General features: G+C 46.5%; 1 protein-coding gene across 1 annotated transcript; it reads left to right on the plus strand.

Moving 5' to 3' along the window:
- Positions 1–46,551: 46,551 nt before the first annotated feature.
- Positions 46,552–90,437, plus strand: LAPTM4A (lysosomal protein transmembrane 4 alpha). Its single transcript, XM_086926286.1, has 7 exons — positions 46,552–46,759; positions 70,964–71,084; positions 83,416–83,492; positions 83,585–83,707; positions 88,028–88,123; positions 88,793–88,891; positions 89,780–90,437. Exons 1-7 carry the CDS (start codon positions 46,661–46,663, stop codon positions 89,852–89,854), a joined length of 690 nt encoding a protein of 229 aa, XP_086782412.1. The 5' UTR covers positions 46,552–46,660; the 3' UTR covers positions 89,855–90,437.
- The last annotated feature ends 53,742 nt before the right edge of the window (positions 90,438–144,179 follow it).

Here is a 144,179-nt window from a genome sequence, read left to right on the forward strand (position 1 = left end):
CCTAGGATGCTTGATCCCGGTCCAGGAAAGACATGGCTTGGCAGTGCGGGCTGGACTGTTCCCATGAGGCACAAGGTCAAGGCTGATTTGCATATGGCCATGTCAGAACTGGGGTGGTGTGGAGTCCAAAAAATTATAGATTTAGGCCTAGATCTCTGTACTGGGGTGAATGTATGACATTGTTCTGCATTCTGTCCATCAACTGTTGTTTTGCATTTTGTCACCCTGAGTGGGATGGGTATGCTTAGACCTGAGTCCCATGCTCTCCACACCACTGGAGTCAAGCTATCCTGGCTGAAGACGGCTGATAGCCAGAAACCGGTCCTAGGATTCTTGATTTTGGTCCCGGAAAGACATGGCTTGGTAGTTCGGGCTGGACTGTTCCCATGAGGCACATGGTCAAGGCTGATTTGCATATGGCCATTTCTGAACTGGGGTGGTGTGGAGTGCAAAACAACGATGGATTTAGGCCCAGATCTCTGTACTGGGGTGAATGTTTGACATTTTTCTGCATTCTGTCCATCAACTGTTGTTTTGCATTTTGTCACCCCGAGTGGGATGGGTATGCTCAGACGTGAGTCCCATGCTCTTCACACCACTCGAGTCAAGCTATCCTGGCTGAAGACGGCTGATAGCCAGAAACCGGTCCTAGGATGCTTGATTCCAGTCCAGGAAAGACATGGCTTGGCAGTTTGGGCTGGACTGTTCCCATGAGGCACAGGGTCAAGGCTGATTTGCATATGGCCATGTCTGAACTGGGGTGGTGTGAAGTGCAAAAAAACGATGGATTTAGGCCCAGATATCTGTACTGGGGTGAATGTATGGCATTGTCCTGCATTCTGTCCATCAACTGTTCTTTTGCATTTTGTCACCCCGAGTGGGATGGGTATGCTCAGACGTGAGTCCCATGCTCTTCACACCACTCGAGTCAAGCTATCCTGGCTGAAGACGGCTGATAGCCAGAAACCGGTCCTAGGATGCTTGATTCCGGTCCAGGAAAGACATGGCTTGGCAGTTCGTGCTGGACTGTTTCCATGAGGCACAGGGTCAAGGCTGATTTGCATATGGCCATGTCTGAACTGGGGTGGTGTGGAGTGCAAAAAACGATGGATTTAGGCCCAGATCTCTGTACTGGGGTGAATGTATGACATTGTTCTGCATTCTGTCCATCAACTGTTGTTTTGCATTTTGTCACCCCGAGTGGGATGGGTATGCTCAGACGTGAGTCCCATGCTCTCCACACCACTCGAGTCAAGCTATCCTGGCTGAAAACGGCTGATAGCCAGAAACCGGTCCTAGGATGCTTGATCCCGGTCCAGGAAAGACATGGCTTGGCAGTGCTGGCTGGACTGTTCCCATGAGGCACAAGGTCAAGGTTGATTTGCATATGGCCATGTCAGAACTGGGGTGGTGTGGAGTCCAAAAAATTATGGATTTAGGCCTAGATCTCTGTACTGGGGTGAATGTATGACATTGTTCTGCATTCTGTCCATCAACTGTTGTTTTGCATTTTGTCACCCCGAGTGGGATGGGTATGCTTAGACGTGAGTCCCATGCTCTCCACACCACTGGAGTCAAGCTATCCCGGCTGAAGATGGCTAATAGCCAGAAACCGGTCCTAGGATGCTTGATTTTGGTCCCGGAAAGACATGGCTTGGTAGTTCGGGCTGGACTGTTCCCATGAGGCACATGGTCAAGGCTGATTTGCATATGACCATTTCTGAACTGGGGTGGTGTGGAGTGCAAAAAAACGATGGATTTAGGCCCAGATCTCTGTACCGGGGTGAATGTTTGACATTGTTCTGCATTCTGTCCATCAACTGTTGTTTTGCATTTTGTCACCCCGAGTGGGATGGGTATGCTCAGACGTGAGTCCCATGCTCTCCACACCACTCGAGTCAAGCTATCCTGGCTGAAGACGGCTGATAGCCAGAAACCGGTCCTAGGATGCTTGATTCCAGTCCAGGAAAGACATGGCTTGGCAGTTTGGGCTGGACTGTTCCCATGAGGCACAGGGTCAAGGCTGATTTGCATATGGCCATGTCTGAACTGGGGTGGTGTGAAGTGCAAAAAAACGATGGATTTAGGCCCAGATCTCTGTACTGGGGTGAATGTATGACATTGTCCTGCATTCTGTCCATCAACTGTGGTTTTGCATTTTGTCACCCCGAGTGGGATGGGTATGCTCAGACGTGAGTCCCATGCTCTCCACACCACTCGAGTCAAGCTATCCTGGATGAAGACGGCTGATAGCCAGAAACCGGTCCTAGGATGCTTGATTCCAGTCCAGGAAAGACATGGCTTGGCAGTTTGGGCTGGACTGTTCCCATGAGGCACAGGGTCAAGGCTGATTTGCATATGGCCATGTCTGAACTGGGGTGGTGTGAAGTTCAAAAAAACGATGGATTTAGGCCCAGATCTCTGTACTGGGGTGAATGTATGACATTGTTTTGCATTCTGTCCATCAACTGTTGTTTTGCATTTTGTCACCCCGACAGGGATGGGTATGCTCAGACGTGAGTCCCATGGTCTCCACACCACTCGAGTCAAGCTATCCTGGCTGAAGACGGCTGATAGCCAGAAACCGGTCCTAGGATGCTTGATTCTGGTCCAGGAAAGACATGGCTTTGCAGTTCGGGCTGGACTGTTCCCATGAGGCACAGGGTCAAGGCTGATTTGATTTGTCTGAACTGGGGTGGTGTGGAGTGCACAAAACGATGGATTTAGGCCCAGATCTCTGTACTGGGGTGAATATATGACATTGTTCTGCATTCTGTCCATCAACTGTTGTTTTGCAAGAAAAACCAGAGGCACAAGTTGAAATGCCAAGAGTTCAGCTTTTGTTATGTAAGCCTCCCACTGAGAGCCATTAGCTTAAAAGTCAGATTCTAAATCTGGCAATCCACTGCTGTAAGGTAGCAACTGAGAATTACAGATCTCCAAACTCTGTTGCTATATCATGAAGATATTCCAGGTTTTTCTGGATGGGCTCTGCGAGAGCCTGTCAGAGCAGCCTTGGAATGCAGGGAGTGGATCTGCTACAGGAGGGGGAAGGCACAGAGAGTAGTGGAGTGAGTGACATGAGGTCAGGGTTTCTTTTTAATTTGGAACAGGGATGAGAGGTCATTTATTGTATAGCATAGCAGTTGAAAGCCGGAGAAGATGATTTTTGGGGGCATACATAACTTAAAATTATATATTGGTAAAAAGTGAATTATGGGGATGTTTTTCACCTTGAGGTTCTGAGTGACATCCTAGACAACTCAAACTTTGCACTTATCTACTTTATGTCACTCAGAACCCCTTGGTTGCACTGCCTTCAGTGACCGTGCCTGAGCTCTCGATCATGCCTTATCATGAACACCCACTCACAACTAGGGGTTGGCGGAAAACTCCGCTCAGCCTGCGGAGTTCCATGGATTTGCCACTCCGCGCCCCGCCTGGAGCGCGAAGTTCTGCAAAAACTCTGCAACCGCCAGCGGAGCGGAGTTTACCAGTGCGTGCCGCCCACCCCTAGTAAATATACAGAAATCAGCTGTAGCAAAAACATACAGGCATGCCAAAACTCTAGAACACGCCCAAGAAAGAGTCCGAAACTGCCATCTTTAGCCTGTTAACGTGCTCTGGAAAGTTATTTTGTCTCTCTTGTGTGAGCAGTTTACAACACATGTAAGTTACCTCACTGACTCACTATTCACTAACCCTACTATCTACAATTTCTACAATACAGTGTGCAATGCACCGCCACCCCCCACATCCCACCTTGTTCAGGTAGCTGAGCCTCTGCAACTCAGGTGGGGCTATGGTCTCCAGCTGTAACTTTAGCTCCCAGAGCCTGATCTGGGGGCTGCACCCAGGGACAGAGAACAGCTCCCTGCTGGCCTCTAGGTGTACGTTGATGGTGTACTGCCGCCCACCATGGGAGGCCACCTTGGTGAGCCCCTGGAGGTGGTAGCGCGTAGCCAGAGCCCTGCTTTGGGATGAGGAGAGACCGATGGGGCATGCCATGTTCGAAGTAGAACCCGGGCTTCTCAGCGCACCCGCCAGGTCTGGTATCTTTGGGCATAGGACAGACGTGTTACAAGGTGACTGGGCCCATAAGTCCTCCTCCCCACACGAAGGAAGGCATTGCAAACATCTCCCTAAAAGAGAAAAAACACTAACTCCGGAGGGGGACATCATGTGTTGGTTCTCAGTGGCTGACAAATTGAAAACAATTTCCATATATGAAACCTTGCCCCCTTTTTAGGTCGAGGGACCGTCACACTGTGAAGCAGTGGGCGGAGTCCCGAAGATTTTATGTTTTGGAGTTAGGGGGGCTTGAACCCGCCTCTCTCCCCCATTGGCTGGCTCTCTAAACGGAGGCCAGCCATTGGATTAGAGGGGCATCTCTCAGTTCAAGCCCCATCTCTTTTGGATTTCAGAAACACGCCCCCGAATCCAAAAATGGCAGTGTGTTTCTCCGAGGCATTTCCGCCTTGCCTCGGAGAAACGTGGTGGTGTTTCCGGAGCTGCTCGCCTCCCTTACCTTCTGCTTTCAGGAGCTGCTCGGCTCCGCTAGCCTCCCCCTTTCCCTCTGCCCTCCTCCATCACGCTCACGCCTCCTCCCCATCCCTCTGCCGCAGCTCTCCTCGGTCGCGCTTTGCCACTCCCCGGGCCCCCACCCCTCCCTCCCTCTCCAGCCGCCATGCTGCCTCGGCTTGTTTAACACAGGGTTCTCTTAAAAATACGGATCAAAGTCATTGAAGTTGCGGGATTGTCTGTCGCCGCTGCCTCAGGTGAGATGGTGTGTGGACAAGACTAGGGTGTATTTGTCATTGGCGCAGCAGATCCCGTGGCACCGGAACCCACAAGTGCGAGGGTCCCTTGCACCCTAATGGTTTATGTCTTTAACTACCCAAGAAAGGCTGGGGCCCATGGAATCATTACTTCCATTACACGCCCTTTGCCCTGTAGTGTAGAGCGCTTCGAGGCGGATGAGCCTCTCTTCACGGGTCTTGTACGAATAAATACTCAGCACTTATAGTGTGGGGAACATTCAGTGAGACTGTGTGTCACGGTGATGGGGCAGGCGAAAATTCCGGAAAGAGACAAAACATACTACTGTTTAATTGTAAATTTAAAAGGTGTGCTTTAACTTGAAAAATAAAGTAAACAAAATGTAAACACCATTATAAGAGTACTGGAATTATTTCACTGTGAAAATACAAATAATTGACCGCATTCTCGTCTGTTTCCGCACATTTCGGGCACAGGAACCACCAACAAAATATAATTAAATCCGATGTGGTGTGTAGCGTTTAAATATTAGAGATTAACACATTTGATTCCCCTCCAATTTCGGCAGAGAACTTCCAGCGGGATAAAGCCATTTGCTCATGTTCACACAATTTGGTGAAGTACAGAATCGGGAATTATAACTCTGGTCTTTCTGGTCCATAGACGACAGTCTGGCGACTAAACCACACCCCTTTAAGCAGACAAACCTTTAATAAATGTGCACCCCCCCCCTAAAACAATTTACAGCTGACGAGGCGGAAAGCTGAGCACCTGTAGAAAACACCGGAAGACTCTCAATGTACCCTTTAACAGCCTTTATCTACCTCGTTTTGTGCTATAAATAAGACCGACCACAAGTTCCTTGATGTCATTAGTACCCTGCAGGAATAATGGCATGTTAACATTAAACATTTTAATTAATGTACGTATGCACTGTTCTTCATTCAATGCTGCTCTACCTCTGTTTGAAGAATTTCAGTTCAAGTTAATTCATTCACTGGTTTATCAACGAAAGTGCTCTTCACGGTGCTTGGGGGCTATTGTTACATACTGCTCTAATTAATTTAACTAGCCTTCCGTCTAGCTTTCCTATTGACGCCTTTTACTGATAAAATCCTGCAATTTATATACTACTAGCAGCCCGTCCCGACCTTGTCCGGGAGCAATCAGGCTTCCCGGACCCCCGCCCGCCCCGACATTGTGCAGCAGCCCGGACCCCCCGCCTGCCTTGACATTGTCAAGCAGCTCGGGCCCCTGCCCGCCCCGTCCCCAGCGAGCAATCAAGCTTCTCGGACACCCACCCGTCCCAACATTGTGCAGCAGCCCGGCCCCCCGCCCGCCCGGACATTGTCAAGCAGCTCGGGCCCCTGCCCGCCCCGTCCCCCGCCTGCCCCGACCCCCGCCTCCTCGGAGCCTTACCTCAGCCGCTGCTCCTCCCCTGCGCTCCTCATTTCACCGCTCCGCCGATTGTCGCCGCTTACCGCTCCTCCCGCCTGTCCGCCGGTCTTCACCGCCATTCCGCCGTTCGTCACTGCTCCTACCCCGCGCCATGTCCCCCGCTCCTCTTCCGCTGCTGCACGCCGCTCCTCCCCGCGCTCCTGATGTCACCACGCAGGTCGCGGCCGGCGCTACTTGCAAGGGACTACATTTTTTTATCGTCAATTTTTTCATTAACGTATATTTTTTTTATTTATATTGCCTATGTCCATCTGCACACCCTGACGATTACAATGATGTATCGAGTGTGTTGATTGGCGCTGTGGTTCCCGAGTTTACCCCCCTCAAAGGTGCAAAGTTCTTCCTTTATTATAGTGGTATAGATGAACATGTTAAACTCAGCAGGTACACTATTAAATCAAGGATAACACGCCTGCAATAAAAGAGATCTCCTCTTGTGGTAGTTAGATATGTATTCAATAGGATTTCTAATGTGTTTTCCTCCACTTTCTGCAAAATGCTACCCGGGTCGGTGGTACTTACATTGATAGCCCTCGGAATGGTGAAAGTCTGATTCGCCCCTTTAACGATCTAAACACGTGTCTGGCCAGCGTTTCATATGAAAAGGTAACACTATGTTACCAATGTATGTGCAGGTGTATGACACTGCATCAACACCCAAATTATACCATGGATTATTACATCGTCTTGCACTGCATAAAGTGGGTTCCCACAAGATTAATTTTTTCACTAGCTAGTGGGTATGAGTGGCTCCTAGACACTTCCTGACCAACAGGCAAACTGTCCCAAAGGCAACCCTTCCCACTTTTGCAGCACATCAGGTTTTCCTTACTGCAAACGATCCCACTGTGCACCATTCTCAGTAACATCCAACATGGTTAAAAACTTTCTGCTCCTGTGGGTTGCACACCTAGTGTGTGGTTAAGGTAAAGAGCAGCCCCCTACTCTTTCACTCCACACTGGTTCTGTTGCCAAATACCTCCTCCACTGATACTAAAACCATGAGGCAATATTTTGTTTTGGGATCAAAAGAAGACTCTTCTCCAACTTCCCTTTATACTAAACTATAAAAGAACAAGTCTCAACCCGGTCTCTTTTAAGGTATTAACGTTACTGGATTCTCAAACTGCCCAGCTTGGGTGAAGCTGGGTCCCATTCCTCTCCCAAGCCACCCTGCCAGTCCCAAGCCATTGTCTCTGCTTTGAGTGCAGTATTTAACACCTCCACAATGAGACATCGAGAGGCTAGCTGCAGGCAAGCTAATGTGAAGTAGTCTTACAGGGACTTCAGGCAGGGAAAGAATAACTTTTTAACAGTTACCATTCCTGTATATTTTATCGAAAATCCACCTTCACCATTGTACTGGATTTTTAGTAATTATAAGGACAGTGATTGGGCTATTTCTGTAGCTTATTCCAATGTAGTACTGCACCTAATATATCTGCATTCCGATGTGTGTCAGATGTCGGCGGATTAATGCAGGATATTTAAGGGAGAGTGGCGGGGGAGGACGGAGTTGCGCTAGTGTTCGGCCATCTTCTCCGGCTGCTGGCCACGCCCCCGTTACTTCACACTTTTGAAAGTCTAAATATATCCATTCTCAAAATTCTACGAACAATATAATGAAAGGAAGTAGATGAGATTCAGGTATAAGCTATGCAGTCCTATCGTGCGCGCTCCACCGCCATGCAGAGCTCATCCTCCTCCTCCTCTAGCAAGTCTGGCATCGTTATCTCGCCCTTCCGCCTGGAGGAGCTCAGCAACCAGCTGGCGTCTCTGCAGCAGGAGAACAAGGTCCTCAAGATCGAGCTAGAAACCTACAAGATCAAGTGCAAAGCCCTGCAGGAAGAGAACCGCGACCTGCGCAAGGCCAGCGTCACCATCGTGAGTACAGGGGGCTCGGGGTCGGCGTCACCGTTATGAGTAAGTGCTTGCGGGGGCAGTGTGTGCTTGTGTCTTCCCTCTTGGTGTCTCTGGTGTTTTCCGCGCCTCAGTTCCCTGCTTGTCATCCTGGTTTTTCTGTCTGTGTGTGTGCGTGGCTCTGTCTGTGTGTGTGCGTGGCTCTGTCTGTGTGTGTGCATGGCTCTGTGTGTGTATGTGTGGCTCTGTCTGTGTGCGTGCGTGGCTCTGTCTGTGTGTCGTGTGGCTCTGTCTGTGTGTGTACATGGCTCTGTCTGTGTGTGTGTGTGCGTGGCTCTATCTGTGTGTGTGCGTGGCTCTGTCTGTGTGTGTGCATGGCTCTGTGTGTGTGTGTGGCTCTGTCTGTGTGTGTGCGTTGCTCTGTCTGTGTGTCGTGTGGCTCTGTCTGTGTGTGTACATGGCTCTGTCTGTGTGTGTGTGTGCGTAGCTCTGTCTGTGTGTGTGTGTGTGTGTGTGTGGCTCTGTGTGTGTGTGTGTGCGTGGCTCTGTCTGTGTGTGTGTGGCTCTGTGTGTGTGTGTGTGTGGGCGTGGCTCTGTCTGAGTGTGTGTGTGGGTGTGGCTCTGTCTGTGTGTGTGTGTGTGTGTGGCTCTGTGTGTGTGTGGCTCTGTCTGTGTGTGTGTGGCTCTGTATGTGTGTGACTCTGTGTGTGTGTGTGTGTGTGTGACTCTGTGTGTGTGTGTGACGCTGTGTGCGTGCGTGACTCTGTCTGTGTGTGCGTGGCTCTGTCTGTGTGTGTGCGTGGCTCTGTCTGTATGTGTGCGTGGCTCTGTCTGTGTGTGTGCGTGGCTCTGTCTGTGTGTGTGCGTGGCTCTGTCTGTGTGTGTGCATGGCTCTGTCTGTCTGTCTGTGTGTGTTTGCGTGGCTCTGTCTGTGTGTGTGTGTGTGCACGGCTCTATCTCTGTGTGTGTGTGTGTGTGGCTCTGTGTCCGTGAATACTCTCTACTACTCTAATGCTCACCTATTGCCATTGTAAATGACAATAACATTTATTTATGTTTTTTTTAAAAAAAAGAAAAAAAATGTCATGAGCAATGCCAATAGCTCTACCTTTAATAATGCTGAGACCATTGAATTGTAAATGCTTGTTACATCTACCATCCAGACGCGTACTGCATTTACACAATATTGTTTGAAAGTTCTGTAGTTATTGTAGCATTTGCATTTGTAGCACGTACCCTGTTGCAGGGCCCCGAAGCGCATCATCCAACTGGTAGCTCCTTACCCCATTGGGAGTTTTGCGGTTGGCACAGTGTTATATATGTTGTATTATTGTTTTCACGTAACTGCGTTGTGTGTAAAAAGCTGTTTATAGTTCTACAGGGCGCACAGATACAAAGGCAGCCTGGCAGGCTTAGAAGTTGGGGTATCCATAGTAAGCACATGCATTAGCTCCTTAGTGAACGGAGGGAAAAGGTGCATGTGAGTGCTGCCAGCTTACCATAGTTTCACCGTTGGCACTGTGGCATTTATGATCAGCTCAAGTTTAATGTATAAACATCTGTTGAAGACGGAGTGCCCCTTACAGAGATCATATTTAATTCTCAGCTGAAAGTGCCAGGCGCAGTGTCGCGTGCAGTTTACAAGAAATGGATCAGAGGTGACAGCTGATGTGCCCCTGCATGACTCCGTGCACTGCTGACAGGACTTTACTGGGGGATGCACGAAAGCGTGTGAGGAAGTGAGTAAAGCAATATCACACCCCGCAGACGGATGATCTGCGCCAGTGACACTTGCTAAGGATTGATAAAGAACTTCCTAAAAAGAAGGGAGCATCAGTGTGTCCAAGGGGGCCCCTGGAGGTTGCCCTCTGTAAATGGGCACTCCTTTCAACTTCACAGAATGAAACGTTCACTCAAAAATTAAGTCCACTGACTTGTAAAACATAATTCTCCCAGGGATGCACCTTATGTTCGCAGACCTCGAGTACACATTGTGGAGAATCTTCTGGTCGCAATGTATTAAATGCTCAACGTTAGTATTTATGGAGGAGCGAGGATTATGTGATGTTGGAAAAAGAAGTCTCCTGGTAAAAAGTAGAATGTTCAAGCAATTCTCTGCGGAATTTGGCGGAGTTTTTCGGTAACTGCGTGGAATTGCACGGAGTGAAACATAGGCATAGATGCATCAAGCTAAAAACCGGTCGCAAACGGGCATCATCCCAAATGCAAAAATCGCAATTTAAGAAATCGCAAAATTGCGATTACTTAAATTGCGATTGCATTTAAGGAATATCAAATTGAGATTTCTTAAATGCAGTGCATTAAAGTAAAAAAAATAACGATTTCGCTAATAGGGGGAGCAAATTACCATGAAGTTGAACTTCATGGTAATTTGCAAAACTAAAGTGCATTTTTCAAAGTTCCATTTTACACACAAACATGCCCTTAGGGCATGTGTGTGTGCAAGATGTACCCATATGCAGATTTCAGGGGAGCCACAGGGTGTCCTTTTGACACCCTGGCACCCTTGAAATTGCGATCTCAATTTGCGATTCTCTAATTGAGAATCGCAAACTGAGAATGTCTTCCCATTCATTCCTATGAATGGGGAGGTATTCCTTAATTGCGACTCGCAATTTGCGACTCGCAATTAAGGAATTTTAAGAAATCGCTATTTTTTTAGCGAGTTCTTCATGCATAGCCTTTTGCTATTCCTTAATAGTGAATCCTTATTTGTCGCTAATAAGGAATCGCAGAATGGATGCTTGATGAATCTATAGGATACGTGAGCGTCGCCCAGGTCAACTCACAACCAGAACTAAATGCTTCAGTTCACAGTATGCATTACACAAGAGTGACCCTGCTTGAAAAAACCTATAGAAACACAACAACTAGAAAAAGCAAATATTCTCAAGGAATGCAAAATGAAGTAAATGTAAGGTAAGAGAGCACAGCACAACTTCTAAATGTGTCTCTCTTACTACAGTAAGACTTACCCTATTTGTTCTAATATGTGTGCATATTAGATCTGTTTTGATTTTGAATTCCTCGTCTGTGAGCTCACTTGTTACGTTGGTACTTTTACTTCTGAGGTGTATTTTTGTTTCCATGACCTCCTCTCAGGAGAGATGGTTTCTGCCTGCTTTTCCCAGTCCTGTGTTTCCAAATACACCTGCCTCAGCAACCATACCACTGCTGCTGCCCTCCCTCCCAGCCCGAGGAAGAAAGGGTGTGGAATTTTGACAAAGGTCGATGTACACACCCGTAGCATCTCTCGCTGAAAAGACACTGCTCTCCAACGAAAATCTCAATATAAAAGTAACTATATTATGTAAACAGGTTATAACTATATTATGTACACAAGGTATACTCACTTTGCAAGCTATATATAAACAAGCATTGGCAAAATCAACACGTCTTGCATTTGCTGCCAGCCTTTTGGCAATTCTTGGTTTGTTTTGGCACTGTTTTTGTATATTATATTATACAAGGAAACAAGCAAACAAAAAAGGAAAGAAGGAAAAATATAAAAGGCAAAAAGATAGAAGGAAAGAAAAACTGAAAGAAGGCAAAAAGAAGGAATGCTTTAAGCCAAAAAAGAAAGGAAAGAAAGAAATAAGGAAAGAAGGCAATAAAAGAATGAATGAAAATAGCACAGGAAAAAATAAATGAAAGAAAGAATGAGAAATAAGATGACAAGAAAGAAGAAAAGAAAAAAGAAACAGGGTTCACAGTATTAAATATTGTATACTATAATCCACATTAAAACTCTACCTATGTTTAAATAAAAGTATTTCAAGTGTGGTGCAAATTAAACATGCTCAAGTTTGGTTATCTTCCCAGGCAAAGTTATTAAAGAACCATTGGCAATACTGAGCCAAGGAACACAATAGGGTATGCCGGTAAATAGCAGTATCCAGTTAAACAAAGGCCATTTCAATGGAATTCGCAATGGCAGGAGACAAGAAGCGATAAAGCTGAAATGTGCCCTGTGCTCACTTCGAAGGCGTCTTGCTAGCACACCAAGAAACACTAAAGAAATGAGAAAGTGAAAACAAAAATACTGGCACGGAAAGGGAACTATATTGTGTGGCTGTGCTCCTTGTGAAAGAGAAAGAGCAACACTCAAAGTGAAGGTTTTTTTGTGTACATTTGTATTGGCATGTATTATAATATTGAGCACAGATTCACAACTATGAAGATAGAAAAACAAATCCCCTCTCTCCACCCCTTGCTCTAACATAGCATTGCAAAGGACATAGTGCAGCACAACTTTTGAAGATAACTGTTACTATTTAAGGGAATGAAATTCGTATAACTCAATAAGAAGCACCAATCACACCAGCCTCCTCCAAATCCTCAGCCTCTTTACCCACCCCATCTGGCTTCCAGCATATGGTGCATCAGAACAGTTGTGCCTGCACTCCACTAGGTGACGCAATTTATTGTCCGTACATCATGGTGGTCTTGCATCGGGCTGATCTAATAGTCCCGCGAGCATTGCTGCCCAGGCCTGTAGTTCATCTGCCAGTTTATTGTCTCTGCGTACTCTCCGCATGCAGCACTCTTCAGCAGTCACCCACAATCAAAGTTCAGTTAACCAGGGACTTAAGCAGGCTGGCCCATTGCCCCATGCTGTATGCTGTAGTGGGTGGAAGCAGAATGTGAATGACATTACAATAAACCAATGGATGAAAAGAAATAGCTGAAACCCCTAACATTTTAGAAAAATCTAAAGATCTTGGCTAATACCAGACCTAAAAAATTACTTTAATTCCTAACCGTTAGGAGCATATATTAACATATCGGGCAAGCACACACGTGTATTTTAAGTTCATCACTTTCACATGTTTTTCTTTAGATTTCATGTGTAGCTGGACTTTGTGATGCAAAATTCAATTCTATGTCAGGGCCTGAGTCTCAGATCATGCTCTCTCTCTTTACTAGCTCCAAACAGCAGCCAATCTAAACAGTAGAAAATTCTTGTAATTAACTACAAACCCCCCTCCGAAAATCACTGCCCCTGCCACAGTATACCAATCAGGGCTAAGCCCCCAAAACTGAGAGACACCATCCTGCTGTCCCTTTCTTTTCTGCTTAGCAATCAAGATAAGAGTCTTGTTCAGATTTTATTAGATCTGGTAATTCATACATATTTGTTTCATGCTTGCGATGTTGAGTTTACTGCCATAAATTGACCCTTGTTGACAAAGTGTGCCAGAAATCATCCTTTTGTCACTATTATTGTTTGCACTCTTGCTTTATGCAGTAATACTAATCTCCCCAAGTGTTTTAGGCAATTCATCATGCACTGGGCACATGCAAGGTGTATCTGTTTGCCTTCCAACTGAACTGCTATTTGACGGATTTCTACAGTTGGAGACTGGGCCTGCCAGTGATTGTCATGGATGCCACAGACGCGTTTCTGCAGGATTGGGCTCTTCAATCGAAGTATGCTGACCCTCAGCTGTTCCAGGTAGTGAAGAAGCTTACTACTCTACCTTAGAGCTCAGTATCAGCGGGCTGCCAATCTTTATGTGATTACGTTGCCTGTGCTTTCAGGAATAAAGTCAAAGGCATATAGAATATCTTTGCTGCCACCTCTAATAAGGCAACTGAAGTGCTTTCCATTACTGAGGTCTAAAACATGGGTTGTTGACCTTTTCACAAGTATGTTGTGAGCTGGTGAAAAAACTATTTCAGGATACTAAATCGGGATCACCTTCTGATCCTTGCCACCCGGCAGTTCTTAAAAACATGGCAGGGGAGGTAAGCCCAATTTTCACCAACATTTTTAATAATATTTTTTTAACAGGGACTTTCCCAACAGCCTGGAAAGATGCAGTTATCCTCCCTCTTTTAAAAAAAAAACAATATTTAAAAAAAAAACAAATTGGATAATCCATAAACAGCAACTGTCGCCCGATTGCAAGGCTCCCATTCCCCGCTAAAATAGTCGAGAAAATAATAAACAGCCAACTTACTCAGTTTATTCAGGATAATGACTTACTTCACCCTTCCCAATTTGGCTTCCATTCAGGGTATAGCACTGAGACAGCTCTTATCAAGGCCACCGAGGAGATTAGAGCAGTGATGGATAAGGGCGGCGCCGCTGTTCTGCTTCTCCTCAATTTGTCAGCGGCCTTTGATACCGTGCCCTCGCCGCCGAACCACGCATCCGAATAGCCACCGCCGGAGGTAGATCCTTCTCCTACCTGGCGGCCAAGACATGGAACTCCCTCCCCATCCATCTTCGGCTGACCCAGGACCATCTCGCGTTCAGGAGACAACTCAAGACCTGGCTGTTCGAGCAGTAGCGGACCCCTTCCCCCAAGCGTCTTGAGACCCTGCCGGGTGAGTAGTGCGCTATACAAATGTTATGATTGATTGATTGATTGATTGCACCATGACACATTGCTAACACGCCATGAACACATAGGGATCAAGGACCATGCCCTTGCTTTAATATCATCATTTCTGAAGAACAGAAAACAGACAGTGTCCCTTGATCGGTATCAGGCAACTCCCTACGTACTGCCGTGTGGGGTTCCTCAGGGCTCGTCACTTAGTCCCTCGTTGTTCAATGTCTATGTCTCTGAACTTGCACTATTAATACAGCAATTTAGGCTTTAATTTGACATCTTATGCCGATGATACGCTGATTGTTGTTGCAGCATATAAAACACTCTACCCCCGGCATTGCAGTTTCAGCACTGCATGAGAGAAATCAGCCTCTGGATGGGAAGACATTGTTTAAACCTTAATTTGGATAAAACCGAACTGGTGACCTTCGGTAATCTCCAGCCAAAATGGGGTGGACTGTGGTGGCCGGCCGAATTAGGACAGACCCCGGAACCAGTAAAGAAGGCCAAAAACCTTGGAGTTCTGATAGATAATAATCTTACTTACGCACAACAAACTAATGCTACAGTTTTAGCCTCTTTCTGTCTACTGAAGAATCTCAAGAAGGTCTTGACATACATTCCCTATGACCTCAGGAAAACAGTTGTGACCACCTTGGCTGTCTAAGCTAGGCTACTATAACGGTTTATACCGTGGATTAAAGAAACAACACCTAAAGAAACTTCAAATGGTGCAGAATGCTGCAGCTCGGCTCCTAGTGAATATACCTAAGCATCAATCTGTTAAAGAAGAGTTCCAGAAGCTCCACTGGTTGCCTGTGGTGCAACGCTTCAAATTCAAGGTACTCTGTCTTGCCTAAAAACTCTGAATCGGACAGGACAGGTACCTTTGAAACACCTCTTTTCGTGGTACCACCCAGGCAGACAGTTAAGGTCCACAAATGCCAGACTTATGCTGGTTCCCATGATGCGAACTGAGAGCTGGGAGGTCGGAGTACGGCCTATTGTGCAGCTAAACTATGGAACACTCTTCTTGCTGACATGAGAGATGCTAACTCTCTCCTTTCTTCAGGAAAAAATTAAAAACTTGGTTGTTTTCAAACTAATTCCTCCTCTTCCATGTCTAAAGGTTCTTACTCCAGTTCAGCGCCAATACAACCCAGGGTATACGTGCACTTTAAAAGTTTCATTAACATTAACATCCCAAGCCAGCAAAAAACTGTGGTGCTGATCACTCCCATCTGTTAGATCCTATCTTGGTTCCCTGTTTTCTAGATATGACGGCAGACTTCACATAGCCCTCCTAGTGTTTCCGGAGCTTTTAATGGACCCTGCAGGAATGCTCCATAAACTTCTGGTGCAGAACCAGGTGGTGCTCATGGCCCAGAAAAGCTCAGGTGACATGGTCAGATCACTGGAATTTCAGGAGGCTGCATGCTTTATTCAAAAAAATTGGGCTCCTTTCACCCAAAACTGATATGCTGGTTCTCCTGGTCCCCACCGCTACAACTCAGCCACCCTCCGTGCTCACAACCCCAGAGACCACGCTGAGTGCATAAGATCCTCGCCCAACACGACCCATGGGCAGTTATTGTGCCGACACTGCCGAAGATCTGATCGACACCCTCTCTCCCGACGTCGCATTCTTCACGGAAAATTGAACCAATGCCACCTCCGTCCCCAACATCGCCACAGAAATCCCTGAAGGCTACAAGATCCAGTTAAAGGACCGTCCAGATCGCCTGGAAGGAGGACTCGCCATCGCAACCAAGACCCCCCTCCGACTCTCCACTTCCAGCACAAGCGACCCCCACTCAAACACGGAACACATCCACTTCCAGATCCAGACCAACCCCAGGACCACACTATGGGGAACCCTCAACTACAGACAGCCAGGACCCCGCACCCAGCCAGCAACCACCATCGCTGAGTACGCCGCACCCCAAGCCATCGCCTCCATGGACTACATCCTGCTCGGGGACCTGAACTTCCACCTCGAAAAACAGCCAGGACCCATACTCCACCACAATCCTCGATAACCTCGTCATCCTAGGACTGAAACAGCTCGTCAGCACTACCACCTACAGAGCGGGTCACACCCTCGACCCCATCTTCGCGGGAGGATCAAACATCCGCTTCAGCCACACCACCCAGCCCCTCTGGATGGACCACCACTGCGTCCACTTCACTTTCGACACCATAACCGCACCCAAGCCCGCCGCGACAGAATTGGAGTAAGGTCACTGATAGGCACCTGAACTCTGCCCTCCTCCAAGACCCCCCAAGGCCACGACCAACACCAACTCCGCAGCCAGGAAATTCCACTGCTGGGTCTCCCGCTGGGCCGACAAGCTGGCACCTCTCCGCCGCACCACCAATCAACACCCAATGAGGGCCACCTGGTTCACTACCGAACTCCAAGAAGCCAGACAGTCCTGCAGACACTTGGAGAAACCCTGGAGGAACCAGAAGAACCAGAAGACCACGGAAGCATGGAACAACCACAAGAACATCTACCACCAGCGTATAAGGGATACCAAAAGGACCTTTATCAGAGACAAAGTCAAGACCAACGCATCCAACGTCAAGGGACTGTTCAACGACATTCAGCAGTTCGCAAAACCCACCTGCGAAGTGCGAATCCACTGACATCACACTCTCCCAGGAACTCTGCGACAAACTCAGCTCCTACTTCCACCTGAAGATCAAGGCCCTCTACGACAACTTCAGCGAGCCAGGAGAAAACAGCACCACACCACCCACCACTGCTGAGAACCCGACCATCACATCCTGGGTCCCTGCGCCCGTCGAGCTCATCTCCTCAAACATGAAGAACATGCACTCAGGAGCCCCAAAGGACCCCTGCCCCCTCACATCACACCCAAACTAGGACGAACAATTAACCCCTTCCTCATATCTGGCATCTGCCCAAATGACTGGAACTGCGCGGAGGTGAAACCCCTCCTCAAGAAACCAACGGCGGACCCAACTGACCTGAAGAACTACCGGCCCATCTCTCTCCTCCCCTTCGCAGCCAAAGTCACCGAAAGACTCGTGAACGCCCAGCTGACCGAATTCATCGAAGAAAACTGCATTCTAGACGCATCCCAGTCTGGATTCAGCAGCAACCACAGCACCGAGACGGCCCTCCTTACAGCCACCGACGACATCCACATGCTGCTAGACCAGGGACGCACCGCAGCCCTCATCCTCCTAGACCTCTCCGCAGCCTTCGACACCGGCTCACATCGCACGCTAGCCACCAGACTCCACAACTCAGGAATACTGGGATCCGCCCTCGACTGGATCCAATCCTTCTTTTCCAGCAGAACCCAGAGGATCAGACTCCCCCCTTCCTCTCCGATCTGGGACAACACCTGGGGACCCTCCGCCCTCTGGAGCCCACCCACCCCGACAGACCACGCTCAGAACCTCGGCATAATCCTCGACTCCTCCCTCTCCATGAACCGCCAGATCAACTCCGTCGCCTCCACCACTTTCAACTGCTTTCGCATCCTCCGGAAGACCTTCAAATGGACCCACCCCCTGACTGCTGAAAGACTGTCACCCATGCACTCATTACCAGCAGACTAGACTACGTCAACGCCCTTTACGCCGAAATCAACATAACTCTTCTACGCAAGCTCCAAACTGTCCAGAACGCCGCAGCCAGGCTCGTCCAAGGGACACAGCACCACAAACATATGACCCAACACCTACGAAGCCTCCAATGGCTCCCCGTGGAGAAGAGGGTCACCTTCAAGGTCCTCACCAATGCCTACAAATACCTCAATACCATCGGACCCAAATACCTCAACAACAGAGTATGTTTCCATGTACCCAAGAGGAACCTCCGCTCCGCTGACCTTACCCTGACAGAGGTCCACCGCATCCGCAGAAGCAGAACCGGCGGGAGAGCTTTCTCCTACATCGCAGCCAAGACCTGGAACGAGCTTCCCGTAAACATCAGAAGCTAACCAACTCTCCACACGTTCAGGAAGGACCTCAAGACCTGGCTCTTCAACTGACCCGGAGCTGCTTCCCCCCCCCCCCCCCCCCCCCAGCGTCTTGAGACCCTCATGGGTGAGTAGCGTGCTCTATAAACCACTGATTGATTGATTGATTTATTGGAAGAAATGGGTGGGTTGGTACCTGGAACAAAGTCTGGATCCTGAGGAGGTGGATTTGAAAGATTTCATTACATTTTATTCAGACTGGGCCTCTGCAGGTTTATGTTACAGGTCAGTAAACCATTTCAGATGAGCTATTTCTGCTGGCCATATGAATGTGGATGGTAAGCCAGTAGGCTTGATTTGTTTGATTGGCAAACTGCTTAACTGCATTGGTGTGTCCAAACCGTCTAGGCCCAGGTATGCTCAAATGTGAGATGTTGATTCTGTTCTACATATTTTTTAGCAGGGGCTTGATAATGCCTTGTTCACGAGAAAACAACTGTCAGCTAAATTGACTATATTGTTTTGTCTAGTTTAGTGTGGAAGAGTATTAGATATGAGGGCTCTGGATTTAGCAGGTATGTTATTTTCTTCTGAAGGAGTTTCCTTTACAATATTTAAATGTACAAAGACTCTATATCAATGCATTGGCTGCCCAGCTTTTCCTCATAATTATAAGCTCTGTGTTGTCAAGTGTTTGAAGGTATATGAAGAACGCACTCTTAATTATTACCATGATCCTTATGATCCATGACTTTTGGCTATTCGAAAGCCTTTCAAACCAATGTCTGTTGTGACCTTGCTAGATGGGTCAGGTGCATCACAGCAGAGACTGGCATTGATGTTTCTATGTATGATGCTCATTCTACTAGAGGTGCTATGGTGTCTAAGGTATTTACTCTATATTCCAGGTGGGAAGATATTTTGTGTGTGGCTGATCAGTCATCTAGCTCCATGTTTGAGCAATTTTACTATAAACTTATTGTGAATGTGGCTTCTATTGTGGTGATCAGCTTTGAGGTACCATAATCTGAGCCTCCGGCCTGACATAGAATTAAAGATTTTCTAGCATTTGAGAGAAGAATTTTCGATTCTATTAAGGACACAAAGGTGAGGAATATCCCACCTGGTTATGTGCAATGATGTGTAGCTTCAACATTCTCTTCTATATGATGTTAACCTGGTAATGCTGTTTTGCTCCACAGTATGCATATATTTTTATGTTTATGAACTGACCCACCCTTCTTGTTATTGGAACTGTTTTCATTTCATGTTGTCTGTTCCAGGAGCCGAACAAAAACAAGAGTGAGATGGCCTCGGTCAAGAGTGGCTCAGTGGTGGATGAATGGTCTTCGCAGTTTTGGAAGGGATTCGATTTGAGCTCTGCAGTTTCCTTTTGTTCCTCTTTGGTTTTGGACTTAATGTTCAGCAGACATATTACTGTCCAACTCTGGGTTTATTCTCAATGAAAGAGGCAGTCAGGATGGTGTCTCTCAGTTTTGGGGGCTTAGGAGTGCCTTGGTTGGTAGAATGAGATAGGAGGCATGGTCTGGGGATTCTTGAGTTTTGTAGTTTATTTCAATTTTTTCAGCTGTTTTGAATGCCTGCTGTTTAGTGCTAGTAATGAGAGAGAAGTATAATATAAAATGTCCTATCTGTTGAGATGGAACGTTTCAATTCTATTAAGGACAGGGGAGGCAAGATTATGCCTTGGGCAATGGAACCAGCTTCTGATGTGGACAGGTCTCCCAAATTGGGATCTATTTTTATTAGAAGAGACCTACGGCGTTCTGCTGAAAGGGCACAGTTTGCATTCTCTATCATGCATGTTGCCCTCCGCGCCCATCCTGAGACCAGATCGGCTAGCAAGGTATCCCCTGAAGACTTGGCATACTCAGCCATGTCTAAAATCTTATTGAGGGGTCCTACTGCATCTAGGAGCTTGTCTTGACATGCTCTTGATTACCAATCTATGCCTTTTTCAGGATCTCATAATATATTTGGCAAAACAGTGCACATCTTTGCATCAATTTTAGGGGATGCTATAACCTTGCCCTCTGAAAAGGGCCTGGGACATTCCGTCCTCAATCTCGCTCTGGCTTCCTTGCCTAATCTTTTTGGCAACATAGTTTGCCACCTTTTGACTTGAGAATCAATCAATCAGGACACTTGTAAAGTGCACTACATACCCGTGAGCGTCTCAAGGCGCTGGGGGGGCGCTGCTACTGATCAAAGAGCCAGGTCTTGAGTAGTCTTCTGAAGGCCAGTAGGTCTTGGGTCTGCCGTAGGTTGGTGGGTAGGGTGTTCCAGGTCTTGGTGGCGAGGTGGGGGAAGGATCTGCCTCCGGCTGTTGTTCTTCCGATGTGGGGGACAGCGGCGAGGCCGAGTTTGGCAGAGCGGAGCTTGCAGGTGGGGGTGTAGAAGCTGAGTCGTCTGTTGAGGTACGCTGGGCCGGTGTCGTGGAGGGCTTTGTGTGCATGGATGAAGAGCTGGAAGGTTATTCTCTTGTTCACGGGGAGCCAGTGTAGGTCTCTCAGGTGGGGCTGATGTAGCGGCGGCGGGGGATGTCAAGGATCAGACATGCCGAGGCGTTTTGGATGCTCTGCAGCTGTCTTAGGAGTTTGGCCCATGCCATAGTCCAGCCTGCTGGTGACGAGGGCCTAAGTGACTGTTTTTCTTGTTTCAGTGGGGATCCATTTGAAAATCCTGCCTAGCATTTGGAGGATGTTGAAGCAGGAGGAAGAAATGGTGTTGACCTGCTTAGTCATGGTGAGGGTGGAGTAGAGAACAAACCATTCCGAAGACCTTGGATGAAAATTTGGGTCCAGTTTGAACATTTCTGATTGGGGTACACCATGCCCTGGACCCTGTTGAAGCTGGACTGGGTCTCCAGGGTCTGCTGCATCCTGGTTCCTTCTCAGACGATTGGTCTTCATCATCTGTACTGCCCTTCCCTCCATTAGGGGACTCCATGAGAGGATCTGGATTTGGGGTGACTGTGTCACCAGATTTTTCAGGCAATACCACCTCCATAAAGGGAAGAAGTTTAAGTGTGAGCGCACTTTTTGCAAAGGATTTGCGTTGTTTCTGGAATCCTTCAAGGTGCTCCGCGTCATGCTTTCTAGTGGCTTTTCTAGGTACATGATTACTAGTGCTCGGGGGTAGGAAAAAGGGGTAATTCAGAAATTTTTGTCACCAGGTTGGTCATCAAAGGCAGTAGCGGCCCATGCAGGTAAGTGTGGTGGAGTGGGGGTGAGGCAGGTGGAATTTAGCATATGACGGGATAGTCAAATTAAATAAATAAAACCACTTACCTTGCGCTCGCTGCATCACGCTTACCTGCACGGGCCGCCTCTGATCAAGAGGTTTAAAAGCTAGATTTAGCTCCTTAGAAATGGAGCATTCAAAGCTTTCCGGAATAGAGAAGCTCTCAAGGGGCCAACCCTTTTCGTCCCCCTCCAGACAGTGAGAGTATTCGTGGTCATAAAAGGCTTGCCTGATAAGGGACAGGAGCACCACCAATGTAGGTAATGAACAGGAGAAAAAATGCCCTTGTATTGACTGGGCAACCCTCTCACTGGTGGAGCTCAATGTAGCAAAGGTTTTATTAAGCATACCAAACTTCCCAGTAGGGAAAATCCTTACCATTAAGCGGTGTCAATGTGAGAGGGTTCAGGCTAAGCATTGGAGACCCACCTAGGGCCATCAATGGGCACCACAGCCCGAAGCCCTCAAGCCATACGGCCTCCCACATGTATTAAAGATGGGGCTGAGGCATGCATAAATGTGAACAAGCACTCTATCTCCGTTAAGCAAAAAAAACCATCAATAAGGAAAAAAATATGGAGTTTGCACTTATCTCATTAGCAGAGGAGAAAGACATTACGGAATGAGTGTCTATACCAGTTACACAGTGTTGGGTTACGTAATTGGTGGACATTGAGACACTTTGCTTCTGTTTATTCCCAAGGTTGCAAGGGAAATGTAGTTTTTTCAAGTTATTAGAAAAATGAACTGTGAAATGACTGCTATTCAATTAAAGTGGAGGGAGAAGCTTAATCCTCTGCTCCAGTCCTGACAATGAATCCTTGTCAATATGTCCTAAACAGAATAAAAAATGATTGTCTCAAATGCTAGAAAAAGTTTAATTCTCTATTCAAAGAGTTGCGGTAATCCCACGAGAACTGCTATTTTAACTACTCTTCTACATAGCTGACAAGGTTTCAGATTGCTTATGTGTGACATTTTTATAATTTCAGTGTAATTATGAGTGAAATTCAACAGCTATGAGTGACACTTTCTTGCGAGTAATATCATAGCTGCCAAGTTTACAGATTGCTTATGTGTGACATTTCCATGGTTTCAGTGTACTTATTTGTGACATTCTAGTCAAATTTGTGACACATTGAGTGACACTTATCTTTTACTGTCTTTTATACAATAAATGGCTTTCAAAGTCAAAAGTGCTTTCTCAGTCCCAGGAAGGGACCTTGTAGCACTATAAGTAGAAAAGTCACTATTCCTTACTCTGCCAATCAACATTCTTCTCTGTTTACACACATAAAGATATCTGCATTGAGATTGCATTAACCATTTAAGGTTGCAGTATGTAAGAGTGCATTTTTCATCCATTATTTGAACTTACAATTATCGTTCATGTAAAGTGTGGGCATTATTTTATATGTAGTTATCTGAAGGTAAAATATCAACAAACCTACCAACAGAATTATTTTTTCCTTTTAAACACGTCTTCTCCCCTCCCTCTCCTACTCTCTGACATTGTCCTCACTGCACTCAGTTTGGTGCTCTTCTGCTGGACTTACCTGTGCCTGCGATGGCCAGTAGGGACAATATTGATGCTGGGGCCATCCGGAGGAGCCACAGGATGTAGACTGTCTGTGTACTGCCCTTGACAATCGTGTTTCCATGAGTGCAGCATTGCAGGCTTTTTTCTAGCTACTGGCAGGGTTGCACTGCTGTAGGCGCTGATATTGGAGGGGAGATGGGACAGCTAAGGGCAGGCTCACTAGCTCTTTTAAAGTGTGAGCTTGACCGCCCGGATCAGACCAGGTTACAGGGAAACCACACACAAGGCAGGATGACAGATGAGGTATACAGCTTGTTAACTTTCAAATCAACAGCATTTAGCAGTCAAAGCTATAGTTCCAGGGGCCTGAGGGGGGTGGCTGAAGGGAAGCAAAACCATGTCTGGGAGTTGCTGAGGAAAACATCACATGCAGCCCCCTGTTGCCCTCCACCATGCCCACCTGTGCAACACGGAGCACAGGGGTCACAAGGGTCGACTGTGTCACATTAGCACAGCAGCCAGAGCTGCAAATCAAAAACTATCTGCATAGGCCAATCACTGGAAGTTGCATGACGGAAAGCAATGCACCATCAACGTGGTGGTTGCATTCTGGTGCTTTTCACATAGACTGATACCAGTCCCCAAGCCCAGAGAGGCCGGAGCAATTAAGTGTTGTTGGACTTGGCCCTTTTTGGCTAAAGTTCCCTAAACTATTTGCTTTCCGCCTAGACCTTTTTCTGACATAGTGTTGCCAACGTAGATGCTTTGGGCACTTTGCCACTGCTGATCAGTGTCAAAGTGCACGTGCTCCCTATGTAAATTGTTATGGTAATTGGATTTTCCATGATTGGTATGTTTGCCTTACCAGTAAAGTCCCTAGTAAAGTGCACTATCTGTGCCAGGACATGGTAATGCAAATGCTAGTAGTGGGCCTGCAGCACTAATTGTGCCACCCACACAAGTAGCCTTGAAGAGAGAACTCAGGCATGCCACTGCAGTGCCTGCGCGCAGTTTGTTAAACTGCTATGTTGTCTTGACAATTGCACCCACTTGCCAGGCCTTACCCATCCCTTTTTATGCAATTCAGACACCCCTATGTTAGGTCCAAGGTAACCCCTGGGCAGATTGCAGTGCATGTGAAAGGTAAGACATAAACTGAGGTGTGTACCATGTCCTGATAGTGAAATACTCCCCATTTCGTTTTTCACTGTTGAAAGGCCATCTTGCCTATAGGACAGAATGGGGAGGCTGTGTCATATGTTTCCAGCCTATCTTCCCAAAGGCTTACGATGGAGAGGTGACGTTTAGTGTGCTTGAAATGACAATGTAATAACACATCTTTTTATGAAGGTGGTTTTATAATTGTGTGTTTAGAAACCACTCTTTTAAAAGTGGCTGGGTATTTGTGCTCTAACACTTCTGTGTGTCCCTGCCTGGTTGGGGATTGACTGTCTGGATTTGAAAGTGATAGGATGGGGAATGTCTTGACCCAGGGGAGGAGGTGAGGCAGCACAGGCTGACCTTTCTGGAGTGTGGGGAGAGGAGTAGACCCTAGAGGTGAAGAGGCCTGGGTTGCTGCCTTAAAACAATGGTCCCATCTCCTGCTGAGTGACTGAGAATCCAGACCCCCACTCATCAAAGGAAGAAGGTATTTGGGAGAGAGGCACCCAGAACAGGTTTGAACAGGGGTCAGGGCCCCCCTGAACACAAATACTTCAAAGACATTTAGGGGTATAAACTATGAGAGCTGAAGCCCCTGAACTTTGGAGAAAGGGATTGATCAAGACTGAAAAGGCTTGTAACTACTTCGTGGTCAAGAGGAACCACTGACAAGGAAAAAACAGCTGAAGATACTGAAGGAAAGGACTGACCCTTGCTGTGTGTTCTGGGGCTGGCCTCCAGTTTGCTGCTTTAACCAAGGAGAGGATAAAGGGACTTTGCTGTGTGCTGTGTCCCCCTGCTTGAAAGGACTTTGCTGTGTGCTGTGTCCGGAAGTAACTTATCCCCAAGGGCCCGAGGTGAGCTGGCTCCCTGTTGCGGAAACTCAGGAACACAAAATTTTCCAGGAGAGTCTCAGAGACACTGTGTGCGTGTGTTTTTTGCAGCCTGAGACCCTCGTAAGAATCGCCCTGTGATCGTGGGAGTCTAAGCGAGTCTCAACGACACTGTGTGTATGTGCTTTTTTACAGCCTGAGCCCTTCATGAGGATTATTCTGTGATCGTGTGCACTGGAGTCCAAGTGAGTCTCAGTGACGCTGTGTGCATGTGCTTTGTGCAGCCTGAGAACTTCGTGAGGAATGCCCTGTAATCATGCACTCGGAGTCCAAGTGAGTCTCAGTGATTCTGTGTGCATGTACTTTGTGCAGCCTAAGACCTTCGTGTGGATTGCCCTGTTATCGTGGACCCGGAGTTCAAGTGAGTCTCAGAGACGCTGTGTGCGTGTGCTTCGTGCAGCCTGAGACCTTCGTGAGGAATGCCCTGTGATTGTGCATACCCGAAGCTCAAGTGACTCTAAGCGACGTTGTGTGTGTGTGTCCTGTTGCAGCCTGAGATCTTCGTAGCACCAGCGGCCCGGACGCCCCACAGGAACTGAGCCTCGGCCTGAGCCCGCCGTTGCCAGAGTGGGACCTCGAACCAACTCTGTCGAGGGAGGGCCCGAGTTCCACTGCCCGGAATCCACAAATTTGCAGCGGAGGCCCGAGTCGCTGGAAGAAGAGAGGAGAGTGAGCCCCCAGGTACTGTGTGTTGCCTCCTGGGGCAGGGTGCGGGCTCGGAGAAAGACGTTCTTGCCCTCTCCCATTCCTGCAGCGCGAGCCTCTGCTATGGCTCGCATCGCGGCCGGTACTTGCCACGGAGTGGCAGTACTGGGACCGGACTGCGGAGCTGCACTTTTGGTGCATACTCATACCCATGTGGGGGCATCTGTTGATGGAAGCTGACTGCAAGTTAGTACGAGTGGCAGAGAGATTGCCTAAGGCGCCATGATCAGTGCTGGAGTGTATTACGCTTTGCTTTATATCTGCATTACGAACTACCTGATTAGTTGTAATACGCATTGCACTATTTTTGCATAACAAACGACCTGTTTGTTGCATTACGCATTGCGTTAGTTTGCATAACAAACTACCTGATTGTTGCGATACGCATTGCACTATTTTGGCATTACGAGCCGCTTGATTGTTGCATAACGAACTGCATTATTTTTTTCAATGTAAAGTGCTGATTCCTGCATTACGAACTGCATATCATTGTATTAGGATTGCGGTAGATCATTTAGAACTACTTATTTTTATGAAACTCGTGTGAAGAACATTTGTGGTGTCATCATTGGGTAACTGAGAGCGTGGTTGCAAATACTTTACACACTTGCCTTGAAGATACACCTGGCTGCTCATGCCAATCTACCGAAGTGGTGAGGAGGGGCTATCTGAGAAGCTGTCCTTCCTCTCCCTGACGTGGAAGCACGGGTCCCTATTTGGCATAAGGTACTACCTCAGCCAACTATCGACCCCCAGGTCTAACATTGGTGGTCAGCCGTTTGGGATTGAACGTGTATTTGCAAGTTCACTCACAGTAATTGGTGTACATCACTAGTTTTAGCGCAGACCACGACACAACCACATAGTTGGGTAGATGCATGAACGTTGACATTTGCGATTCCTTATTTGCGAAAAATAAGGAATCGCAAATAAGGAATCGCAAATGGCAATGCATCATTTATTTCGCAATTTTATTGAGATTCGGTAAAAATCGCAATTTTTACCGAATCGCAATAAAATTGCGAGTTTCAAATAGCGAATTTGCAATTCCCATTCATTCCTATGGTCTGAAATGCCCATAGGAATGAATGGGAATTGCGAATTCGCTATTTGAAAATCGGAATTCATCAAAGCATTTCAAGGGTGGAGAGGGGGGTCCAAAGGACCCCCCCCCCTGCACCCATGAAATGCACTTTTACATGTAAGTTACATACACACATGTCCTAAGGACATGTGTGTCTGTAACTTAACAGTTTAAAAAATGCATTTTTGTGCTTTTTTAAACAATTTTGCAAATTACCATGAGGTTCAAACTCGTGGTAATTTGCACTTGCAATTCGCTAATTTTTTAACAATGATGCATTCCATTTAAGGAATCGCACAATTGCGATTCCTTAAATGCAATCGCATTTAAGAAATTCGCAAAATTAGCGAATTTTAACAAAAACTAATGATGCATATCAAAAAGCATTTTTGGAGTCGCAAACGGCCGATTTTAAGGAATCGCACCGTTTGCGACTCCAAAAATGCTTGATGCATCTGGGCAATTGTGTTTTTTTTATTTTAGGTTCTATTTTTGAGCGACCTTTAAGCCACACATCATGTCTCAGAGGAGTCAAGTAGCCAGTGAGGCTGCAGAATTTGAGTTCGACATTGAGGCACTTATTACCTACAAAGTTGATCAATTGAGGCAATTCTGCATGCTTTGGGATGTCCCATGAAAAGTAGCTCCAAGAAGGAGGAGTTGCAAAGGACCTTGAGGGCCTGGTGGGAAGCCAAAAAGCCTCAGTAGACGGGTGATGTTGAGGTGGATGACGATGATCCAGGGAATGGATTTGGTCCACAGGATTTGCTAATGGAACGACCCGCCTCAGGGGCTGGTAGTAGCTATTCAGGCAGGAGTTTTTCATGGGTCAGAGAGCATGATTTGGTGGTTTTAAAACTTAAAACTCATGCAGAAGAGAAAAAGCTGCTCATTGAAAGTGAAACGTGAGCAGAGGCAAGCAGGAATGCTTGGACGGCAGTGGCGATGGCTGCCTAACCGTATCGCTCTGCAGACCAGGAAGCGATTTTATCTACAAACAGGCGAAAACCCAGTATCAAACGCCGAAAGATACACAGATTCGGGATCAGTGATATGCGCTGCAGCGGATGATCAGCTTTTGAACTTTAGCTGTGTGAGTCTGAGGCCGATATTCGAGTCTTCTCCTACCCCGGGAGAACTAGCGTGAATGCGGGCATCCTAAAATGGCGCCGTGACTACACTGCGATCCTGCCAAAGCTGAGGAGAGCCGCAACTGCCAGCTCCGAACGGACCCATAAAACCGACGGAACAATGGCTCTGAGAAAACGAAACGCCCTCAGGCGCTTTCAAGAGGTGAGAGCGCCGCATAGTAACTCGCAGGCTGCTGCTCCGATGAAAGCTCCTCGTCTTACCTAACTTTAAAATTGCGGCCGTCAGGACACTTTGAACAACGTGGCCCCCGAGTAAAAGCTCCAATGCATTAATTCCTTTGTTGGGGGCCTGATCAACCTCTATTATCAACAGCATAATAATATCATAAATGGCACATCACCGTCAAAGAGCTAACCAGCGATGCAACACCGTTACTTATAGGCGAATTTAAGGCGAATGCCTGGCGTGAGCAAACTTACTTTTGAGGTCAGCCTGGCTCCGTGAAGTACATCAGCGCACAGTACAGAACATTATTCTTGACCAGCCCAACTAAGGTCACCCAGTAGATAAGCATAAGCGCCTTTGCAGCACAGGTGGTGCTACTATTGGTTTTGAGTGTTTCCCCTTGATGTCCCAATTCCGCCAATGGAGAACGAAGCCATGCCATAGTCTGCGACTACAGCCGGCGTCATTGTACACCCAATGATATGAGGATTACAGGCCCAGTGTGACTCCATGCTCGATACAAACATAAATCAGGGTACTGAGTAACCCACACTTGCGCCAGCGCCAATTACCCAGAACCCCAACCATCTGGGAGCAATTAAGCCATCCAATGCTGTGGCATACAGCCTTCCTCACATAACCCGGCTGTGGTAAGTACTCGCTATCGGGCATATACTGTCTGCAACCTGTCATCTGCTTTCGCTAATTGTCATCTACCTTCCGCAATCTAATAGTTGCCGTCACCTACTACTGTTATCTGGGAGAGCTGCTGTTGCTGCCTCTTCTCAAACTCTAAGCCCACCTTGCCGCTACTTGCCGCCTACTACCTATCTTCCAGCTGCTATCACTGACGCAAGGTGCAAACCATCCACGACTAAATAATCTGGCGATACAGCGCTCTGCTGACACAAAGGCAAATACTCCGCGACAAGGCACGACACAATGGCGGAGAGAGAAGGCAGGGGCAACACCAAAAAAGTGCTCCTAGAACCGACGACTTCAGACCCGCCCATTAAAGCTAGGGCAGACATGGCGGCCACCATGGAAATGATACTCAAGAAGTTATCTGATCTCCATGATCTGTCCAAATCTACCAAAAGCAATACGGACTCCATGCAGCTCGAACTCACAGCAATAAGAGCAGATATGAGCACCATGAACAAACACCTGGGTGAAGCGGAACAACACTTGAGAGGCGTGGAAGACATGTCCCTACAATCTTCGAAAGTAATAAAACGCCTTGAATCTACCACGGATGCCCTCAAAAGACACAACGCTGAGCTGGAGGACTGCAACAGGCAGGGGAACATCTGCATCTTTGGTGTGCCAGAAAACTCCGAAAAGGACGCAGACTCATGCGTAGCGTTCTTGGAAACATGAATCCCGATGATAACCAAAATCGACTTTCCTCATGGCTCGAATTAGATAGGGCGCACAGAATTCCCACCTTCATCAACAAACAAAGGAAGGATCCACGTCCTCTGATATGCAAGCCTCTCAGATTCCAGCATTTCGAAGCTATCCTCCAATTCGCAAGGAAAAATCACCACATCTCTTGGGAAGGTCAACGTATAATCTTTACCCAGGATTTCTCTAAAGACACAGTCGAACTGCGAAAAGGATTCCTCCACTTGCGAGACAAACTTAGAGCAAAGAACATTCCTTCTCTTTTGCAGGTCCATCCAGAATTAAGATCATAGAGAACGGAAGACCAGATCCCAGAGACTTAGCATGCCACCTGGAAGAAGACCAGACACAAAGTATGGATCAAGCGAGCGGATCTTTAAATAAGAGGAAGACGAACACCCACGATTACCATGACTCTGACCCAGCTTGAACTCTGTGGCCAGGGTACACCTGTTTCAGTTACTACACCTCAGTCTGCAATCCGGCTTGTTCATTACATCTAAGTCTGACCGCCACCGGGTCTTAGATACCAATAGGCCCTAATCTTAGATATGATACCATCTGCACCCTAACGTTTCCCAGTTGACCCATCAGTACCATAAATGTTGCCCCGAATAGTGATTCGGGGCCTTACAGCTGCTTCGACAACAATATTTAGCAATAGTTCCAATTCGTTGAATGTGTTAACTCATGTATCTTATTATTAACGTAACTGTCATTTGGCAATACACCTGATTGTTATTTCATGATACATCTAATTATGTCATGAGTACTGCTTCACCTAAACGGATAACGATTTTCCCCAACTGCCCTGCTGGCCCTAGAGAGACTCTCTGGTATTCTCGCTGTACTGGTATTTTAGATTAGGTTTAGCCGTGCCCTGTTGTTGCTTGAGACAAGTTGTTATATATCTCCAAAGGATTCCGACTACAATGTGGAGCACTATACTCAAGTTGAGTTCTCATAGCACAGATCGTTTTCACAATCCAAGCCTTAAATATTGTAATGTTTCACTCTTGTCCCATAAGCGGACGCTTTGCATTTCCAATAACTGTTCTGAATACGTTATCGCTGTTATCATTATGCTGATTATCATCCTTGTTCTGCCTAGTGATGGTACTGCCGTCGTTCTCCCTACGTACATATGTTGGGGGGGAGGGTAGGGAGGGGGTTGAGAGAGGGGTTGGAGAACAAGGGAGGGGAGGGGGGAAGAGTTGAAAAGGGAGTTGACGTGTATGTATTTTGTTTTACTTTTCGCTTTCAATATTCATTTAAAGATGCAGTACCCCACACCGAGATCCAGTCACCTAACTCACACATTACCATGGGATCTTGGTTGATCCAATTCCTCAGACCTTACATGCAGACCCTAATAGCTCATCCAACATATACTGTTACCCGGTTCCATCACTCAACGACACAGACTGACACCAATGACCGACACTAAATCCTTGTCAGAAAACCTAGTCTCCTTGAATGTTAAGGGTCTTCATCACCCGGTAAAGAGACAGAAAGTTTTTGAGTACCTTGCTAAGTAAAAAAGAGATATTCTCCTACTTCGGGAAACCAAACTATCTGAAGAAGACACACGTTTCATCAACCTACACTGGACCTCACACACACTCTGCTACCCCGCTGTACACAAGAAAGGCGGAGTGATCACTTTGATCGCGAAAAAATCTAACCTGTCGGTTGTTTCACACATACATGACAAGGAGGGCAGACTGCTGGTCACACGCCTCTTAAGAGACGACGACCCAGTACATGTTGTGAATATTTATGGCCCCAATTCAGACGGTCCGGAATTTTGGGGCTCAGTCTCCTAGACCATAGAAAATGTCCGACAAGACGACCTCCTAGTGGTAGGGGGTGATTTTAACCTCCCTTTGGACCCAATACTCGATCGACAGTCTAAATGCACATTTCATCCTTCCCGCTCACATGAGGCACTATTACGCCACTGCGACCGATACCTAATAAAAGATTCCTGGCGCCTTCAAAACCCTAATGGGAGGGATTACACCTTTTATTCTGCCCCACACAACTCGTATTCTAGAATTGATTTTATCCTTATCTCGAGCTCCTTTACCCACCTAATTGAGGAAACGGAGATAGCCCCTAAACTGGTATCTGACCAAGCCTGTATTAGTACCAAACTTGCTGGCTCCCTCTCGATCTTACCCCCTAGAAGGTGGCGCTTCAATGAAGAAGTCCTAGCCGAGCCCGTTAATAGACAACAAATAGTAGACGCCATAGAAGAATATATCTAATTGAATGCCTTGCCTGATACTGCCCCCACCACTATATGGGACGCGCTCAAAGCCACAATCCGGGGTGTTATCATCAACATCAGAGCTAGAACCAACAAGGAACTAAATAAAGATTTAGAAAAACTTGAACAAGATATTAAAAACTTAGAAACCGCTCACAAATCCAACCCTGACGATTCAACAACCCTTGATCTCTTAACCAAGAAGAAATACGAATACAACACTATCACTAACAAAAGAGCTGGGGTCTGGATCAATAGATTCAAAGCCCTAAAGCTATGTGAAGGGAACAAGGCAGGTAAACTCTTTGCTTCCTATCTTAACACAAAAAGAAGTTGTCTACTATAACCTCTATCAAAGACCCCGCGAACAACATCCATACAAAACAGGCCAAGATTTTAGAGACCTTCAAATCATTTTACGAGGAACTATAGAAAAATGATCTGTCCCTCGATAAGGATGCCTGCGTCAAATACCTAGAAAAATTGAATCTGCCCAAACTTTCAGAGGAGGATTGCTCCCAAATTGGCTCCCCCATTACACCCACGGAGATCTTGTCATCCATCAAAACACTTAAAAACAACAAGGCCTGATGGTTTTTCTGTGGCCTTTTACAAGGCCTTTGACAAACAACTTACTCCCACCCTCCAGACACTCTTCAACTCAGTCGCAGCCAGTGGTAGCATACCCCCTTCCATGAGTGAAGCCAGCATCATCGTGAGGATGGCAAAGACCCACTCTTAACCAAGAATTATCGTCCCATTGATAAATTTAGATTGTAACATTTATGCTAAGATCCTGGCAATAGACTCAATATCCTGTTTCCCAAATTGATCAGCACCTCACAAGTAGGGTTCCTAAAACATCAGATGTTGAACGATAATACCAGGCTCTTGTGTCACATTCTAGAAAATGCCAAGACCTCCCCCGCCCCACTGGTTGCCATAACTCTGAATGCCGAAAAGGCCTTTGACAAGGTTTCCTGGTCATTTTCACAGCACTGTATGCAGTCCTTCAACCTAGGTCACTCATACATCAAAATGGTAATTGCCCTATACTCCTCTCCGACTGCCAGAATAGCCATTGACGGTACCTTCTCTGACCCTTTCCGCCTATATCAAGGTACTAGACAAGGTTGCCCTCTCTCCCCTGAATTATTCCTTCTGGCCCTTGAATCTCTCCTGACTGACATCAAGCGCAATAAAGAAATAGTGGGCGTAACTTTTGGGGAAACTCAAGTGAAGCTAGCGGCCTACGCAGATAACATTTTAATAGGGACAGAAGACACAAAAAAAACTTCATAAAAGCACTTATGACTTCAATAGATAGATACTCAGCCTTATCCGGATATAAATTAAATCAGGACAAATCGGAGGTCAAGCCCCTGAATGTGCATACCACCAGAGACGTCCTAAGTGACTCCGGCCTGACATGGCAAAATGACGTTATCAAATATTTGGGAATAGAATTTGCGGACTCCCTGCTTGGAACGCTCCGGCACAATGAGACCACTACCCTAGCCAAAATCAAGCGACTCCTTTATGGTTGGTCTCCTCGCTTTATCACGTGGTGGGGACGGGTTGAGACCATCAAAATGATGATCTCCCCTTGGTCAACTACCTCATTACCATGTTACCTCTCACACTTTCCAGGGATTTCCACCATAGACTCGACACACTGATAACCACCTTCCTATGGCAGGGGAAAAGAGCCAGAATCAGCCTAAAGAAATTATGCCTTGACAAGACCCAAGGTGGATTTACCTAGCAAACTTCAAGCTTTACCAAACCGCTTTCCTTGCTAAACAAGGCTCACACTGGCTGACGCCTCTGCCAGGATACACACCAGTGTGGCTTACAGTGAAAAAGGCCCTTCTACAAAACCTTGACCCTACTTCCTTCCTTACCATTGCGTTGCGTCCCTCCCTCTGTTCAGGACCCATGTTTAAGAACACAAAAGAAGCCCTCCTACAGGTGAGAAAACACCTACCACATCAGTTTAAAAGATCGAATTGGGAATCCCTATGGCACAACCCTACTTTGACATATAAAGGGAAACAGCTGCACAACGACACTTGGGTGGCAAAAGGAATATTCTTCCCGGCCACTTTTTACCAATTCTGATCCGCTCTCCTTTGCTGACCTACGGGATTGATATGGCCTTAAGGAAATAGAGTTTTACAATTTCCTAAATGTCAAAGTGGCAATCTCAAAAGCGAAACTTAACAATAGCACCCCATCCCTTCCTAGCTACCTGGCTACCCTTAATAAGCTTGGCCATCGAGTCTCTAAAATCTACAAACTGATACGACCACAGCAGTCCACCCTTACTGACTCTATTCGACTTTTTGGGGAGTCCTATTCCTCAACACCAACCTCAGAAATGGAGTGGGCCAGAACATGGGAATCCACCACACGTCACAAAGTTAGCCCTACTCTTTCCCAAACTAAATTCTGGCTCCTCCATAAAGCCTTCTGGACCCCCAAGAGACTTTTCCTACACAACATTAGAGATGACGATACATGCTGGAATTGCTCAAAGGAGGGAGGTGATCTCAAACACTTAATATTTAAATGCACTTGTGTTACAAATTATTGGGATAGAATTTTTGAGTTCATTACCAAGGTTCCCTACCGCGGAAATTTTCAACCCTTGTGTTGGGCTTTACCAAAGCCGACACACTCGACGACAATGATAAGGCCTTGCTTGATCTACTACTGAACGCGGCTGTTAAGATAATCCTTAACAATTGGAAGGACACTCGTAAGGCATCCTTTCCACACTGGCTTAACTGGATCTCTAATCTAAGAGGCGCTGACAACATCTCTCTCACGAATACTCCTTGGCGCCCCCACACAGGAAAATTTGGTCCTCCCTAGACGACTATTTTAACCTACATAAACCCCCATGAGTAACCGTACTGCCCTATAGGTCCTCTGTGACCCCCCTCCCACCTCCCGAGTGGTAGTGTGTACAGTTCCCTTATTTGGGGCACAGCACCTAAACACCGATGTTTTTCTGCATCACTTTGTCTGCTTCATAGACTTGTTATTATTATTGTAGGTGTATTATTTGAGAGGATTATTCTTGTGAGAACAATGTAACATAATTTTGTATTTTCTTATGATTTTTCTTTCTTATGTTTCTGTATGTATTCTTATGATTCTGCATGTATCATTTTTCCTTTGCTGAAACTCCCAATAAAACTTTTGTGAAATCAAAAGAACTGCTCATTAATATCACCAGAACTTGCAAGGGCTGGCTCGCCTAATAACCGACCAGGAGGAATATTACAAATACGCATATGTTGGATTTATATTGTGTAGTCTTATTGTATATCTTTTTATATAAATGTATACTTATTTTTATGAAACTCGTGTGAAGTCCATTTGTGGTGTCATCATTGGGTAACTGAGAGCGTGGTTGCAAATACTTTACACACTTGCCTTGAAGATACACCTGGCTGCTCATGCCAATCTACTGAAGTGGTGAGGAGGGGCTATCTGAGAAGCTGTCCTTCTTCTCCCTGATGTGGAAGCACAGGTCCCTATTTGGCATAAGGTACCTACCTCAGCCAACTATCGACCCACAGGTCTAACATTGGTGATCAGCGGTTTGGGATTGAACGTGTATTTGCAAGTTAACTCACAGTAATTGGTGTACATCACTAGTTTTAGCGCAGACCACGACACAACCACATATTGTGTTTTTTTTTTTTGGTTCTATTTTTAAGCGACCTTTAAGCCACACATCATGTCTCAGTGGAGTCAAGTAGCCAGTGAGGCTGCAGAATTTGAGTTCAACATTGAGGCACTGCTTACCAACAAAGTTGATCAATTGAGGCAATTCTGCAGAGCTTTGGGATGTCCCATGAAAAGTAGCTCCAAGAAGGAGGAGTTGCAAACGGCCTTGAGGGCCTGGTGGGAAGCCAAAAGGGCTCAGGAGACGGGTGATGTTGACATGGATGAGGATGACCCAGGGAATGGATTTGGTCCACAGGATTGGCCAGTGGAAGGACCCGCCTCAGGGGCTGGTAGTAGCCATTCAGGGAGGAGTTTTTCATGGGTCAGAGAGCATGAGTTTGTTGCTTTAAAACTTAAAACTCATGCGGAAGAGTAAAAGCTGCTCATTGAAAGTGAAACGTGAGCAGAGGTGAGCAGGAACGCTCTCGCCTTAGAAGAGAAAAAGTTTCTCTTAGCTCATAAGTTTAGCATGAGGGAACTGGACATTAAGGTTAAACAGGCAGAGTCCAGTTTGAATGGTGGCGGCATACAGCTAGTGCCAAGTGTAGTGTAGATGAGTACAAGCATGCACTGTATGATTGGGTGATTTTTAGCATGGCAAATTATTTGAAGGGGTTGCTTAATTTTGCCCCTAGGGAGCCTAGGCTCAGTAATTGTTTTCCAGGAATGCACCAACCCGAGTTAGGGTGCAAGCTCTTTGATTCCCGGGGGCTGGCACAAGAGCCTGGCCCCTGGTCATGGGTCCAAGGGTCTGAGGAGGCCTTAGAGAGGAAAGAGAGGCGAAGTAGAACCGTTAGGTCCCGGAGTAGGGGGCGGGGGTATGTGGGCTAGCGCCCTGTCTCAAAAGAGAGGGAGGCAGTGTGAGCAGCAGCCTCAGGCATTCACCACCCCACCCCAGAGACTGGAGGTTTCCGTAGAGGAGCACCAAGTTGGAGGCCTAGCGCCTACTTGCCAGCTGTGTAAGGAAGAACACCTAGTGTCAGGAGGGCGTGGGGCGTGTCATCAGAACTCCCCCGGTCCTGAAGTTTGTGGATGCCATTCCTCAATGGCAGGCACATCAATCTAAATGGAAGGTTAAGAGAGGGAAGTGTCCCCCGTGGGAAAACCTGTGGGACCGTGCCCAGCCAGTAGGACTAAGTACCCTAGAAGTGACCAGGGTAAACCCACCTCTAACCTGAAGGGCAGGATAACTAGAGACAGTATCCTGACAGATGGGTCTTCCAGGGGTACCGCTCTAGGTGCGAGTTGGCAAGTGACCCGCACTCCCGTAGCACTCTCATCTGTCAAGAAGTACCCATGGAGCAGCATAGTTGGCCCAGGGAGTAGTGACCAAGAGAATCCCCTGCAGTCAGGAAGGCATAGAACAGGAGAGTGTCCCTGCGGTAGCGGGCCTGCGTACGTGTTCTCTCGCCCTAGGGGGGGAAGTCCATTAAGGTAGTTGATTTGGGCTACCCTGGCTTTTTGGCTGGGAGGGGGTTGTATTGGGCTTGGCCCATTTTGGCTAAAGTTCCCTAAACTTTTAGCTTTCCCCTAGACCTTTTTTCTGACATATTGTTGCCAACTTAGATGCTTTGGGCACTTTGCCAATGCTGATCAGTGTCAAAGTGCAAGTGCTCCCTGTGTAAAGTGTAATGGTAATTGAATTGTCCATGATTGGTATGTTTGACTTACTAGTAAAGTCCCTACTAAAGTGTACTATGTGTACCAGGGCTGGTAATGCAAATGCTACTAGTGGGCCTGCAGCCCTAATTGTACACCCACACAAGTAGCCTTAAAGAGAGAACTCAGGCATGCCACTGCAGTGCCTGTGCGCAGGTTGTTAAACTGCCATGTTGTCTTGACAATTGCACCCACTTGTCAGGCCTTACCCATCCCTTTCTATGCAAATCAGACACCCCTATGTTAGGTCCAAGGTAACCCCTGGACAGGGTGCAGTGCATGTGAAAGGTAAAAAAGGGAAACCTATTGAGAACCCGGGGTCGTACCGACCAATCTCGCTGATCAACTCTGACACCAAGCTGTACTCTAAGATCTGGGCTTTGAGGCTGAGCAGGATTATTGGTGGTCTCGTCTCCTCTTGGCAGCATGGGTTTGTCCCCGGGCGTGGCACGACGGATCATACCAGCAGAGCAATAGCTCTATTTGACGCCCATGCCGCCACGGGAGACGGGAGGGCCATGATCCTGCTCGACGCAGAGAAAGCTTTCGACCGTGTGGTCTGGAGCTTTCTCTGGGGTATCTTGGCAGGAAGAGGGTTTGGGGAGAAAACCATTAGAGCACTTAGGGCGATGTATTTAGATCCTGTTGCTAGAGTCACGGTCATGGGCGAGAAATCGGATCTGTTTTCAATAAAGAGAGGAACCCGTCAAGGGTGCCGGTGCTCCCCGATTCTCTTCTCTCTTTATATTGACCCTCTCATCCAGGCCATATTAGGGTGTCCTAGGTTAAGACCTGTGGTTTTTAATGGGTACGAAAATAAAATGTTTGCGTACGCGGATGATCTTGCGGTATTCTCAACCGACTCCCAGCAGGTAATGGTCGTCCTGTCCGAGCTGACAAAACAATTTGGTGCCAGATTATCTGTACGAAAAACATAGTTAAATCAGACTCGAGATTTGTGGACGCAGCTGTATATTTAGGGGTGAAAATGAATGCCTCAGTAGATAAAATAGTGGAAGAAAATTATATGCCGCTCAATAAATCAATAGAGACCGATTTGAGAAGGTGGGACGGGCTACATCTCTCATTGATTGGGAGGGTGAATGCTGTCAAGATGACGATGTTCCCTAAGGTACTATATCTCTTTCAGGCCATACCACTATTCCTGGAGAAAAAAATAATTATGAATTTAGAATCTATCTTTATTAAATTTATATGGCAATTTGGGAAGATAAGGCGGTCCACAAATCTGTTATCTCTCCCAAAAGAAAGGGGTGGACTGGCTTTGCCTAACTTAAGACTGTATCATTGGACATGTCTTCTGACTCAAATGACTGTGCTATTCCAGCCAGAGGCTTTTCACAGTCATTTAAGCCCCGAAGTTCAGCGGCCCCCTTCTATATTTGAGCTGCTGTTAGGAAGGAAGGCGATGGGCTTAATGTTATGTGAAGTTGATCGCAGATTTTACAAGAAAGCTAGATATAAGATTGTTGACTGTCTGGCGGGTGTGGAAGGCCTGTGGAAAGCTGTGTAACATCCCCAAAGTCAATCCATACCTACACATTTACAATTCGAGCCTCTTCTCAGGGATAGGAGCAGATACGACTTTTAAAGTTTGGAGAGGGTTGGGCATCAAGACTTTGTGGTAACTAATGGATGGAGAAGGGATTGTAAGCTTTGATGCCTGACAAAACAGATTTGGAATCCCAGGTAATCATTGGTTTGCATACGCCCAATTGACACGCTCCTTGAAGGCACTCAGACCAAAATCGCCACCCCCCGACAATAGCCCCCTTCTGGAGGCATTGACTAGAGGTTGTAAAAAAATTAAGACCCTTATAACATCCTTATCTTAGAGATCCAAGACGATGTTGATAAGACCGAGGTAGCCTGGTCTAGAAAACTGGGAAATCCAGACATAGATGTCGAATTGGCCTTACTATTGAATAAAAAGATCTTTAGAGCCACAAACCTAAGGGCCCAGCATTACAAAACGGTGTTCAATCTGTACTACACCCCGGCGAAAATCATTTGCATGGGGGTCAGAGACGATGATACGTGTCCAAGATGTGGGGATGGACAAGCAGATTTATTGCATATGTTTTTCAATTGCAGCCTCCTGACCCCAGTAAAGAATGAGATCGAAAAATGTTGGGAGGGGCTGCTAGGTCACAAGATTGATATATCCCCTACCCTTATGATCTTGGGCACTGATTCTAATTTAAAACTGGGGAAAGAGGAAGAAGCATTGGTTTTTATATCCGTGGCTGTACCCAGGATTCTAATAGCAGCAGGCTGGAAGGATGTTGTGGCCCCGTCCTTTCAAATGTGGCTCTCTAGGTTACTTGGAATTCATAATATTGAGTCCTGCCTGTACGAACGAAAGGGGGTGAAAATACGGGACTTTGGAAGAAGGATCTGGGCCCCTGTCACTAATTGGAGGCAGACTAAGCTGTAATTGCCTGAGATGTAACCTTGCACTTTATTAGTTTTATCTCTCAGCTTTTAAAGGTCTTGTTATTATGAATTGTGAATAAGATGAACTAGGTCCTGTATAATTGGCTTTCTGTGTTTTTATGCATTTTCGTATTATCTGTGGTTCGTATTATGTACTGAGTCTGTTGATCAATTGATGTTTTTATGTCCGGATTAACTCAATAATGTTTTCTATTTGTGTGATGCACTCAAATTCCCAATAAAAATATATATATATAAAAAAAGCATGTGAAAGGTAGGACATGTACTGAGGTGTGTACCATGTACTAACAGTGAACTACTCTCCATTTCGTTTTTCACTGTTGAAAGGCCATCTTGCCTTTACGACAGAATGGGGAGGCTGTAATATGTTTTCCAGCCTATCTTCCCAAAGGCTTAAGATGGAGATGTGAAGTTTAGTGTGCCTAAACTCACAATGTAATAACACATCTTTTATTAAAGGTGGTTTTTGCATTGAGTGTTTAGAAACCACTCTTTTAGAAGTGGCTGGGTTTTTGTGCTCTAACATGTCTGTGTGTCTCTGCCTGGTTGTGAATTGACTGTCTGGATTTGAAAGTGATAGGATCTGAGGAATGTCTTGACCCAGGGGAGGAGGTGAGACAGCAACAGGCTGGCCTGCATCTGGAGTGTAAGGGAGAAGAGTAGCCTCTAGAGGTGAAGAGGCATGGGTTGCTGCCATAAAATGGTCCCATCTCCTGCTGCGTGATTGAGAATCCAGACCCCCCTTCATCAATGGAAGACGGTGTCACTGGCAGGGAGGCAACCAGAACTGGTTTGAACAGGGGTCAGTGCTCCCTTGAACACAAAGAAATCAAAGACATTGAGGGGTATAACTATGAGAGCAGACGCCCCTGAACTTTGGAGAAATGGATTGATCAAGACTGAAAAGGCTTGAACCTACTTCGTGGTCAAGAGGAACCTCTGCCAAGGAAGAAACAGCTGAAGAGACTGAAGGAAAGGACTGACCCTTACTGTGTGTTCTGGGGCTGGCCTGCAGTTTGCTGCTTTAACCAAGGAGAGGCTAAAGGGACTTTGCTGTGTGCTCTTTCTCCCTGCTTGAAAGGAATTTGCTGTGTGCTATGTCCGGAAGTAACTTATCCCCAAGAACCCTAGGTGAGCTGGCTCCCTGTGCGGAAACTCAGGAACACAAAAGTTTCCAGGAGAGTCTAAGCAACGCTGTGTGCGTGTTTTTTTTAGCCTGAGACCCTAGTAAGAATTGCCCTGTTATCGTGCACCTGGAGTCCCAGTGAGTCTCAGCAACGCTGTGTGCGTGTGCTTTGTGCAGCCTGAAACCTTCGTGAAGATTGCTCTGTTATCGTGCACCCGGAGTCCAAGTGAGTCTCAGCGAAGCTGTGTGCCTGTGCTTTGTGCAGCCTGAGACCTTCGTGAGGATTACTCTGTTATCTTGTACCCGGAGTTCAAGTGAGTCTCAGCGACGCTGTGTGCGTGTGCTTTGTGCAGCCTGAGACCTTCGTGAGGAATGCCCTGTGATCGTGCAACCCGAAGCTCAAGTAAGTCTCAGCGACGCTGTGTGCGTGTGCCCTGTTTCAGCCTGAGATCTTCGTAGCACCAGCGGCCCGGAACGGCAGCCCCAGAGGAGCTGAGCCATTGGCCCGAGCCCGCAGTTGCCAGAGCAGCACCTCGAAACAACCCCGTCTAAGGAGGACCAGAGTTCCACTGCCCTGAATTCACAAAGTTGCATCAGAGGCCCAAGTCACGGGAAGAAGAGAGGAGAGCGAGGTCGCACCCCCCAGGTAACATGTGTCGCCGCCTGGGGCGGGGTGCGGGCTCAGAAAGAGACACTTTCGGTCTCTCCCATTCCTGCAGCGCGAGCCTCTGCTTCGGCTCATATCGCGGCCCGTACATGCCAAGGAGTGGCAGTACTGGGCCCTGAGCTTTGGTTTACATCATACCCGTTTGGGGGTATCTGTTGACTGAAGCTGACCGCGAGTCAGTACGAGTGGCGGAGAGACCGCCTAAGGCACCATGATTGGTGCTGGAGTGTATTATGCTTTGCATTATTTCTGCATTACGAACTACCTGATTGTTGTAATACGCATTGCATTATTTCTGCATTACGAACTACCTGAAGTGTATTACGCATTGCATTATTTGTGCATTACGAACTACCTGATTAGTGTATTACGCATTGCATTATTTCTGCATGACGAACTACCTGATTGTTGCATTACGCATTGCATTATTTCTGCATAACAAACTACCTGATTGTTGCATTACACATTGCGTTAGTTTGCATAACGAACTACCTGATTGTTGCGTTACGCATTGCACTATTTTGGCATTACGAACTGATTGATTGTTGCATAACGAACTGCATTATTTTTACTTCGCAAAGTGCCTGATTCTTGCATTACGAACTGCATAGCATTGTATTAGGACTGCAGTGGATCCTTTAGAATTGCTCATTAATATCGCCAGAACTTACAAGGGCTGGCTGGCCTAATAACCGGCCAGGAGGAATATTACATATACGCATATGTTGGATTTATATTGTGTGGCCTCATCTTATATCTTTTTATATAAATGTATACTTGTTTTTATGAAACTAGTGTAGAGTCCATGTATGGTGTCATCATTGGGTTACTGAGGGCGTGGTTGCAAATACTTTACACACTTGCCTTGAAGATAAGCCTTGCTTCTCGTTCCTGGCTACCGAGGGGGGGAGGTGGGGCTATCTTAGAAGGCGTCCTTCCTTTCCCTGACATGTAAAATGTAAATGTATTTGAGCTTATATAGCGCACAGCTACCCGTAGTGGGTTTCCCGGCGCTTGCTTAGGGAACCCGTCCTGGTATTCCCCTGTGAGATAACCCCGCCAGGGTATCCACAAGGTGAAAGCCAGGCATCCCGCCGCAAGGGGCCGTTGTGGAGATTAAGCAAGCTATTGCCCAGAATCGCAGAGTGTGAACCCATTAGTCGAGAAGGCACCGGAGCGAGAATTATCGAGTCCGTGGAATTTTTGAGCCCATGACCCACCGAGGCAGGGAATTGAACCCTGGTCCAGGGCCGATCTCAGATTCCGGGTCTGCTGCCTCTAACCCCTGAGCCACACTTCTCCACGTGGAAGCAAGGGTACCTATTTGGCCTAAGGTACCGACCTCAGCCAACTAGCGACCCCCAGGTCTAACAAGTATTTACTGCAAACATGCTGCTAAAGCAGTTTAACAATGCAGGCCCTTTACAATGAGCTGGTCCCAGTATCTACAAATTAAAAGTGTTAAAAAACGTGCGCCCGGCCTTTATGGAGAGTTAAACACATTGATGCAGCGCTGGTTTCGTTTATTTTAGGCCTGCCTAGCACAAGACAATTCGTTTTTTAACTATCTGATATTTCTAATACACCACCACTTTGCGCGTGCAGTGAACGAAACGCATTCAGATTGCAGCTAATATACTACTTGTAAAGACAGTGACAGCCTTTAGCTTTGACAAGGACTGAAGAAAGTGTGAAGTCAGCTGTACACAAAACGTGTAACTTAGTAATGTCTCTAGACTATGAATAACACTGCGAGGGTAACTATACTAGGGCGACCAGATCTTGAGAACCAAAAACCGGAACAGTCTGGAAAAATAGAAGGACTACCATTTTTCATCAACGGAGCAAATCAGAATTGCTTACTTATAAGAGCTGCTAACTAGCACAGCTACAGAACACCAAAAAAAGTGCCTCTCACTGTTTTCAGTCGACCCCCTCTAAAAACTGGGACATGAGCCAGAATTCCCAAAATCTGCTGGTATAGCTGGTGAAAACCCGGTACTGTCCGGGCAAATCCAGGACACCTGGTCACCCTAAACTATACCTTTCAGAAACAGTTTGTTGATAACGGAGGCGGGTGTCACCGCGATTCTATTTCAAACAGTAATGCATGCATGCCAACCCTCCTAATTCAGGTGGGAGACTACCTATTTAAACCGGATTCTTTGACAGGCTTCTGCCGACTGGGACTGCTCTTATGTAACTCGCAGTATGCACTAGCAGTAACCTGCTGCTATATGCCAGTGCACAACATTTTTGTCATGCTCTCTCTGCCTGCAATATCATTTTCTCCATGCTCCTGACAGGTAAGAAAAAAATGGATGTTTGCTTTACTGATATCTGACATTGCATCAGCAATTTTTTTATTTTGCAGATTTATTTAGCATGTTACACAAGGACACATTCATTTATTGGTACACGCGGGGAGATTACGTGATTTGCCCAGAATCACAGGATGCTGAGCTGATGACGAGGCTCAAACCCAGTTCCCCAGATCCAAAGGTGCCAGCTCTAGCCGTAAGGTTAATGGGAGACATACATTCTCCTGATTACTTTTTTATAAGCTTCCTCTTTCCCAGGCCCGGTTCTAGAGGGTGGGCCAAGCCCACCCAAGTAATACCCTGGGCCACCTAATGCCATTCAGAAGTGAAATTGAAGTGTTTTTTACCTCAATGTTTAACCGGGGTGTGCAGCCCTGTGGCTTCTTCTCCCTTAAAAAAAAAAATCACGAGTGACATTAGTGATATAGGGTACTTTCAGGCCTAGGGAGAGGTGTGAAGTCACTGGAGTATAGTAGCTGCTATGATGCACAAATGACCAGCACTGATATCTTGAAAACTGAATTCTGATTCAGGGCATATTGCATTGTATTTTTGAATTGTAATGCTTTGAAAAGTAAAAAGCTGCCAAAGTTTTTTAAACACATGAAAATCCGCAAAGTGGCTCTGTTTGTCGGCAGCAACATTTCTGCTGCTGCACATGACTGGAAGCATGCAGCAGTCTCAAAGTTTGGCATCTTAAAGTTCTGGCAAGAAGCATCCCTCCCCATTTGCAAAGCCGAAAGCACATCAGGGAAAGTGAAGTTTGTAGCACCTTGGGTGTCAAAAGCGGACAGATGCCAACACTTAAAATATCAGATCGATTAACCCCTTGCATGCTGCCGCGATTCTGCGTTTGTGCAGCAAAAACGCGAGTGGGCGGGTTTATGACAGCCCCCAGCCGTCATCAGCACACGAGCGCTCTTGTGCATGATGGATGGGGTTCGTCATCAGCATGCAAGGGGTTAAACACTTTGCTGTCTTTTGGCCAGGATCCATTCATTTTCATGGCCCACCCATGCTTCCTAATGGCCCTCCTACAGAAAAAATCCTTTTCCTGGAACCACTGTCGGTAATTCTTAAAGCCTCCAACATCCAATATCACATGTACGCTGATGAAACCCAACTGTACATGAAAATATTCAACCCTGAAGCCATCAATGCTTTCAACTGAACCCTGCTGAAAACCCTAAACTGGCTTACCTCCAACCATCTCTAACTAAACACCCTCAAGACGGAATTCATCCTCATTGCACCGGCTAGGCAAACCCTCACTGTTGGGAAATATCTCTCTAATCTCATGGCGCTCAACTGCAAACTACATCTCATTGACTCCATGAAATCACTTGGAATTTTGCTTGATAAGAACCTAAATATGCAAGAGCACATCAGAGCATCTACCAAAGGAGCGAACTTCCAGCTGTGCATCCTTAGAAAACTCAAACCCTACCTTCCCCATGAGGATTTCAAATCGGCAGTGCAAGCACTGGTCATCTCCAGACTAGAATATGGCAGTTCTACTTTATGCGGACTGCCGAAACTCAGTTTAGCCCCCATCAGAGCTTCTCTAAATGCGGCTACAAGACTCATCACGGGTTACAAGACGACCAACCATATCTCGCCGGACCTAAAATCCCTCAACTGGCTTCCTTTTGAGGCAAGGATCCAATTAAAGATTGCTTGTATGACCCATAGAGCTCTTCACTTTACCTGACAAATAAGCTGGAACTTTCTGGGGGCTTCTGGTCCACAAGGAGCACCGGCACCTTGATGCTCAAGCCAAAGAAATTCAATAAGCCTAAAACCTGCAATCGTACATTCTCGGGCATTGCCCAGAGATTCTGGAACGCCCTTACAGTGGAGACAAGGCTTATTCCATCCACATTTGCCTTCAAAAGGGAAGTGAACACACTACTAATGAACAATGCGTTCATCTAGAATCTTTGCTCCTCTTACCTTGAGAGTTTTTGGCTATCCTAACTATTACATGTAATTTGTTGCGACCTACTGTCGCCTACCATAATGTCCCTTTTGTTCTTGATGTATATTGCCCTAATTTTCTTTCTACCCTAGCCTTCTCCCTATTTTCCACCAATATGTCAATTTTGCTCTTGTTGCACATTGACCTACTTGTCCCTTGATTTGTCTCTTTGAGCTATGTTCCTGGGTCTTCTTCAACCGTATGTAAAGCGCTCTGATACCCACTTGGGTCATGTTCGCGCTATATAAAACGTATAAATAAATAAATAAATACAAATATGTAGGCGTGCATGGTGCATCACAATATCAAAGGACCATTCTAACAAATGACGTTCTCTAATGACATCCCAGTAACACTGCACGAGACGAGACAGGCGTTCTCGGCACGAAAACAGAAGATCTAATACACGCACAGAGCGTGTCCTGGAATTGGCCAATAACAAGTACCGCCCTCTTGCGTGGTCTCGAGTGTCCTTATACTAGCGTTTGATTTGTCAGAACGTATAACAGGTTTTTTTTTCGGTAGCGTGCGTGTTGACGTACGAGTTTAGGGGACAGCGACGGGTAAAGGCTGAGAGGACGCAGTAGAGAGGGACGCTTTCTCTTTCGTGTTGTTGGGCTAAACCTCTCGCCATGACTCTGAAGCGGAGTCGTGATCGGCTCTACAGTACCCGCTGTTGCGGGTGCTGTCATGTGCGCACGGGCTCTATCATTCTTGGCACTTGGTACATGGTAAGTGTGACTGGGGCTCTGCGCATTCGGGATACATACAGTTCCGGGTTATGTCCGATGACGGTAATATTCATCCGCTGCATTACGTCTTCCGGCAAATGTCTTACTGTGTCCAAGTGTGCACACCTGCCTATTGGACAACACGTTTTTTCCTTTCTAAACCCTAATCAAGATATATCTCATCCAAAATAACAGGGCTCTGTTAGCTTCCGGTCTAGATCTCTCCCGCGGAGGTGATGGGACATCATTTTTCGCTATACTCTTCCCACGCTTCTGTTTTATTTGAAAACCTCCCACGTCAAAGGTACACGGATAGGTGGTGAGCGCTACGACCCCTCAAAATTCCATGGACGGAATCACTCAGTCAAAGTTGCAAATTACATTAAAATCGCATTGCATAATATGCGACCCCTTATGGTTATAGCTCCACCTAGATGTACTATATTTAAAAATTGTCGATGCAGATATCAACTATATTTCACACCAATCACCCTTTAAAGCTTTTCTGGTGGTTTGCATGCACATAGGCCCACTGGAATTATGTGATGCTGCGACCGTTTTGTAAATTATAGATTTGCCACATAATCAGTCATATGCCGCATAATCTGCAGACTTTTAACAGAATTTTTTTTCCCCAGTTTTTTTTTTTTTAAGTCTTATATAGCGCGAACTAGACCCGAGGATATCGGAGCGCTTTAAATGAGCACCAGATTCGTTACATATGGACACATTCAGTTTTGTTAGCCACGGGGATTAAATGATTTACCTAGAACCACAAGATGTTGTTCAAAAGTGCAGCAACGTGTGTTCCCGCGCAGTGGAAGACCCTTTGCAAAGCTAAACGAGTCCCATTTCTGTTCCTTATTGCTAAGTTTGGCTGTTAAACTGGTACCGATGAGGTGCAGCCAATGCCCAGAGAGTGTTACGAAGGTTAACAAGCACTGGAAAGCCAATAGGTCTTGCCTTTGGGTACTATTAGCTTTGCCAATGATTTTTACCGATTTGGAAATGCATCACCAATACTTAATCTATTTATGCAGCACACATCATCCCCATGATATTTGAGGTTGCATAATTTGATTATTTTAAAAAGTGCGTTCGATGCAATTTCATGAAGCTTCCATGCTGTCGCGCGCTACTTGCCTGACCACCTTATACCACATTCTGCAGCAGCGTTTTGGTGATGCCCATATTTCTGTCCTCCGATGTAGGATTGTTTCGAGCATGTGCAACGCACAGCTTAATATCACTTTCCTAAAACCCTCAGCCCAGCATTTTAAACTTCAACCGTGGAAGGGAGGAGCACAATAGCTTTAGCTTGCAACAATGTATTTTTTTTAAAAGGCAGGTTTTAGAATGTTACTAGTTTTTCTTTTTGCAGATTTATATGGCTCAAACTCGACCCTAAGTTATTGGAGCGCTTTACATAAGCACCAGTTATGTTACACAAGGACACATTCATTATTTGGTAGACGCGGGGAGATTAAGTGATTTGCCCAGAATCTTAGGATGGTGAGCCGAGGCTCAAACCCAGTTCCCCTTCTCCAAAGTTGGCTGCCTAGCCTAAGGCTACACCCTCTCCCCAAGTTACAATGTGCTTTTGGCACCAATGTTTCAGTATGTACCAATCTCAGTCCATTTCAAAGAAAAACGCCAAAAAGCACACATTGAGTGAAGTGAACATGTTTTATTCAGACAGCCCATTTGATGCAATTTCACAAAGCTTTTTACATTTAACTTTATAAGCACTAAAGCAAACCTTGCCAAGCTCCCGTAGGGTGAATGCGCTTGGATCAAAAAGCAAGTAGGAACACACAGGAAGAAAAGCGAAAATTCTGAAAACGTGGGAAGGAACAAAAGAAAAATAAATAGTGCGCTTAAACAAACCTACATGCTCACAAGGGCATAACTAGACGTAATAGAAGCAAGCTCCATGGGAAGGGTCGGAACACAGAAAGGATGGACATATAATAAACATTGATCGTAGAGAAGCAAGCTTTTGCAAAAGCGCTGCATAGCTGAGACCTAAAAATGACTAAATAATGAAGTAATACTATTGCAAAATATGCTACATTATTCCGCATAATTTGTCTTTTGTTACAACATAATTTATTCTTCCCTGCCAGCACAATTTGCCTCTCTCCTGACACATAATTCCAGTGGCCCAGAACATGGTTGCTAGTGAACTAAAAGGTGGGATTCCCAGTAGGAAGTGGAGGGAAATGGTCAGTGTGGGTAAGGCACACACGTTTAAACCTAATTCATAGTTCAACTCATCTTTCAGGTAGTTCTGCTTTTCCATTGAAAGAGCTTTTTTGGGTTTGCTAACAACTGACTGGCCCCGTTTGACAAATCTGTGCCCCCCCCTCCCCCCTACTGAAAAGTTCACCCACCTCTGCCCCTCCCTGGAAAGTTATGTGGATATTAGTCAAGTGCAGGCTGAAAGAAAAAAGGGGTCCCGGTGCGCACAGTCTTGCAGGAGCAGCAGTGTAAAAATTGAGCGTTCTGATTGGTACAGAGTTTTTTCATCTCGTTTCTGCAGAAGGTGGGACTCTGGCTGGGTCGATGGATTCGGGCATGTACTGGTGCAAGATGTGCAAGTAATATCAGCGGAACTGCACATGTGACATGTAGAGGGACAAGTGGAAGAGCAAGGCATTCAACAAGAAAACTGAGTCTGCCACAGGAGGGAACTAGGGAAAAATGTAAAAGGGTATGCCTTAGAAAAAATTGAGAGCAGTGGTCTGTATCCCTTATTCCAGACCAGCAAGAGCAACATAAGGAATGCCAGGATTGAAGTTGGAGGACAAAGCGGCCAGGCTATTCATAGTCTTCAGAACCTAGGGACAGTGGAGGAGCTGAATGTAGACCCGCCGCCTTTGGGATTGGTACCAGGGAACCTAGGGCAGTGCAGCATACTGAGCGCCTAAGATAAGATGGCCAGTTCCATGATGACCCCTCACCAAGTCTGATTTCTATGCTTGTGGAGCTTCTAAAAGAAATGAAAGCTATTAAAGGCACGCAGGAAAAAATGGCTGATGAATTGCATGAACGACTGGTTTCTGTCGGGTCTCCTCCTGACTGAGTGTAATGGTTGAAAGAGTGTCTGACTGTGAGGTTAAGGTACATAGCCTGGGAAAAAGTAATGAGCGTCTACAGTAGGAGGTGGCTGAGAACAGATTGAGAACCATGCAAGGCTTTCCAACCTCCGGATCACAGGAATCCTGACACGTAGTGAGGATGCTGGTGGGTGTATCAAATTGGTAAGATAGGAAATCTGATCCAATCCTTTGTGATTTCTGGATTTGACTGGGGCTTAACAATGTATCAAGCCCATCGTTTTCTGGCTCATATCACCAGTCAGGCCAAATAATCCTCACACTATGATAGTCAATTTTGCTGGTTTTAAAATTAAAGAGCGGATTTTGACCAAAGCAATAAAGGAGAAGGCCTTTAAGGGGAATAACTTTGAATTCTGAATGTTTTCAGACATGACTGTAGAATCAGCCTAGAGGCAAAAGGAATTCAGGACTCTGATCCTGAAGTTTCAGTCAAAAGGGGGACAAGCCACAATAATTCAGTTTTTGAAACAATGGCTTAATCCAAATGTTTGGTTATGTGGCAGAAGCCACCACATTTCTAGAATCACTGTCTTAGTTGTTAGGTGGCACTTATGAGTGCAAGTTATTTTTAGGGCTGGGATTGGAGGAGAGGGGTTGGCACTGTTTCACAGTACCAGTATTCTCAATTGGTGGCGGAGGGTTGTGAGCACTGGTTAAAGGAAAAGGTCAGGCACAGGGGCACTTTGTGTTATGAACTGCAACATTGTGAGGCACTTTAGAAAGTGCATACTTTTTAGGTCTCGGCCTGCGTAGGCTGCACTTGCGCAGTCTCGCTGGCGAGAAATTTTGTTTTTCAGTATGGGGGCTTGAACCCGCCCCTCTACTCCATTGGCTAGCTTCCTAAACGGAGGCCAGCCATTGGAGGAGAGGGGCGTCACTATGTTCAAGCCCGGATTTGGGGGGGGGGGTTTAGCTTCTTTCTGTTTTCTTTCTCCTCTTCCCATTGGCTGGAATTTTACATTCCAGCCAATGGGAAGAGGAGAGAAGGAAAACACACCCCGAATCCAAAAATGCTGCTGCATTTCTCTGAGGCATTTCTGCTGTGCCTCGGAGAAACGTGGTGGTGCGGATCGCTCCTCTAATGGCGAGCGCTCGTTTTCTGTGACACCCACTCCCGTGTTCGTGGCAGCTAGGCCCCAGAGTCTCCGGGTGAGCTGACCTCTTCGACCCGGGGCATTTTGGAGCGTCCGCCCCCCATGCACAGCACTCCCCGCGGCTCTCCCTCCCCGCGCCTGCGGCCGTCTTGCCAGCCCGGCAAATGAACTCTGTCAGAGCTGCCAAAAGGAGACCCAGGCGAGTGTCGAGGCTGCGCCCGGTGCAGCAGGAGAGGAACAACGGCGAGGAGAGGGGTAAGAGCGCTGAACCCGTACGTCCTGGCACAAGGGAAGGGTCTTGCTTTGTTTGCTGTGCCAAGCTGATGGTGCCTGGGCCTACAGCCGGGCCATCCTCCCACGCAGCCGGCCTTACAAACCCCGCAGCAAAGAGGAGGGGGCAGTCCGGGGGACTTGCTAGGCCCGCATTGTGCCGTCCGACCCTCATTAAAGTACTCCTCTGTTGGATTTAGCTTAGCCGCCCTGATCCTTCTTGCTCCTTTGGGGTGAGTTGTATTAGGCGTCTCCCTCCTTTATATTGGGATGTACTGCCCCTCACTACTTGAGGGTAAGGTGTGTTGTCCTTATATCCCAGGTGACTTGTGTTATTCCTTTCAGTCTTGTGTTGCCCCCTCTCGTACTTCCTTGTGGTGGTATGTGTCCCACTATGTCCCTCAGAGTGAGTAGTGTCCCTGTTCGTCCATTTGGATGAGCAGTATATTCTTACTCCTTTGGGCTGAGGGTTGCCACTTTTTTCTTCGGGGTGAACTATGACCCTGTCTTCCACCTGGTTGTCAGCTCTAGCTTCCAGCAAGATCTGCCCCCCTTTATCTCCCAGTCAGCTGTTAATCCCCCCCCAACCGTTTCTCTCCATTACGTGTGTTGTTCTTCTATCCCTCCACGTCCATTGGTTGTGAGGCCTACGCTCCTGCTAATGTTTGCGGAGCACTCGGGTCGCCTTTTGCTGCCTGGTTACTGTCCCCAAGCAGCCAGTACTGAGCCGCAGAACCAGCCACAATAACCAACACCGCTCTGCTCCCGTAGCAATTTTAGAGACTACATGACCGCCACCGTTCCTTGCACACATACTTGTACAAGTCGCCGACACACTGTGCTTTGTATTTTTCATATGCAGTCCAAGCAGCATTGTACCGTCTTAGTCTAGCCCCTCGACCATCCCCATCCCTCTGTCTAGTGCTTTCTGGTTGTGGTGGCTACTGTCACGGCCTTAGACCATCCACCATATCCTGTGGCTGACCAGTAGAAATGAGGACACCATGCTTGCGCATTCGCCTCCTGTGCATGGTTGTATCTCCCCTAATGAATGCTCCCCCCGAGGACTCCATTGTCTGACCGCATCTCTTGTGTTGGTGTCTATGCCTTTTCCACTGCTACTCCGTACACAGCTGTCTTCTGTTTTTGTCTCTCTGGTGAGCAATTGAAACTTGCATGTAATTATACCACGTGTTCCTTATGCACCGTGTAGTTGCATCGCATGTACCAGCTTCATTTTTTATGCACTAAGTAAAACTTTACATTTGAGGGAGACGTTAGCCAAATCGCCAAGATCGTTGTTTTTCAGGTGGCAGTGCTATAATATAGATTGTCTGCCCCCCCGTTGTGCTTGCTTTTCTGCCCCTGCCCCCTCGTTGTGCTTGCTTTCCTGCCCCCTCTTCCCTCGTTGTTATCGTTTTTTCTGGCCACTGTTTCCTGTGTGTGTGTGTGTGTGGGGGGGGGGGGGGGCTCTGTTTGTGTGTGTGTGGGGGGGCTCTGTTTGTGTGTATGTGGGGGGGGCTCTGTGTGTGGGGGGGGCTCTGTGTGTGGGGGGGGGCTCTGTGTGTGTGGGGGGGGCTCTGTGTGTGTGGGGGGCCTGTGTGTGTGTGGGGGGCCTCTGTGTGTGTGGGGGGGCCTCTGTGTGTGTGGGGGGGGGCTCTGTGTGTGTGTGGGGGGGCTCTGTGTGTGTGTGTGGGGGGGCTCTGTGTCGCGCTGTGTGTGTGTGTCGCTCTGTGTGAGTGGGGCTCTGTGTGTGTGTGGGGCTCTGTGTGTGTGTGTGTGTGTGTGTGCTCTTAAAAATACTAGCTATGTTTACACAGTGGGACTCTCTTCCTTTTAACTGTCTTAGGGAGGGTCGCCCTGATTCAAAATGTCAATTCTTCCATTGTTTAATTTTCGTATTTTCTACAATCCCATGTGTTTTAACAACCTCACTTTTTAAAGAAAGTGGAGTTTATTTACATCATTTATTCGGCAAAAAACTGCCAGAACAGCCTCAAGCACTTTATATGAAGGATTGGAAAAGGGTGGTTTGGTGCTTCCCAAGCCAAAGAATTATTTTGCACAGTATATGTCCAGATACAATGCAAAACTCGGAGAAGGCAATCTTTAAGAACAATTTTGTTCAGATGATCCTTAAGGAGTACATTATATGTGAATTTGTTAAAATAAACAGTCACCTAAAAAAACCGCAGCTACAAAACCCTGAGGTGGTTTTTAGGTCTCGCTGAGCAAGCGCATGCACTGCTCTGAGACATTTAGTAGATGAGTTTTCAAAGTGCTATCCCACACTTTGGCTGGCCTAGCGCTTGAGTTCATGCGCGCAGCCGCCATCTGTCTTTCACGGGTCATTAAGTGCACCACTCGGCCGCACGTCTTGTGGCTCCTGCCATGTCATTAAGTGCACCACTCGGCCACACGTCTTGTTTTTCACATGTCCCTTACAGGCCTTTAAACGAAGCTTAAAACATGCAACAGAGAGTGTTCATGGACAATTCGTCATTTGTACATTGTTTTGCGAACCGTCGAAGAAACCGGTTCTGTGCTTTGCATTGTTTACACAGTGTCTCTTCCTGTCCAATAAATATAATAATACCTGCCAGGTAAGAGGGCTAAACTGAGCAGTCCTGATTCTAGGTATTCTGCTCTTGTTTTACGGCAATTGCATTTTGAAACTTAAGAGGTGTTTGTGTATCTTTTTTATTTTGTCTTTTGGTCAATATCAAGTCATTTGTAACTATATTGACACACGAGGAGCTAATCAGTTCTACCATCTTCAAATGGACATGTGAGAAGACTTTGAACTCTTCCCCTGGGGTTTGACACCCGCACTCAATACTTGTGGTCAAAGTGCTGCTGTTACTGCGGGTCTGGTGCCACGGGTTCAATTCTCATTTGCTCGCTGCAGTCCAGAATCTGCAGGTCGAATGAATTATGGCCAACTACTGTGAAATACAGCCCGCAAGAAGTTTCCCTCCTTTTAGAGATGCTAAAGTGTGATCAGATTAAATTGAAAGCATTAATGTCCTTATCTGCGGTCATTCACCTCAGAATACCCAGACTTTTAGAGAAAGTGTGGTCTGTTGGCTGTCTCTTCAAAACTGAAGACCCGCATTAAAATCGAGCCACTAGTATTACGCGATTTTGTGGCGGTTTCAGATAATTATGTATTTAGTGCTTTTACCACGTAATCCATTATCTATTTGCAGATTTTGCTCCAAAAAATGATACAGCTCAAACGGATCTAAAGTTACTAAAAATGCTGCATCACGTGTTACCCCGAAGTGATAGGCCTTTGACAGAAGTCAGCTGGTCACCTTTTAATTGCTTCTTACTAATTTTGAGTGTGAAACTGTTACTAATGATGTGGAATCTTTGTCTAGACAGTGTTATCGTGTGTGAACAAGGCAAAATATTGCAGTGATACTGTGACAAAATATGTCACTTTATAACACTTAATTTGCCTTTCCTTGCCGTATTATTGTGTCAACCCTGCCCAATAATTTGGTCCTCTCCGTCACATAATTCTAGTGGCCCTAATTATAATCCCTTCTACTCCATTGCTAGATACTTGGAAACCCACGCTTTGTTGCGCTGCTGTTCCCCCCCCCTTTCTGCTTGCATTGAAACCGCTAAGAAATGAGCAGTCAGCAGAACTGGTATTATCTCCTAGTGAAAATGGCCTTTCTTCAATCATTCAATGGAGAGATGGGAAAATTAATCTGGTAGTTCAGTGGAAGGCTGTAATCGTGAAGGAAAATCTTCTCTATTGTTCCATTAGTCTTAGAACTAAGAGATTTCAAGACCTCCATTATCACTGTGCTGCTTTGAGTGTCCAGTGTTGTCTGATTTCCGAGATTAATGCCTGGTCGTCCGTGGCTTCCGTCTAAACTGAGCATTTTTCGGCGTAAGACGTGTTTACTCATAACCTTAGAATAAACTTGTTTTGGTTTCGAAATTCATGAGTGAAAGCCACTTAAGCCCGGAGTAACCTATTCCTAGAAAACCTTTTATAGGTCGGTCGCTTCTGAGACCTTCTCTATACATACAGGGGGCTTAGATCTCACTCATTGGCCTGTCACATGAGGTAAGCATGGAGCTCTCAGTATTCTTGGTGACCCTTCGGCGCTCAGATGACGTCACGATCTGGCAGGCGCCTCATCCTGTGCATTGGTATTCGATGTAAAGCGTCCACGCTGCCTCGAATTCAAGACTGCAGCTAATGTAGGGTGACCAGATCTTGGGAACCGAATACTGGGACATTTTGCAAAAATAGGACTACAGTTTTACATCAACGGAGTGACAGCTGATCAACATAGAACACAATAGAAGCATTAGGGAAAGATGTAACTTTTAAAACCAGCATCATACTTGTTAATTAAATTGCATACTTTAAAACAGCTGCTAGCTAGCCCAGCTTTAGAACAGCTAAAAAAGTGCCTCACTGTTTTCAGTCGACCCCCTCTAGAAACCAGGACATGACTCATGAGCCTAAGCTAATGCAATCAAGCCCACTGTGTTCCACATCTATGAAACACTGACGTGGAAACCAGTGGGGGCGGTGAGCAGCTCCTGTGTCCAGGGACATCTGTTCGATACAATTTGAGTATAAGGCCACTACTACATTTTAAAAATGCAACCATTATGCCCACTAGGCTACAAATGGTCTACTGAATAATATAAAATGTATGTGTCTTCCCATTCAACACTGAATTGGATCTAGAATGATAACGTACTTGGGCTGTCTAGTATGCCCTCATCTGGGTTTGCATATATGCATATTTCTTCACTGAGCTGGCATGGCTTGTTTTGTGTGCCTTTTTTTCATATTTATTTTTTAATTGGGTTGTTCAGTTGTACATGTCTTCTTGGTTATATGTAAGGTAAGGAAAATGCTTATATCACTTTTTTATTATAACTTTTCAACATGATGCATAGCAGCAGCAATGCTCTAGAACATATCTTAAATGCATTTGCAAAGCCAATAACTCTGGCTAAACACTTATAAGGTCCCAAAGGAGAGACCTATTGGCTATGCCAATGCTTGTTAAAGAAGCCTGTGGATCTCATATGCTATCCCCCACATTGATGCCATTTAATCTTTGTCAGAATTACTTATGGATTCCGGTGCTAAAATGACCCCCGATATAGTGCAAAAATGGGAGAGAGCTAGGTTTAATAAGGTAGCAGACTATTTGAGTGGAGAGAGAGGTGGATACATCTGGGCATTTGTGAGCTTGTTCAAGGTGATTTCCTGCTCTGGGCAGATTTGGGGCAACCAAAAGATGGTAACAGAATTAATAGTAGCTGCTGATTATTTATAAGCAACTAGGGGAATGGAAAAGATTGCTTGCCTCCAGGAAGGGCATTGATCTTTGCCAAAAAGCAATTAATAAATGGGAAACGTGTTAAGGGTTAGAATTGACGAAAAATATGTGGGACGAAATTAATACACTAAACTTTAGGTTTCTGAAAGGATCCGATTGGCACAGAATGTTCTTTAGTAAGTGGCTTTTCTTTAGAACTCTGCAATTTCTTGCTCAAGTTAACCCCAGGTGGTCGCTTTCAATGCAATTCGGGGGGCTGTCGGAAATTACTATATGTGGCAATGGCAGTGGCACAATCCTTATTACTTCAAAGGTGGCAGACACAGTTGATCCCCACAATAGGTTAATGGGTGGCTAAAATGAAGCAAGTCAGAAATAAATCCTCAGCCTTTTTGCTTTCTTTCTTTTGATGCCCCTTAGATTACGCTTAATCTCACTGTCATCGTAGAAACGAGAAAGTCAATAGACTTTTATTCTCAGTTTCAGCTGTGGAACTGGCATGATGTCTGTCTTCTGTAGTGGAGACTGGCTTGTTAACTGGGCACAGCTCAGACTAGGAATTAAGCATGGATAGCAAGCAGAGCTCAGGAAGTCAGCAGTGCTGGGCGAACCAGATGCTACTACAACAGATTTGTATTTTTTGCTCTTAAAATACCACTGGTTTGTTTGCAGATCAGTGTAATGTTAACCGATTTTAGGTTTTCTATATAACCACATTAATGCATCCCTCTACCATTCCTATCTGTTAATTCACCCTTCTTCTACATTTTCCATTGATGCTTTCTTCTATTTATCCTTCAATACTACATTCATTCACTCATCAGCATACACTTAACCCGCACCCAATGCATCCATCAACTCATCCCCATGCATCCTTTGTTACCCTCATCTATCCACCCTCAAAACAGCGTTCTTCCATCTAGGTATGCAGCCACACAACCATCTTTCCACTCGTTTACCATTGGATGCACCCTTTGCATTCATCCATGTTTTCAGATAACATCTGCCTTTGGTATTTGCATAAACCGTGTCACATCATACAGATTGTTGTATACAATATTTGATGAGCTGCATCCCTGTTTGAAGTATGCTGGTGATTCTTTTTTATTTATTTTTAATTAAATACATTAACGGAGATCTTGACACTGAGCCAAATCTTTCCAGCGGGTGTGAAGTCTGTTTAGCAGCATTACCATTGCAGGCCTTGAAAAATTATAAAAAGTTTACCAGACCTGCAGGTCTAGTGACACAAATAACCTACTTGATTAAACTGTAATGTGCTTACCCTATAAACTGGTCTCAAATTGTTTGAACTAATGCCAGTATTTTATTTTACAGTCGCTTCCTTCATTATCACATGAGAGCAACTTCAAATCTTTGAGTTGGGTATTTTCGGGGTAGAAAAAACTTTTTATTTGATTTAATAGACTCAAATTTAGCTCCATGTATAGTAAGAATCTAGCCCTTGGGGAAGGAGCTTTGCGGGCAAGCAAGATGGCCGCGTAAGCTCGGAGCTCCGGAGACCCTCCGCATAAATCCTGATCGAAATCCTGTTCCACGGTGGTGGATTCTTGTTGGTGAATGGTCGTGGAGACGGGAACTGCTGTCCGATTCAAAATCCGACACTTATAGACGAAGATACGTCGTGCTGAAGATTCGTGCCAGGGACGAACCATTGTATCGGCGATGGCCGACGGCAGCGACATCGAAGCGCATGATCGATATGCCGAGTGAGTGTCTCCTGCGCCAGCCGGCGGAGTAGGCGAAGTTGCGAAGTGGCCTTTCGCTGAATGAACATCTGCGGCTGCTACGCTCCACACCTGCTTGTGTACTCGTAGGGGTTTCGGTGTGCCACCATTTGTTCAATCCCCGGCTCCAACATGGCGGGCAAGGGCGACCCAGACAGAACGGTGAACCGGGTCAGTAGAAAGACGGTCCAACCCCAGACAAACAAGATTGACCGCTATGCCCAACAAAGGACCTCGCCGACCGTGGTCGCCCACTCAAAAGACACACTACGTGCGGGTTCGCCGGACGAGTCAGAGCCGACACTCCGGGACATCATGGGGGCTATAGCTGGCATCAGAACGGAGTTGCATAAGCAGCACGAGGTCCTGACGCACAAAGTTGATACCTTGGCGATCGATCTCAACCTGATCAGGGCCGACCTCGGCAAGACCAATGGCGGAGTGAAATCACTAGACATCAAAACTGCCAGTCTCACGACTGATGTCTCGGACCTGCAGACGGAGGTCCGGAACCTGAGGTCTGTCAACAATCTTTTTTCGAGGCGGCTGGAAGACTTAGAGGGACGTGCCAGGCGGCAGAACGTCCGAATTATTGGGGTTCCGGAGGGTGTAGAGGACTCGGCCACCGATCTTTGTCGAGGAACTGATAAAGACTCATCTGGCCCCTGCGGGCCTCAGCCATTTCTTTTCGGTTGAGCGGGCCCACAGAATCCCAGGTGGACCGCCCAAGTCGGGCGCCACGCCACGACCCATCATAGCCCACCTGTTCAATTTCAGAGATCGGGATGTGATCCTACAGGCCTCGAGACGACATGGGCCCCTCAAGTTCCTGAATGCGGATGTCAACTTTTACCCAGACTTTACTAGGGCGGTTCAAAGACGGCGTCAAAGTTTTGCGGGAGTGAAACGGCGTCTCGGAGACTTGGGGATGAAGTACTCAATGATGTTCCCCGCTAGACTGCGTATTGAACACGATGGTCGTGCTGTATTTTTCGACATGCCTGAAGCTGTGAGCGACTGGCTTGACACCTTGCCGCCCAGACACGAGGAACGGGAGGAACACTCGGAGGGTGCCTAGGGAGGCCCTGATCGTCAGGTGTAGAACTCATTTCACTAACTTTGTCGGTCGGTGTTCCTGTTGACTATGACCTACAAGCCATACTGTTGCACTTTATTGTGAATATCCTTCTTAACATGGAGGGTGGCGGGGGGGGCTACGTGATCTCCTTTCTCCTCTAGGCTCTTCTTGTAGTTTAGTTCATGGGGCGACAGGCACACTGCTGGTTGGGGGGGCTATTTAGTCTGCTGCAGGGGTGCAGGGTGGGGGTGGTGCGAGGGTTAGTTTTGTTTGCTTTCTTTGTTTCTTCTTTCTTTCTCTAAGGCAATGCAACAAATGCTCTAATTCTTTCACTGTATCTATGAGGCCTACTGGGGTCGGCGGAGGCCCGAGGTTTGACGATGGGGAGTAGGAAATTAAAAGTTCTGTGTTGGAATGTTAACGGCTTGGGTGATCGCATCAAGAGAGGGGTGATTTTGCAATTGTTTAAGAGAAGTATGCCTGATGTTATTCTGTTACAGGAGACGCACTTGGTGGGAAATACGTGTTGAGCGCTTAACAGGAAGGGTTTCAAAATGGTGGCACATTCAGGGTTCTCCTCAGGGTCCCGGGGGGCAGGGATTATGATGCGCACGTCTCTCCCAGTTGAGATTAACTCCAGTGTTGTGGATGAGAGGGGGCGGTACGCTGCCGTCACGGGAAGATGGGAGGGGCGGTCCCTGACTCTGGTTTATGTTCCCCGGGGCTACAAAACAACACTTTTCAGGACCTTGGAGGCGCCATTTTGAGCCTATCCGAGGGGTTGCTTATTGCGGGTGGTGATTTCAACTCAGTCTGCTCGGGGACCTTGGACAGACATCCGCCCAGAGATCTCCGTAGTTCACAATCCTGGTTGCCCGATTTCCTTGACACCATGGGACTGATTGACTGCTGGAGACTTATGCATCCCACCCAGAGTCAATACTCGTTTCACTCCGGGGCGCACGGTAGGCTCTCTAGAATAGATTATGTCCTGGCCTTGGCGGCCCAGGCGGCGGCGATTTCCGAGGCCCGCATGCTGGCAAGGGGCATCTCGGACCATTCCCCGGTCTGGGTGTCTTTCGACTTCGACATTGTGGTTGCCGAGCGGCCTGTAGTAGTTGACCCGTGGTATTTTCGAAACCCGAAGATGCGCGGACTCCTGTCCAGAGCTATTGAGCTCTATTTTTCTGAGAATACTGGGTCGGTCGCATCAGCCGCCACTTTATGGGAGGCGTTCAAGACGGTTCTGCGAGGTGAGGCTCTCACCCTCATAGCGGACGTCCGCAGACACAGAGATGCCGACATGTTGCGCATCGAAGCAGAGATTATGGAGCTGGACTCCCAATTGGAAGCGGGCCCGACGCCTGAGTTGCTTCACACCCTCTCGCTTAAACAAACAGAATATCGCGATATTGTCTCTGATGCTGCTAAAGTCATGGGTAGGGAACAACAGGGTAGAATTTATGATGTCGGAGACAAGGCGGGCAAGCTCCTTGCTTGGCTTGACAAGAAGGAGAGCTGGTTGCGTGGTCCCGGAGGTGTTGGGGGACGACGGCCTGCTTGTCACTGATCCGAGGGCAATAGTTGAGTCCTTCTCGGACTACTTTCAGGGCATTTACACTTTGGTCTCGGACCGATCTGAGACCGACTCCTGTGCACTTTTGGTGGACATAGATCTTTCATGCCTGTCGGAGGCGGACCGTGACGACTTGGATAGGGACATCACTGCGGACGAGATAGCCCTTGCCATTCGTTCCCTCAGACCTGGTAAGGCGCCCGGCCCCAATGGTATTCCAGTGGAATTGTACAAAATCAAGCCTGATGTCGTTTCTCCACCCCTACGGAACATGTTCCTGGAGGCGCGAGAGACGGGCATGCTTCCCCGCGACCTGAGGCTGGCCACCATTGTGGTTATCCATTAGGAAGGGAAGCCAAGAGATTTGTGCCGGTCGTATCGTCCCATCTCTCTGTTGAATGCAGAGCCTAAGATTCTTGCCAAATTGCTGGCCAATCGTTTGATTGGCGCAATCGGCGACTTAGTGCACCCGGACCAGTCGGGCTTTATTCCACATCGCAACACTGCCCTTAACCTTCGGAGACTCCACGGAGCCCTGGCTAGGGCCCACACACTCAGGGAGCCAGCTGTTCTGGCGTCATTGGATGCCACAATGGCGTTTGACTCCCTCGAATGGAACTACCTGTGGGCAGTGTTGGCGAAGCTCGGCTTCGGTCCGGAATTCGTAGGGTGGGTTAAACTTCTGTATGCCAGCCCGCTGGCTAACGTGACGGTCAATGGTCGAGTTTCCGCGTCCTTTGCTCTTCAGAGGGGCACTAGGCAGGGCTGTCCTCTGTCGCCCCTTCTGTTCGCACTGTCACTCGAACCGTTGGCAGCCTGGATACGGCACCACCCCGACATACATGGCATTCGCTGGTCCCCTGGATTCGAGGACCGAGTATCATTATATGCAGATGACATCCTTCTGTATCTTACCTCCCCTTGTAAATCTCTCATTGTAGCATGTGACGTGCTTCGACTCTTTGGCCAGCACTCTGGCCTGGTCATTAATTGGCCGAAGTCTCATTTATACGTTCTGAGAGGGGGGACACCTCGTCTTCCGAGGGACTGTGGCATACAGGTGGCGAGACAGGGATTTAAATACCTGGGGATTTATATCTCAACTGACCCCAAGGCACGCTACGAGAACAATTTGCTTCCCCCTCTTATTTGTCTCCGACGTGATGTAGAGGGGTGGCGTAAACTTCCTCTCTCCCTGCTTGGGCGCGCAGCGTTATTTAAGATGATGTCCCTGCCCAGGTTCCTGTATGCCCTGCAAAATACTCAAGATCCGGTCCCGGCCAGATACTTTGGGGAAATCGAGAGCTTGCAACGTGCCCTGCTCTGGGATGGCTGGCCACGCATTCCTATCACGAAGCTCACGCTCCCATGGTATGATGGGGGCATAGCATTGCCAGACGTGCGGAGATACTACTGGGCCTCTCAGTTGGCGGCCATTAATCACGGTCTTTACGGCCCGGCGGATAGCCCAGGTTTCGCCATGGATCGGTGGCTCCTGGATGGCGGGAAATACCATAGGGCGCTGTATACGTGATCTCTTGATAGGCGGATGTCTGGGCCAACGAAAACCGCTGTGCACATCTGGAGAACGATCACAAAGGCACAGGGGTGGAAAGACAAGCTTACAATGGCTACTCCACTTTACGACTCCGAGATTTTGGGTAAATTGTGGCACACTAAGGGGTTTGGTAAGTGGGACATGATCGGGATCTCTAGGGTGGAGGACATGATGTTGGGAGGGGAGGTGAAGTCTTTTGCCCTGCTACAGACGGAGTTCCAGCTGGGTGGAACGTAATATTTTCGGTACGCTCAGCTGCGACACGCACTCCTGTCCACCATGCCGGAGGGCGGGGCAATTCCCGAAAGTTCTCCCCTGGAAGACCGGGTACTGGACGGCCATATGCCGGACAGCGCTATTTCCCTGACGTATAAAAAATTGATTAATATTCGCACGGACCTTCTCGTGGGGGTGAGAGATCAATGGGTACGGGACGGGATAGAGATCGACGAGGATTGGCAATGTGCGGTGTCATCCCCCAAGGAGGTCGCTATCCCCGCCCGGCTTCGATTGGTGCAATTGAAGATCCTGCACAGAGTCTACGTCACTGGCCCCAGAATAATACACATGGGACATTCGGTTGACGGCCTCTGTCGGCGTGGTTGTGGCGCTCTCGCCACCTTCATGCACATCATTTGGGAGTGCAGTGTGATAGCTTCCTACTGGAGGCGGGTGCACGAGCGTCCTACTGGAGGCGGGTGCACATGATCATGAGTGAGGTGACCGGGGTAGAAGTAAACGCGGAGGCCCGGAGATGCCTTTTAAATATCTGGGGTCCGACAGACTATAACACTGCACAGACCCAGTGGGTTACCCTTGGAAATATGGTCGCAAAGCGGGACATTGCACAAATGTGGGGAGCGACAACAGCCCCGAAGGTGGTACAGTGGAAGGCCAACATGGATTGGTGTATGTTCCGAGAAAAGACTGTGTATGTAGCCAGGGGCAAACCCAAACAAGCATTTGCAATGCAATAGGTCTCGCATTAGGAAAGTTTGAGCTATTGGTATTGTAAATGACAAATTTTGTATTTATGTGTTGGTTTTGAAAGTCGCGAAATTAATAACTTTGTCATTTACAATGCCAATACTTTTAACTTTTGCAAATGTGACACCTATAGCATTTGTAATGCAATATGTGTTGTATTTACGTGACTTAGATGTATTGATATTACAAATAACAATGGCTTTTAATGTTTTAAAAAAATTAATACTTAAATAAAAGTAGAGGGAGGGCGATAGATAGAGGGAGGGCGATAGATAGAGGGAGGGCGATAGATAGAGGGAGGGCGATAGATAGAGGGAGGGCGATAGATAGAGGGAGGGCGATAGATAGAGGGAGGGCGATAGATAGATAGAGGGAGGGCGATAGATAGATAGAGGGAGGGCGATAGATAGATAGAGGGAGGGCGATAGATAGAGGGAGGGCGATAGATAGAGGGAGGGCGATAGATAGATAGAGGGAGGGCGATAGATAGATAGAGGGAGGACGATAGATAGATAGATAGAGGGAGGGCGAGGTAAATTGGGTAAATGCGGACCCAGGGGCTATTTTAAGATGTTCTTGTATGCATATGAGCCGTTTGAATGTGGTGCAGCATAGGTAGTATATTATATGATCATTGTTGGTAGCCATGGGATAAGCATGTGGCCAGCCAAAGGGTATTGCTGTCAGATTTCCTTTACCCTAATAATAATGAAGTGCGATGGCCTTTAAGCAAAATAAGAGGTGAAATAACTAGATATTAGTACTGTCCCCACTAATGTCTGAAAGTACTAATGCATGCATGACATGGCAAACAAAACCTATTCTGTGGTATGAAAACATTAATCTTTCTTGTTTTTTCCAAAAAGCATATTTAATGCACCTTTACTATGCCGCTCTGGACACGGAGGCTGAGATTTAGAGTGGCTTGGGGCACTAGAAGAAGCACCAATGAGCCACGGTTTAAGTGAGGGAATTCTAGTTTCTGAAAAGCAGAAGAAATCCACTGGTGTATTCTTGTGAGGCAGGCCTGCAAAGAGGCAATTAATAACAGATGGGTGTAATTCACACAAATAGTGAACTACAACACAGTGAGAGGTGACAGTGAGGTGAAAGCTCACAGAGATGTCATGCACAGGGTTAAATAGCACTGATGATGGGGTGGTACCGTTAAGAATCCTGCAAGTACGGGGCTGGGGGGAGGGTCGTAGTTTCAGTGAATAATAAATTGAGATCTTTCCAAAGGGAAGGCTAGCAGTAAAAACGCCACTATAGAGAAAAGGAGTGTTGTTAAAGCTCTAGGAATCTTTCAGGGCCTTAAGTATAGTTTATTTTATAGTTAATAACCTAATGCGGGTTTGCATGTTGTGCAAACATTATGTGACTGCGTTTTGCTTCCTCAAACCCAACCGTGATTTTTACTTAGGGTAATGTCGGAAGAGCAGCGAGGGAGGATAATATGGCATTAGCAAAATGGAGGGAGCCTTGCCTTCCATCAAAGTATATAAGGAAAATGAAAAGCAAAAAATTACACTCGACTCCTGTCAAACGTTGCATGGTGAGTTTGCTGTCCTTTTAAATCTGATTTCGCCACCCCTAACATGGCTGCTTCAAAGGGATGGGAGCCGAGCAGGGACGCGGTCTGAATGGAGGCAAATGGCGGTGAGACAGCCATCCTGGGAAAGAGACTGGCTATCCTAGGAACCTGGACAGTGGGCAGAAAAGAGGGACAATATAGGTACCTGCGAGTCATCATCTTGAAAATAAATAAAACACATCTACGCCTACGGAGCAGTGGATGAATCATTAAAGCGCGCTCCTTCAAACGTAGTTAATATGTCCCGGGCGGAAGTCAGGCAGGCCGGGGGCGGGACGTGGAGACACACCGGAAGCCCGGGCGGGCTCCCGTGAGGTGAGAGCCTCGCACGCACAGAAGGATGAGACCGCCGCCGCCTGCAACGAGCCCTCGCCTGGAGACGAGTACCGGTGAGTGGGGGCCTTTGCTGAGCTGCGAGGGTGGGGGGCATGTGTGTGTGAGTGGGGCGGCGGGGGGCTCTGTATGTGTGTGAGCGTGCGTGTGTGTATGTGTCTTGGAGTCTGTGTGTATGGGTGTGTGTATGCGTGTGTGATGACTGCGGGGGGGGTGGGGGGGGAGAGTGTGTGTGAGCGAGCGAGTGTCTGTCTGTGTGTATGCGCATGCATGTGTGTATGTGTGGGGATGTGCACGGTGAATGTGGACGGAGCCGACGTGCGCGTGCACGAGGTCAAATCCACAGGCTAAAGCGCGTGGCACCCTCTTGTCCTCCTAATCCCCCTGAAGTCGATGACTATAGTTCTCGAACTGGACTGGAGCATCCTACGGATGCTAGTCCAGCTCGACCTAAAAATGGCAGAAGGTGTGGGGGGCTTGGAACGAGTATAGGGGTGACATCTGCATACCACCGGAATCCGCCCCACTGGAAGGACACCTGACCCCATAGCCTATAACTCCAACTGACGATTTTGTATCACTACTATCCTGTGTTTCCTTCCCCCCCGTGGTTTTATGTGTCCATATTGTTCTGAACCTAACTGTTATCATTGTGCCTAGCCGACTCCCTGATTAGGCCCCACTACATAATGGTTTGCCTTCTTTCTTAGCGCTAGTTTTGGCGCCTCTTTCTGTACTTGTTCCTTCTTTATAAAATATAAAAAAGGGAAAATCATAACCTTCACACGTTCTGGTACCTTGCTCCTTGCACTTTGATTTATTGCTTTTTGAGTTGCTGCCTAGCCTCCGGGATGTAAGGCTGAATAGCTGTGTGCACTATTTGAAAATAAAGGTTTTAAAAATGTTTTTTTTTTTTTAAAAAGAATCTAGCCCTCATACAAGGGTATACATTACCCTGACTTGTCTTAGTTCACTATAGCATTGTCATGAGGGTGTGGATGGGAATGTTTCTCAGTTCATATTTAAAAACCCTCACTCAAATGTATTACTAAAGCTTGATGTGGTAACACTCATTTACAGGCAATATATTTTCTTTTTAAGTGGCCACCACTGTCCAACTAATATGCAGTTCTTCTAATAAACCTACGTAGTGTATAAACAATGTATGGGAATTGGATTGCAGCAAAAATATTTGATTTGCACATCACCAAGCAAAAAGTTATGATTGGTTTCGATCCTTTAAAGATCTTTCTTTCTATCACACAGAATTTCAAAAAACGTGCTAGCAACTAATTAAATACGTTTTGAAATGTGTACAGTTGATTTAAAAGCTATTTAAATGTGTTAGAAAGAAAACTGCAATCTAGTAGCCTTTCATTTCATACTGTTATCGCACTGTTGTCAGACAGTTCACTTTACAAAATCCTCTAACTTTTCAGTCTGAGAAAGAGAAATAAACCCCAACCGGCAGGATAACAAAAGCAGCAAATTGTAAGGAGACATACATTTTATCTGTCTTTGAACGCAAAGTAAATGTGACAAGATAATCTTAATACTCCTTCATTCTCTGGGTAAACAGAACACCCGTATTTTGTCAACTCATCTGAATAGGCCAATAGACCATATAAATAGCTCACCCTGATAAAATCTGACTTCATATCGAGCGGGCGAGTAGTTTTCTTAAGGCCTGCTATGTTGGGGCCATTGAGTCTTTTGAAATGATCTTTTTAAGAACGGGATATCTGTGAGTGCATCCCTAACTTGTATGAGAACGTAGTCCGTTTATCACCTCATAGTTGACTTATCCCTGGAGGTGGGTAGCCGGACAATCCAGTTATGACAAACGTGTCATTTAAATGGAACATGTCTGATGGAAGTATTAACTAGAATCAAATGCACTGCCACTTGATATGATCTACTTTGTAGTAACTAGTTACAAATGAAATGTGTACAGACTGTGAACTTTTTCCCCTTGATAGAAGCTATGTTTAATAAGAAGTTAATTCCCGTCAAATGCATATCACTGCAATGTCTGCTAACTCAGTGAACCCTGTTTATGGTGTGCCATAAGAAATGTCACTCCTAGTAGATGTTGGTGAGATGACGAGTGAGATCCATGTCTTCTGCGGCGGTCTGTGTGCATCCAGCAGTCATGGGTTCATTCCCTGGCAGACACAACTCAGACTGATCCTTTCAAGGTCAGTCAGTTGTGTATATTTGCCATAGAAAGCAGTGTACTATGTTACAATGTGAAGCATTCTGCCTGACCTGCTCTAAAACTTGCATGATACTTCACAGACCACATTTGTTTATCTTCCTCGCCAGGTGTGAGCGTTAAACTCATTTAGTGAAGGCTCAGCTGTGCTAACGAGTTTGAAGTTCTAATTCAAGGCTTGAGGTATAAGATTGCGGTTAAAGAACTTGATTCTAAAGCCCTACAGAGAGAGGAATTGGAAGGCTTGATGTAGTAGTGTGCTTAAGAATCCTCCCAACCCCCTCTCTAGGCGTTGTTGTTAATTTCTTGGGACAATATGAGCATTTTGTCCTCCTACAGTTCATGGTGAGAAAAAAATCACTATATTGCACTTGGTATGGCCATCATTCGAGAAGAAAACCTTGTCACGTGAAGTTCTGGAAAGGGTTGATTTTATTTATGTCACTTTATTTGTTTGTATCCTTCGGCGTAATGCAGGTACTGTCTTCTAGTTTAGAATGTAATGGTCACACAGACGTTGAGGTACAATTAAGACTGTACAGCACTCAGTTCTGTCTTGCCGATTGTTCTGGTCTAGTCCAGCTACTGCTGTGGAACAGGTGTACCTCCTTGCACAACCTTTACGAGCGAGTGATGCTTGACCTCTGTGGAATTATAACTTGCTTTAAACGGTTCTGTTGTGATGACTTGACTCCTCAAATCTTAGTAGCTGTGTGGGACGGAGGGAGGAGACTGGCCTGATGTTTTACTTCATGCCTCTGCTTCGAAGGGTTCTTTGGCACTGTTGTGCTCAATAGGTTTTGGTTTCTCTCCAAACATTACCATTCTGCTGTGATGTACATTTGCTGCTGGCCCCAAAGAGAAGCAGTGTGTCTCCTCAAATGTTAATTCCTCTGTGTTACTCATTCTAATCATGTGGTTTCAACCCATTGTCTTTCCGTTGTTGCACTGGTAGTCTCTCATTGGATTTGTAACTCTTGGATCCTCTCTTGCCTTGGGATTTGCAAATGTCAAGCTTGGAAGTTATGTACTGGGTTCAGTTGACCTTTCCTTCAGTCTCTACGAGCTAGGAAGGTTGTTCTTCCTTCGCAAGGAATGAATCTGTTGCATGTTTTGTCTAGCCCGCCTGTTTAGAAATGTGGACCCTCTGTGGAGTTCAAAAAAACCAAACAAAGTTGATTGATGGAATTCTTGAATTAATATTGACTACTGGCAATTGCTCACGGCCACATCCCAATCCATCATTTGTAATTTTTCACCCTCCATGCCACCTCAGTTTTGACGCAGCCATATGCAAATCAGCCGTGACCCTGCTTCATTGAGACAGTTCACCCAAATAGACAGGCCCTAGGACAGGTGGGAGGGATATGCCCAGTTGTGGGTCCTTCGCACATTGCCTCACTGAAGCCAAGCTTTACCTGGCAGATGGGTCAATAACGAGGGCTAAACCAGGCCTGGGTTGCTTGTGTTCCAGTTCTGGGCGGAACTGGCCTGGTAGTTTGGCGGGACTATTCCCATTGGAGCAGGGTCGAGACTGATTTGCATGTAGCTGGGTCCAAACTAAGATGGCATGGTGTGCAAAATAATGATGAACTGGGATGCGGCTCTAAGTGACTGAGATTAATTCAAGCACTCCGTCCATCACTTTTTGCATACTTTAGTCCCTCAGTGAAGTTGGCTTTGTTAAGCACAATTGCTCATAATTTGCTTCTGTTGGTGTAGTAGCTTGTTTTGCTTTGGTATCCCAGAAATGGGGTCTCGGGTTTTTGGATTTTCACCTAGCCAGAAGTTTCTTATTTAATAGTTTCTTGCACTAGTCCTGCCTTACTCTCAGTCCGTTTCAGTTTGTTTGAGGAAAACATTCAATTCTCGTGGTTGCCCTTGGATTTATACTATTTTTCTTTCTTGGCTTCACTAGAGCTTCTGCTCCATAGCTTCTGGATCATCTATTTTAGACTCTTCAATGGTTTTGTCCTTGAGGAAAGGAGCAGATAAGCTGATTTGGCCAGGTCTTTGTGTCTCCTTTTTGCCAACAATGCAGTAGTTGTCTGTAGAACATTGGCTCGATTGAATTGGGACTTCTGGATGCTACAGTCTTCCTATCCAGGGCTGTTGAGTGTTTCCTGCTTCTTACATTGCTTTGAGAATTCCTCCATGAGTGCTTCCTGAGTAACCTCATGAGGTAGCCTGTATACAGTTGAGAGACATGGGTGCATATCTCCATATTGGTTTCTTATCCTTTCTGCTCTGAATGGTAGTGTTGCTTAGGGGTATTATCCAAAAATAAGTACTGCGATTATAAAGATAGAGAAGGTGGTAATCCGAAAAATTATGTGGCAGTAAAATGTTTTAACCAGAGTCAAATGAGGAGGAAAAGGGGAAAAAAAGAGTGAGAATTTAAGAGAAATACGCATGTGTATGGTAAGGTTGACACCACTCTCCATAGGTAATCTTGGTAATTTTGATCTTTGTACTCTTAATAAATGTACCCCCTTTCACCACTGAACATATGTATGGGCACAGAATTTTAAGGGTACAGCTGTATTTTTAGTGCCTCCCCAACCTTCTTTGTTTCAAAACAGTTTGCTTACTGAACGCATTTCAAAGTTTTAAACTATTTCTATACTGGGAAAAGGCAGTGACCATTGAAATTAAAATGCACAGTCCTGTTACACTCCACTGAGCCTTTTCAACACTTTGTACATGCTCACAAGTGGTTTCCTCTGATATTCACAAACATTAGAAGGAAAACAATCGAAGGTAGTACAACAATTGGGGAGGAGGGGTACTTTACTTTTCGGTAGGGAGGATTACAGCGACATTCTACATTTTGTGCCAACACACTCTGAACAACCAAAATACACATCTATACTGACAATCTAGTGCCAACATTGAACCTTGTGCGCATACACAGCCACCATTAACTCATACATTTCATTGACTTGTGAGAATAATGGGTGGCATCTTCATAGAAAATATGTGGCACTAAAATGTCAAAGTAACTTTGGTGATCCAGGATGGTCCAGGAGAATCGGTCTTCAAGTGTTGTCTACATTTGTTTGTTGTCCATTGTTCCATTTTATTTTTTGCCATATATTTAAAGGTTTAATCGCTACAATGAGGTAAGGTTTACCATATTAAAAGCACATTTTACTGTGTGTTTTGGCAGTATACTATTAGTTTTCAATTAACCTTATAAAGTGGCTAATAAAGCTTGAATCTATTTTGCCAATGTTTCAAGCCCTCTTTGATACTAGTGTTTTTTCCATGACATGTTAGTAAACGTTTTTCCTTTTTTGTAGGTTGTGAACCTGTTGATGGGCATCTTGCTCACTGTAGAGGTGACACACCCAAATACAGTGCCAACAGTTGATATTCAGTATGAGGTTATGGGCAACTACTATGCGTCTGAGCGAATGGCTGGTAAGTGTTTTGCTGTTTGTAAATGCCAGAAGGATAATAGATATGAAAGTTAGCATAGCACATCAAAACTAGGCTTGCTATTGCTGGTATCTTGGGTTTGTTTATGTTGTCTTTCAAAGTGTATTATACTTTGACAATCACTTAAATAATTTGTTTCATTAAGAAGCATTATGAAATTGTAGGGGTTTGCAGGGCCTATTGTTTCAATGCTGAATGCTTCTAAATTTAAACATCCATGTATTACTTATTCCGAGTTCACGGAGCTCATCTATGCGTAACTCTGCAAAGTGACATAAAAACTTTGCGGAGTTCCGAAAGCGGTGGTGTGCGGCACGGATTGCTGTTCGAGCTGATCTTCCTGCTGCTGTGGTAGAAATTCTACATGAGCTGCAGCTCGTGCTCCCCAACTTAAGGTTGGCGATCTGAGAAGAACTCTTACGCGCTACGCGTAGCAGATATTTCTGCGCGCTGTAATGTAAAAAATTCTTATAGAGCGCACTTACACCCAGCGGTTTCATGGCGCTATAGGCAGTAGGGAGACAGAGAGAAACAAGCGGGAGCAGAAGAAGAGGAAACTAATTGTGTGCCTTACGGAACAGATGTGTTTTCAGGAGAGACCTGAAGCAAGGTTAAGAGGTGGTGAGCCTGAGCTCTAGAGGGAGTGCATTCCAAAAAGAAGGGGCAAGAAACTAGCATTTTAGCCCTTCATGTTTCTTGCGTTTGATAATGGATGTTTTAAGTAGGGCAAGATGGGAAGACCGGAGATTCCGGGAGGGAACATAGTGAAGATGAAGGCCGGACCAACACCAGCCAATGCTTTAAATATGGTGCAGCCCAGTTTAAAATTGCACCGTTCGACCACAGGAAGCCAATGAAGGGTTTTTAGTAGTGGACGAACATGCTGGTGCCTGGGCTGATTGAAGACCAGTCGTGCCGCCTGGTTCTGGACCAGCTGTAATCGGTTCAGCTGGTAGGCGGGGATGCCAGCATAAAGGGAGTTGGCATAATCTAGCCTGGATATTACCAGGGCCAGTAAGGCCAGGGTGAGGGCCTCTGTGGTAAGGAATTAAGATATCTTACAGATTTTGCGTAAGTGAAAGGAGCTAGAAGAGACCACCGCGTTAATCTGGGGTTTCATCGACAGATCTTTATAGATGACTACTCCAAGGCTTTTGGCAGAATCGGCAGGGCAAGGGCCTAAGCGAGTAGGCCAGAAGTTAGGGTTCCACGGATTGGAGGTGCCCCCGATAAGAACCAATTTGGTCTTATCGGGGTTAAGTTTCATGTAGTTTGCCCCCATCCAATCGCTGATGTGACATAGTGGTCTGGAAGTTGTGAATGGATTGATCCGAGGAGTTGATATTGAGGATCAGTTGAATGTCGTCTGCATAACTAAATGCAGTGACATTGCTACCTCTTAGGGAGCGGATAAGGGGGGCAAGATACAAGTTAAAAAGAAGGGGGAAAGAGAAGAGCCCTGCGGGACGCCGCATGTTAGCCCAACCTTGACAGCAGAGAACTGAGAGATGCGGACAGCCTGATGACGGTCACTCACAAACGAGCGAACCCAGTCAAGGGCTAATCCCCGGATGCCTGCCTCCTTGACAATGCCGACCAGAATATCATGGTCAACCGTGTCGAAGGCAGCCGGCAGATCGAGAAGTACCAAAGCCTGGCTGGTGTTACCGTCCGCTCCCCTCCGCAGCTCTTCCATCACTGAGAGAATGACCAACTCAGTTGAATGGGCTGGTCGAAACCCGGCCTGTTTGGGAGTCAAGAAACTGTGAGTGTTCAATAAATGAACTCAGCCAGTGGGTAACATGAGCTTCAAGAACTTTGCTGAGGTAGGGGAGTAGGGAAATAGGCCGGAAGTTGTTCATAAGGGAGGTATCAGCATTGGGTTTCTTGAGGATGGGCACCACAACAGCGGTTTTAAAGGAGCTAGGGACTGAGTCCATTTTGAGTGAGTTGTTGAGGAGAGTCAGAGGGGGAATGAGGCAGGCATTGAAAGCCTCACGCAAAATGTGGGGAGGGGGCAGCAGTCAATGTGGGAGCCAGAGCTCACCTTATTTAGTAAAGTTAGAAACTCGTCCTCCGAAATAGGAGGTATTTTTGTGAGCTGCTGCGAGTTATGGACAACAGGGATGGAAGCAAGAGTGGGTGCGAGAGTTCTTCCACAATAGAAAAAATATCTTTTGCCTTGGAGACTGAGTCTGTAATTTTCTTATAAAAATAAGAAGTTTTAGCTTGCAAGATAGCTAGCTTGTAATCTTTAAGCCAGGTCGTAAATACCAGCTTCTTGTCAGGAGCTGTGCGGAGTGCAGAAAACTCCACAAACAGAGCGGAGTTCACCACCCAGACCGAATTATTCGCATTTAATAGTGCAGCAGACCATACCTCAAGTTATTATTTTTGTACATTTTAAACACATTTCTTGGTAAAGGTGGGGATTATAATTGCATTTTAAAGTTCTGTTAAAAATGAATTGTTCTGTGCATGTTAAATTAAGGAAACCTTTTGGAATGTTGTTTACTGCTGTGATACAGATCTATTACAATGTATATGCTACTTGTGTTGTGGTTTGTAAGGAAGTTAAAAAATACTTTAAATACAGCAAGGTTAAAGAAATGCACTCTTTCTAAAAAAACAAGGTGTTTTTTAAAATGGTTTTGGCATGTGCTCTGTTATTTCTTAAGCTTGGGTTCAGGGTTGCACAGTCATTGGCCTATCTAGACTGCAACTAAAAGCACTCGTAATGTGGATGCATGGAGTGAAAGGCACTTCTCAAAGACTAACTGCTCATCTTTCAGTTGGCTATTTCTGTATATGTTTTTATAAACTGGTACTAATGAGGTGAAAACGTAGCCAACACAGTATTACCTTGAGTAAAAAAAACAGGCATTTGCAATGCAATAGGTCTCGCCTTACTGAAAGTTTCAACTATTCGCGCTGCTATTGATAATGTTAGATGTTATTTTGTTAGAATATATCCCAGCAGTAGCATAAGTAATTAAAGAAAATCCACGAAGCAAAAAAAGGGTGTAGTACCACAGGCTGTTACTAGGTACCTTTGTGGAGTTGTAAAGGGACCTCTATTAGTCATATAAGGGACTGCACCCTTACTTATGCTACTGCTGGAATATTTATGTAACAAAAAAAGCAATCAGGAGCTATTGGCATTGTAAATGGCAATGTCTTTTACCTATGTGTTAGGGTGTGTACGTATGTGGTGTGTATTGGAATTATGTGGGTTGTATAGGATTAGTTAGATTTAAAAGTGAGTGCTGTATTGCAGTTTTGGTTGCGTTTCCACAGCCTTGATCACATCAGGATTGGATTTGTTTGGTGTGTAGTGTATATGTGTGTATATATATATATATGTATATATATATATATATATATATATATATATATATATATATATATATATATATATTCTCCCAACCTGTCAATGGATGACAGGCTACGGCAGGGTGCAGACCTCAGAACGCCACACCAAACAGTCAGAGAGGCTCACAAACGATCCAACTCGAGTGAGTATGCAGGAAAAACGTTTATTTTAGAAATGACGCGTTTCGCTCCACAAGGGAGCTTGTTCACATACCAGGATTGGATTTGTTTGGTGTGTAATATAAAAATGTATTACACACCAAACAAATCCAATCCTGATGTGATCAAGGCTGTGGAAACGCAACCAATAAAGCACTCACAGTTATATATATTTTATATTTTTTATATATATATAGTGTAATTGTGTTGAGTTGCTGTGGAATGGTGTTGTGGAGTGGAATAATGTGGTTTGGTGTTAAAATATGTGGTGTGCATTGGAAATGTGTGGAGTTTAATTGTGTGGTGTGGATAGCGTTATGTTTTTTGTAACGAAAAAGAACAAATAGGAGCTAAACTCCAGATCTGGGTGTTTAAAAGAAAGAATTGGAGGTATTGATGTTGTAAATGTAAATATCGTACTTGTGTTATGGACAGTGGTGGATGTATGTGGTGTGAAGTGGCATTAAGTGCGTTGGATTGGAATTGTTAGTTGTGGCATTGTTGTGTGGTGTGGATTTGTGTTGTGGAATTAAGTGGCATGATGTGCAGATGTATTATGTGAATAGTAATTTGGTGTTTTTGACTATTGGAATTCTGTGGAATAGCATTTTGTGTTGTGTATTGTTATGTAGCGGAGTTTAATTATGGGGTGTGATTTTGATTTTTGTGGTATGATTAATTCTTTGTTCTAAATTCAATATATGTAGTGTGTAGGGGAATTGTGCTGTGGAATGGAATAATGCGGTTTGATAAATTATGTAGTGAGGAACGGATTTGTGTGGAGTAGAATAGTGTGGCATTGAGGGAAAATATGTTGAATGGAATTATGTGAAACATAAAGAATAACTGTGGGTCTAGAAATGTAAAATGACTAAGTGTGTGGAAATGGCTATGTGTAAGCTTAGAATATAAGCAAACTACTGGACAGATACCTTTTTGTGAGTAATTGTCCATCAGTTACTTTTCCTGTACCGCCCAATTCATCATATGGTCTACTTCACAGTAGGTAGTCCGGATCAACCAACTCCAAGATGTTATTGGGGGATGGTTGATATTGGTGAGGTAGTTTATAGCGTGGTAGCTAGATGTTGTATTGTAACTGAAAGCAGTTCAAAAGTGATTAGTGAATGGTGATAAAAAAAGGTGGTGTTTCTAGTAAAATTGGATAGTGAACGCAATATACCTTTATTCTGGAGCCGTGCACTTCAAACAATAAAAACAAATAGAGTGCAAACAAGTCAGATAGTTTTAACAAATAAATACTGACTGGGTTATCTGGTCGACATGTTTCTGCGGACGTTTAAAGGTCCACATTGGTACCTGCCGCTTCCTCAGGACCCATAATTAGTTGCTACTGCTTATGTGATAAATAAAAAACAATTGTGAACAAAAATGGTAAATGTCACCTGTTCACATCTGGATTCCCTCCTGGTAGAGTAGAAGAATTCCAGATGTCGAGTTGCCATAACACACACACACATAGATAGCAAGAACAAAAACAGGAGAACATACCATCATTAATATGAATAACCATCGTAATTATTAACGTGATGTTCTTGCATGGTAATTGAATTGAGTATTTTCAAAACAACATAGGCTCACCTTTAATTCAAGGGGGAAGTGTTTCCGCCTCACCTGGCAAACAGCTCAGGATAATGGAGCCCCGCTCTACAGTACAAAAAATTATTTAAAAATATATTAAGCTTGTGATGACCTGTGTGGTCGCCCTGCAGTTAGACTTTCAAAGGGTCAAACAGAAGTAAAGGGATCGGCGTGTGTTCAATCCTGACTAAAACATGGGCCTATTATCTCTTAGAGGTAAGATTACAAGTTGTGAAAGATCTTATTGTGCGCAAAGACTGTCTTGTTATTAAATGGAATCCTGGTTTCTATTCAATGAAAGAAAAACCAATTCATCACTGCGCCCAGTTCGTGTTGTCATGTAGAGTGATGCAGTTTCCTTTTTATTTATTTTCAGGCTATCGTGTACTTTACACGAAGCGTTAATTTAAGAAAGGCTTTGTCACAAAAGGATCAGCCACTTTATGCAAGGCTCTGAATATGGGGCCTCTGTCGAAAAACTACCTCATTCCTATTTCGAATTTGAAGAGAAAACAACTCTGTGCTTTAAGTGCATTTCTATTTAAACGCTGCCGTTTATGAATCGTGACCTGGCAATGAACCCGTGTGGTGATCAGAGGCCAGTCACCTCTCACCCCTCAAATAATGAGCTCGGTTCTAACGCGCATTCAATACACTGCGTGAGGCATGAATCACTTAATGCTCGGTTAGAACAACACACCGCATTTGTACTTTGTAATGAAAGTTTTAAACTCAGGTGCGTGTAAATGTGCACAGCAGATCTTTCTAGCGCTTTATGGTGGAAGTTTAAAACTAGAGTTGATATCAAAGTACTAGACAGGAACTGCATTTCTAGCGCGCATTTAAGTAAAAGTCCCTACATGTAATGTTCTCCTTACATCTCCGTCGGTACTCCTGGCAGCCTTCTGGGCTGTTTGGGGAGGTACCGCGGCAGAGGTTGTGGCTTCCTTATTGAATGTGGCTCAGTTCCCATTGGATGTCTCCGCCCACATGGCCCCGCAGTTGTTTCTGGGAGATGTAGTCCACAAATTTTTTTTAATTTTTTTTTACATCCATTCTACCTGACCATGTGTATGATTTTAATCTCACTCCTGTATATTAACACATGATGGCCAGCGATCTTAGAATCCATAGTTCCTTTATGGAATAACAACATAAGTATCTTAAAGCGAAATTTCACCAAATGAAGGGCCACATTTTTACATGAATTAGCAAGGTAGGGGTATTTATGATTACCTCACTTATGTATAATTAGGATCGTTGTAATTTACGATAGACAACAGCTTAGTTGTTAAACAGTGGGGTCTATCATCTAATGGTGATATGTCAAAAAGGGTATTTTTTGTTCAGTTACACAGAACGTTAGTTTGAAGCTATCATTTCATAGTGACATCCAAGGGATGTCTTCATTCAGGCCTGCTTTGTCACAATTTAACTTGTAGACCCATTTTTGCTCTATCATGAAGAGATATTTAGACACGTCCGTTATATGTGCCGGGATGTTAGGTTGTTCCAACACAGTCCATTCAAATTCAGTTGGTTTACGCCCTGCTTCTATGAAGTGATTTGTTAGTATGGTGGCCTGTGTATTACACCTAATTGTGCTCTTATGTTCGGAGATTGGATGTATGACGTTACAACGCACTCTGTTACAACGCATTTTTTACAACGCAGGATCCATTACATCGCATGGCTTTACAACGCATGACATTACATAGCAGATGCTATTACAACGCATGCCATTACAATGTAAGTATAGGTAAGTTTATTACTTTTAAAAAAAATGTAATTAATTTAAATTTAATTAATTAAACGTAAATTATTTTTGAATAATTATTTTGTACATATATTACTTTAATTTGATTTAAAAAGGAACTATTAATAACAAAGAACTATTTTTAATAAATATTAAAATAATTAAAATTAATTTTTAAAATTAAATTAAGATTAATTTTAAAACTAAACCCTAAAAATACCCCTGTACCCCAAAACCAGCCTTAAAATCTAAAAATACCCCTGTACCCCAAAACCCAAACCCAGCCCTGAAACCTAAAAATACCCCTGTACCCCAAACCCAAACCCAGCCCTGAAACCTAAAAATACCCCTGTACCCCAAACCCAGCCCTGAAACCTAAAAATACCCCTGTACCCCAAAACCCAAACCCAGCTCTGAAACCTAAAAATACCCCTATAACCAAAAACCCAAACCCAGCCCTGAAACCTAAAAATACCCCTGTACCCCAAAACCCAAACCCAGCCCTGAAACCTAAAAATACCCCTGCACCCCAAAACCCAAACCCAGCCCTGAAACCTAAAAATACCCCTGTACCCCAAAACCCAAACCCAGCCCTAAAACCTACAAATACCCCTGTACCCCAAAACCCAGCCCTGAAACCTAAACATACCCCTGTACCCCAAAACCCAAACCAGCCCTAAAACCTACAAATGCCCCTGTACCCCAAAACCCAGCCCTAAAACCTAAATACCCCTGTACCCCAAAACCCAAACCCAGCCCTAAAACCTAAAAATACCCCTGTACCCCAAAACCCAGCCCTGAAACCTAAAAATACCCCTGTACCCCAAAACCCAAACCCAGCCCTAAAACCTAAAAATACCCCTGTAACCCAAACCCAGCCCTAAAACCTAAAAATACCCAAACACCCCAAAACATATACCTCAGTACCCCAAAACATATACTCCTATACTCATACTTATTTTATAAAATTACTTAAATTAATATATTTAATTTAGAATATAAAAAACATAAATTAATAAATTTATGTATTATTAATATTAATTAAATTAATAAAATAATAATAAATACAATTTTAAAAAAATTATATACTTACCTATACTTACATTGTAATGGCATGCGTTGTAATAGCATCTGCTATGTGAAGTCATGCGTTGTAAAGGCATGCGATGTAATGGATCCAGCGTTGTAAAAGTTGCGTTGTAATAGAAGTGCGTTGTAAAAGTTGCGATGTAACGGTTGTTTCCCTCGGAGATTCTTGTTCTTATTTTCCGAGTAGTCATCCCGACGTACCTGAGTGAACAGGGACAGGTAATTAGATAGATCAGTTTACTACTATTACAATTGGTGAAACGTCTTTGTTCCCAAGGCCGACCCGTCCCTATGTCGATGGTGGTGGAGCGTTTAGTCTGGGGGCAGGCAGCACAGTTTCCACAGGGATGGCGTCCTGTTACGGGAGGCATTTTCATAGTGTGCCCACTTGATGGACCACTCTCGTAGGTGGTCTGGTGTGTACCAACTGATCTCTGAGGCTGATGCCGCCCTTGTAAGCAAAAAGAGGGCGCTCAAGGGAATCGGTTCCAGTGTTTAGAATTCTCCAATGTTTTAGAATGATGCGCTGAATCGCATTAGATCTTGTACTGAATGTATTGACTCATGTCATTCTGTTGTTTGTCTCCTTCGGGGTCGCAGGTTCTAGCAAGGCTTCCCGGTTATTGTTAGCTGCTCTCTTTTTTGAGCGTTTGATCAGATTTTTAGGATAGTTCTTCTCTTAAAGTTTATCTTCCAAATCCTTGGAATGTTTGTTGAAATCCTCCTTGTTTGTGCAATTCCGCTGTATACGTAGAAATTGCCCAAATGGCAGATTGTCACGTAGTGACTTAGGGTGAGAGCTATTATATTGTAACAGCGAATTGTGAGCCATAGGCTTCCTGTATAGCTCAGATTTTAGACCTTGTTGTGATGCTGTAATTAATAGGTCTAGGAAAGCCAGTGAATCATGATTGTACTCCACTGTGAAGCGCAAAAATCCTTTGCGGTTGTTCAACCATTCATGAAAGGCTAGAAGAGACGGTATAGTGCCACGCCACACCACCATTATATCATCGATATACCTCTTCCAAACCCGTACTGATGTTAAGTACGGATTCCCAGTCTGCAATACGTGATCTTGTTCGAATTTGTGCATATACAAATTAGCCAGGCTCGGCGCAAAAACGCTGCCCATGCTAGTCCCAGATGTTTGTAGGTAGCATTGGCCCTCAAATTCGAATAAATTCTCTTTCATGGCTATTGTAGCCAGATCCATGATCACGGAGACGGGTGTTAGAGTCCAGATCTTGTTCTCTTAGTAGGGTTTCTATAACTTCCAATGTTTCGTTCTGGGGGATGGAGGTTTACAACAACTCCACGTCGAAGGATACTAGGTCTATTGTGGAGTCAAATTCTATTTCAGGCAACAGTCTTGGCAGATCTTTCGTATCTTGTAGATAAGTGGGCATGAGTTTTACCAGTGGTCTTAAAAAGGTGTCCACAAAAGTCGATAAAGGTTCCAACAATGATCCAATGCCTGAGATGATGGGCCGGCCTGGAGGGGGTCTCTGCGCTGTATACATTTTAGGCAGGACGTAGAAATATGGTTTTATTGGGTGTGGAGTTTTCAAGAAGGCAGCCTCATTGGTCGTAATCCATCCTTCTGCTAATGCCTCCTCTGCAATGTGTCCAATGATCATAGTTGGTCTGGCTGTGGGATCTTCTTTGACGAGCTGATAGGATCGTGTGTCTCTCAACTGTTGTAAGCACTCTTCCCTGTAAGCTGTTGTATCCATGAGTACCGTCGCACCGCCTTTATCGGCTGGTTTGATTGTAATCGACTGGTCATCCATCAAGGCCTTCAATGCCTCTTGTTCTGATTTGGGAATGTTCATGAAGGGTTTATGGGTTTGCTTGAACAATTCTTGAATGTCATGCTGTACCGCTTCTTCGAACGTTACTACTTTCACTGGCACAGTCGCAGCCGGAGGACTAAACGTCGATGGTCTTTTAAGTCCGGTGTTTAGGACTCCCGCTTCTTCACTGTCAGCTTTTGAAAAGAAAAAGTGGAGTCTCACCTTCCTGAAAAGTTTTGAGATTTCAATCTGAGTTTGGAATGGGTTTCCTGCGTTTGTTTTGACAAATCCAAGGCCTCGGTTGAGTACCTTTTCTTCCAGTGGTGTGAGGGTCCGTGAGCTCAAATTAATTAGAAGGCTGCCCCCGTGCTCGTTCCTGCTTGGTCCTGTGGGATCCGCTTGCCGCTCCGGAGGTCCATCGATTGCGGGGGGGGACATTCCACTGTACTTGGCCTTGTGGAGCCCGGCGTCTCCCGCGCGATGTTGAATGGAATTATGTGGCATGGCATGGCATGGCATGGCATGGCATGGCATGGCATGGCATGGCATGTGTATTTATGTGGATTGTTGTGTCAGATACTCGTTCTCTGGTATGTTTATATTATTAAGACACTCCTCGTATCGAAATGAATACATGTGTAACTATTGCTTGTAAAGTCAATAGTAATTTTCTCTGCCGCATTTATTCTTTTGAAAGCAGCATCGTCCAAATTACGTTAAATTTGACCGATAGAAAACATGAAGTTCAAGCTTAAAGTGGAAATAAAAATAAATCTTGGATTGCAAATAAATTAGAATGCAGATTGGAATGCTACATCTATCGATGTACACCTAACTCCATGCTTCTAGTCTAACTAAAACAGAGTTACCTTTATTAGTGCAGTTCACCTAACTGTCTGAATATGCTTAATTAATAATTAAATCGAACATAATTAATAATATGATGGTTTAACCCATTAGGACGTTGCCATGTTTAGAGCTCAATGAAGACAGTGGAGTAGCGCAGGCCAGTAATGTCTATTATAGGCCTTCGGCTACTATTGTCCTGTGTTTACCTTTCTGTTTTCCTTGTTAATTTTAGAACATTAAACCTGCAGTAGATAGAATGTTGTAATAGAATTTTAGCCCTTCTTATTCTGGCTTATAACAGTTAAAAAAAAAAAACCCTCCCCTTGCTAACCGTTCTAGCTAGAGGTTGATGGGCAATAATGCAATTGTAATCCTAGAGAGAAATAGGCACTGAGTTGGCAGTGCTGCAGATGTAGGATAATGCACAGAGGTCAGGCGTGGAGTGGGTAGGCATTTCTCCAAGGGAATGCAGTAGTCTGTGGGTTCGCACACACCACTACTATCCCCATCGTGATTGTAATGTCTTCCATAGTTTAGTAAGTATTAGGTAATCACGAAGTTGGGGTCTCCAGCTCCAATTTAACATTTGTTTTTTTTATATTCTGTTCATTATTAAAACACAACATTGCCAATGCTGTGCAAGAGTTAGGGTTAGTCTTAGAAATGTAAAATGTGACTTCGGATTACCAGTATTTAGCTTTCTATGAGTACTATGATTGCTGTGTCTCTGTAATACCATATTTTTTAAAATATTATTTTGAATTATGATTGCACCTGCATAGCACAACATTTATTTTCTCTATATTGTTGAAACAAAGTATACAATCCCCACCTTTGCATGAGTAAACAAGTAAACTTATATCTATCATCTCATTTATTGTTCGATGTTGCACCATGCAAGATTTCACTTCTGATTTAAAATAAAAAAAATGCTGTACTTCTCAATCCGTTAACTATCAAGAGTACTTTCCCAAGTATGTTCCCCATCACAAAGTAGAGCTCAGCTGCTGCTGAGATCTGCCACCCAACGATTAACATTTCTCAAGGCATTTTCAAATGTGCTGCTCCTCACTTAATAGGCCTCAGGCACTCCCAGATTTGCCACTTTATCCTCATGTTATGCTTAGATTTGTCACCAATGGCGTTGTAACCCCTCAGGCATAAAAATCTATTGAGTAAAAAGTGAATGTGACCTGGCGAGAGGATCACCAATTGAAAGGTAGTCTCACCCCAAACCCAGTGTGATTGTTTTGAAGTTTGATAATGAAGATGACCCATGTAAGACACATACACACTGATCTATCACCCAACAAAAAAGACTGCACAGTGACCTCCCATAAGTTCAAGTTTTTAAACTCCTCCCTCGCAAGATAGCTGACAAAAGTATGAGTCTGCGCTATGGTGGACTATGGCGGGCTGCTGTACAACATGGCTTAAATAAAACTTTGAAAAAGAGCTATGACGCGGTCAATGATGGCCACATCCTAGCGCTTTTTTATTTATGTTAAAGCTATGTTGCTCAGCAGCTCGCCCTGCTGTGCAACATGTTAAAATAAATAAAACTGTGACAAAGTTAATAGAAAGCGCATAGGTGGAAAACCTATTGGCTTTGCAAATGCTTGTTTTAAGAATGGTGGAAAGGTTTACAGTCAGTTGGTTAAAGTAAATGTTGTTGCTTCTCTTCACACAGAAAATGCCTGTGTTCTCTTTGCCATCTCCCTTCTCATGTTTACAATCAGTGCCATGATGGTGTACGGGTCAATCGCTGTGAGTACATCTTTTACATTTCAGTAAGACCTTCTTAAAATTTTCCAATATATTTGGACAAACTAATTGACTTTCTTATTCTTTCATAAAAGCATCGAGGAGGTTGGCTGATTCCATTTTTCTGCTATCAACTCTTTGACTTTGCACTCTGCTGCCTTGTAGCCATAAGCTCTCTTACATACTTGCCAAGAATTAAAGACTATTTAGAACAGTTGGTAAGTGACCCTCTCCTACCGTCCATTTTTATAACCTGTTATTTAAGTTTTTCAAAAGATGTGTTTGAAGCAAGTTATTTACTAAGTGACACTAATATATGGATATGGATATCATTTGCGAGTTGGTGCGAAGCAAGACTCTTGACAAAATGTAAAGTTCATAAGTTTATTCATTAATAAGAACCCAGCTGTAAATCGAGGAGGACAAGCAGGGCACTCATCTTCCAGCCTCGTACTGTCCAAGACTGCCTAACAAGATTCCACAATCGGAACACACTGCTATGGAATACTGCATGGCAATCTAGACTCGAGGACATAAACACAAAACTTCCCCTTTCCTTAAAACAAATAAAAACAATTTAAAACAATACACTTCAATATTATGTAGAAATCACAAGTTTGATCTAATAACACATTGTAATGAGAGCAAAATAAAATAAACCTATGCTAGATGAATTAAGGACAAACATGTGTAATGTAGTCATTTAAGTAGAGTGGTTTAACACAATTTCTTCTAGCTCTAGTTACATCAGAATTTCCATCATGAACGTGAAGATCCTTGGTTGATGTTGGACTCACAAGAACTGGGAATATTAATGCGAATGCAAGATGAATCACCCTTTTCCCCCTCACCAACACATGGAGAATTGGGAACAGAAACACATCTCATATCTCTTGCAACATCCGAGGCAGAACTAGTGTTACCAGTGGCATCTTGGATCCAATCATACTTAATTAGACGATGAACAGAATGGTCATCTTGACGTGTATTGGGTTCAAATTCACTTCTAAATTTGGCAATACGACTAGAATGCCAGACTTTTCCATCACTTAATAAGGCTGAATTACACATTACTTTGATAACTTTTAAAGGAGCAGAAAATGTACTTTCTCCTTTACGTGTCGGCCTCCCCTTCTTTACTTTCACGATGTCACCTATGCAAAGATGCACTTTATTTACTTTGAGTATGGTCAAATACTTATTTTTGTTTATGTTGAGTATCTTCTAAAGACTGCCTTACTTTTTTTGCCCTCCAAATTACGGAATCAGCACATTTTAACCAACCCATATTGTCTTTCGTACGAGGAAGTCTTCCCCTCGTCAGTTCAAACTGGGAATACCCTGATGATTCACAACAAGTAATTCTGTAAGCATTGACTGTTTTTCTTAGCTCATCTTCCCATTCCAAGCAATTACTAAGACATTTCAATAACGCCCTTAATAACTCTATAGAAGCGTTTTACAGAACCGTTCCCTTCTGGGTGATGTATAGAAGTAGTTCTGTGGTTAATGCCAGCTTCCTTAATGACATTTTTGAAAGAATCACTGATTAATGGAGCACAATTTATCAGAAATAATGTCTTTAGGGAGACCTTCACGGCCAAATACGTCAGCTAGAAACATGAGTACCGATTCAGTATCTGCTTTGTCAACAATTTTGTATTCAGGCCACTTAGAAAAGTGATCTACAACAACAATGATGTACTTAGACATATTTTTACATGTAACAATCCCTAAATGACCTGCATGGCATAAGTTAATCTTATTTCGAAAATCCACTGGAGGAACAAGTCTTCCATATCTGATTAACAAATCATTCTCAACAGATAAATCATTCCTAACTTCCCAAAAAGGAAATAAATTCTTCTCTAAAATAGATTTTGTAGGCCAGCCTTTCTGGACACGGTTGATGACAGTAACCAAAGTTGAATCATGTGCTAGGCTTTGTTTCCATTCATCATGAGAAATGCTCTGTAACTCATTACCAAACACACTTGAAACACACTTGAAAGAGATGAACAATCAATACAGCCGCTGTATTGATAATCTCTTTAAAGATACTTTATGAAGATTGCAATAAAATCATCTTATGAACATCAATGAAGGACTTTTACTCATTCGTGAATGCATACAAATATTTTGTCAGATATTTTTGATGTACTGTTCTTGATTTTTGTTGCCTCTATTCTTTCTTTTTTTTAATGAAGTTGTAAGTAACTTTTGCTAGGTTACCAGAAAGATTCCTTAGATCCCTGCAATTGCATCACACACAATACGTAGACGCGTACGTAATAGACGATCTGAACGCCGCAAGTCGCGCACTCTCCTGGAACGGTGGGCGAGGTGGGCAAGTCGCTCACAATTCTAGAGCGGCGGGTGACAAAGCATGTCGCTGACTTTAAACCATGCAACCCTTCAAGCGCCAGGAAACTGCCAGTCCAAAAGAGTCAAGGTGCAGACAACCCAATTATAGAAACAAGGTAAATCCTCCCGCGAAGCGTTGCACTTACTTCTGCTTGTAAAAACTATCCGTCTTCCAGCCACAGTTATCCAGCCACAGTTACGTTTTCCACATAAGTAGATTAAACTTCCGCCAAACAGCATTTAAAAGTTGATGTGGGTTCAATCTTGCTGGGTTCAAATTGACCAGCCCGACGCCAATGTTGCGAATCAAGACTCTTCACAAAATGTAAAGTTTGTAGGTTTATTCATTAATAAGAACCCAGCTATAAATTGAGAAGGACAAGCTGAACACTCCTCTTCCAGCCTCATACTGTCAGACTGCCTAACAAGATTCTACAATCAGAAGACACTGCTATGGAATACTGCGTGGCAATCTAGACACAAGGACATAGACTCAACACGAGTTTCAGCACTAAGTCTTTGAGTTTTAGGAACCCGTGCACCAGTTGCAGGTACTCAAGGTTTCAAACTTACTGACATGCAGGTGTTTCTTTTGTTTGTTTGTCTTACGGAGGTCAGAGTGAAATGGGTAGCAACACTCTTTAGCTTTGTCCATCTTTTCCGAACTTCTACATAATGAATGCTGTAGAAAGCATAATTTATGAGCTATAATGTAAAAGAAGCTTCTATAGCCTAGTACAATAATGGCTATGTTTTGTAGGTTTCTTCAGTTAAGTATGAGCAGCAAACAGGAGTTAATGACTTCTTAAAAGTCCTGTGACTTCATTATTCGAGCAGCATGTGGGGTATATATTTCTGAGTCTTTTACCTCCCGTATTAGATTTGAAATATACATTTAAGGGTCGATATTGAGAAGATGATGATTTTTGGATTGGATTGCATGACTTCCATAGGAAACCTGTCATTTACACCAGATTCTAAATGTGATAATTCACTACTATGACGCAGCAGCTGTTGATATCGAAATTCATTACACAATGTTACTATGTCAAAAAGTCTTCCAGTCCTTACTTGCAGATCTTTCTGAGAGCCTGTTAGTGCAATGCTGCTTGTATGCTTTGACTAAAAGCAGATATCACAGCAGCAGGATAGGTATTGAAGGTAGGGAAGGTGGTGGGGGTTGATTAAGGATGGCAGTAAGGTATTTTTTTCACATTTTGGGGTCAGAAAGAAGAGCCCATGTTAAGTATGCCAACTTGAGCTTTGCTCTCCTTTTCTATTTGTCACTCGGAACCTCTTGGAGAAAAACATTCCCATAATTCACTGTTACTCATCTAGAATTCTATCCATTACACTAGTCGTTCGTGTGGATTCTGATCAAGTACCATGAAGCTCAACCAAAAAGGGTCTCATTTTCACGCCCAGAAACTGTAGTTTATCTTTGAATGCTGGAGTTTGTATCCCTATGTGAATACTTAGATGTGTATGAAATATTACATTTGTTGGTCAGCAGACAAAGTGGATTTGTGATTGGTGTTTAAGGTGTGGCAATGGGTGTATTTAGGTTCCACAATAGAGGTAGAGATTAGCGTAATCTAATACTTGTATCGTCAGTGATTCTAAATGTGGGCTCGTTACTCTAGATTGCAAATCAGATGTATAGATGTAGGCTGAGAACTCTTGGGTGCCAATTTTATTGCATATGTAAGTGTCCGTAGAAGGAAAACAGCATGAAGACTGGGGAGGTGAAGGGAGAATAGAAAGGAAGACAGGAGGAGGATAATATGAAAGGTTTTATTAAAGGTTTCATTTGAAGTGCAGATCATTGTTTTATAATTTATAAAGATTGAAAGAGATGCTCATAATTTAAAAAAGGAAAATGGGAAGCAAAACGAGTAGTTATTAAAATTCACTGAAATTTAAAATCTGCATGTAGTAAGGTGCTGTTAACCATGGAATATACTAAGTACTTCGTAAAATAGGCCAGGTCTTCCCGATGAGAAACTTTCAATGACTGTAAAGTAGTGCACTTAATTACTGCATTTTCATGTTCAGCGCAGCATAAACCGTACGAGAAATTACTAGTAAAATAAACTATTCTAAAATGCACACAATTACATTAAATGCTATAACCTTGTTTTTGTGTTCTAATTTTTTTTTTGTTTTGTAAATAGCCTGATTTCCCATACAAAGATGACCTGCTATCTCTGGACTCCAGCTGTCTTTTGTTTATTGTCCTGGTGTTTTTTGTTTTCCTAATAATTTTAAAGGTAAGTTGGGATTCTTTCGTGTTGCGATAGCAAAGTTACACCGCATCAGTGTAAAATGACCCCCTGCCCCTCCGTTGTATGTTGTAAACAGTAATGTTATCTTATTACAGAATATACAACTGTTTAACAGTTTCTGTTGCCTAAAGTTATTAGTGCTTATTAGAAAGAAGAATGAGCAGCACAAAAGGTAAACTAAGAGCAGTATTAACCAACTTGAATATCTTCACCACTGTCCTAAAAACATAAATAATTGCATTCAGACAAAACTGAGACTTGGTGCGTTTCATTTCCTCACATTAAATATATACAGTACAAAATATAACCGGCCATCCAAGTAGTTCATGTGGGATCAATGTTTTTTATTACTTTTTATTTTTTTCCAGAAAGTTTTCTTTAAGTGAAATAAAAAAATATATTGTTAGTAAAGGAGTCTCAGCAAGGTCGGACAAAATTGGTAAAGGCATGCCAGATAGGTACAACAGTGCTTTGGTGCCAGGAAGCTGACAGCGACATGGCTCTCAAACTGCTTATTGAAATTCATTTGAAATCCTAGTCATTGAAGTTCTCTTATATTTTTGAATTATGCTAGAACAGTATTTAAAATGCTGTATTTTCACCAGGAAACCTCAAAGTAGCCAAAGTTCTTAGTTTGGAATATTTATTTTACAGGCCTATTTGATTAACTGTGTGTGGAACTGCTACAAATATATCAACAACCGAAATCTGCCGGAGATAGCGGTCTACCCTGCTTTTGAAGCTCCTCCTCAGGTAAACATTATATTAGATGCATGTAGATAGAACACATTTATAGCCTGATTTAGGAGTTGTGCTGTACTGGTGTGGTGGTAACTCCACATGCAAAAAAACCTTTTGCCATGTAGTAACATCGTACCGGTACCATTTAATTGCAGGTTAAACCCTATAAAATTCGGACTTCCTTTGTGGACCAGCCACATTGAATTCCCATTTCTTTGGTGTTTAAGACACATTTACAGGTGGTAAATACATGCTATGGAGGGAGCTGACTATGAAATAGAAGCTACGTTTTGGCTGGTTGGAGCACTTCAGCCCCCCCCCCCCCCACCCCCCCTCCTCCTCCAACCAAATTCTCACTCTTGTCTCCCCACGCCAGAAAGTGAAAGCCTCTTACACTTTCTCACTCCTAAGCCACCGGAAGGAATCCGGTATGGTGTTCCAACGCCTGGGAAAGCCAGGTATGTGTACAGCAGCAAACTCAAAATCACACAGAGCAGAATTCAGTTCTGGAATTCTCCTCCTCCTTACTCCTAATCAGAGCTTGGGTGGTCATTTCACTTCTCACTCCTTAGTTTTGAAGGATTAAAAGAATCCATAGGTACGTGCATTTTATTAAGTGAAACTAGACTTTTCTTGGGCACAGCACAATTTTCTTGAGCGAAGTTAGAGTCCTATTTTAGAGATTTTGTTTTTAGAATTCGGATACAATTTAGAAAAATAAATGGAAAAGTGCTAGACTTCCTTTTTCCTTTGTAGCCAAGAGAACACAAACTAGAAACTAAAGAAACAATGAGCCTTCTATCGCAAGTGATTGTAGAGAGAAGGTACCTTGGTGATAAGCAGACTAAATCACACCTTCAGTTATGTTCCTACTAAAGACTTTCTCTTTTTCTCTTTTAGTATATTCTTCCATCTTATGAAATGGCAGTCAAGATGCCTGAAAAGGACCCCCCACCTCCTTACATACCTGCCTAAAGCGATTGTGCTTTTGACGGTGATTGTCTGTTACTTGTGGAGTGGATTTGTTTTTCATTTATCCTGCAAGCTGCTTAAATAAGTGGTGTTTAGGAGCCATTCATATTTTTGCATTTATTTTCAACAAACACTTAATAGTAGCCCTGGAATAAATATTTTCTCATTTCTTTGTACTTGTGTGTTTTCCAGAGTCTGGTAAGGAAATTGTATTGCCTTAATTTCTAGCAAAAATGTATTGTAACCCACACAATTATAACTGTCCTGAAGGCAATCTGTTCAACGGCAAAACAAATCAATTCCAAGTGTTTACAGAGAAGATAATGATGCAGTTCAGGACTGTGGTACTTTTTTGCACTTTCGTACACCATGAACCTATGTTTCTGACAGGTTATTAAATTCCTACAAAAAGGTAAAACATTTTTACAGGAGAGTAGAAAGGGGTTTGCAGCATGCTGTGAATGCAAGAAATGGGCACACTACAGTATACCAGATTTTAAGTGTGATAAATGATGATTGCATGTTTCTAATTAAATTGTATCTTTATTTGTGATAAGATTATACTTTCATAAAATCTTTTAAGAAACATTGTGGTTTTGAATTTTTTTGAAAATCAAGGCCAGATCAACAGGCCGACCCGTATTGCACTATAGTACAAAGCATACAAGACCGCTTTTAGCTACTTCTGAAATGGGGGTAGACTACTGCTGCTTTAAGTTACTTACCTACAGGGTTGCATTGATGTCCATCGCAGGTCATTCGTTCTTGGGTAGACTGAGCTTTATTGTGATTTCACCTTTGGTCCTTTGTGAGTATACATATATACCAACCACCATAAAACATACATTGTCTAAAGCCCTGCTTGCACCTCATCCAGAGACGTATGTCCAGCACCTGCCTGAAGCTCAAACTCACTAAGACCAATCCTGTTAGTTGCCAAAAAAATGCAAACCAATAGTAAACCTGGCTCAATAACCCAAACCTTGCCTGCATCGAATCCCATTTTTCACTCCGTGCAAAATCACTTGTATTCATCCTCGAGCACATTGCCACAAAAACTAAGACTGCCTGGTAGCACCTCTACTGCAAAAAGCAAAGCAGATCCTTTCAGCAAGAACCTTCGGAGCTGCGTATTGACTGTATCCTGGCCTTTCACCCTGTATAGTACTCTGCTGCCTTTGGCTCTTGTTATGTATGGTCAGATCTTGATTGATGCACCCAACTGTAGAAATGTTGGGGTTTGGGTTGCAAGGCCATTGCACTTAATTTCACTTGATGCTTTCAAAACTTTACACTCTGGCATGTATAAATGCTTGCATACAAATAGCAGCTTTTCTTAGAAACTTTCAGTTTTTTTTCCAGTTCAAAGGGAAAAAAAGGAAAACCCCCATTAAACAGAATTACAGCATAAACCCTAACTTTGGTGCCTAGGGAAAACCGGAGGGGGGGACACGAAGAAAATGCAGATTGATAGAAAACAGTCATAAAAAGGTAGAAAACGTACTGCTCCTTAAGTTGCTGGCTTCCATATCCCATCATGCCTTGCACTGGCTTTTGCACATCTGGCTCAGTTCCTTTGGATAGGTAGACCTACTATAAATTACACGTTTCCATCTATGAGAAGAGGGTTGACTTAAAAAGAAGATTCCTACGATGCAGAATTTGATTTCAGTTTAGTAACTTAGCCTTTTCTGCTCTCTTCTGCAGTCCAGTATTTCAAATAAGCCTGGGTGAAAATGTCCCTAATTCTCATTAATTCAATTGCACATGTTTTATATCACGATTCCTATTGTCCTTATGAAGGTTTGTGTAATTGTTGCCCACAAGAGACTGATTTGAGCAGTAAATGATTTGAAAATGATCTGCTTAAACCAGCCTCTTAATCAAAGATGTTGCTGGTGGGTAGCGATGGGAAAAGGGCCTGTCAAGACAAAGATGCAGGTGGCAAGAGAAATTGGCCTGGTGAGAGTTGGATGAGTTATATAATACAGTTGGTGGGTTGTCTCATGCCAGAAGAGAAAAGGACCTAGGTGGGCAGAAGAGAGAAAGTGGGCTGGATACAGGAAAAAGGCACAGACAGTTAAAACCGAGTAAGTTCTTATGACTGGTGATTGGTAAGGAAAAAAAAGATATGATGGTGCAAACAGTAAAGGGCTTTTGGGAAGTTAAATGACAGGCTAAGGGGGATTTCGTGGGGGCGTATGAGAAGTAGCAGTAGGCATGGAAGGAAACATTTGTGGGCTAAGGAATTCATTGTGAAACTTCTTTAGGACTTCCCAGTCGTGTAATTCCTTAAAATGCATAGGATTTGTGCGTTAGTTGGACAGCATAAACTGAAGGATTGGTGTCTAAACTGGTTCCGGACACCCCCACAGGGTACGTCAGCCTATAGACCAGCTAGCTCACAGTACCACTATAAGCCCCCACACCTTACCAAGGAACAAATAGTTTCTGGCAACCATTGAACATGTCAACCCTTGACCCTTCAGGGATCGTGGAAACAGTACTGTTAAAGGCATATGACCTGTACATCATATGCCATGCATATATCTCCATCTGGTGTTGGGTCCGGATGTTTGCACTTTGTTTTTCTTTGAAGAAGTCTTTCCAGTCACGGGGTAGGTGACTCCTCCTTCCCGTAATGGTGCGCCTGGGCATCAACTCCATTGTAGGAGTGTTTTTTCCGCAATCGGTTTCGGATGTGATTTGTTTTGCTCCGGTTCGGCACCATTTCTTCGGGCCCCCTTTGACGCGCAATCCGCTACCCTCAACGGTATTGTTTATCGATCGCGTTTCCCATTCTCCGTGCATCGTTTACATTCGAAAACCTTTGATCGGAACATTTGAGGAAGGCCGGTAGGCCTAGCCGCTCCGGGTTGGTAGCAGTCGATGGAATGGACTCCATTTAAGTTCTGTTCAGGGTGTTGTGCTAACTTTCCGCTCACCGACTTGCACGAAGTGTGCAACTTTTGCCTATCGCTGGCGCATGACGAGAAGGACTGTGATGCTTGTCCATCATTTTGATTGAAGAAAACACTCTGACCGTCTTGCTCGACGTCACGAAATGTTCCAGCAAAGTGGCTCCGCACTGGATCTCCTCGAGAAGGAGTCCGAACACGAAGAATCACAAGCGCAGGAAACCGGAATAGAGGAGGAGCCTATCTCTATGAAGCTGACTCATATGCTGAAGACCTCACACTGGGACAACTGATCGTGAGTAAATAGACTTCTTTCTCTGACCATCTACTCCATAAAAAGGCTCCGGCCCCTCCTCTGCCTTCAGGTCAAGGTCGGCACCGAGAATAGGTTTTGAGCGCCCAGCCTTCGAGCTCGGCGCCAAAACATAAACAGCCTTCTGAGTCTACTCGTCCCCACGGTGGTGCCGACCAGAAACCTTTTGGTGTCGAAATCCAAACCCCTTCTGGTTTCTGTGCCACCGGTCTACAAACCTAAATTTTTGGCGCCAAATAAATAGCCTCAAACCGATATTCTATCTTCGGATCCGAAACAGAAGGATATTGTGATTAATCGAGAAACTGGACAAATTCATGCCAAACCTCCTGAGAAAAGGAAGATGGGCTTGCAAGAAGACTACCACATCCCTCTAAAAAGGAAAAATGTGGGTACTAATCCTTCTCCACCTCCTTCAATCATTGATCCAAATTTACTCATTACACCTACACATTCTCCACCAACATCACCTGACCCACAGCATACAGGGGATGGGGATATAGATGACTACACACCACAGGATACTGACCCATAGGAGAATTATAATGCTGACCCTCATCCAGATAATGATCCCGACCTATATCCATCCAGACCCTCTTCTCCAGACGATAATATTGGATATATTGAGCTTGTTAACAGAGCTGCACAATATCATGGAGTAGAGCTTCATAAAGAAATTTTAGAAAACTATTTTTTGTTTGACACACTAAGTTCATCTCAAAGGGCTGCACAGACATTACAGATGTTAAAAGGTATGCTTAAACATACTGACAACATCTTTAAGGACCCTGTAAGAGCTAGAATCATTGTGCCCAGGGTAGAGAAAAAGTAAAAGTACAAATCAGCACCTAATGGCCCAGTATATATCAAAGGTCCGTTACCTTTGGACTCTCTGGTAGTTTCCAACGCTTTTAAGAGAGCTAATTTTCAAACCGGGGAAGCCCCTCATCCTGAGAGTTCAAATTAATTGCCGCTTCGGGCAAAAGGGTTGCGTCGCAAGCACCTAATCATTGGCGCATTGCCAATGCTCAAGCACTGTTGGCAAGGTATGACGGAGCTCATTATGATGAGCTCGAAAAGCTCATTTAATTTCTTCCTGATGAACAGAAGTCTGAGCTAGTGCCCTGATTCAAGAAGGTAAATTAATAACTGATACCTCTATCAGGTGTGCTCTAGACCAGGCAGACAGCAGCTCGGGCAGTAAACACTAGTGTACTGCTCCATAGACATTTCATGCTTGGCTAGGTATTTCAGGATACAAGCCTCTATTCTTAACGAACCCTTTGACAAAGAACACCTCTGGTCCAGCTGTCAATACATTACTGGAAAAGATGAAAAAGGGTACTGACGTTGCTAAGTCCATGGGGGCCTTACAATCGCCTTCCAACAGAGGGTCCTTTAATCTCTCATTTTATAGGAGCGGCTCCAAAAATGTCTACAATCCCTCCTCTTACAAGGGCAACAATCAGTTGCCCTCTTCAAGAGGTTATTTTCAAGGCGGATATAGAGAAAACAGCAAGGGAAGAGGCAAAGGTAACTCAACACACACTTCTCCTGCAAACACCAAACATTGACTTACTTTCCATACCCCCGATTATTCCACTCCTGTTGGGACATCTTTCCCAATTTCTACCTATTTGGAATATGATTACATAAGAAAAATGGGCTCTACAAATTATTCAATCTGGTTATTCCCTGGAGCCTACGTGCACTCCACAGAACTTTCCTCCAAGGTCACACCGAATGTCACAAGAACATCTTCTAAAGAAAGAGGCTCTCGTTGTTGCAGAAAGGTACAATAGAGCCAGTCCCTTTACCAAACCAGGGAGCAGGAGTGTATTCCCTCTACTTTCTAATTCCCAAAAAGGACGGCTTTCTCAGGCCTACAATAGATCTCAGAGAACTAAACCTATACATTCTGTCGGACCATTTTCATATGGTAACACTCCAACAAGTGCTGCCCCTTCTTGAGCAAGTCTACTTTCTCACCATACTCTGGATTTAAAGGACACTTACTTTCATATTCCATTACACCCTGCGCACTGCAAATAACTCAGGTTTGTGGTAGCAGGCCAGCACTATCAATTCAAAGTACTCCCATTTGGAGTAACAACCGCACCTAGGGTTTTCCAAAATGCTTGACAGTAGTCACAGCCCATCTAAAAGGCAACATATTTGTGTCTTCCCGTACTTAGACTGACTCATAAAGGCCAGCTCGCATAACAGCTGTCTACGCCACACAAAAAACTGCAATTGCTCCACGAGCTAGGATTCACAGTAAATCTATCCAAATTCCATCTCTAACTATCCACCTTCTCAAGCATATCTATGAGGTACTATAAACGCGAAAGAAGCTTAGCATACCCAACTCCAGCCAGAATTTGGAATATACAAACCCTTTCAGTTTCAGCCTCAACACTCCTTGCCAGCTCGAGTGTTCATGCAGTCACTGGGAATGACAGTGTCTTGCATTTTTATAGTCCCCTATGCAAAACTTCAAAAGTGTCCCCTACAGGAATGCTTAGCACGTCAGTGGAACAAAGCTCATGGTCAGTTATCAGAACATGTGTTGGTAGGCTGCCTCACCCATCGCTCTCTGCAGTGGTGAAACACACAAAACCTTTTAAAAGGGCGGCCCTTCAGTGACCCGGTTCCACAGATAGTACTGACAGCAGACTCATCACTAACTGGGGAGTGCATCTCCAAACCCACACAATTCAGGGCATTTGGAGCTTGCAGCAGAAACAGCTTTATATAAATCATCTAGAGCTGCTAGCGATTTTTCAGCGGCTGAAAGCATTTAAAGTTCAGTTAGTACACAAGACTGTCCTAATTCGTACATGACAGCCATGTACTACATGCAAATCCAGGAAGGGACACACTCTCCAGCTTTCACAGCTAGCTAGCACAGACCAGCTGGAAATGGGCCATACATCACCAAATATATATCTCCTAACAGAACACCTTCCAGGAGTAAACCGATCAGGTGGCAGATTTGCTCAATCGTCAGACACAGCAAATCTATGAATGGGAAATGCACCCCCAAGTTCTTCTCCCATTCTTCCAAATGTGGAGATTCCCACACATAGACCTGTTCGCCACACAACTAAACCCAAAATGCCCAAACTTTGTGTCCAGGTATCCACTCCCATTATCCCAAGGCAATGCACAATGGATGAATTGGTCAGGGATATTTGCTTTATGCTTTTCTGCCTTTCCCACTCATTAGTAGTTTGGAAACCCAAACAAGCGTCCCTGACACTAATCCTAGTTGCTCCCACATGGGCACGTCATCCTTGGTTCACAACCCTATTGGAACTCTCAGTTGTTCCTTACCAAAATCTACATCTTACACCCAATCTCCTCAAACAGAGCCATTGAGACACAAGACTTCCAGACCCCAATCAACTGGATCTGGCTCCTGAAGTCTTAGTTCCGCTATCTTAATTTACAGACAGACTGCATGAATATTATCAAAGAGGCTAGACGTCCTACCACAAGAGCCTGCTATGCAGCTAAGTGGAAGCAGTTTGTGATTGACTGTAGTCAAGTCCACGAGCTTTATTCGAATTTAGTAGAAAAATTCATAAAAGCATACAGAGTAAAAATACAATAAAAACAGCGATCGATATAATCATTACGAAGTCACTATCTGTACAAGATAAACAACACTTCATTCTATTAATAATAATTTTTACAGTTCATCGTAAACAAACCCTAGCAGCTTTATTACAAAAGGGGCAGATATGTAATCCTGGGGTAAAAGTCATGTAATTCCCGTGTTCTGATAGGGCCTTCACCCATTTGTGGCTGCCAACTTCGGAGATGTTGGATGACTCGAGGGTCCCTAAAGTTAACCAAAACCAGGTCTCCCGGGATGTCCTTGGGGATAGAACCCAACCACCCTACCCTTCTAACATTCAAAATCGTTCCATCGATATTGGGTGGTAGGGGTCTATTCTTTGTCAACCAGAAAGACACCTTGTTTACCAGGTCTGCTGGTCTTTCGATTTTACCATTAGTGAGCTCGGGTACGCCCGAGAGGATGGACACAAAGGGTGCTGCCTCCGGCGGTAGATCTATATGTTTAGCCCTTCTTTGCATGTGACCATAAATTTGGAACTTCCCCTTTTTTGCAGTAAGTGGTTTAGTATGCCCGTCTCTGTGTGCAAGAGTCTGAGTTAACGGGGGGTTTAATGTGACCAATGTTTTAGATGTTGTCGGGGCAAGGGCATGAGTTTGAATGATATTCCTTTGTACTAGGGGAATTGGGATATCAGAAGTGACTGGGGGCTCAACTTGAATATTTTCATCAATTCTTTTGGTGATTGTTAGGTTTGCCCTGGTGGTTTCCTCTATAGAGCAAAGCTTTTCCCCTATAGCCTCCATTCTTTTTACCAATGGGGAAATTAAAGCCCTGACCAGGAGTTCAATCTGGGCCAGTAATTCAGATGGAATAATGAATGCAGTCGGCTCTGGGTTTGAACATGCCTCAGAAAAATTCGGGGTGTTATTAATGCCTTAAAGGGGACTTTGGTGCAGTCTTTGTATTTTAGCTAACCTTCCCCTCTGTTTAGGCCCTTTGCGCTTTCTGTTAGAGTAGCGTACCTGAACATTTGCTGGTCGTTGTGTGGTATCTGTAGGTGTTATGGGAGAGGGAGTACAAAAATGGCTTGTGTTTGATTGAAGAGTGGTAATAGTTTGGGGGCTGGTATTTCGCAGAGCACCTGCAGAAGCATTAGTTAAGTCATTCACGTGTTCAACATTGATATATCCAGTTTTACAGAGCTGATTTAGTTCATCCAGTAAAGAAAAATGTTTTTGAGTTTGGTCATGTGGCTCCATAACTGGATGGTTTCTGGACGTAGGTTCAATGGAGAGGCTCTTTTCTACTCTTTCAATACCGGACTCGATAACCGCTGTGGTCCTAATTAAGTAGTTGTCCAATGTCCCTTTCTGTTGCCCCCCCTGGGAGTTGTTATTCATGCGAAGCCCTTTGTCAGTCATAATGTGGGTAGCTTTATGGGAGTAGAAGTATGACAGGGGTCAAAGCTAAAGCACACGTACACCAATAGTCTGACAGCTGGGAGGTAAAAGGATAGTCTAATAGAGGATACCAAGGATAACAGTCACTTTTGATGGAATAACTAGTTAATAGAACCGCTCTTTTACCTTGTGTTGAAGGCGAAAGTCGAAAGGGGGGTAGCCCGTCCCGTCCTCCTTGTGCCTCTGAGGGCCACAGAGGGGCCGCCCTTTGCCCGGGCTTAGCCCGGCGCAGTCCCGCGCGCGTCCTGCGACGCAGAGGGAGCTTCGTCCGTTATCAGCGCCTCCGGGCGCGCTGCAACCGGAAATGACCCACTCAGGCTGCTGGGAGCTGTAGTCCGCCGGCGGCTGTGCAGGTGGAGAGCAACGGCGGCGTGCAGCACTCGCAGCGTGTGGGCCCCAGCAGCAGCGACGGAGTGTGCCTGGTGAGTCCCTCCTGCTCCGTGACTCTGGTCCTGATCTGTGTCCCCCCGCTCCTCAGTGGGAGCCTCGTCCGTTATCAGCGCCTCCGGGCGCGCTGCAACCGGAAATGACCCGCTCAGGCTGCTGGGAGCTGTAGTCCGCCGGCGGCCGTGCAGGTGGAGAGCAACGGCGGCGTGCAGCACTCACAGCGTGTGGGCCCCAGCAGCAGCGACGGAGTGTGCCCGGTGAGTCCCTCCTGCTCCGTGACTCTGGTCCTGATCTGTGTGTCCCCCTGACTGTAATAACAACCACATTAACCTGCTTGATGCTTCTGTACAAAACATTGTTATTTGTTACATCTACAAAGTTCCAATTTAGCGTACAGGTCCATATGCTTACATCTGGCTGCAATAGCAGCAGATCTCCAGAATAGACAACATCTATCTCTTTAGAGTGCCTGTCATCAAAGCCTTTATGGAGGGACTCTGGAGTCATTCCGCCAAGTCGTCCACCTGCTCCAGTGTGGAATCTTAACACTGTTCTCACAAGACTAACGGGCCCACCCTTTGAGCCATTGCACGAATGTGAACTGCAATTTCTGACATGGAAAGTCGCTTTCCTCATTGCTACCACGTCACTCAGTGGTTGAGCTTCAGGCATTAACTATAGAAGAACCCTTTTTAGGTCTCGACTGGCGTACACTGCGCAGCAGTGTCGCGCAGCTCGAGAAATTTTGTTTTCCAATACTGGGGTTGAACCCGCCTCTCTCTTCCATTGGCTAGCTCCATAAATGGAGGCTAGCCATTGGAAGAGAGATGTGGCAATCATTCTGGGAGCAGATTTGTGGGAGTTTGTGTTTTTTAAAGCCCCGCCCCCTTTGTTTCGTCATTCAGAGGTGGGCCATTGTGGGTGTTTCTCTTTTTTTTTTTTTTTTTCCCAGGGCTGTTTTTTCGTCGGTCTGTGCCAGCTCCTTCTCTCGCAGCCTCCTCCCTGTGCTTCCACGGGTGCTTCTTATTACTCAAAATGTTGTAATTTCTGATATTGATCAGTTTCCATGCACTTTATTTGCTCGGTTTTACTTGCGAGAAAGTATCATACATTTTGGTCCTTGAATGTCACTCATCATAAGTAGACTGCAAGAATGGAAATGTCACACGTAAGCAATCTGAAAACTTGGCAACTAAGCAAAATAGACTAAAACGATGTTTCTTAATGTGTGGGTTGAGGGCCTTGGTTGTAATGTACTTCTCATACGTAATATAGTCACTCGTGACAAATAGTCCACTGTATGTAGAATTATTTTTTGGCCGATAACAATGACGTAGAACCAGGCAAAAAAAAGTGTTATTAGAGTTTAAACTTGAGAGTAAGTCTGTGAGGTCAGCGCTGTATTTAAACGCATACTGCGATAAATTGGACCACTAGAACCGTTCGAAGATGGCACTCGCTGCTCTGCTTCTCTACGAACGCCGGTAAAAGGACCCATTTCAAGAGGGACGTTTCTCAGACGAACGGACGAAATCCCTGCTGAGGCATCGGCCCACCCCCTTCAGCTAGTAGATCTGCTGATTGGTATATGGCGGGCTTTCCTGATGCATGGCGATCTATTATTCGTCACAATTCTTGGAGTTCAATGTGAATTTTCTTCCAATTGGTGGAATCGGCTTTTGAAACGAGCACTGACTGTTTCGGTTGGCGGAGCCGCGCCCGAGTCGACTACAGCTAGTATCTGCTGCAGGGAGCGTTCGTGGCAAATTGCCCGCCGTGGTGGCACAGAAACCGGAAGTTAGCAGGTCAAGACCGGAAGTATGGTTAACAATGGGCACCTGGGGTGCTAAAAGTGTCCGGTGAGGACGTAAAAAAGTTGGATTGGGGACCTTTTTATGGTGCAAGTGCCTTTAGAGAATGATCTCTCAGCAGTTTGTACACGAGTCAGTCAACGCAGGGCGAGAATATCGGGTCCCTTCATGGAAAAGGGAATAAGCTACCTTCCAAAGCGAGAGGGAGGATGGTTAACGGAGACACCAGAAAGAGTTCACACGTGCGGAGTGCAGTATGTGGCGTAGGTTGTAGTCCAATTGAGTAACTTCTGCACCTAAGGGGCGGGCGAGCGGTTAATACGCGCGCGTACTGAAGGGACTCGAAAATATCTGGCAAGTAGACCCATGTCCTGTCCGACACATTTCACAGTATTGGCTTTTTGCTCCTCTGCATACTGGCACACCAGACAGTGGTTTATAGTGCTACGAGTGAGTCCCAGAAAAAACATAATGTGGGATACGAACAGAGCTGCGAAATTCTCTAGGTTCATGCATGGGTTGCCTTCATTACACAAACTTTAACACTTTTATAGCATTGCATGTTTAAAGCATGCCTTACGTGTAATCTGGAGTACGTAAATGTATGTCAAGTGCATGTCCCACTATACACTGTCACACACATAGCTACTACGCCTTGTATATAATGCTGCAACATTATTCCTGTATTTAAATGTCATTATTTGTGTATGTACCTTTAGTCACGTTTGTAAAAACACACACTAAGAGTGGTTACTACACACAAACTCGCACACAAATATAGGCAGCTGTGGGTTACTCTAGGTATAACATGCAGCATATCTTTACAAAAGTATCTGTTTGCGATATTTCATGAAAGTGCACATGATATATCTGATATATGTATGTGATATCAAGCTACTACCTGCACAAACTCATATAGCGATATAAAATATATTGCAAGTATGAGTAAGCACATGAACACGTGCATGTTTCGAATCCATGTGTGTTGAGAGGTGGCGGTAGTAGGATAGATTGTGTGTGTGTGTGTGTGTGTGTATGTGACAATTTGTGTGGCACTGTAGGTATGTATACGTGTGGGACTCTGTCGGTTTGTGTGTGGCATTTGCGAGAGATTAAGCTATTGGCATTGTAAATGACAATGACATTTATTTATCTGTTTTCAAAACCAACACATAAATAAAAATGTTGTCATTTACAATGCCAATAGCTCTAACGTTCTCAAAGGCGAGACCGTTGCATTGTAAATGCTTGTTTACAAATGCATCAAAATAAAGTGGTTCTTCGGACTAATCCTAAATTTCTTCCTAAAGTCATTTCTGCTTTTCATATCAATCTGTTGAGTTGCCAGTGTTCTTCCCTCAACCAGATTCAGTGGCAGAACGTGCCCTACACACCTTAGATGTGAAGAGAGCATTGCTTTATTACATAGAAAGGACAGAACCTTTCTGTAGCACAAAACACAAATCAACTTTTTTATCTTTTGCTCCACCACATAAAGGCAATCACCTATCAAAATCGGGTATTGCAAGGTGGATAGTCAAGTGCATTCAAAGTTGCTATGCAAAACTAATGTTAACCGTTCCCCCTAAACACACTCTACAAACAAACTAGGGGCTCCTATGACATTCTTAGGAATATACCCATGGATGACATGCAAAGTTGCAATATGGTCTACACCTCACAGTCACAAAACACTTGTGTAGATGTGTTGTTGGCAAGACAACAAGCTAGAGTTGGCCAGGTTTGTTTTACGTACACTAGTTCAGATCACTGCACAGACGCAGGTTAGCCACCGCTTTGGGAGATAACTGCTATATAATATAGTCTTTGCATAGCATATGATCTACAGCTCATATGCCTCGAACGGAAAATGCAACTTACCCAGTTTGCATCTGTTCATGGCATATATAGCTGTTGAGTCATAAGCGCCCACCGCCTATACCTGTTGCAGTAACATCTTACTTGGATACATACATTCATGGACATCTCCTTTTACTACTCTTACTAACTACATTATCACCCTCTGCGGAGAAACAATCTAACAATGGAGTCTATGCCCATGCGCACTATCACCGAAAGGAGGAGTTGCCTACCTCGTGGCTGGAAAAACTTCTTCGAAGAAAAACAAAGTGCAAACATCCGGACCCAACACTAGATGGCAATCTATGCATAGCATATGACTCTACAGGTCTATATGCCAAGAACAGATGCATACTGGGTAAGTAGCATTTTCCTTTCTCAGTCAATCGTGCTTCAGTAGTACCAGAGAGATCCACAATAAACGCTGGAGACATTTCCAATAACTATTTATTGAACCAGCCTCATTCTAGTATGAAACATGTTTGCTGCGACAATAGACGGAAGCAAGTGCCAGAAGAGAAAAGGACCTAGGTGGGCAGAAGAGAGAAAGTAGGCTGGAGATAGCAAAAAGGCACACAGTTTGACCGGGAAAAACAATATGATGGGACAAACAGTAAATGGCTTTTGGGGAGCTAAATGACAGGCTACGGGGCTGTATGAGAAGTAGGAGTAGGCCTGAGAGGAAACATTTGTGGGTAAAGGAATTCATTGTGAAACATCATTAGGACTTAAGAGTGTCCCACCGCACCCTGAGCAAGCCATATGTTCTAGAGGTAGGCCAGGAAGAGGCCATGTGTACTGAATTTGCATCAACTTAACAGACCATCACAAGAAAACTTGCTTCATGCACAATCTTTCCTGGAAACTAAGAGCTCATTCCAGAATGACGTACCAACAGTTGCAGCCCGGCTAGGAAAAACTCCTAATAAGATTTTCCTCATAGTAGTCACTTGGAGAGAGAGACACAGAAATTTGTTGCTATAGCATAAAAACCCAAGTGGGTGCATCCATCTGCATCATCTCTATTGATAACTTCTCTTCATGTCCTCCTTTTAACCAATCAAGTGACTTGGCGTTCTACTTTGTAGGGAAGTTGTTTGTGCTTATGCACAGGAACTCATGTAACCGAAGCTTAGTTGTGAATCGACTGATTTATGTAAATACTGGTTCTCTTCCAGGAGATTCTCATCAATAGTCAAAAGCACTGAATAATCCCTGCCCATGTGCGGGACCGCGGCGCATATCCAAAAGTACATATATATGTATGTTTAGAACCCCAAGTACACAGTACTTCCAGAACAAATATACACGTATACACACACAGATATGCAGCCTATAATATGTCTAATAGGCAGAACAGTCAAAATTATATGGATTTCTGCTGTAAGAAAATATCACATGTAAATAAAGTAGCAAAGAACATATACTGAAGTAGTGTGCAACAGCAACCCTTTATTTTCCTAAAGAAAATCAGATAATTGCAGGCAATTTGTTCTTAGGCTGCATAGATGAATAATTATCCCCATACAACAAGACTTGGCACCCTGCCTTTAAGGTTCCAGAGAACCTGGAACCCGTGCCTTTAAGACCTCCAGGAGCCCCCTGCTCCCATCATGCACCACAGGTGACAGTTAGGACAGTTCTTTTTTTCCTGCGCCTGTGAGGATCCAGGAGCTTGAGCTTTGTCTTTGTGTTTTTTTTGTTTTACTTTTTCAGTCAGAAATTGGTTTTCTACAACTTAATTCAACGTTTTTCTTAGCTGGTATTTCTATTCATAGTCTTTATTTTGATTATGACACCATAAAAGACATTGCAATCAATTAAAAATTAACAAGTTAAAAAATACTTGGTTAAAATAATTGAGTCATGGCATGATAATATTATTCTAAGCAGACACAATTAAAATAGAATATTAAACCACAGTTCTCTCTTAGCCCGTAAGGCGAAGCCATGCCGATCACTCTTATTTTGTTTTAATAATTGTCTTAAAATATCGAATAAAAAAAGCCATACGGCATTGAGTTGATAGTAGAAAAAAAATTAATAATGAAGCCGGAAGGGGAGGGGAAGGGGGGGGGGGGTGGTCATTGCAGTGAAGGTGATTAGAACTGCCCAATGCCGTCACAGGGTTAGACAGCCATACCCCATTATACTACAATGTCCGATTCGAGCTACTCCCGCAAACAGTTTAAAACAGATCAGGTCATTGTCCCCTAAGTTTATTAGCTCGAATCACCCATGCCCAACTCTGGAATTTTTCTATGGCAATAATAGATTCCTGGGTACATGCCTGTAAAGTCCTCAGGCCTCGATGGCAACTCTTGTACAAAGAATGGTACAAATGGGTTTGAGCCATTTCATCCTTGGTAACGTATAGGCTGGGCAGACGAATAGTATGTTGGGGATGGATTCTGGCTGTGCCAAGCATATGGAGCACAATTCTTTCGTGGGCTTGTGCCATCTACTGGTGAAAGCTCTAATCGGTAGACAACCTACCCAAAACTGGTGGTAGAGCTTCCTATCCATTGGTTTTGAAATAAGGTCCCAGTAAGGTTCAAACTCAAGCTCGTGTTTTATCAATAAAAAATTCCTAGTCAGAGTTGGTCCTGTAATGAAAGAAAAGCGCTTCATCTTCGCCAAATCCATATAAACAGCCTTAAGCTCTTTTAGTTGATGGGAAGGGGGGCCGATTCTAGGTTCTCCCACAGTTTACCCATCCCCATTTCTATGAATGTTTCTTTTATATACTGAAGCCACTTGATCTTACTTAGGGTCCCAGCCCCCCTACAAACCAAAAGGGCTTTAGCATATAATGAGAGGTCAGGGGTGGCCCATAACCTTCGCCAAAGGGCTATAGGCCTAAATCGAGCCAAGTCTCAATGTGAGAACATCCCAGATCCAGAAATAAGGGCACCAGTGGAGTAGATTGCGGCAAGCCAAGTAACTCCCTCATACATATATTTTGGGCGACAACCAGTGTAAGAATAAGAAAGCGCCAACCACTTTGGATTTGTTTTAAGGGCAGGGGCTATGGGTTTGGTGAGTGAAAGCCTATGTTCTTTTAGGAAGGCTCCAGCCAACTGTGCATGCTTCAGAGCCAACATGTTGATTTGTGGCTTCCAATTCAACTTCCTATTTAAGGTTATCCCCAGGTAGGTAAACACTTCAGTCTGCTCTAAAGCAACATCATTCATAAAGACTTTACCCTTGATAGGTTTAGACTTGTGGAGAACCATACATTTTGTCTTATCCACATTGACTGCCAACTCATGGTCGTGGCAGAGCTCCTCAAAATGGGACCGAGCCACCTTTAACCTGGATTGAGTCTTCGATAAAATCAAGGTATCGTCCGCGAACATGAGTAGGGGGAATTTCAGGACTCCTAAGGTTGGTGCATCAGTGGGGCATATGGAATAATACTGGACTACCCTGTCAATGAATAAAGAAAACTGGGTAGGAGCGAGAACTCATTCTTCCAGCACGCCTTTAGACACCGGAAATGTATCTGTATCCTGTGTGTGTACCCCATCGAACCTGAGCGTGGTTGGAGTCATGCAGTTGGACTATCATTGCTAGCAGCTCCAACGGCATCCCCACTTCTTAAAAATCTCTCCATTTTATTACGAGGGACCAAGTTGAAAGCAGACTTTAGATCAATGAAGGCTGCATATAGCGTGCCCCCACCTACGAAAATAACCCTCCAGTAAATCATCACAAACCTGAGCACCTGGTCAATTGTGCTGGTATGTGGGGAGAAACCTGCCTGCTGAGGTGATAGTATCTTAAAATCCTCTATCCGCAGCTGGATTCGACTTAAAACGAACGAACCTGGCAACTATTTTCTGAATAGAATTTATAAGGCTAATGGGCCTATTGTTGCCAGGTAAGGCTCGATTTCCCCCTTTTTATATACCGGAATAATAAGTGCACCGGACCAGGTATCGGTGATACACGCACTGCTGGCAATGGCATTGGCAAGATGGGTGATATACACCACCAAGTTGTCCTTGTCGTGGGCAAATAGATCCGCTGGCACACAATCGGGCCCTGGGCTCTTCCTCTCGGGATAAGGGCGAGCACTGTCTCAACTTCAGTGTTGTTAAATAGGTGGCATTCGGGGGGGGGGGGGGAGATTTCGAATTCATCCAGATTATCATCGGTGGTAGAAAACTGGGCCGTAAAATACAAGGCCCACTGTTCCGGCAGAACCTAGTTAATAGGTTTATAGGGTGTCCCGTCACTCCCCCAGTTCACTAGCTGCCAGAATTTTACCTAGCTCTTTTCATTACTGGCTAAGAGAAGATTGTGCCAGCGATTGTCATCCCACTCCTTTTTGGCTTTTAGTTGGGTTACTTTATAGTTTGCCCTAGCATATTTAACTTCTCCCATATCTTTGGATCTGATAGCCCTTGACAGTAAGCGATACGTCTCTCTACAAGTTTTGTTATACCAGGAGGCCTTTAATGGCCTTGCCTCTACCTTCTTTTTACTGGCCTTGATAAAGGTTTTAAGATTGGAAAACAGATCTCTATGGACCTGAGGGGCAATTAAATTAATATCTCCCTGAGAGGCACAGCTTTGGAGGCAGGATATTGAATGAGCAACTAGGGCCTTCATTGCACCTAAATCCCCTTCCTTCTCGATGTATGTATGTATGTATGTATGTATTTATTGCTTGTTAAGCGCATCTGCCACTCAAAGGGTATCCTGGCGCTGAGACCACATCATTCCTGCAGATAGAACATCTTGCATTACTCTAGGAAACAGAAAGGTCTTAAGATCCTTTTTAAAAGAAGTAAGGTCTTGTCTGCTCCTCAGTGTCAGCGGGAGGGTGTTCCAAAGTGTGGCGGCTGTGAAACTAAAAGCACGGCCACCCATCCTCACTCTGTTGATCCTAGGGATCGTCACTAGAAACGCGGAAGAGGATCTCAGAAGTCTGGCAGCTGGTACCAGGAAAAAAGATTTTGGAGCGGTATCGGTCCCTGTCCATGCAGAGCCCTAAAAACAAGGCATAAAGCTTTAAAGGCAATCCTCTGTTGGACAGGTAACCAATGAAGATCAGCCAATGCAGCAGAAGAGGAAGCGGAGCGAGGGCGGGATAGAGCCAGTTTGGCCGCCATATTTTGGAACCTCTGCAGCTTTAGGATCAAAATTTTGGGGGCTCCCAAAAGTAGTGCATTGCAGTAATCTAATCGACTAAGAATAGAACTGCGTACTACCTCTTCCCTAGCCTCTATGGGGAGGAGCGGTAAGATCTTACGTAGGGCGCGGAGTAAGCCCATACATGTCGCCGTGGTCCTATTCACAGAGGCATCAAGCTGCAGGTTATGTTCAAACAGAACTCCTAGATTACGGGCCGATTTGGCAGCCTCTACCGTACCTAAGATGGATGTAGGCCAAAAATCGTCCGGAAGCGGATGAGGGGTGCGATCTAGGGAGCAGTGAAGAATCTCCGTTTTGTATCCATTGAATTGAAGCGAGTCAACTCGCAACCACTCTGCTGTTGCCGACATACAGCAGTGGAAAGTGTCTCTCGATACTGCCTTTGTGCCCTCAAATGAAAAAATCAGTTGAGTGTAATCGGCTTAATTGATGACAGATATGCCGAATGACTTTATCAGGTCTACCAGGGGCCGAAGATAAAGATTGAAAAGGATCGGACTGATCGCTGACCCCTGGGGGACACCCTGATTCACTTGTCGTATGGCAGATCGAAAAGGTGGTAATGCCACTGCCTGCTGTCTGTTACTGAGATATGATGTTAACCATCTCAAGGCCGAGCCAGTTACTCCTATGCTCTGGAGACTGCTCAATAGTACTGCATGGTCCACCGTGTAGAACGCGGCCGACATGTCAAGCAGCACTAAAAATGCTGACTTGCCCATGTCGACACGCGCTCGTAGATCGTCCAACACTGTGACCAATGCAGCCTCAGTGCCGTGAGCCAGCCTAAAGCCGAATTGTGATGTGTCCAGGCAGGAGTTATTTTCCAGAAAGCTGGATAATGCTCTCGTGACCCATTTCTCTACAATTTTTATTGTAAATGGTAAAAGAGAAATGGGCCTATAGTTGGCCGGGCTTGAAGAGTCCAAAGAAACCTTCTTCAGCAATGGTGTAACTATCGCCAACTTCCAGCTATCTGGGACTACTGCTGTGCTCAATGACTGGCAACATAAGGTATTAAGCGGAGGAAACAGCTTGTCTTGAAATGCCTTCCAGATCTTATGTGGCATAGGATCTAGTGGTGATCCTGAGGACACACCATTAGCCAGGAGGCAAAACTCCTCCAAAGAAGGAATGGGAAAACAAGACAGCTGAGGAAAACCCTCCCGATTATACTCCTTCTTAGAGCCCACAAGAAGGAGGGGTTCTGCAAGAGAAGACAAGGATGATACGGGCTGACCAGCAATCTGCAGTCCGTTCAAAATTGTCCTAATCTTCTCCTCAAATGCAGAAGCCAAAGAGTCGCACAGTTCCTGAGAGATAGGAATGGCTGGTGCAGTACAGGACGGATTGGCTAGATTGTCGACCAATTTAAACAAGGCCTGCGACTTATTGGAGGCCTTGGCCAACGTACCCGCCAGAAATTGGGCTTTGGCCTTCCTCAACTGAACCTTATATTCCTGCAAGGCCACTTTGTATGCTACTTTATCTGATTCCTTATATTCTCTCCTCCAGTGAAAATATCCCTGGGATTGATAAGCCTGGTCCATCTTACTCCTCATGTCATTTGAGTGATACTACAGGTGAAAATCATCTACAACCTTTTTAGAGGAGTTCTGTAGAGTCGGACCTTAATTTTCAAAACCAGCAGGTCCTGATCACTTTCTTGTACGTTCCTGGACCTTCATAACAATTAGGGAATGCCATGATTTTCATTAAGGAGAATAAAATCGATGGGCTACTCCTTATGCCACGATTAAAAGTATGCACACCCTTCCTATCCGAATGGGACCCCCATTCACTGCTCGCACACCCCTTCCCAGACATAGCCCCTTGAGTTGCAGAGCAGCTTCTGACCATTTTTTAATTGGGCACAGATCAAGGGTCAGAATGTTCCACTTTAGGTCCTCATCTAAACTTAAGTTACCATCCTCTGAATCCAATGGTTCGAAGGTACAATTGAAGTCCCCCATAATTATCAAATTGCACCCATTCCTCTTATTGTCCAGAAAGCTGTCTAGGAGATCTACTGTCTCCGAACGCCTCCCGCCTGGTTGCCCTCTGGCATACACAATAATTATCAAGGTATCAGGAACGTGGTTCAACCGAAGCTGTAATGTCATAATGTTTGGACTGTCAATAGGGACCTCCTCCACCCTATAACCAATTTGCTGACTCACCCAACAAGTGAGACCACCAGAGGGTCTACCTTTTTGTACCCCTTCGGCAGGTGTGAAAAGATAAAAAAAAAACAGGATGGTAGATCTGATCAATAGACCAGGTCTCCTGGAATGCCAAGAGATCAAACTGTTCAATAAACGCTGCCCAATCACATGATGCAGTTTTGGATAGGAGTCCTGCAATGTTCCAAGAGCCTACTGTCATAACAGACTTGTAATGGCCTTGAAGTACACTTTCTGGGGAAGAATAGGGGGAGGGGGCAATATCATCCAACTGCATGTCCGGACCATGGGGGCAGTGATGTTTAACGGGGCCCAATAAGTGTGCGTCGGCCATATCTTCCTGCTTCTCCCTTCTCTGTTTCACTTGGGTAGGGTGGGCTCCCACAGGGTATCCAGGTTTGCTACACGATACATTCCCCTCAGTGAAAATCTCCCTGGGATTGGTAAGGAAGTCTGATGTAGTGCAGGGGGGGAAACCATTGCCATAGACCTCTGGGACCCCAAAAGAACTGGACCCAGAGGAGGCAATACAATCAGAGGCTGCAAGTCAGTAAGTATCTTCTAGTGAGGACAGGGCATCAAATCGATTGTTAAGGGGGACAGAGTAGTTAAATTGACCGTATGTTTGAGAGGACCATCTACTTTCAGCAAATCTGGGGGTGTCCAATGGGCAATAAAAATACCTCAGAGGAAGGACAGAAATGTCATCTCTAACGTAGAGATCCCCGCCCTCTCCAAAATTTGTTGAACCAAACCAGGGGACCCAAAACTAAAACCACACAATCACCCCTTAGAGACTTTTGAGACTTCCCTAGCTATGATACTCTATGTATCATTTTGAATTCCTTAAACAGTTGTTTTATTTGTCCTTAGACTCAATCGGTGTAAAGCCTTATTTCTCAAAGTGGACCAATCCTCGGATACCTGCGACGCTAACCTAGGAACATTGCCTAAAACTATAGTGTAGGGGGTAGCTTTCGGGGAAGATGTGAAAAAGTAGGAGCATTATGGGTGCCTACCAGCCATGGTTGATTGGGAGAACATGTCCGAGTTGCTCTCAAAGCAGGTTGCAAACCCAATAGGCTGGAGCCCCCATGTGGCAAGGAAGTATGATGGCTGGCATCGGGGCTAGTTCAGTAGGGTTCGGTACGTTGGAAAGAACCCCTTTTGCATCCTGGCCTCCTCCACCCCTCTGTGAGGAGCAGCAACCACTGACCATCTGATCTCTAGAGGTGCTTGAGGTGGAATGCAATAGGTCCTGTTCCAGTTTGTTTAGTCTGCCGTCTATCAGACACAGTTTTTGCATCAGGGGGTCAACAAGGTTAGAGATTCTCTGCATATCCGTGTATAGAGAGATTCCTCAATGAGTGTGGAAGGACTAATAGCTGCGGCGGTAGCGTAGTAGGTTGGCTACATCCCTCGTGCCCTCTTTGAGCTGCCTTCCGTTTAACTCCAGCTGTAGCCTGGGAAATAGCCTTGAATGGACCCCGGCCTTTCCTTTTCTTTGATGGAGGCTCCCCTTTATCAGCCTGCATTGCTTTCTTACCCCTGGTTATAACCGTTGTTAGGCATGAATTAGTAACTGGGGTAGATCGAATGTCAGATAGAGTAGTTAAACCCGGTGTGTTCTGTCTTAGGACCGATAGGGGAGGGGTAGAGGGTATATCTAGGTGTATTAGATTGGTGTGGAAATCACACTACCCCAGGAATGGGGTGCTCACATGGGGGTCTTCAAGTTTAAGGCATATGGTCCGAAACGGAACAAAGTTATCATATCAATCTCTTGAAGTTGAGAGCAGTGCACCTAGCTCTCAAATCGTTATGCCAGCCACTTCAATCTCAGTACCTTCTGATTCAGGACAACACGACCACAATGCATTACTTAAACAAGCAGGGAGGCCTCTTCTCTAGAGTCACAAAGCATCTGAAAGTGGCTTCTTGCAAGAGACTTGATCATTCTAGCAATGCATATTCCGGGGACTCTCAACGTCCAAGCGGATGCCCTGAGCAGAGAATACGTCAAAGCGCACAACTGGTCTCTCAACGACTAAGTCATTCAAAGCATCTTCCAAGAATGGGGAACGCCAGACATCGACCTGTTTGCAGACGTGGTAAATACAAAATGCCCCGTCTTCGCATCCAGGTTTCTCCAACCAGGATCTCTGGGCAATGCCCTTTTTAGGTCTCGCTGTAGCCAATGCGCTTGCGCATTGCTTCTGCGAGAAATTATGTAGGGGCTCCAGGAAAGCCTAACAAGAGGGCTTTGGAATGTGGATTATGGCCAGTGCATGTGAGGCATTCAAGCGCGAAGCATCTGGACTGCTTTCGCCAGCACGCACTCTGCCTCACTTCCTGCTCCCCCTCTTACTTTTGTTATTGCTCACACCCCATAGACTTCAGAGGTTCTTCAAAGGCTGCCACTCCCCCGCCCCCCCAATCACACTTGAAAGGAATGCACTCCCCGCTATCTTGTTCTTTTAGCCCTACACTCGCCATGCATTCGCTAAAGCTCACCAGTGGGCCTTTTGCCCCTCACTAAAAGCTCCTCCTCACGTCTCTTTCTTGCTCTTGCACCCACGCTCTTTCTGTTACTCCTTGCTCTCTTTATCTCCATTCCTCCCCTGTAGTTCTCTCATATTCTCGCGCTCTCTCACTCTCCCCGTAACATCCCTCTCGCTAACCTACTTTCCCTTTCAATGCTGAATATTGAAAAATATAAGCAGTCGCCATGTGTTTTTAACTCATTTTTCTTCACTTTCTATGTGCGCACCACTCGTGTTATTGTTTTTCTCTTTCTACCCCTCTCTCTACGTCTCTTTCTCGCACCCATGCTCTTTCTGTTACTCCTTGCTCTCCCTCCAATTCCACACTCCAACTCCCACCCTTGAACTCCAACTCCACCCTCCAAGTCCAACTCCACCCTCCAAGTCCACCCTCCAAGTCCAAGTCCACCCTCCACCTCCAAGTCCACCCTCCAACTCCACCCTCCAACTCCACCCTCCAGCTCCACCCTCCAGCTCCACCCTCCAAGTCCACCCTCCACCTTCCAGGTCCACCGCCACCCTCCAAGTCCACCCTCCCAAGTCCAAGTCCACCCTCCCAAGTCCAACTCCACCCTCCAACTCCACCCTCCAGCTCCACCCTCCAGCTCCACCCTCCAAGTCCACCCTCCAAGTCCAACTCCACCCTCCAGGTCCACCCTCCAGGTCCACCGCCACCCTCCAAGTCCACCGCCACCCTCCAAGTCCACCGCCACCCTCCAAGTCCACCGCCACCTGCCAAGTCCACCCGCCAAGTCCACCCGCCAAGTCCACCCTCCAAGTCCACCCTCCAACTCCAACTCCACCCTCCAGCTCCACCCTCCAAGTCCACCCTCCACCCTCCAGGTCCACCGCCACCCTCCAAGTCCACCCTCCAAGTCCACCCTCCCAAGTCCAACTCCACCCTCCCAAGTCCAACTCCACCCTCCAACTCCACCCTCCAGCTCCACCCTCCAGCTCCACCCTCCAGCTCCACCCTCCAAGTCCACCCTCCAAGTCCAACTCCACCCTCCAGGTCCACCCTCCAGGTCCACCGCCACCCTCCAGGTCCACCGCCACCCTCCAAGTCCACCGCCACCCTCCAAGTCCACCGCCACCCTCCAAGTCCACCGCCACCCGCCAAGTCCACCCGCCAAGTCCACCCGCCAAGTCCACCCGCCAAGTCCACCCTCCAAGTCCAAGTCCACCCTCCAAGTCCACCACCACATCACTCGGGAACACCACCACATCACTCAGCCCAACCACATCACCACTCAGCACCATAACAGCACTGTCCTTGCTTTCTACCAACAAGCATTGCCATAGCCAATAGGACTTGCATTAGGAAAGTGTAAGCTATTGGCTTTGTGAATAACAATGCAAATCATTTATATATGTACAAAGCCAACACATGTTAAAAAAATTTCATTTACAATACCAATAGCTCACACTTTCCTAATGCGAGACCTTTTGCATTGCAAATGCTTGTTATAAACTGGTATCAGACATTACTGTACACGTTTCCACCAATTTCGTTGATTCCAACAGTGATCAACAAGTTTTACAGGACCAATTTCAGAATGATTTTGATAGCTCCGGAATGGCCTCGTCAGTGGTGGTACCCGGATCTCCTTCAGCTATCAGTAGTCCCTCACAGGAGGTTACCATGCCAGCCGGATCTGCTATCCAAGAACGAAGGGAAGGTATTACACCCCAATCTATCATCCCTGCGCTTGATGGCATGGCTCCTGAAGTCCTTCAATACGGACATTTAGACTTACCTCCAGAATGTATGAACATCCTAAAAGAGGCTAAGAGGCCTTCCACTAGGCAATCCTATGCTTTTAAGTGGAAGAGGTTTTACTTATGATGTATGAGTAATGAACATTATCCCGTCCGGAATCAGGAACAGGTGTTTTTACCATATTTATTGTATTTGGCCAAATCTGGTTTGATATTTTCATCTATTAAGGTGCATCTTGCAGCTATTCCAATGTATAGAAAATCACCTAATCAAATTTCTTTCTTTAAAATTGCTGAGGTCAAGGACTTTCTCAAGGGATAAAAAAGGTTTACCCTGCAGTTAGAGCTCCATCGCCACCTTGGGAGCTCAACATTTTGTTAAAAAAAACTGATGAGTTCTCCTTTCGAGCCTATTCATAGAGCTTCTTTGCAACATTTGACATGGAAAGCTGCTTTTTTGTGGCTATCACCTCTGCGTGCAGAGTAAGTGAAATCAAGGCATTATGTTGCAAAGAGCCCTACATAGTTTTTCATGCAAACTGAGTGGTCTTAAGAACGTATCCACGTTTTCTACCGAAGGTAGTCTCAGATTTTCATATTAACCAGACAATCACTCTCCCTACTTTCTTTACGAATCCTTCAAACCCTCCGGAAAGGTCACTCCACTCGTTGGATCTTAAGAGGGTTTTGAAGTTTTACTTAGACAAAACAAAAAGCTTAAGGAAAATGACCCATCTGTTTATAAACTATGGATTCGTAAATGCTGGTTCTGCCGCTTCAACGAGATCTATCACTAGATGGATAGTATCTTCTATATCATTGTCCTATCAATTTGCCATAGAGTCCTTCCTGGCAAGCCTAAAGCTCATTCTACCAGGGAAAAGGCTTCGACCACGGCTCTCCTTAGAAACATTCTTATGGCAGAGATTTGTAAAGCAGCCACATGGCTCTCAGTGCATACTTTCACACGCCATTTCTGTTTGAACTCTGATACACAGGTGAATGCCCAATTCGGGCAAGCCTCACTTAAATTTGTTTGGATAATTACTTGTTAGATGGTATGTTTGAAAATTATTGTAACTGTTTGCTCATGGGCTTGCTACTCTATTCAGTCCTTATGACTATTGATGAGTAGAGATACGTTACTTACCTGTAATCTTAGGTTCGAGGCATGTGGGCTGCTGAATTCATATCTGTGCATAGATCGTCGCCTAGTGTTGGGTCCGGATGATCGCACATTGTTGTCCTGGAAGAGTCTTCGAAGTATCACAAGATAGGTGGCTCCTCCCCTGGACTACAGTGCGCATGGGCATCGACTCCATCCTCAGATTGTTTTTTTCCGCCATTGGGTTCGGATGTATATTCGTTCACTCTAGTCGGAATCGATATAAAACTTTCTTAAGTCCAAAAGGCCTTTAGCTTTTCGTCGGTATAGTCTTGCGTTCGGTGCCCGTTCTTCCTGCTCAGTTTCGAGCCGGATTCCAGAGAGCCGTGTGCTTTCGACGCTGAAGGCCTAGTCGACGCCAGAGACCTTATCAACGAACCATCATGGAACGGAGTCCGTTCAAGAGATGTCCCGTGTGCAACTCAAAGTATCCCCACATCGACGTCCACCCGGTGTGCAACAAGTGTCTGTCGCCGGATCATGATGAAGCCAGCTGCATGGCCTGTTCCCGTTTTCGATCCAAGAAGACTCTTCTGCATCGTCGTGCTGCGCGCCAGGAGGCCCAGCAGACTGCACCGGCGCCTGTGGACATATTCGATGCCGGTGATGATGAAGGTGCTGACCGGGAAGTTGGTGAGAACCTGTCGAATCCCGCGTCTGAGGTCGACTCCAACTACGACGCGGATGTTGAAATGCTCGAAGCGGAAGAAGTCGTCGATGAGGTAGAAGACGACTACGGGGTCTTTGGGGCCATGGAAGATAGCTCGAGCGAGGAGCTAACTCAAACTGACATTGGGACGGAAACGCTTCAGAAGGCTCAGGTCGAGGGATCGCCATTAGGCCTTACCCAAGATCTTCTAGTGAGTTCTACGGCCCGCCTTCGGGCTCGGCTACGGACATTGTTAAGGAGCCACATCCTGCGAAATCGAAACCGAAAGTGAAGACACCGGTCTCGACGCAAGTGAAAGCACTGGTGCCCTCATCAAAACCAAAAGTGCGTATTGCTTTGGTCGGCTCAAAGCCCTCGGACCTGTCGGCACCGACGAAGGAAAAGGGCGTTATTGACCCGAAGAAACAGCTCAAGGGCGTCGAGACGAAGTCTGGCACACCGAAGACAAAGGTCAAGGCAGTCGAGCCGAACAAATCGGCGCCTAAGACGGTCGACACCGACAAAGGGCTCAGTGATCCCAAGGTTCTCGAGACTCTGCGTCGACAAGACAAGGCCAAGAGCGGACCGACCCATGAGTCCACGTCTAGTGGTGCCTCGAAGGATTCCGTTGAGTCGACGCAGCCGTCCGCCGCTTTCTCCAAGCAAGTTGCGGACTCCCTAAAGCGCATCAAGGACAAGGCCTCGAGTGTCGGGCCAAAAGATCCTCCACCTTCGAAGCCTGTCGATAAACCTCAGAAGGCGTCGACGCCCATTCACTTCACGTTGCCGTCGAAAGTGGCGCCGAAGGCTTTCGCCCCTAGAATGGCCTCCAACGTGCCCGAGAAGGTGTCCTCGGTGCCGAAGTAGACAACAGTGGTCCCGGCCTTAAAGCATCGACAATCCTCGTTGGAAGAACAACAAGAACAATTTATCGATGCCGAAACAGGCCCACTTTCCCTTCATAAGCGGGAAATTGCCCCGGAACAGCCAATGGAGTCCTATAAAATTCCACTAAAGAAGAAAAAGGATTCCACTTCGACCCCTGTTCTTGTGGAACCGGTTTCTCCACATGGCCATGATGTCTCACCCACTTATTCAGATGTGGACACTGGGGAAGGTGATGATGATGAATACAGCTATCTTGTCTACACTGAGCCAGATGATACCAATGAACCCTGGGCAGCTGCTGCTGACCCAGGTGATCCTCACTCTACCCGAGACACTCAGATGTATGCTGTAAAAACGTTGCCTACAGAGGATTCAGCTGCGTTTAATGCCCTCATTGAAAGGGCGAATTTGCAAACAAAACAGGTGATGGACCAAATGTGGATCAATGTCACACATTCACCCCAGTCCAAAGATCTGGGCCCAAATCCATCGTTTTTTTGCACTCCACACCACCCTGGGTTAGACAATGGCGATATGCAAATCAGCTCTGACTCTGTGCCCCATGGGAACAGTCCAGTCCGAACTACAAAAGCCATGTCCTTCCCAGAACGGAATCAAGCATCCGGGGACCGGACCGGTTTCGAGGTAACACCTCTCATCAGCCCGGCTAGCTTGACTCCAGTGGTGAGGAGTGCCTGGGACCCACGTCTGAGCATCCCCAGCGCACTTATGGCGAATTTGCAAACAAAACAGGTGATGGACCGAATGTGGATCAATGTCACACATTCACCCCAGTCCAAAGATCTGGGCCCAAATCCATCGTTTTTTTGCACTCCACACCACCCTGGGTTAGACAATGGCGATATGCAAATCAGCTCTGACTCTGTGCCCCATGGGAACAGTCCAGTACGAACTACAAAAGCCATGTCCTTCCCAGAACGGAATCAAGCATCCGGGGACCGGCCCGGTTTCGAGGTAACACCTCTCATCAGCCCTGCTAGCTTGACTCCAGTGGTGTGGAGTGCCTGGGACGCTTGATTCCGGTCTGGGAAAGATATGGCTGTGTAGTTCGGACTGGACTGTTCCCATGGGGCACAGGGTCAAAGCTGATTTGCATAAAGCCATTATCTAACCCAGGGTGGTGTGGAGTGCAAAAAACGATGGATTTAGGCCCAGATCCTTGTACTGGGGTGAATGTAAGACATTGATCTACATTCTGTCCATCAAATTGTTTTTTGTAATTTTCTCCCTGAGTGTACTGGGGTAGCTCAGACGTGGGTCCCAGAGCCTCCACACCACTGGAGTCAAGCTAGCCGGGCTGATGAGAGGTGTTACCTCGAAACCGGTCCGGTCCTCGGATGCTTGATTCCGGTCTGGGAAAGATATGGCTGTGTAGTTCGGACTGGACTGTTCCCATGGGGCACAGGGTCAAAGCTGATTTGCATAAAGCCATTATCTAACCCAGGGTGGTGTGGAGTGCAAAAAACGATGGATTTAGGCCCAGATCCTTGTACTGGGGTGAATGTAAGACATTGATCTACATTCTGTCCATCAAATTGTTTTTTGTAATTTTCTCATTGAAAGGGCAGCAAAGAATCATGACGTCCAGCTCCTTGCTGACCCCATTGAAGTGGACTTTCTTTTTGACACCTTTTCCGTCTCAGAGAGGACTGTCAAGACTCTGCCTATGTTGAAGGGTGTCTTGAAGCATGCTGGGGAGATCTTTAAGGAGCCTACGAGAGCCAGGGTGATAAACCCTAGAATTGAAAAGAAGTATAAACCGGCGCCTGGTGACCCTACTTACATCAAGGGAAAGTTGCCGTTGGACTCTCTTGTTGTTTCTAATGCCCGGAAGAGGGCTAATTCACAAACAACGGGTGATGCTCCTCCCCCAGATAAGGAATCTAAGGTGTTTGAGGCATCGGGGAAAAGGGTGGCAGCTCAAGCGGCCAATGTCTGGCGCATTTCAAACACACAAGCACTTCTAGCCAGGTATGACAGGGCACATTACGACACACTGGAGACCCTGTTACAGCACCTGCCAGATGAATACAAAGAGGCAGCTGAGATGCTCATCCAAGAGGGGAAGCTCATATCAAATGCTTCTATTACATGTGCACTGGACGCGGCAGACACCGCGGCCAGAGCTATTAAAACTAGTGTCATGCTGAGACGACATGCCTGGCTCAGAATCTCAGGGTTCAAGCCACAGATACAGACCACCATTCTCAATCAGACAGTAAACCCTGATCCTCTATTTGGCCCAGAGGTGGACACCACCTTGGAGAAAATCAAAAAGGACACTCAAACTGCTAAGTCCATGGGGGCGCTGCAGTCCCAGCAGTTCCGGGGTGGTTCTTTCCGTCGCTCAAGCACTAGAGGTGTTTCCAAATGCCAGCTCTCCCAAACCACACAGTACTATAAAGGCGGCACGCAGACCACATACACCAAACAGAGTCGAGGTGGATATTGTGGAAACAGCGCCAAAGGCAGAGGTCGTGGAAACAACAACTCCAGATCCTCCGCCACTAACAAACAGTGACTCCTTGTCACTGCCCCCCGACCACGCAACACCTGTCGGGGGGGGGGGGGGGGAGAGACTTCAACAGTTCCTGCCGGTCTGGAAGTCCATCACCACAGACAGGTGGGTCACACAGCTTATACAGTACGGTTATTGTCTGGAGTTAACATCCACTCCACCCAACATACCCCCAAGACACCGACCTATGTCTGCCGAGCATTTGCACTTATTGCAGCCGGAGGTCCTCGTCATGCTGCAAAAAGGGGCAATCGAGCTTGTGCCTGTGAAAGAAAGAGGCACAGGAGTTTACTCACTGTATTTCTTAATACCAAAAAACGACGGGTCCCTCAGACCCATTCTGGACCTCAGACCCCTCAATCAGTACATCCTATCGGAGCACTTTCACATGCTGACCCTGCAGCAAGTCCTAACTGTTGCTCAGTCAGGGGGATTTTCTCGCAACTTTAGATCTGAAGGATGCGTATTTGCATATTCCGCTACACCCGTCACACAAAAAATACCTCCGGTTCACCATCCAAAACCAACATTACCAGTTCAAGGTTCTACCTTTCGGGGTCACCACGGCACCCAGGGTGTTTACAAAATGCCTGGCGATGGTGGTGGCACACCTAAGGAGACAAACCATTCACGTCTACCCTTATCTGGACAACTGGCTCATCCAGGCAAAGTCAGCCCAGCAGTGTGCCGCCCACATGTCCCACACCATTCACCTTCTTCACGATCCGGGATTCTCACTGAATTACCCAAAGTCCCACCTGCAACCCGCCCACATACGGCAGTATCTGGGTGCAACGATAAACACTCTGGCAGCCACAGCACAGCCAAATTCAGTGAGGGTCAGCAGCATTCAGTCGCTGATACAAAAATTCAGACCTCAACACTCGCTTCCAGCGCGAGTGTTCATGCAGTTGATAGGCATGATGGCCTCCTGCATCTCCATAGTCCCGCACGCGAGACTACATATGGGTCCGCTTCAGGAGTGCTTAGCACGTCAGTGGACTCAGGCTCACGGACAGTTGAAAGACCTAGTGTTGGTGACCGGTCGTGCATACAACTCTCTGCATTGGTGGAATTCACAAAACCTTTGCAAGGGACGACCGTTCCAAGAGCCTGTGCCACAAATCATTCTGACGACGGACGCTTCTCTCTAGGGACGGGGAGCTCATGTACTCCACTACACTGTGCAGGGACTATGGACACCACAGCAAAGGAAGATGCACATCAATGTTCTAGAACTGATGGCGATCTTCATGGCAATGAAAGCCTTCAAAGTACATCTGCAACAAGGTCATGTTGATCCGGACGGACAACATGACGGCCATGTACTACATTCAGAAACAGGGAGGAACACACTCTCCACAGTTGCCTCATCTGGCTCAGAGCATGTGGAAGTGGGCCATTCAGAGAAACATCTTCCTCATGGCAGAACACCTCCCAGGCAAGGACAATCAGATGGCGGACCTGCTCAGCAGGTACAGCCACCAAATGCACGAGTGGGAGATGCATCCATCAGTACTCCACCCGTACTTCCAAAGGTGGGGTCATCCAGAGATAGACCTGTTTGCCACAAAGGAGAACGCAAAATGCCGAAGCTTTGCCGCCAGGTTTCCACACCCACAGTCGCAAGGCAATGCGATATGGATGAACTGCTCAGGCAAATTTGCGTACGCTTTTCCCCCAGCACCTCTAATACCGCTGGTGGCACGCAAGCAGAAGCAGCACTCGATGACTCTCATCCTGGTTCCTCCGACGTGGGCTCGCCAACCATGGTACACCACGTTTCTGGAACTGTCCGTGGTACCGCATCAAAGGCTGCGCCTCACACCCAGACTTTTGACGCAGAGCCATGGTGACATTCAGCATCCAGATCCACAACAGCTCAACCTGGCGATCTGGCTCCTGAGGTCTTAGAGTTTGGCTACCTCAACTTACCTCCTGACTGTATAGACATCATCAGGGAGGCAAGGAAGCCCACCACCAGAGCATGCTATGCGGCGAAGTGGAAGCGGTTTGTCATTTATTGTGCAGACCACAACATTAACCCGCTGAATGCATCTATTCAAAACATCATTTGTTATCTCTTACATCTGTACAAATGTAATCTGGCCTATGCTTTCATTCGTATACATCTATCCGCAATGGCTGCTTATCTCCAAAACAGACAGCACCTCTCACTTTTCAGGGTGCCTGCCATTAAAGCCTTTCTGGAGGGACTCAAACGAGTCATTCCTCCGCGGACGCCACCAGCTCCCGAGTGGAACCTCAATGTGGTCCTCATCAGGCTGATGGGTCCCCCTTTTGAACCACTGCATTCCTGCGAGATTCAGTTCTTGACATGGAAAGTGTCTTTCCTTATAGCGATTACGTCGCTACGACGAGTTAGTGAACTCCAGGCACTAACTATCCAAGAGCCATTTATTCAGATTCATTCCAACAGGGTGGTGCTTCGCACTAACCCTAAATTCCTTCCTAAAGTAGTTTCTCAGTTCCATATCAACCAGACTATAGAACTACCTGTGTTCTTCCAAAATCCAGAGTCACTTGCGGAGAGAATGCTTCACACACTTGACGTCAAAAGGGCCCTAATGTACTACATTGATAGGACCAAAGATTTTCGGAAGACTAAACAACTATTTGTTGCCTTAGCGCCACAACACAAAGGTAACCCCATTTCCAAGGCTGGTATAGCCAGGTGGACCGTTAAATGTATTCAGATCTGCTATCAGAAAGCCAAGCGCACTCTCACCATTCCACCGCGGGACCACTCCACCCGAAAGTTGGGGGCCTCCATGGCTTTCCTTGGAAATATTCCTTTGGAAGACATATGTAGAGCAGCCACATGGTCTACCACACACACATTTACAAAACATTACTGTGTTGATGTGCACTCCAAACAGCAGGCAGCTGTAGGGCAGGCTGTTCTAAAAACACTTTTCTAAACTGCTGCAGCTGGCACGGGCGTCCGCCGTTAATGGAGGGACTGCTATGTATTCTATGCACAGATATGAATTCAGCAGCCCACATGCCTCGAACCGAATATGCTACTTACCAGTATGCATCTGTTCTTGGCATGTAGGGCTGCTGACATTCATATCGCCCGCCCTCCTCCCCGGCGCCCGTAGCGGCTGCAGCATTCACACATACTTTTAGCATGGTCATCATTCACGTAGTTTCACTCCATCTTGGCCACAATCGCTAAAAGCAATCTGAGGATGGAGTCGATGCCCATGTGCACTGTAGTCCAGGGGAGGAGCCACCTATCTCGTGATACTTCGAAGACTCTTCCAGGACAACAATGTAGATCATCCGGACCCAACACTAGGCGGCGATCTATGCACAGATATGAATGTCAGCAGCCCTACATGCCAAGAACAGATGCATACTGGTAAGTAACATATTCGTTCTCTTCCAGGGGTATACTCATCAAACTCAAAAGCAACCCTCCCGCCTCCCCTGATGAGCATCAGCAGTATGATAATGCATTATTTGCATCTGATATCTTGATTCCTAGATCTTAGTATGCCATACAAATAGAACTGACCTAACTGTCACCTGTGGTGCATGATGGGAGCAGGGAGCGCCTGGAGGTCTTAAAGGCACGGTGTCCAGGTTCTCTGGAGCCTTAAAGGCAGGGTGCCAAGTCTTTTGTTGTATGGGGATAATTATTCATCTATGCAGCCTAAGAACAAATTGCCTGCTATTACCAGTTTTTCTTTATGAAAATAGAGGGTTGCTGTTGCACACTACTGCAGTATATGTTCTTTGCTACTTTATTTACATGTGATATTATTTTCTTACAGCAGAAACCCATGTAATTTTGACTGTTCAGTCTATTAGACATATTATAGGCTGCATATCTGTGTGTGAAATACTTGTAAATCTGTATGTTTTTTTCTGGAAGTACTGTGTACTTGGAGTTCTAAACATACATATATATGTATTTTTGAATATGCTCCGGGGGTCCCGCACATGGGCGGGGATTAATTAGTGCTTATGACTTTACCCCTGGAAGAGAACTAGGATTACAGGTAAGTAACTTATCCTGATGAGCAATCACACAGTGGTCGTTTTAAGGAAAGCAGCAGTGGCAGCCCAAGGAAGCAATGTGATCTGGTAGCCTGTGGAAACACAAAGGTTAACCAGAGTTAGCCGATGATACAGATTAGACTGAAGAGCAGGGCCATAACTCATGCAGGGAACTGAAAATAGGTGTTTCTGCTGGGTGACCCTCTGCAGTTTGTGTGACACAAGGGTCTCGCCCTCCTGTAACATTGTATGAGGCATATTTAGCCCTCTACTAAATTCTGCTGCTTGATAATGTTGGTGATTGTAGTGACACAAGTGATTCATGTACGATTAGTTGTGAGACTTATAGATATCAAAAATCAGTGAATGCAGGAGTCAATACTGTCTCTTTACACATCCTGCTTTGTTTTTTTAATCTCTACACGTACCCTAAGAATAAACATGAAAGGGGTTTACCTGCAAGTTATTTTAATCATCCTCCACATCTATGGAGAATACCGGAGTGCTCACATCAAAGTGATCCCTCCATAAGAGAGGTAGAGCCAACCTGGTAATGCCAGTTGTACCGGGCGAGAATTCGATGGTTAAGCATGCCAGACATTCTGTGGGGGAGAGAGTCCACTAAAACAATAAAAGCATTGGCAATGCCAATAGATCTGGCTTATGAATGCACTGTCAAGCCAACCCTAACTTCAATTTCAATTCGTTGACTACATCCTCCTATCTCTGCTGCTGCCAAAAGAAAGATGCCTTACATTTTCCAGTTCTCTAAGACACTTTAATAGCATTACAATGGCATTTGTGTACCCCTGAAAGTTCAAGCTCAGGCAGCAGATTAAATAAAGAAAACGATACAGCTGTGTGGGGGTGGCAAGCACTTTTTTGTGTGAAAGCATAACTTCTGCCCAATCAAAACAGTCCTGGCTCCCAACATGTGGGTGGAGCCAAAGACCCCTTCTTGGTGGTTCTCGCGTAATTCTATGGCGACAGCTGCGCTTTCAGGCCAGAACAAATAAAGGACTCTTTTCCATATGCAGTTGGGAATAGGTTTCACATAGGTTTTCTGTAGAAAGCCACTTCGCAGTTGTTTAAGCTTCTTAACCCCTTCGATGCTCATGTGGAGCTCAGCTCGTCATGAGGTACACCTCTCGTGTGCTCATGACGAGCTGAGCTCGTCATGTAAAAGGGTATCTGAAAGAGACACGTTAGTGATAGATTCCTTACCTTAGAATATCCCCACGCATCAGACTGGATCCGAAAAGTTTTGCGTAGCAGTACCCTTGCGCGTCGGTAGGCGTCGTCTGCGGCTCCGCGTCCGTCGTCGGCGTTGTGGGCGCCGTGATGACGTCGTCGGAGTACTTAGACGCCGCCTCCTCGTGCTGACGTCAGTTCTTCTTTTTTCCGCGCCAGCCAGCGCAGATCTGGAAAGAGCAGTTCCCTAGTCACTTTTTGACTAACTTTTGGTGATCTTTTGATCCAATTCGAAGTCTGTACGACTCCGACGGTGCCTGTTGGGATGCTCGGATTCAAGCATTGCGACGAGTGCGACCGTACCATGTCGGTCACGGACCCCCATCGCCTGTGCCTGACGTGTTTGGGCGTCGACCACGACGACGAGGCCTGCCCCGACTGTCGGGCCCTTTCGAGGAAGGTCAGGCGGGAGCGGTCCCGCAGGCGACTCGAACTCCGTCAGTCGGCCCCGCGTGAGGTCCCGGTACCACGGGAGGTCGAGGGACAGGTCGCGGGGACGGAGCCGTCACAGCTCCGGGAGTCGGCACCACTCCTCCGGGTCCAAGTCGTCAGGTAAGAACCATAAGAAGTCGAAGAGACATCATCGCTCTTCTGTCTCCCCCGACGCTCGCGCGATGCAGCCGGGGGTTCGGGTGACACCACCCACGCGGCTCCTCAGGAGTCGCGGGCGCCGTGTTCGGCCCCATACCCCCTGGTCCCTGGGCTGAACGCGACGCCAGAGGAGATTGAGCGTTTCCTCATGGCCATGAGGTCCCTTTCTCCTCCGACGGGTTCCGCGGCGCCTTCGGGCCCAGCGAACACGTCTGGGGGCCCTAGTGGGTCGGGGGCTTCGACCCTGACGCCGTCGGGTACAGCGGCTCCGGCGTCGTCGGTACCTTCGGGCCCGGCGCCTCAGGACGCCGCTGGACCTTCCTCGGGCGATGGATCGTCGCTGGTGGACCTTACGACCGCCCCCGGCGTCGGTCCGTGTGGTGTCCACTCCGGCGCCGTCCTCGGGCGGCGCCGTCCCCGATGCCTCCTTTCATTCGGTTCCGACGTCGGGACGACGCCTATCGTCGCCGATCTCAACGCCGTTTTCGAGATTTTAGTTTCTATGAACCGACCGCATTCAATTACGACCCTGAATCTCAGGAGATGAGGGATGAGGAGGATTGGGAGGGGTCTGAGGACCCTCTGGCAAGTGAGTGCCAGTCTAATATGGACTGGGCAGGAGACCTTGGGGAAGCCAGTGGCCTGGACACCTCTCCAGACACTGGATTTGTCTCTCCTCTCCCTCTCCGAGGGCCGGGACGCAGCCAAGTATTCAATCAGGTGTGGACTGGATACTACTGACTCGCTGGGTAGAGCGATGGCTACGACGGTGGCGGTACGACGCCACGCTTGGCTGAGATCCGCCAATTTTTCGGCAGACGTCCAAAACACACTCATGGACATGCCGTTCGATGGCCGTCGCCTCTTTGGCGACAAGGCAGACCACGCGCTTGAGCGCTTTAAGGACTCCAGGGCTACGGCCAAGTCCTTGGGCCTCTCGGCCCCGCGCCAGCAAATGGGTGCCTTTCGCTCCTTTCGTGGCCAAGGACGGGGCGTCCCCACACATGCCGCCAGCCACTCGCCGCAAACTATCGTCCAGCGCGGCGGCGGCCGTGGAAACCGCCGTGGAGGCGGTCGGGGACACAAGCGGAGTCAATTCACACCTGCCCCCGCAGCATCCGCCTCAAAACCCTCCTAGTCCGTGCTTTTTGGCCCATGTGACGCCAGTGGGAGGCAGGGTTCGCCATCACCACTCTCACTGGCGCACAGTCACTTCGGACAGGTGGGTGCTGCAGATCGTCCGAAGGGGCTACTCCCTCCCCTTCGAGACGACCCCTCAAGCCATGCCACCGCAACACCACCGCGTATCAGGGGATCATTTGCGGCTCCTGCAGGAGGAAGTTTCGGCCCTCTTGGCCAAGAGGGCCATCGAGCGCGTTCCTGGGCCAGAAGTAGGACGTGGTTGCTACTCCCACTACTTCCTGGTACCCAAGAAGGGCAAAGGGGGCCTACGCCCTATCTTGGATCTGAGGAACGTCAACGGCTTCCTCCGGAAGGAGAAGTTCAAAATGCTGACACTGGCTCAGGTCTTGACTGCCCTAGACTCAGGAGACTGGATGGTAGCGTTGGACTTGCAGGACCCATATTTCCACATCCCCGTCCTGCCGGCCCACCGGCGTTACCTGCGGTTCACGGTAGGCCTCGAGCACTTTCAGTTTACGGTGCTCCCCTTCGGCATTACCAGTGCCCCACGGGTGTTCACGAAGGTGATGGCGGTGGTCGCAGCTCATCTGCGCAGGTTGGGGGTCTCAGTCTTCCCCTACCTAGACGACTGGTTGTTGAAGGCGGGCTCGCCCCAGACGGTCGTCAGCCACCTCCAGACTACGGCGGATCTCCTGCACCAGCTGGGATTTTCCATCAATGTGCCGAAGTCACACCTGTGCCCCTCTCAGAAGCTCCTCTTCATCGGAGCGGTTCTCGACTCGGCGCAGTTTCGGGTTTACCCGCCCGAACAGCGGGTTCGGGATATACAGGCTCTGATTCCGATCTTCGGGCCGTTATCCCGAGTTTCGGTAAGGTTGACGCTGCGGCTTCTGGGGCTGATGGCCTCCTGCATCCTTCTGGTGCATCACGCACGGTGGCGGATGCGGGCTCTGCAGTGGGACCTGAAGTTTCAGTGGGCCCAGCACCGGGGCAACCTGTCCGACCATGTCCTGATCTCGGAGGGCACTGCGAGACAGCTGCAGTGGTGGCTCATGGACCGCGATTGGGTCAACGGCAGATCCCTCTCCCTTCCCCAACCGGAGCACGTAGTTGTGACGGACGTGTCCCTCCAGGGCTGGGGAGGCCACTTGGGAGAGGCGGAGATCAGAGGACTCTGGTCTCCGGCGGAGTCCCGGCTCCATATCAATCTGTTGGAGCTGCGGGCGATTCGTCTGGCACTGCAGGCATTCCTCCCGTCTGTCCGAGGGAGTGCAGTGCAAGTGTTCACGGACAACCCCACCGCCATGTGGTACTGCAACAAACAGGGCGGAGTGGGGTCGTGGACCCTTTGCCAGGAGGCTCGGCGCCTCTGGCAATGGCTGGAACATCAGGGCGTGACTCTGGTGGTTCAACACCTGGCAGGTTCTCTGAACGCCAGGGCGTACGAACTCAGCCGTCGGTGCTCGATGGATCACGAATGGCGTCTGAACTCGGACGTGGCGCAAGGCCTCTTTCTGCGATGGGGAGAGCCTTGGTTAGATCTATTCGCCACTGAAGAGAACGCGCAATATCATCAGTTCTGCGCGTTGGAATTTCCAAGGCGGCACTCGGTCGGAGACGCTTTTCGTCGCGAGTGGAGCTGCGGTCTGTTGTACGCCTTTCCGCCTATACCACTTCTGCCCAGAGTGCTGAAGAAGATCAAGCGCGACCGGGCACAAGTCATCCTTGTGGCTCCGGACTGGGCACGAAGGTACTGGTATCCCGAGCTACTCAGTATGTCAGTCGATCCCCCGGTTCGTCTGCCTCTTCAGGAGGACCTTCTGTCGCAGCAGCAGGGGACGGCCCTCCACCCGAACCTGTCCAGTCTCCACCTCCATGCTTGGAGATTGAGCGGCGACAGTTGAGGCCATTTGACTTGCCTCCTGAAGTTTGCAACATCATTCTGGCAGCCAGGCGTCCCTCCACAAAGACGGTATACGCCTGCAGGTGGAACAGATTTGTGGCATGGTGCACAGCAAAGGCTGTGGATCCCCTCAATGCCCCTCTCTCTGAGGTTCTCCTCTTCCTTCTTTCTCTTGCCCAGCAGGGCTCTGCTCTGGGCATTATCAAGGGCTATCTTTCGGCTCTTTCAGCCTTTCTGAAGGCTGCCTGACCAACCTTCTTTGTTCAAGTCCCCTATCGTTAATCGATTCCTGAAGGGCATCACTCATTCCTTTCCTCCTGTTCCCTTCGTGATGCGTCAGTGGGACTTGAACCTGGTTCTAACGTTTCTGATGTGCGCTCCCTTTGAGCCACTTCACAACTGTCCTCTTCGCCTTCTTTCTCTGAAGACTGCCTTCCTGGTAGCCATCACCTCTGCCAGGAGAGTGAGTGAGCTCCAGGCTCTCTCTTGTAAGCCTGCTTTCCTTTCAGTCCATCCGGACAAGGTTGTTTTAAGGACTAGGCCCTCCTTCTTGCCTAAGGTGGTCACGGCCTTCCACATTGGGCAATCCATCACATTGCCCACCTTCTTTCCGCCTCCGCACCCCTCGAGAGAGGAGGAGAGGCTCCACCATCTGGACCCAAAACGTGCGCTCTCATTCTTATCTGAATCGCACACAACAGTTCTGGGTGGATGATCAACTCTTTGTTGGGTACGCGGGCGCTAAGAAAGGGAAAACGGTGCACAAACGGACCATCTCTCGGTGGATTATCTTGTGCATCTAGGCGTGTTACTCCTTGGCTAAGAAGGAACCTCCTGTTGGGCTGAGGGCTCATTCCACTCAAGCCACGGCCACTACTACTGCCTTGGGCCGAGGTGTGCCCTTGCAGGACATTTGCCAGGCAGCTACGTGGGCCTCGCTGCACACGTTTGCAAGGCACTACTGCCTGGACAGTCAGGTCCGGAGAGACGGCCACTTTGGCCGTTCCGTCCTCCAGGACTTTCTGGTGTGATTATTGGTTTGCAGACCCACCTCCATGGGGATGGTATTGCTGGGGTATCTATTCTAAGGTAAGGAATCTATCACTAACGTGTCTCTTTCAGATGCACAAGTTACTACTTGTGTAACGATATATCTGTAAGAGACATTAGTTAGTGATAGATTCCTTACCGACCCACCTATCCTCCTTGTTCTGCGAACTGATATCTAGGGTTAAGGTCATCCCCTTTCAGGGCCCTAGTTTCTTGGCACCAGTGTTGGTTTTTGTCATGGCTCTGCGCTTCTGGCGCGGAAAAGCTGTGGCTAAGAACTGACGTCGGCACGCGGAGGCGGCATCTAAGTACTCCGACGACATAATCACGGCGCCCACGACGCCGACGACGGACGCGGAGCCGCAGACGACGCCTACCGACGCGCAAGGGTACTGCTACGCAAAACTTTCCGGATCTAGTCTGACGCCTGGGGATATTGTAAGGTAAGGAATCTATCACTAACTAATGTCTCTTACAGATATATCGTTACACAAGTAGAAACTTGTGCATTCAGCAAATAACAGCACAGGAGGGGGATCAGCTTAGCACCCAAGGTGTTAAAAACCAAGAACTTTTAGAGCCAAGGAGTAACCCAGGAGTAGGTGGTGATTTAAGAGCGGTTGGAATTGCACAGAAACAATGTAGGAACAATTGCACAAAGCACATATTCCACAGAAAACCATCAGCGGATTTAATGAACTATGGAGTAATTCAAAATGGGCAGGGTTTGTATAGGCCTTCGAAGAGGGATAGGGACAATAAGGCAGGGAACGGGTTTCTGACTCGACCCTTTCTAGCCTTAATAAGTTCAAAAAGGGAAGACACCCTTAACCTTCTGCCTTTTACCTAGACATGTGACCTAGAGGCCCATCGGGGGAGAAGGGTATTAAGCAAGATAGGGTAGAAGAGAATAGCTGGAATGAGTCCTGCTGCTTAATGAGAGCCTGGAGCTAAATAGTAGGTTTTCTGAGACTGAATGATTCGATCACCAGTCTGAGGGAGGTAAAGGAGAACATTTGTGCCACCCAATTAATTGCAAACCTGTGTAAAGAATAACAAAGCAAAATAGGATTCAAAAAGGAATTTACACTGCAGAACAGTGGAAGACCAACCCCTTGCATTATTTAAGCCATAGCTGTCACTGCTGGTCAAAATTACACTTCAAGGGAGAATTATATGGCTCTCTGTGGACTTTGTGGTACAGTCTGGTTTGCCCCCTCCTCCACTTGGGTATGTTCTTTTTCACTGACTAACCTTTTGGATGTTATTTTTGTGATTGAACAGTACAGTGTTTTACTAAAGCCAAAAACCCATTTCAAACTGAAACATTCATTCTCATACTGGACTTGTAGCCGGCATTTAACATTAAATGCATTCTCATTCCCGACATTTCACTTGAGTAGTGTTTCAAGTAAGGAAAATAGCAGCATTGCCAGTAAAATACGAGCTAGGTGTCAAACATGCTGTAGCTCCGGGGGGCGTGGCTTCGCGGGCGTCGATGGTGGGCGCAGCTTGCTAGAGCTCCCACCAGCCCGATCCTGATCCGACGAATTATCCTGGCCCCCGGACCCGCACTGTAGCCCACATTTGTTGCTGTGGTGGCGAGCGGGGGGGCGCCTTCCGGTGCGGTGATCTGCTCTCCCGGACCCCCGGCGGCGGAGCTGGCGGCTGTGGCGGCTTGAGGCCTAGTCCCGGCGTGTGCAGCCGGGACCTCGATTTTGGCGGCCCCCGGTTGGGGACATACGGAGCGGGCCAGTTGCTGCGGCTGTCGGGCCCCTGCTCTGGGGCTTTGACTGAAAGCGGAGAGTGGGGACTTGGCCGGGCCCTCAAGCACAGGTGTGGCTGCTGGCACTTCGGAGGCTTTGGAGGCGGACTGCGGCCTACATCGCGATCCAGAGACCGGGGCCTCGAGTTTGGAGGTCCCCGGCAGCATATGGTGGTGAGCGGAGGAGGCATGCACAGTGAAGCGGGGGGGGGGAGGGTGACGGCGCTGTGGCCCACCGGGACGAGATCCTACCCGGCCTGAACGGCTTGGTGCTCCTTGTGCCAATGATCGGTGGCGGCGGAAGCAAGACATGCGCAGGGAGTGTCCCCGGGGCCCCCGTGTGGGCGGCTGAGTGGCGGTGGAGCTGCTGATGTGCCGGTGCTTGCCCGGATACTTGGCCAGTGGACCTCCGGACCCGAGTGTACCCGTGAGCAGTGGCGGCAGTGGCGAGAAGAACACAGTGAGTCTCCCCGGGGCCGCCGTGTGAGCTGCTGAGTGGCGGGGAACTGCTGGTGTGCCGGTGGACCGCCCGAGACTCTGGGCGGTGGAGTGGGTGAGCCGACGATCTGTTGGCAGCTGAGGGGCCTGGACTTGAGCCATAGGACGGGGGGCATAGCTGGACTGGGGCTGCATTGTCTCCCAGCCGCGCGGCCGGGCCTGCCTGGGGGCCGGAGGTGTCCCTGATCATTAGTGGACGACTGCATGTTGGACTTGTGGGCCTGGAGACAGTGGAACCCATAGGGCGGAGTGGCCCTAGTTGATCCTGGTGGCGCAGTAGGCCCTCCCTGAGACGCTCTGCACCTGGACGGTTGGGAAATGCCCCCCATACTTTCCCGACATGACTAGAGGTGGAGGGGGCAGTGGGTTCGCCAAGCAGCGGCCCATTGACAATTTCACCGGGCCGAGTGGGGGTCTCGGAGCGTCTGGCGGTGACAAGGGCGCAGGGCCGGACAACGCGGCGCTGATGGCAGCGATCACCCAATCCAGGGATATGCTGGACGTCAAGATAGGAGCGGTGGGGGCTGATGTGACTCTGCTTCGTCAAGATCTTCGCAATGCGGTGACCCGCATCACGGAGGCCGAGTCCAGAATCTCGTGCGTGGAGGACGACGTGGGAACCCTAAAGCAAAAAGTGGCAGCGATGGAGAACATTCAAAGAGGCCTGGCGCTCCGGGTGGAGGACGTCGAAGGGTGGGCACGCAGAAATAACCTTCGCTTTGTGGGCTTTCCGGAGGGCTGCGAGAAAGGGAACATGGAACGCTTTTTAACCCAGTGGCTGGAGAGCTTGCTCCCCCCGGATGTTTTGTCGCGATGTTTCATGATAGAAAGGGCTCACAGGGCTCTAACACAGAAGCCGCCTGCCGGGGAGCGGCCCCGGCCAGTGATTGCTAGGATCCTGAACTTTCATGATAAGGACACCATCCTACGGGAGGCAAGGGCTGAAGATCAGCTCATGTTCGAGAACCAGAAGATCATGATCTTTCCAGACTGTACAAAAATGGTACAACAGCAGCGCCACTCCTTCATTGCGGCCAAGGCGAAACTGAGAGGTCTGAAGATCCAGTATTCCTTACTCTATCCGGCCCGCCTGCGGGTGGTATTTCAGTCACGGACCCACTTCTTTGATACCCCAGAGGAGGTCTTCAGATGGACCGATGAGACGGTGAGGGTCCGGCCACACTCCCAGCCGGGCTTGAACCCGGGGTCGTCGCGGGGTTCGTCACAAGAGCGAGGCGACAACGCTACCTGGAGCAAGCGTCACAGGAGTTTAGGTCGCGGAAACGCTCCTCCTCTCGCAGTGCAGCACGGGATGGGACGACTGCCGAGTCTGACCACTCTGGAAAGGAACATTGACGGACGCTGGGGTATGAGATGATCTGCTGGCGTCTTGGAGCCCTGCCGGGGGTGCTCGGGGGGCTGCCTTCCGCTGATCGAGCAGCCACAGACTGAGTATATGATGACTGTTTGCATGGCCTCGCCATGATTGTTGGGGGCTATGGAGTGGGGTTCGGGAGGCATCTATGCAGGGGCTTCTTGTCTCCAACGGGGGAGAGAGTTTGATGGGGGGGGATTTCTCCCTAGTTGAGTGGGTAGTTGGGATCCATTGGTATGGTTGGCCTTGGGCGCTCTGTTTTGGGCCCGGGGTTACCCATGCCGCGACAGGTACTTCAATGTTCTATGAGGTATAGGGGGGGGTGGATGGGGAGGGGGAAGGAGGGGGGGAGCTCTGGGAAGTTGGTTGCTGTTGGATATGGGGGGGGAATGCACGGTTCTGATGCGATCGAGATGGTGGCAGGAAGCACACACCGAAGGAATGGGTCATGGTTGCTGGCTGCGAAAAGGTTATGATGTCGATCCAGGGTAGAGGGACTGTGGGGCCTGGGGCCACACTTCGAGTTCTCAGTTGGAATGTGAGAGGGATGCTAGACAAGATCAAGCGGGGAGCGATTCTGAAACAAGCTAAAAGAGCAGGTGCGGATGTGGTTATGCTGCAGGAAACGCATCTTCTTGGGACTAAAACACTATGCCTTCAGCGCTTTGGCTACAGTCAGGTTTTTCATGCAGGGTTTGCCAGGGGATCCAGGGGCGTAGCCATTCTAGTGCACCCAGGGTCCAATATGTACACTCCACTCATTGGCAAGACCCGCAGGGTAGATACGTGTTTATTCAAGGTACGCTTGGCAACGAGGATGTTGTGTTTGGATGCGTGTATGCCCCTCCCCCCTTGCAGTCGTCCCTGGTTGAGAAGATCTTGGCGGTATGGGCGACTATCCCAGACGTGTTGGCTATTATTGGGGGTGATTGGAACGATGTGCTTGATCAGACTCGCGACAGGTACAGGCCTGGGGGGCAATAGTAATGTCCGGGCATACCAAATTACATGATATGGTCAGGAATTTGGGTTTGGTGGACACAAGGAGATACATGCATGGCACGCAGCGTGCATACACCTTTCTATCGGCAGTACACCATTCACTTTCTTGGCTAGATTACATCTTTGTCCCCCTAGCTGCGCAGAGTAGAGTAGAGGCTGCGGTTATTTTGCCAAGGGGGCTGTCGGACCACTCTCCGGTGGCGCTCACTATAAGCTTGGACCGGAGGCGACAGCAGTTTCGTTGGCGCCTGTCGGTGTGGCACCTGCAGCTCGGGGATTACCAGGCCCACATGCGGAAAGCCATAGCGCAGTACTTGGCTGAAAATACTGGGTTGGTGGCGACTAAGACGGCGCTCTGGGAAGCCATGAAACCCACATTGAGGGGCATAGATATAGCGTGGTGTGTGGAAGCCAAGAAACGGCGCAGGGAGACTATTGATCGAGCTGAGGTGGCCATATGGGAATTGGAGCGGCGTGCTGGCTTGAGTGGGGAGGACCAGGTGCTGGGGCAACTGCTGCTCGCGCAGCAGTCCTACGCCTCACTGCTACTTGATGAGGCGCGGCAGATGTGGCTGGCGACCCGGAGTAGGGTATACCAATGGGGGGACAAGTCTGGTACGATGCTACATAGGTTGTGTCAGGGCCAGCTTCAAACCCGGACTCCCCCGAGAATACAGGATGATTCTGGCGCCTTAATAACGGATCCCACACTGCTCTCGGAGGGTTTTGCAGCCTACTACACTGACTTATACTCCCCGCATGAATGCATCAGTGAAGCTTTGATAGACAAGTTCATAGCGGATTTGCCACCTAGGGAACTGACAGATGAAGCCCGTGATAGCCTGGATAAACCACTGACTGAGGAAGAGCTGGGAACCGCTCTTGGGGAACTTAATACAGGGAAGGCCCCTGGCCCCAACGGCTTCCCCAGTGAATTCTTTAAGAAATTTCATCTTCAATTAGGTGCCCAATACAGAGCGGTGGTGGAGGAGGCACGGGAGCTGGGATGCATGCCCCAGGACTGGAGACATGCTGAGGTGGTCGTCTTTCACAAACCGGGCCGACCCCCCGAGCCCTACGCGTCGTACCGCCCGATTTCTTTATTGAACGTGGAGGCCAAGGTGTTGGCCAAGGCTCTGGCCAATAGATTGCTGCCATACATTTCCGACCTCCTCCATCCGGACCAGGCCGGCTTTATGCCCAAGCGGGCGACGCGGCACAATATCAGGCGGGTCAACGTCGCAGTTGCGGCAATTCAGTCCTCCGGGATGCAAGCGGCGCTCTTTTTGGCGGACATGGACAGGGCGTTCGACTCCCTCAGCTGGACGTACCTCTTTTCGCTGCTGCCGCGGCTGAACCTAGGGCCGGTATTCCTGTCCTATGTGAAGCTGCTCTATACTAACCTCACGTCCTCGGTTCGGGTGGCGGGGGTGGCGTCCTCGACCTTTCCCATCCGGAGGGGCACCAGACAGGGCTGTCCCTTCTCGCCTTACTTATTTGTCTTAGCCATGGAACCCCTGGCTGCCTGGGTCCGCATTAATGCGCAGATGAGGGGATTTGAGTGGACGGGCGACCTATCTGACCGCATCGCACTCTATGCGGATGACGTATTGTTTTTCCTCACGGACCTTAATAAGTCTGGGCCCGACTCATGCGCATTTTACAGATCTTCGGCGAGACGTCAGGCCTGTACATGAATCCACGTAAATCCACCCTCTGGGTGATGGGGAAGGGTCCGCCGGTCGGGGACTGGGCAACAGAGATCCAGCAGGCGGCGGGAGGCATTAAATATTTAGGGATGTTTCTTACCAAGATCCTGGCGATTGCCTGGGAACGCAATGTGATGCCGGTCTGGGAACGGACGCAGGCGGACATTAAGGTGTGGTCCTGAATGCCGTTGACCATCCATGGCAGGTCGGCCATATTGAAGATGGTGGCCCTGCCCAGGCTGTTATACCAATTGCAGAACCATCCATACCCGATCCCGCCCATATGGTTTAAGCGCGTAAACTCGGTCCTGGGACAGTTCCTCTGGGAGGGTGGCTCTGTCAGGGTGGCCCTGCGCACATGCTTTCGCTCCACGTACGGGGGGGGACTGGCGACATCAGACGTGCTTTCCTATTACCAGGCGTCTCATCTTCTCGTCCTAAATGACTGGTGGTATGGGGACAGGGGAGACCCGGCCTATGCGCTGGAGAGACTGCTGATGGAACCCCATTCGCTTCATGCATTGCTCTATGCGCCGAAACTGCGCAGGGCCCTGCCGACGATGACACAGGTTGTCTTCGACGTCTGGCAGCGGGCGCTGAGGCGGATGGGTTGGTGGCGAACCCTGACGGAGGAGACACCCCTCTGGTGCAATGGCCGCTTCCCGGGCCTTGCTACCCTGGAGGGCTTTGCGGGTTGGGATGCTATCGACATTTCGAGGTTGGGCGACGTTATGGCTGGGACGACGCTTAAATCGTTTCTGGAGTTGCGAGCGGAGTTTGACATGCCTAGCACACAATTTTTTCGATACTTGCAATTTCGTCACGCCCTGACTCCGGATCTGGTGGGCCTAACTGCGCTTCCGGAGTTTAGTCCACTAGAGGCCCGGGTCTTCATGGGGGAATTGGATTCCCAAAAAAATTCTCGCATATACCAATCCCTGATCATACATTGCTCCGCTGAACTATGTTCACTTAAGGAGAAATGGGAGGAGGATGTGGGGCCCCTGGAGGAGGAGGATTGGAATGAAGCGCTGGCGAGTTCTCGAGGCGCGGCCATCTCGATTCGCCTCCGACTGATTCAATTTAAATACTTCCACAGAGTGTACTACACATGACAGAGGTTATGGAGGGCGGGTCTAATTACATCCCCAGTGTGTACCCGGTGTGAGAGCGAGGAAGGTACATTTCTTCATACGGTGTGGAGTTGTGGGCGCCTAGAAAGGTTCTGGCGTGGTGTTTGGTCTGGTCTGGATGAGGCACTCGGATAAGTGCTCCCGCGTACCCCGCGCTTGGGCTTATTACACGTCCTGGAGGGAGTGGGGGGCAATCTGTATAAGCGTCATCTATTACTGCTGGGACTAACCATAGCTAAGCGTGACATTGCAAGTGCCTGGAAGGACCCGCAGCCCCCATCACTTCTCGCTTGGAAGAGAGGCCTGGACTTTTGTATGGGGATGGAGAGGCCCATATTCCTGGCCCGCGGCTGCCCTAGTAAGCACTATAAGATATGGAAAAGGTGGGCAGACTACAGGGGACTCTGGCTAGAGCCCCCAGTGGAGCAGGATCCAGATCCAGACCTATGAATGAGTGCGATGACAGGATGGATGCGTGTGAATGGCTTGATCGATCGATTACCGTGCGGGGGGAGGTCCCGGGTGGGTTAGGAGGGGGGTAGTTGGGGATGAGGGTAAGGGGCACTGGGTGGGGGGACTAGTTTCTTGTAATTGTTCCTATTGTTTTGCTAATGAAAAGTAATGACAGATTGCCTTATTGTACAACTTGATTGATACCTGACAGATGTCTCTGGAGTACAGAGTCCTGTAGCTGTTTATATGATCTGTCAATAAAAATTAGTTTTTAAAAAAAAACATGCTGTAGCTCCCAATTTTTACAACCTTTAATACTCAGAACAGGTACAAATAAGGAGGAACTTAAGTAGAGAGAGGAAGATCTGGAGAGAGAGGTATATTCTAATCCATGGCAAAGTGTTGCCCCATAAATCATGCTACTTGGAGCAATAGTAGTAAAATGGGATGGACGTAATTCCACATATCGTGATCACCTAAAAATTCCTTAAGATCATGCTGAATGACTCGAGAAGAGTAGTTCTGCTTTTAGCAAAACCAATGGAGAAGTCACCTGTGAGAGGGGTAGATTATAGGACTCTGGTCTGCGCCGGTGGCCAGACTCCAAATTAAATTGTTGGGGTTGCGGGTCATTCACTTGGGGTCTTGGGTCCAGTGCCAGGAGGCTCTGGGGAGCGGTCATTGGATTTCCTTGGTTGTGGGCCACTCTACAGTATCTTTAAGCACCAGGACAGACCTACTAAACAGATGATGCCTAGCCAGATCACGAATGGCAGCTGTACCTAGAGGTGGTGCAGTAAGTCTTCCAGGAATGGGGAGAACCCTAGCTCTGTCTCTGCGGCACTGCAGAGAATCTGCAAGGTCCACACTTTTGTCTGCTGGAGTTTCCAAGAAGGCTGTCCTTGAGACTTTCTTTTTTTAATGGAACTCTGGCTCTGGTATATCTTTCTGTCTAGAGTACTTAAGAAGATTAGCAACAACTCGGCCAAAGTCATTCTAGTGAGTCCATACTAGGCCTCAAGAAAGGTGGTGACAGTGGCCTTAATCCTCGCCCGCCTTGATTATTGTAATGGCCTGATGGCAGGTGTTAAAAAAACCACGCTGAAAAAACTCCAAAGTGTGCAACATGCAGCAGCCAGACTCGTATTAAAATTACAGAGGAAATCTTCAGCGTCGGCTGCTTTGAAGACCCTTCACTGGCTACCTCTGCATAAGAGGGTACTGTTTAAAATCCTGATCATCGCCTTTCGTGCATTTAATAGCACAGGCCCGAAGTATCTCATCAGGCGATACCCCCACCATAACCCTTCCAGGACGTTACGATCTTCAGGTGACAACCTGATAAAGCTGGCCAAATTTAATTATAAAACCAAGGGGGGTAAGACCTTAACCTTCCTGTCCTCCAAAGCCTGGAATACAATGCCCAAGAATCTCAGATTTCTGATTCAGGAAAGCCAGTTTAGGAAGCAACTCAAAACCTAGATCTTTAACCTTCCAGATGACTATGTAATGGCTGCTATCTAGTTTTGGTACTTGTAATTGTTTGCACACTGTCTCGTCAGAGCTAGGATGCTCCTTTCGGAGCGATAGTTGCGCTTTTCAAATATACAATACAAATACAAATAGGCCGGGAGAATGTAGTACCTGGAATATCTTGGCATGAGTATTAGTCCCCAGAATCAGGCTGCCACTTCGGGAGGACCTCCTGTTGCAGCAGCAGGACAGGATTCTGCCCCTTGGCCTGCACAATCTACTTGTCCATGCATGGAGATTGATGGTCGACAACAGAATGCTTTTGACCTTCCTCCCAAGGTCATGGATGTCATCCTGGCAGCCATGCATCCATCCACAATATGTTCGTGCAGGGTTCTGGGATAACACTTGTAGCCTGGTATGGTTCTCGCATTACAACCTCATTACAAGCAAAGTTGTAGGATTTTTTGTGTGTGTGCTTTGTCCAGGTTAGCAAGGACTTGCAATAGACACTGTTAACATTTATATGCCTTTTTGCATTTATTGGATCAACTGTTCTTTAAAATCATCAGTTGTGATGTTTCTTAAAGGTTTATTTCATTCGTGCCTATCCAAACCTTTTGTGATGCCGCAGATTGACCTTAAGTAGGTTCTCACATTCCTTATATATACCCTTCTTGATCAGATGCATAGCTGTTCTTTTCATCTCTTGGTTCTTAAAACAGTCATTCTCATCCCATTAACCTCTAGCTTGTTGCGTCAGTGAACTTAAATCTCTGTCTGCCCTGCCACCATGCACCATCCTTTTCCTTGGCAACGGGGTGCTATTCTCTTCTGACGTTCTTTCTCCCTCCCTACCCCTAGAAGGAGAAGTAAAGGCCCCATCATTTGGACCCCAGAAGGGCTCTGAGCTTATACATCAGTCGTACCAAGAACCATTGGGTGGATGATCTGCTGTTTGTGGGGGTACTCTGCAGCAAAGTAATGGAAGGGCAGTTCAGAAAAGGACTATAATCCAAGTGGATAGATCTCTAGATTAAGTTCTGCTATGCATTGGCCAAGAAGCACCCTTTTCAACGCTGACTCGTTTGGCAAGAGCCAAGGCTGCTCCCGTGCATTGGCTTGAGTACCTTTCTTGGACATCTGTGTCAATTATTTTGATCACAAAGCACTACTGACTTGCTATCCAGATCTGGCGGGGAAGCACTTTGCCTATTCGATCATGTACTTTTGGTTTAAGCCATTCCACAGACATACAACCCCAGGAGGTACTGCTTTGGTAGCATTTTGTAGGGGTGAAGATTGTGGATAGTCAATACTGCCACCAGTGCCCAGAGATGGTGCTTATATGTGGCTCCGATGTCTCTCCTGGGGTGGGACAAAGCAGACCCTGAGCTGCACAACACCATCTACTAGAGCAGGGTAACAATGCTGTGAAAAATCTTCGTGTCCTCTCTAACACTTAGAAGTATTCACAAGGTGAGGAATCTGCAGTTAGTGTAGCCACCAGAAAGTGTTAATGAAGGTAAGTAACTTGTTCTTTGTGCCAAGTGTGCAGTAAATTCGTTCCATAGTTTTTGGATGTAACAAAGAGCAGTGTTTCCTATAGGAGCTAAAATGGAAAATGTTTCTTTTGACCACTCACCACCTTTATTTCCTGCACAAATTGCAATAAAACATGGTATGCTGAAACTAAGCCAGATAGGGTAAGCAAGTGCTGAATTTTGTGTAGATGTGTGAAACCAAACCAGAGATTGCCATTTTCTGTTGCAGACTGTTTTTTATGTGTTCTCTATAAAAAAGGTGTGTAGCATGTATGGCTGTAGGTACACAAGTTGTGCATAATCCTGCCATCTAGTGTTTGGCTCGTACTGTCGTAATTGGCCCTTTTTGATTAGCGATTAGCTGAACCTACACGTTGTCCTCCTTAACTTGGCTATATACGATAAACGCCATTTTGAATGTTGCAGCGGCCATCTTAGACCATGAGCGGCCTCGTGGCCGACGTGCCCTTTAGTCCTTTGTCCGTTCCACTGACCACTCACATCTGCCCAGCAACAGGCTATTTTTAGTACTGGTCAAGCCACACATGCGCAGTTCTCACTGACCCGTAAACCTTCAGGAATGTGCCGCTAACTGACCAGTGGGTTTGAAACTCTCCAATGAGCTGGCAGTATCCCAAAACATGACCATATATGTCTCTAAAACTGTGTCTTAACTTGTGCCGCCTATCTTTTATTGCCCCAAAAATGTATATAAACGGGGTCACACCGGTGTTCGGTGTGATACCTCTTGCATTACCGAAGGGTGCTGTTTGAGTGTACCACCACCCCATGGGGTTTTAATAAACTTGTTCTTTGCATTTTACAGTTTCCGTGCCAACAGTTCTTGTGTGTAAGTGGGTAATCTCTGGAGCGTGTAGGCCTTGGGAACCCCGAAATACTTCAGTACGTTACGAGTTGTGTTTCTTCAAAGAAGTCTTTCAAGTCACAAGGTCATGGTGACTCCTCTGGATGCGCACAGTAACCAACTCCATTGTTTTTTTTCAATGCCATCAGGTTCGGACGTGATCTAGCATTCTCAAGGCCTGGACAAGTTTGTTGGTTCCGGTTGTGGCCCTGAGTTCGCTGACTTCTACCACATCATGTTTTCAACTTGTGCCAATTCCATTTAACAGTCCCATTGACAAGTGTCCGTGCTTCTTGGGGTTCTACTGTACCCCAAACAACATTAATCCACTCACCCCTGCAGTGCAAGATATTCTGTTACCTCCTACACCTTCAGAAATTGGGGTTGGTTTATACGTCAATTAGGCTGCACCTAGCTGCTGCATACATTCACATCTCTCTTCAAAATCCCTGTATTAAAGACTTTATAGAGGGTCTTATGCAGGTGATCCCACTTATAGTACTTCCTGCCCCTGTCTGAAAACTAACATTTTGCTTTCTAGACTATGGGTGTTTAAGGAAGACAAAGGTTCTAATGTGGCCAAAAATGGTCCTAGAAAAAGAAGCAGAAATATGCCCCAAGCATGAGGACAGTAGTTATGATTTTCAGGGGTAGGCAAATAATGCTGAAGGGAGCAATGACGTTTATGCACAGGGACAATAGAAGATTCAGAAAATTATATATATATACAATGTATTTCCAGCAAAAAAATCATATATAGTTCAGGTACTCTCATAAAGAAAGTGAAAACAAGTGTGAAGTGATAAGTGAGAGTGACTTAAAAGAATATATATACTTCGCATTGGCAACACACAGTTGAACTCTGAAGAAACAATTTATACAAAGTATAAGTAGTTCTTGTTGTAGTGGGTTGGCGGCGTTTCGATTTCAATGGCTAGAGATCATCTTCAGGACATGGAATATGTGAGCAAGCTGAATTCATGAGGCCAGCAAAGAAGCCGGTTCGAAGATAGGCGGATCACAAAGGCACAATGAAGGTGCAGGCAAAAGTAAATTGAGGACGACTTAGGCTGAAGTATTCACTCAGTGCGTACCTGCATGTAGTCTGAGACGTCGCCCGCTCCCCTGGATTAGACAGAATCCTGCAGTCTTTTCTCTAACACATGATTCATCTTCAGATGGCTACTTTGCTGTGTCCCACCATGTAGCGCTCCTCAATATCATTAACGATACTCTGATATTTTTACTGATTGGCTCCAGTGTACGTCCCATTAATTACTGGCCTACTCAGATTTAATCGCTTACGCAGAGCCTTGATCACCCACTAATTTACTTCAGCCTCAGTCGTCCTCAATTTACTTTCGCCTGCACCTTCATTTTGCCTTCGTGATCCGCCTACCTTCGAACCGGCTTCTCTGCTGGTCTCATGAATTCAGCTTGCTCACATATCCCATGTCCTGAAGATGATCTCTAGCCATTGAGATCGAAACGCCCCCAACCCTCTACAACAAGAACTCCTTATACTATGTATAATTTGTTTTGGAGAAGTTCACCTGTGTGTTGTCAATGCGATGTATATCTTTTTTTAAAAGTCACCCCCTTTTTTTTGGTGGCCAAGATGGTGGCGTAGACGGTCGCAAGTCCCGTGAACTCCCCGTCCCGTCACCGTCTGTTAAAATCTAGTTTGCGACATCAACATTATCGGCGCCATCTTGTCCCTTTTCAGGCTTGTATGTGCGCGTAAGTAGCAGCCATTTTGAATGCCATGACCTCTCTGCCCACTGCCGATAGCCAGTGCGTCTCTCTCTCCCTCTAACCTCGCAAACATCTCCCCGCACGCCAACAGCCCCGCTCTCACATGCTTGGGCTAATAACCTCCCCTTCAGCGCAACCCTGCCTCGGAACCACATCCCGTTCCCAGCTAAACACCTCCCTCCATCCCTTTCATGATCCCGTATCTTTTGATAAACCCCCTTTCCTCTGTATCCGATTGTCCTGCTCGTTCCCAGGCCGCCACCTGGCCCTGCGGATGCAGTTTATTGCCCCCATACAGTAGGAAGCTTCTCCCATCAAAGGATCCACAACTGATCAAAGCCCCCACCCCATGAGATCCAATCAGCCGCACGCATTCCGGGAATCGGCGGAATGTCCAGCTGCACGACAGTCATCACCTGTTGAGATCGGGGTGGGGACTTCTACTGTAAATGTGTGTGGGAACGGGCTTGAAGCGGGGATTCCGAGGATGTCTTTCCGTACATCAAAGTGTTGACAAAGATGTGTTTCATGTAATAAAGCCATAAACCTGTGTATAAGAGGCCAGGCCTCAGAGATGCGGTTAGAGCACCTCGAGAAGATACCCTGTTGTCTGATTTGATGTGTTCTGCTCCGTCGGAATAAACTCCTGTTTCCTGCCTTCCAGTCTCCAGCGCCTGCCCCTTTGTTTGATAGATTCGAGTGGTATGAGAGGCGGTTAGCGCCGGGCAATACTTAAAAGGTTCTTGGTTGACATCGGCCCTACCCTTTTCTACAATTGGCGTCCCAAACGTGGGGCCCATCAGTGACACGTGGATCCAGTGGGAGAGGTCCTGACGACAGAGTGAACGACTGCAACGATCGGGAGAGCTCCTGTCCGATAGACCCTCGTCTGACAGCCGATCATCCGAACTTCACCGGTTCCGAACAGACCTCTCTCGAGTGATCTACGGTCCTGACTGGGAACCATCAGGAGTGCCGCGACAGTTACGGAGAATAGAGAACGATCGGGCGCTGGATGCGGAAGTCGAGAAACTGTCCAAGCGGCCCGGGTAAGGTCGTGTAACACGACAAATTGCGAAACGATTGTTTGATTGTTTGGAAAATACTAATATTACTCTTCGATTGTTTGTTCTTTTTGAGATACTCTCTGTCTGCAAACAGGGAAGAATGGAAATATTCTCTCTTCCTTTGCAGATAGTGAGGGGTAGGTAACGCGGACCCGTTGTAACCCGTTGTGCCTATTTTTCTCCCCACTGATTGATTGATTGTCCGTACATTGACTGTTCGAAGTTGGTTCTTTTGAGATATTCTCTGTTTGCAAATAACGTAGAATAGAAATATTCTGTCTAGTCTTTGCAAGTAGTGAAGGATAGGTAGTGCGGACCTTTGTCCCCCGTTGTAATCTGTCATGCCTATATTCTCCCCACTGATTGATAGTTGGTTCAGCCCGGACTGCTTGTTAGAGATGAACCATCCAGCTGCCCGGGAAGGCACCCCTAATAAGGACATGTTCATGAAGCATGGACTAATCGCCATAGCCTATAACAAGCTATGGCATAAATATACAAGAAAGGATCAGGAAAGTCAGTGGCCACTGATAGGATC

Source organism: Lissotriton vulgaris, chromosome 6 (genome assembly GCF_964263255.1).
Source record: "Lissotriton vulgaris chromosome 6, aLisVul1.2, whole genome shotgun sequence".
Classification (NCBI taxonomy): Eukaryota; Metazoa; Chordata; class Amphibia; order Caudata; family Salamandridae; genus Lissotriton; species Lissotriton vulgaris.

Bases quoted from the DNA above. Each gene is read 5' to 3' on its own strand.
- LAPTM4A (XM_086926286.1), top strand. From the start codon at position 46,661: ATGACTCTGAAGCGGAGTCGTGATCGGCTCTACAGTACCCGCTGTTGC. The intron at 71,085-83,415 runs GTAAGTGTTTTG...CTCTTCACACAG, and splicing joins TGCGTCTGAGCGAATGGCTG to AAAATGCCTGTGTTCTCTTT. The intron at 83,493-83,584 runs GTGAGTACATCT...CTTTCATAAAAG, and splicing joins TGGTGTACGGGTCAATCGCT to CATCGAGGAGGTTGGCTGAT.